Raw genomic sequence first — 144,179 nt, forward strand, 5'->3', positions numbered from 1 at the left:
TTGTTCTAGATCTTATGCTATTGAGAAGATTGGGGTGTGTTTTGGTCCTGGCCGTGTTTGGACTGGAGGCTACAATCACATTGGTGTGGTATTAGATTTATTTTCTGAGGGCAGAATTTTGCTGTTAATCTTGCATTTCCTGCAGTGGATAGAGAAGGCACTTTAGCAACAGAGGTTAAGGCATTCAGACAGGGTAATGTCTTCCCCTCACTTTGGCATGTCTCTGTTCAACTCAGTCTGAAGACCTGTAACATGTTCACACCTCTGTCCTTCATTTTCAATTTATCTTTCCACAAAAAACCCAAATCTATTATTATTTTGCTTGAACAGGAAGTGGCACAATGGACTTAAGGAATCCTGCATTATTCTGTCTTCTTGATGTCCAGTGTATATTTGAGTTCTTTTCTCATGTTTAGTTCTTGAGAGCAGCAACTCTGGTTTTGTGCTGTTCCAAAACACCAAGAATGCAGCATTTTCTGTTGTATGTAATAAAAATGCCTTTTTTTTAAATTGAAGTGCCTCAAGTGGTTCTTGTTATGGATATATTCTCTTCTTGTCTTATGTCCAATCCCCTCATAATAAAAACATGTTAGTAAGAACCTATTCCCTCAGAGAAAGAGAAAACATCAGCAGCTCTGAATTTTCCTGTAATGTTGGGATTTGGGTGTTTTTGTGAAAGCATTCGGGTATTGTAGTAACAGGATAAACCCCTAAGAGATGATAAAATTATACAAAATCGATATAAGAGGTTTGTACAACACACTTCCAACATGTCCATCATATCATTTTTTTTCCTTGTGCTTCCTTGTAGAAGAAGCATTTCTGGTCTCAGCTCTGGTATTGGTAAGTGTTGCTTTAGCACTTGATTGTGCTTCACCCAGAGACTGGCAGTGCTGGAGGGGAAAGCACAGGGCAGTGTGTGTGAATGTTCCTCTGGGTTCAGCAGAATGACCAAGAATATGAACAGGGATATAGAGGGAAAGATGAAAAGAAAATCAAACAGCAGGTCTTTACCAAGAGGTGAACATGGAAATCCGAGTGTGCCAACTAGGCCCTCCAAGTGACTCAACACAGGGGTGGCAACACACTGCTGGGGAGTGCAGTCAGCCCTTGGCACTGCAAGTGCTTCAGCATGTCTGTCAATGCCCTCCCTGCTGCCTGGGTTACAGATTTAGTTGCTTCAGTCCTAAAAAACTGTTGGAGCAAGGGCTGTGGGTCATATCATCTCTCTGAACGTTATTGCACACAAGGGCTTGTACCAATTTACACCAGTTAAAACCTCAAGCTGAAGGAGCACCTCCAGTTCTTGGGAAAGTCTGCAAACCAATTTGCCCAAACACTGACAGTTCTCCCCCTTTTCATACTCCTACACTCCACCCCTCCCCCCTTCCATTTTTACATCGAAGAAACACATTTAAATGTGCTTTTTATGAACAATAGTAGTATAAATCACATGTATATGCTGACTGATTCTGTTACCTAATTTTCAGTACAAATCTCTTCAACAGAATCCCAGAAGATAGATGCATTACTGCTTTAATCTCTCAGCAATCAAGCAAAAGTATGTATTTTGTAACTTTTCATAGACAAATACTTAGATTGAACCATAATTTGCCTGTAGTACCGGAGTGTGTTGTTTTGACTTTAATGGCTTAACAGTTTTATATTATTATTCTAATTGAGTTTGGAATCTTTTATCAATATTTTCCCATCAATATTTATATCAATATTTTAATCAATATTATATTGATGTTGATGGGACCTTGCTGATATTGTCTTCTCTTACTTTGGCAATGCAGCTTTTCCACTTCATGGTAATAACCATAGGCCTTTGAATTCCTGAGAGGAAAAGAAAAAGAATACAGGCTTTACTAGAGTTTTGTCAACGGATCCTGTAAAGGCTTTGGATTAGATCATCTTGTCTGATCATTATAGCTCCACTGAGTTTAGTTGTGCCACTCTAATTTGGGTGGTTTGGGTTTGTGGGGTTATTGTAATGTGTTTTTCCTGAATAAAAACATCTCAGCGATAACTTAAACAGGTGGGTTTTGATTACCCTTCTGGTGATGCTAACAGCCTGCAGGAGGGCAGCTGCCAGAACAGTGGACTGCTTAGTTAGAAGCAGCAGAATTCACTTCCACAGCTGTTTGCAGCTAGCATGGAGAAATAAGTGATTTTAGCCAAAGGTAATGAAAGACAGAAGGTTAATGGTTATCTGTTCCTCACCACGAGTATTGAAAGTGTGCATTACTGTGCAGATTGCTCAAAAAATTCCCTGGCTTAAGTAAAACAATAAGAATTTTGAATTAACTTTGTTAGAGTTTGGTTTATTGACCTATGGCTTTGGAAACTTTTTCTGCCTTTTCTGTCTTTTTAGAAATTCTCAAAGGAAAAGTCTTTATCTGCAACAGATATAATATAAATTTTAAATAACTATTACAACACAATTCTCTGTAACTGCAGACATGAATTTCAATGATAATCTCTGAATATAATGAACTTCTGTCTGTTATTTTGCTCTCAGATTGATGCTTAGTTCCAGGTATCCAGTAGGGCAGAAAAATAACTTATCAGCATTCATTAGATACATGAAACTCTCTGGAATATTTTCTGTTGCCTGCAAAAGTTGCTTTCTATACTAGGAAAGGATATATGATAGGAGAGGTAAGGGAAAACAGAATTGAAACTGGAAAGGAGCCTTTCACATAGAGATTATTAGTTATCAAGAGCTATTCTTACAGGATGGCTCACCGGTATTCTCAATTTAATGTCATATGTGGGTGATCTCATCATTGCTACTTACTTATTAATATAACATCTGTCACATCTCTTATTTTTAAAACAGCTACCAGTGGTGGAACCTGAGTTTCTTGCTTGTGGTGGTTTGGGGTTTTTTGTCAAATATTTCACCAAATGAAAGAAACGTTGTTTTTCACTACTATATTTTCAGATTTAGACCTCTTTTCTTCACAAAATTTATGAGAAGAGCTGGTCTACAGAGGATGAACAACACCTCAAGGAAAAGGGTGAACAGAACCTCTTTCCTATGCTCTTTTCTTCCTAGACCTAATGGCAGTGCCACATCAATATCTGGTTTGCTGCAGTGCTGTTCACAAGTACAGGTGAGCTGCTAACCCTCCTCTTGTTCTACAATTGCAACTTGTGATGATTTGTTTTCACCTGGGGTGATTTGGTTGATCTAAGTCAGAGTGGATTTTTTTGGCCTCAGTGGCAGGAGCTCTCTGCTTTTTTTCCTAGATTTCTTCATAACAACACCAAGACAAAATCAGATTCAACAATTGCATCATATAAAACAAACAAAAAAAATGTTTGCAATTAAGAACAACTGGAAAAAAAAATCAGATGCCACAACTGTGTCAGACTTGTGACCTTCACTCATGATCCACATTTTCTTCAAGGCCAAAACCAAGCATTTGTGTGCAAGGATTATTTCTAAGGAGGATGTTGTTTCAAAACTGTAATATCTTGCAGATATCTAGTGAGTAACATCTACATTTTCTATAACAAATCTAATTTTTTTTCCTTAACAACTAAACAATAACATCCTGACCTCCAAGCATCCTTCACTGCCATATCTATCTTTGAAGAGCACAAGGCTGACAGATTTAAAAAAGAAAGCATGTTGTTATTTTTCAGGATACTACTTCAGTAATAGTTAAATAAGATCCCTTGTATTGATCTGGGCATGAAAACAAACACTTTGATGGCTTTGTTAACTTAATGTATGAATTTAATGCGTGAATTCAATTAACAGAGTCATAAACAATCAGGAAAAGATTAGCTCACCCTCATTTCTAGGTTACAGATGTAAGGAATGAAGACAAAAGACTTAAAAGGAATCTAATTATTTCTCTTACTCTACTAAGTCAGGGTAGAGGGCTGCCATGAACTTTAGACATTTAACTGTATCTGGATTTATGGAATACCAATATTTGTAAGGGATTTTATAGTTCTGCATTTTTTTAGAGGCTCTGAACATCAGAAATGCTTCATGTTCCTCCTTACTGCTAAAGTGACTTTCTAAACTGCTATTTGTTTAAATTGAAAACATCTTAAATTGAAAAAAATATACATATCATAAACCTGATCCATAAGACATGTTAAATTGATATTGTTTCCTAAGGTAAATTCTGCCATTTAAACCACTTATCTTTATTAGATTTTAATTGTGAGAAATTAATTAAAAGCTAATTGTAAATGTTAATTCATTTTTATGTGAGGAATACTGTAAAATTATAGCTATGACTTCAAAAATACAGTATAAGAGTTGTAGAATTATTTCGACTCCCAGAACTAAAATCGAGATTACAGGATGTAATGTGCTGTTTCAGACAGTTTTAGTGAGGGACATGGAATTCTCTCCTCATGACATATACAAGGAAAAGTGTAGTCAGTGAATATTATTTTTAAAGGACAATTTTAGTTTAAAGGAGCTCAGGTCTAGCACTGTTCTACAGAGTTTATTGTAGACCTATTCCTATTTATTATTCTTGCAAAATAGGTATTTGTAAAAATGTGTTTGACTAGAACATATAAAAAATACATGTTTTTATTATAGTAGTTTTCTTTGATGTTTTTAACATATTTTTGGTTTATGTAAATTTTTAATGCAACTAAGCAGAACAAAATAAAACATCAGAATATTTTTGCTTTAAGGGTAAACAAATTTGATATTCCTATATGAATTTTCTATAAAAATAAGTGAAATTAATATTGTCCAACTTTTACAGAAAGAAGGAGTTTCAGTCCTCTTTTAGTACATATAAATCTCTGGAGACCACTTAGCTCTGTTTCTATGGCTCCAGTGCCCTGTATTTAGAGGTGTTATTTCTGGGGGAAATCCCATCTGAAGCATGTTCTGATGACAGGGATGATTGCCTGGTTAAGTTGCTATTGAAGAAAGCATTCCCTGGAATTCCATTTTAATCCAGGCAGGAGAATTAGAATTTTAGCCTAATGATTCATGGATTTCATTGACTCAATGTCATCAGTTAGAAGTATTCCCATGTCTTTGTTTCCAGTGTAGATTTCTTTCTTTATTGGCTCTTACTGTTCTTACCTACATTTATAATATGGGTGCAACTTAGAAAAACATGCACTTTTTTTTTGTCTAGTACTCCTTGCAAGTGTTTTCATGAGAACGTCTCAACTGCCTTCCTGATCTCCGGACATGGACCTCAAAACATCGGGATGAGATAATACAAACACCGGACTTGTGAGAGAAAGGCTTATAACCAATTAGAAGTTCTAGGGTGTTGGGGTGAGACCTTTTTAGCCAATAAGATGTACCTCTAACCCTATATAAACCATGTGCTGTGTGAAATAAAATGTCTTCACTATAAACTTCATAAGCTTGTTGGTGAAGTCCTTTCTCTCACAAGTCCAGTGTTTGTATTATCTCATCCCGGTGTTTTGAGGTCCATGTCCGGAGACCAGGAAGGCAGTTGAGACATTCTCATGAAAACACTTGCAAGGAGTGACCATCGCCTACCGGACAAACAGCAGGTGTGTGTCCTTGCAGGCTGAAATATCAGCATGATTCTTACGGAGCTAAAGCAGTTTGGATTGCTCAGAAATTAACTTGTTGCAAGCAATCTCACAACATAGTACTCTACTTTTTAAATTTTTGTTGCACATTGAATGGAGCTTTTCAATAAGCCAGCCACAACAGTATTCCACTTTCTCATCTAAGTGGTTACAGCACAGGTTATTTGGGGCACAGCAATGTGTAAAAGTAAACTGCATTATTGCTTCCCAGATGCAGTTATCGCTTTGCAGATGGATTATCTGGCATCTGCAGACTTCAACCAGACCAATTATAGTTTTCTGACTCTTAGGCAGTATTTATTTAATGATAAAATATTAGCTTTTATCTGAAGTTGAGTCCCAACTGTTTGTAAAGAGGAGAGCAATCCTATACCGTAGTGCAAAAGGAAGTCAAACTACATTTGTTGAGCCACAGTCTGTGCTGGTCCCCTCGTCTGCATTCAGAATAAGCAGTGCAGGAATGAGGAAAGTCAACCATCTCTTCAAAGTAAGTGATGGAGTCTGTGAATGTCTGTTCTAGTCAGTGGACTGAAAATGTATCTGAGTAGAATCTTTGCTCTAATCTTGTCTCTGGTGGTTTTTTTTGGGGTTTTTTGGGTTTTTTTGTGTTTGTTTGTTTGTGTTTTTTTTTTTTTTTTTTTTTTTCCTGCAGGCATCTAATCACTGTTAGCTCAGAGATGCATCTAAATCTAGCTGTCTATCTGGTACTTCTGTGATTAAACCCCACAGTTTGCTGTGACAAATGCACAGAGAGGTACAATCAGTAAACACCTTCACTCCAGCTGACTGAATAGCTATTTGCTCTGAGGTTGATAGGTTCTTGGCACAAACCTAAAGTCAGGCTGATTTCAGGATCCATAGCAAGATGCTTTCAAGTATCCTTTCCTCATTCTCTGATGCTTTCTTGTAGTTGATGTACTTGAAAATGTGTACCTGGCTACTTCAAATGGTGTAGGAAATTATTCTAAATAAAATTCCATTCCATGCTTAAATATGCTTAAGTATAACTTCCTCTACCTTTAAATAATCTTCACATAGACAGTTAAAAATATTCCCCTAACCATACATGTACTCTTTATTACTCCAGAATTGTAATTTGGAATTTTCACTATTTCAGATCCAATTCCTTTATCAAATACTGTGATACTTCAAAAGGTTATTTTATGAAGTTGCTTTGTTGGTTATAAGTTTTCAATCAAATGATGTAAGGAAATACTCTCCACAGGGTCAGACTGTGTCCATAGCTGGGGAAAAAAAAACAAAACGTGATGCTGACATCCCACTGTTTATGATCAGACAATCTTAATCATTTGTTTTTGAATATACTTTCATCTTCTAACACTTTGGACATTATTGTGTATGAGAATCCTGCTCTGCTTCCTGTTTTCAGTAAAGGTCAGACCATAACCGCGGAAGAAAGCTGAGGATTCTTTGGTCCTGTTCAGAGATTTCTCAGGTCTTTAATTTCTAAAGATTTATGGTTAATTGACAATCTTTGAAACTGAAGTTATGAAAATTGCAAACCAGAAGCTTGTGTTTAAAAGCATAAAATAGAACTCAATAAGCTCTAGCAGAGAAAAAAGGTAGTGATTGTACCACCAGTGTTTCCAGGAATCTGTAAAAATATGATGTGTTGGTAAATAGGAGTCTGACTTAATTAGACATTAAGGATTCTTGAACTGAAATTCATCTAAGAATCAAGGAGCTGCAGTGAGCAGACTGATGCTGTTTCCACATTATCATCTGAAATTTTGTATGACTAATCTGAGAAACTTCGAGACTTGTACTGATTTAAGGTAAAGTGAGTCTGAAAACCATGGAGTACTTTTGTAAAAGTATATCTGGCTGTTTTACATTATTTTGAAATAGTTATTACAGTAAACTAACCACTGCAAAGTACAGAATGCAAACACAAATGGTGCACGTGTTGGCTTACTTTTTGTTGTAGACAATCCTGTGTATCTGTTAGTGCTCTATCTGTTGTCAACCACAGGCGGACAGATCAGGACTTCATCTAAAACTTGCTTATTTAGTTGCATTGAATTTCCCTTCTGACCTGCAGCTGAATGGCCCAGTCATACTGCAGAGATAGTTTATGTGATGCCTTCATTCTATCCCATTCGGCTGAAGATTTATGCTTAATGTAAACCTGAAATGGCTGAATGGGTTTTAAAAAATACAACTCTACAGTCCTTATATTTGCCTATTTTTGTTCTTTGCATTTTACTTCTGTTTCTGGTAATCATTCTTTCTTCCTCACACCATTTGCATTTCTCTCTGGTTGTTGAAGAGTGGAATTCATTCTTCCAAAACCCACAGGACCTGCAGGCATAAAGACAGCCACTTTGCAGCTCGTCTTCAAAAATGGAGATGGAAATATTGTGCTACTTGAGAACAAAAAAAATACGTAGAATTTTAACAAAAGAAGATATGAAGGGGTTACAGAGGGATGCAACCATAAAGCTTCCAGAAAGGGAGAACTAAAAACCTTGTCTAAAGCAGGCTTTTTCAGGGCATATGAGAGTAGAGATTTGTGTGTGTGTGTGTGTATGTATCTCCTATCATTTTATGCTATTCATAAAATCATCTAGGCCATCCCAGGACTTCAGGTCTGGTTTTCCCTACCCTGTTTTGTTCAAACAAATGGAAGGGTGAACAACCAATGAAAGGATGGAACATTGCAGAGGTCCTGCTGCTGCCCATCTTACATCATGCTTGTAATCAAAAATCTTCACAGCAAATGTGTGAAACTGTTACTGTTTCCTGGGCTCATTCATCATTGAATGTAACACTTCCGTTCATGTTCCTAAGATAATTTATTGTTCAGTGCAACCCATGTCTTCCAGCTATGAATTCATCAATTCCTGCTTCGGAGGAGCTCCTGTGGCTACTTAATGATGGGCTTGTGGAGAAAATCTCAATAGAAAGTAACAAAAAACCCCCCATGTAATTTATTCTATTTTGTCTTCCACTAACCACCCCCTTTCTCTAACAAGACATTGTGGAGGGGTGAAATTTAATATCTGATATGAGAACAAGTGTTGGTAATCTTATGACAGTGCATGAGACTAGGAACATTGAAGAGATTAATTTGATGAGGTTTGTTTATATCTTCTCTTTAAAACATTTTCTGGGAAATTCTAAAGTTTTTTTGTAATCTATGATTACATTCCAATATATCTCCCACTGAGTTAATCTTTTTTGTTTACTTAAGTAACATGTGTTGAATGCAAGAGATGTATTTTAATTTTTCAACCTAGAATGTTTATGTTGGGTTATCATTGTAAAGAGAAAACATTTGGGTAACATTGATGCTGCCTTCGTCAACATACACTGACTGCTTTATAATTTGACTTCTAGATGTTTTACTTTATTATGAAGAAATTGTGAGTACTGGGACACTGAGTCCCAACAACCTTCCTGTGTCATTACTACAAACTGTCCCCAGGAGCTCAGCAGCCTTGTGTCTGTCAGTGCTACTGGACTGTAGTGCCCATAGCTTGATGATACACTGGGACTGTGTGTCCACTGCATGCACTTCCCTTGGTCTTCCAAAGGATCCCATATAGCAGTAAGGCATCTCTCTCCCTGTAATGTGTCCATGTAACTGCATGTCCATGGGTCCTGCAGAGGCTGAGCTGTCCAACAGGTGAGCTGCATGTGATCTTTGGACACGCAACTGTGGGAATGTTTCCCAACAAGATAGCTGCTCTGCAATCTCTCCACTTCTGGTTCACCTAATAAAATCTTTGTCTTTCCTCACTTTCAGAGGTAGATAGGCATCCACAACTACTAAAATAAATGTGAAAAAAGAAAATTATGAGAAAAAAGGGTAATGAAATATAAGAGGAGAAAACAAACTGTTTTTTTCCTGAAGAGTTAGGTCTCAGAAATATATTTGATTAATCAACTAAAAAAAAAAAAGATAATTTTGTGAAATTCCATTGCTCTTGTAGTAGATAAAATTTATGTACAAAATACTCAATTATGAGATCTGCATTAATACCCAATTAGATACCTATCTTGAATAACCATATTAATGGAAATAATTCTAAAATATGCATCTGGTTGTACATTAAATTTGATTTTTCTCACTTATTTCTTTAATGTGAAATAAATAAAAACACAAACAACAAAAGAACAAGAAAAAACACCACAGGGTTTTCTTGACTGCTGCTGTGAGTGGGAAAAAGCCATGGCCAGTAACACTAAGTGACTGTTCCAAGTCTAGTGAAACAGGGAACAGGATGTGATATTCATTAAATTAATGAGTTTTTAAAGAATGAGTAGATTCAAACATCAGTTTGCAGAATGACATAGCAAGAGAGTCCAAAAACCCTTCCCTGAAGGGGAACACTCACTGGATGCCACTGTGCTACCAGAGACAGAGAACTGAGGGGATGACAGGCCAGGAGAGTAGGACTGGTGTAATAGATGTTAAATGAAGTGTGACTTTCATGTGATTGTGGCCTCTGGTCCTTTAGCACTTGAATGCAATACGTGTTTTTTAGATGATGACTATTAGAAAGTTGTTTATTGCCCAGGGGGATTTAGGTGCCCAAAGGCTTCAAATGAAGGATGGCAAAGAAAACATCAGAGCAAACATGAAACTATTAAGTGAACATCAGTCCACATATACAAGTATAGAAATAAAACCAAAATTATATTAATATCTTCCTCATTATTTTCCCTGAAAATAGGCCTTTACTCATCTGTCCTTTCATGTCCTTTAATTAAATGCGTTTAAATAAATAAAAAAGCCCAAAGCATATGTTATGACTAATGACATCATTCCAATGCCAGTTCACCAGGAGCAATCACAGCTGAATTGTTGGTACATTTTCAATGAGGCCATAGTTCTTATTCACCAGGTTTTGTGAAAAAGAGTAGCATAGATTCACCATATTGATTAAATGATTATTACAGCAATTTCTAGGTTATTAAAGTGTGAATGTCTGTGCGTGTCAGGAGAGTGAATACTTTTTTAATTGAAAAAAGAATAAGTCAAGGAACAAGTATTTTGGAAGGCAATATTTTGTGACATTTTGTAATATATAAATTAATATAATGAAAAGAGTAGCAGAGTTTTTATGTGTGTCAAAGTAAACATTAATATTGATATTTTAAGTTATTTGCTCTGTCTCTGCTAAAATGTGTTCTCCTGTTTTTATGATTCTATGAAATAGGACTATCTAGCTCTGAGGGGGGAAAAAATAGTGGAGTATTCTGCCCATTGGAACGAAATGGATCCAATTTTATCTGTATACCCAGCCTCATAATTCTGGAAAAAAAATAGTTAAATGTTATATTTAAGATATTAGAGGTACAACATATACTAAGTTTTAAAAAATCGCCACATCTTGCACTCAGATTCACCATAATACTCAAAGTTAAGGCTTTTGTATAAAAGTATAACAAATGTTATATTTGTATTATGTGGGGGTGGGAGGAGGAGAAGAAGGAGCCGTTTGAACTACTGGTGAACTGCTTGTTGTAACTCTAACAACTTTTCTGGGAGTCTATTTGCACTGGCATTGGCCACAACAGCACGTTTTATGACTTTATTATAGATACTCATTTACTTTATTGCAGAGCCAGAATGCAGCTAGTTTGTTCCATATTTAGCACTTTAACTATTAATTGTCATGGCTGTCACCCTGTCCAAGTGTGTAACAGTGAGTGCCTTCAGTAATACACTAAGAAATCTCCATTAGCAGCCTAACAGTCATTAACACAGCACAACAAGTTGAACTAATAAAGTTGAAAACAACTAATAAATTTACCTGTTTTTTTTGTCAATTAAAATCTGCATACATACTATGACATTCATTAAAAATTAAGTAGATAGATACAATCAGAGATAATCATGCATGCCACTTACTACTGAGAACATGATGCATTGTTAATTCATAGGAACTGAAAGCCTAATTACTTCTATCACTGTAATTGATGGGCTTTGTATGTACTGCTTCATCATATAAATTAATGTGAAACAAAATTTCCTCTAATTTATTGGCACTTCTGAAATAAAAGAATACTAGTTAAATATGCAGAATTCTGCATCTGTATGCTATTGAAAATTTCAGTATTCATTTTTACAATCTTTCATAAGCTTTTTCTCAGCATAGCATTTAAGTATATGGTAATTAGTTCATTACCTAATTGTCTAATATGTTATTGACCATGTAGTAAAATTCATTTTTCATTAGTGAATATGTTCACTAACCATACAATTCTTCATTTGAGATATGAAGTAGCTCATGGTATTAAATCATCCCATAGTAACCTAAATACTTCATGAAACACACAGCCAAGAATATGTTAATATTCAAATAATATTTTTTCTGTATCTATGATGTTATTGGCATTTCTTTCCTTACCGCCTGTTAAGCATATTGAAGGTAGGAATGCTACCTTCCCTCTCTAACTTATTTTCTTATATTCCTCTAAATTCAGCAATATTGGCCAGGTTAATCTGATGGTTGCACAATTGGTAAGATTCTGCTCCCTTGATACTATGGGCAGGGAATACAATTCAGATTGCTGGAGTGAGCATGCTCTAAAATTATGTTGTGGCTTTTCTTACTCTCAGCTCACTACTGTGAATTTTTTTAATATATTTTTTATATATTGAGCCAAATAATTTCTCTGCTGTTTGAGGTTCTGTTTCTAGAATAAATGAACTATTCGCTAGAGAGATCACTGTAAGATGCAGAGTCTTGTCATTGTGCTATGTAGCAAGGACTGTTTGGGCATTTTGATCTCTGTTGTATACAAAACTTTAAATTAATGGTGAAGTTTTTAGGCAAGACAGATTAAGCTTCTCTTCTGAATAACTTGGGAAATGTCTCTCTTGTCCTTTCTCTTACTCTCTCTGGCTTCCAGTGTGATAATTCAGAAAATGAGTATCTCTGTATTCAGGTTTTAGGGTATTCATAAGGATTCTGTACTTTACCTCTCACAAAACTGACTGTTGTAAATAAAACACCTTGTTGAAGTGAAGAATGAAACAATTTTTATATGTTTCCCATATTCAAGCCAGGCAAGATGTCTTGGTGCTGGGATATGTAGAGTGGATTGACTTATGGCCTGTGGTTTAGGATTGGATTTGTCCTAATGCATATTTTTAGACCTGTCAAGATGTGTTTTTGATGATACAAGGTTCCTTTCCTTGCCCTTCTAGTTGCACTATCTGATCTGCTTTCTATTTTCACTTCCTGTGACTGTATTCCTGGAAGCACAAAAATAACAGTTACTTTTATAGTTTCATCCATTCTTCAGATAGAAAGAGTTGAAGGACTGTGTATTTACTTGCTTAATAGCTAAGTTGGCTGATTTTATACAAAATAAAGGACCCTGAGGATAAATGCAGACCTGTCCCGCATATTTTGCAGGTTGTATATTGCAGGATAAAGGCGCAGGATGTTTGATATTGTGGTGTCATTTTCTTGAGCCCTTTTAGGAAGCAGCTTAGAGGAGTATTTACAGAAAAAATGATTGACTCTTTCTATACCTTAAGTCACCTTTCTTCTCCCAGAGCTGCAGAAGAGAAAGAGCTGGGGGCAGCAGCTCATTCTCAGATGCTGCAAGAAAAAATCCTGAGTATTTAAGGTGGAAAAAACAGATGTCTCTGGGCTCAGGGGAGGGAACAGAGGTTTGATTTTGGTTTGTTTGTTTATTCGACTTTTAATATTGTAAAAAAATCAGATTGTATTACCTGAATGATTCTCTAAGAAGGAAGTGCAGAATCACAATATTTTCCCTGGGTTTATTTATATTGTAAAAATTACTTGTGTTGACACACCTAGATAAGCCTGAAAACTTGTCTAAGAATGTGCTCTAATTCAGTTGGCAGTTTCTCAGATAATTGAGAACACAGTAATAAAGAAAGGAGATATTTTTTCTCAGTAATATTTAAAAACTGTCTTTGATCTGTGGGATTTTATCATTGGAACAAATAAGCAAGAAGATATTCCTGTGAGTAGGTGTTTAACAAATACTGATTTAAAATGTAAAAGATCTGACATTACCCTCTAGAAAAATCATCAAAAGGATTTACATTAAAAGCTCATAAACACTTACAATGGAAACATTATTAAAAGGCAAAGCTGTAATTATAGGAAGAACGTGGATGACATACATGTGCAGAGAACTACTGTCTTGATTTTCCAAAACAGGGTATTGCTTTGGAATTTGAGCAAAGATATTATTCAGTTTTGAGAGGAGGAAAGAAAGACTGTTCTAGAAGAAAATTTTGAGTATTTCACTTGCAAAAGTTGTAATAGCCTAGGTTACGATCTCAAGAGAAAATTTTGAAGAAAAAGAGATGGAAAAAATGTTTTGTAAAGGTATTAGTGAATCACCCATGGTTTGTTTTTGTTTTTTATCCAGATGGATTTATCTAAAATAAATACATAAGAAAATTCTTTCAAAATAAGAATTTGCAATAATTTAGACTTACTGTTAGGCAATAATAACAAAGTTCAGAAATATCAAAGGACAACTACAGACTGTGATAGTTGACTATTCCTTTTTCCAACAAATTCATTTAAATAAATATAGATGACAAGAGATCTGAATGGGAAGGATTGGGTGCTCAGTAATGGCAATGAAGAACTGGGATTTATTTGCTGGATTTGCTATTGACTCATTCTCTAAGCATGAGCAGATGGTTGAAGTCTCGTGTCCCAACTTCCTTTTGTTGTGGTCCCATTTCCTTGTTACCAATCCACAGTTATTTTATCTGCCTCTTCTGAGCTGTTTCATTTTCAAGTTTACAAGTTTCTGTTGGGAGTGAATATACTGTATGAGTATGCTCAGTTTAATGGAACTTCAGAGTTTCTAAAGGCTATTCTGATACCAACAAATAATCAGTTTAAATAATATTTGAAAAATGTTTAACAAAATTTAGTGCTTTAGATTTCACTATAATTAGTTTTACTCCAGTGTTGCTGTGAAAAGAACCACATAATAAGTGATTAACTAAGACGTTTAGCACTGAATTACTTTTTCATGGTTCTTTGCTTTCATCAGAGAAAAAAAGATGAGATTTCTTTGGCTTCTGTTCTCTGGATTCAAAATGGATAAATTATATTGATAATTCTTCATAGCTTGTACTGGTTGGCTCTCAGCAATTGCATGGTCATTAGCCATTGTAACTACATTGGTAATACAAAAGTAAAGATCCTTCTATTTTGTTCCTAGAATGTCTTTATTACATGATGCAGTTTTAGAATAGGTTTATTTCCTCCAAACTGTGAATATTTTAGCTAGAGTGCAGAAAGTTTTTTGAAATTATTATATCACTCCTTCATACTGCTTGAATGCTTCAGTAAGTTGGATTCAGGATTGCTCTATTGCCACTACATTCAGTTTGCTGTTATCTATGAAAAATAATGTTATTTATGAATAGAATTTCTTGGTGAAAGTAGACTCAGCACTTTCTACTAAGCCCACAATCTGACCAGAGAACACTTTAATTCCACTGTAGCTCAAACTAATTCAAGACAGCGCAGTGTTGGAAACGAGCATATCTCTAAAAATGAGGATGTCTCTAGAAGTACTATACATTTGTGTGAAAAATCTTTTAAATGAGATTTTTAATCTTGCAACCTCAATCAGAGATTTGACAGATAGCAATAAAACTCTTCCAGCTACTCTTAAAGACACCAAATTTCTAGTGGATCCTACAGCTATTGTTAGAAAGAAGAAAGTAACAACATTATGTTGACAAATACACGTTTCAGCACAGAAAGTGAAAAACTCTCCTGGAGCCAAAACAAAGGCCAAACTTGTAATGCTATTATGACTGGAAATCTAAAAATTCCCAGTTGCTCTGAAGGGGAGAAGGTGTTCATAAGGATTTCTTCTCTTCGTTTCCTGCATTAAGACCCTGGAACATTAGTCTTTCTTGCCCTGCATTCCAGCTTGGCTGGTCTCAGAACTTGAAAATCACACCATGAAGATCTATTTCACCAGCATCTCTGACTCCCCATTATAGTCATTTTTCTACCTTTTTTTCCCCTTTTGTTTTCTTTAAACAATCAAACTAAAAAGGCAGCATATTATATCTATATGGCCAACTGCTGTGTTTTCCCTTGTACTGTCAAAGCCTTCCCTAGGCCATCTGAGTGTGCACTGTGATATAAATTATTTAAACTTCACAGCCTTTCATTTAATGCAACCTAGTGCCAAACATTTCTTCCTGTTTTCACAACTATCTTCTAACAGTTTCCTGTCTCAGACCTCTGCCTGAGTCTTAGTTGATGAGATCCATAAGTCTGTACATCTGTAAATTGTGTGACAAAGGCTTTGGTCTTTGCGCCTGTGGGTCTTTAAAGTATTATCTGAGCAAGAGGAATTTATTTACATTTACTTAGAATGTCACTCTCCCTTGACAAGAATACTAAGCAAGCTAAATGACTCTGTTTTATGTACAAAACCAGTGATTATATGCTAATTTCTGTCCCTTTACTGAAAGTCACTATCTTCAAAGTTGAGGTTGAAGAGTAAGAGATTCCTGAGAGTCCCCTACCTCTTCCTGCAATGCTCCTATTATTCTCTATTGTTTATTTATCTTCTTTATTTTCATTCTAGAATATTAATCTGCACAACTAGCAATTGTGTCTGATGTATGTTTCTGAAACAACATTTAGGAGGAATTAATAGTAGGCCTCGAACTCTAACTTAGCAGATTTTATTTTCTCTTAATTGTCATTGACAATTGCATATGTTTGGACCAGTATCAGGTCTAGCCACAGCTGTAGATGTAAAAAGAGATATACTTTAAAGAGAGTGATATGATGATCTTCATTTACCTGAGGATACAGTTTCAGAAATATTTGCTGGGTGAAACTTATTTATGAGTTGACATATTGTCATATCCATTGTTCTAAAAATCCTTAATTGGCAAATGTCTTCACACTCTGCAAGAAAATGGTCATGAAAGGGAACAGATCGTGATCAAAATGAGATGTAAAGAGTGATGGAGGAGCAGAGTCAAAAATAGATTTTTCACTTTGAAGGACTCATAAAATAAGCTTGAATTTGTATTACGAGGCAGTGCATGCACTTTTCTGATTACCAGAAACTGCGTGGCTCTATCATATGCAAATGCAGGAGATTTTGCTTGATAAGGGTTTGACCTGATTAGGATGCAGGAAAAATCAACATCAACGCAGGAGTCATCAGTGTGAATTACAGCTGGGATGAAAAATCAGGCTGGCTCTGGAGAGGGCATAATGCAGGGCTGTTCATCTCTACCATGTGCCTTTGCACTCCGGACTGATCATAGAGCAGTGCAAACTGTGGCACGTGCTATGCATAGAGCTAGTCATGAGACAAACTCCACGCTGAAGGCAGATTTTATGTCTTGTTACTGTGTTAGTTCTCAGTGACATTGATATTTGCCATCTGTTAGCTGAGGGCTGATAGAAATAAACTTCAACCTATGGAACAATTATCCAACAGAGCAAGGTAAAAATGCAGAGAGAAATTAAAGAGTTTTTCAAGGAAAATATTCAAGTACTGAGATATTTACAAAGATTAAGGATTTATATTGATTTGCCTATTGGACCTTTTCCTAAATTTCACTCCCATGCCTTGCAATGCCTAAAAAACCCACAAAGTTCAACCGTAAAAATCTGTGAAGCTAAAAAAAATAAAAATTAAACAATGTTGACTTATTAAAACAAAAACAAAAAAAAAAAGAAAAGGAAAATAATCACTTCAGAAACACAGTATTGATCTGACCTGAAACAATGCTGATGGACTTTGCTTAAAAGAACACAAAGGAAGAATACGAGAAAGCGATTCCAGAGGAAAGGTGCTGCATGTGGAATAGTGATATGCAATTTGCAAGTAAGAACTTCAAAGAAGTTAAAGTATGTTTTTATGTTCAATAGAAAAGCAGAAATGAGAAAAGAATTTGCCCCATTGGGTAATATTGATGAATTAGAAGGTTATGAAAAAGTTTAGAGCACTGATTCAAATCAGGTCTTGGAGACAGAATATATAATGTGCCGTGTCTTAATTCTTTTTATTTTAAGTGGTTTTTCTTAACAGTCTTCAATATCTGATTTAAAATGCAAACAAGAATCAGTTATAAAGGGGCAAGCCTCCCGAATGCCTGGTAGTCCCATATACAACAGGCATACTGCTTTCAGGTGGCCATCATTTATTATTTGCAGAGATATAGCATGAAAGTGAAAAAAGAACCCATCTAAAAATCCCTGGAATATTAACCTTTACTTCTGGTCTCAATGCCTGGAGTTGTCACATGAACATCGAGAGTCATGTATTTGTCTGAGTGTAGGTGACTGAATGGCTATGAATAGGAATATTTTTTTAAAAATAAAGGAAAATAAATAATTTGCAAAGAATAAGAAGTCCATGACAAAAATTACTTCAGGGAAACAGCACTAATGTGGCTACTGAGAAGTAGCAAACTCTACAAACTTCACTCTCGCAGCTCTAAGTTTTCAAAAAATATACAGGGCAGTGAGTTTTGGTATAATTTTGGGTTTTTTTGGTCTGATAGCTACTCCATTTCAACTAAAAAACATGGGGATTTGAGCAGGGAAGTGGGGGGGACGGGGGGGGGGGGGGGGGAAGGACTGAATAAAAAAAAAGTTTTTCTGAATTCCAGTGCAAGATTGGACTTGTTAGGGTAAAAAAATGGCATTTCAGGAAATGTTGGGTTTTTTCCTATCATTATGAGATTTATCCACATTTAAAGTCTGAAGAATCTGTTAATAGCCCCTAATAATCTTGTTATTTTCCATCACAAATTAACATTGAGCTTGAATTTAAAGGAAATGTTTCTGCAACAACTCAGCAGGAAGCTGGAACAGTCTACCTTAGAATTCCAGGCTTATGGAGAGTAAAGCACTGATTACACAGTCTGTTCATGTTTCAAATGTGTTCTTTAGGAATTAATTGGAAAGTATATTCAATGTCCAAAAATGAAAAAAATTGCAACTTAACAGCTCCTTTCATATTTTGAAGCCATGTTAAATGATTGCTTCTCATTCAAAGACAAGGTAGTCTTGTATTTTGCCCTTAAAACCAGTGGAAAAGAGGTTCTTCACTACTTTTGAGAATTGTAACCAGTACAAACTATAGCTCTGTGACTTTATAGGAATTCTACTGATGTCAAGCCTGATACCATGATTCATCAGTGGGAATCATGTATAGTTACATCAGTGCAACCAAGACCACAATAAAGCCCTGACAGCACCTTTGAATATAGCAAAGCAACACCAGAAACCCCTAGAGAGCTTCAGAAATGTTTCTGGGGTTCCTTTAGTATGGGTCAGCCTCTTCAATCCTAATGATGAGTATAGAAAACCAGGAGAGATTGTTTTCTTTGTGCTGCATGCTTTTCCCCCTTTAATCTTATGCTAATGCCTATGATAGTAACCAAATTAGACATAGTAGAGGCAATCTGTGTTTTTCTTCAGAAGGTTCTGTAATTGTGGCACGTTTTTCAGTGTAACTAAATGACACTGAGATATCAAAGTAGTATTTTTGCATCTAATAATGGTGTTTATAATGTAAAAACCAAATCAAACCAAAACACCACCAAAAACCCACAGCAAAACCAAAAACCCAAACCAAACAAAGCAAAACATATAAAGAAAACCCCACCCGTAGAGTTACATATGAATACCAAATTTATTACTTTTCTAGCATATAAGTAATCCAAACAGATTGATAGTTTAAAATGTTGATCCCAGAAATTCTTGTTAGAAGCAAGGAGACGTTATACCAATGGTGAGCATTGTCTATAATCTTTACAAACCTGGGGTTAAGGCACAAGGGCTCATCTCACTGTTTTGGTCAACTCACATTCTAATATTGAGACGTTAATGCTTAATCTGCAGCCTCAAATAGCTACAGGCAGACAAGTTTTGATAGCGGACTGCATTGGAAATATCTTCCTTGCATATATTAAGTAGGATCTCATTTTTAACCTTCTTATCATATTGAATATTAGTGTCAAAATTGACAGCTTTTCCTTATTTCAAATAATCAAACAAAAAACCTGCTAAATAAAATAATACATATTTTTTAAAAAAATATTGCTTTTCACTTAATTTTAAATTAAATTCGTTTTACATTTTATTCACCAACACTTGGATGTTGTCAGTACTCAGGCTGTTGACACTATAGGAACAGGGAATAAAACACAAAGGGGTTTTTTCTTGTGCTGGTTTCTGCCCTTCCAAGCAGCTTGCCTTTTGCATGAACATGGCTACAGTTTCCTTGGCAATATTCTTAGGAAAGCTCTTTCCCTCAGGAACAGGAGAGCATTTAAGCATATTTTTAGCCAACTCACATTTTGCAGATTGGAACTTTACCTATGATAAATGAAGGTCAGTATTTGGCCTACAGGGGAGGAGAGAAAAGTGACTGTGGAGCTGAATGGCTGTCCTCAGTGAGTTTGGTTTGTTCCTGGAAATACTTTGTCTATTGCTGTGCTTTCCAAGGTCTTCCAGTGCTGCTGGGTGTCTCCTGGGGATGCAGAAGCCACTTCTTCCATCCTTCTGGCATGGATGAGGAGGGTGGCCCAAGGGCAGCTGTTCCCACTCCCACATCTGCCTTGGTAGGAGCTCCTGTGAAAGTGCCTTGCTGAGAGAAGGTGAAAAGCTGCTTCTTCCCACTGATCCTAAATGGACACAGCAGAGAAATGGGCTCAGTCTGTACAGCTTCTGGCCTGGTCAAAGGCAAAAATGTCAGTGCTGCAGTTTAAAGGACATTATAAAGTAACAATCTGCTTCAAAATAAGAGGAAGGCGCTACACAGCTGATTTCTCACACTTCCTTCCCATGTGGCCTTTAGTGGGCAAAATGTACTTTAATTTTAGGTATGACGTGCAGCCTTAATACAGAAGCAGAGGTCTGGGGAGTATTTCTGGCAAATGCTGCACCGGTTCAGTTCCACACATGCACTGCTTTGGTGCAGTGTTTGCAAAAGGGATAAGGATCTTGCATAGGCTAAATGGATCTGTTTAACCCTCTAACTTCATCAGCTATGGATATCAATGTGTGGGGTATTGGTTATTTTAAATGCCTATTAGCACGTAATGTGTGGATGCCACACTCACGAGACTATGGACACGATAGCTTGTACTTTGTTTTTCTTTTAAAATTTGTACTCTCTTTTGCATTGGAAGAATTTAATATAATAGTAATTTGGGGCTTTGAACAAGAAATTAATGTCTAAAGTCATGCATTAATTGTAAGTTGTGGTGCTATTCCTTCTTAAAACCCAGGCACGTGATCTCTTCTTTCCTTCAAATCTGCATTGGTTGCATGTTAGCTATACTTAAAAATTAGTAATAAAATTTGGCAAACTAATTCTATTCAATAAAATAAAGGTAGGTCCACTTTTTATTATCTGTTACTTATGCAGAAAGCAAAATCCATATGGCAGTAGAATGAAATCCCAGGATATAAACCCAAATAAAATATGTTTGCTATATTTAACTATCCAGTGATTCAGTGGTGGTTTGCATTGACTTTGGTCTGGGCCTGACAGGGAAAAATGTGATATATTGAAATAGTAGAAATTGTAATTATTATTATCATCATGATTGATATTCATTTATCTCCAGGTCTTGTACATAGTGAATAATATTTCAATTTTTTTAGTTTAGTGTAGATAATTTTACTATTCATATGTTAATATAATTTTTATTTCATTATTTTAATACAGATATAGTCCATGACAGTATGTAGGAAATTATGAATATTAAAAGAGTGGTTAGGGGGAAAAAACCCTCAGAAAAAGATAAAAGTTTTGTTGTTGCTTAGGCTGGGCCAATTTTTATATCATTGTTTATTAGTTCAGACTGGGCCAGTTGGGGTTTTTTGTCTTTGGACAATTAACTGTAGAAGTTCTGTATCATTTGAATTATGTTTACAGGATTATAGTAATTGGAAGCACACATTAGGCATAGGGACTATAAACATTTAGAGAAAGAAGAAAACAAAAGCAAACTTTACAAGATGCAGAGAGGAGTTCTCTAAATTGCCTGTGATGGATTTTTTCCCCCCTTTTGTCTAACAGTGTAGGGAAAATAAATAAGGTGTGATAGAGAACAATTAAAATGCAATTATTAGCTGGATCATATTTCAGGAAACACTAGTGTTTTTCCTAATTTTTGATTGGACCTCATTTTTCTACCACTTAAGCCAAAAGGAGTGTTCCCATTTTCTTCAGTGGAAACGAGATCAAGCCAGGAATTTTAGGTTTATTAAACAGTTTCAGAAAAGAGGAAAGCATTGAGGGTTAGGCTTCAGGTACCATCTGTGCTATTCACCACTGTGAAGTAATCTAAGATAAAGATTCAGGGGCATGAACAATTTTAATCTATGCATTAAGTATAAACACATTGGAAGCACACAATCAAGTACTTCACAGCTTGGAAGTGTCAAAACAAATCTGCAACCTTCAAATTCTCCCACTTTTCTACCTGCTTTGTGTGTCTACATAGTGATGATGCCCCTATTTACATGATTACTTACAATCTCCCCCAACAAGACATCTGATGTGATCAGTATTTTATTACATGACTAAGATCTAAAAAGACATTTTAGAACTGTACTTGAGAGATCTGAGGTTTTACCAGGAACTCAGAGATCCTCATCAACTTACATTAGAATTGAAAAGATGGATTTTTTAATATCCAAACCCTAATTCTGAAAGCATATTATATACTAATAACTACCTTATTGTGTAGGAACAAGGGTGTTTTGAAGTTAAAAATACAATTATTTTCAGTAGAGTTTAAAAATTTGTAAACTGTCAATCTGATGTTACAGAATTTCCTTTGATGGACAGGATTTTTTTCCCAATATTTCCATTTAATATTACTATATACATAGTTACAGTATTTCAACATTTATATTTTTATGATATTAATATTTTTACGTGAGCAGAGAGAAGCATTCGAAGAACCTCAGGTGTTCTTAGTGTCATACAAAAAGTTAGACATTAAGTCTTTGAAGTTGAGAAATAAAACCACACTCCACACACCCCTCCAAAATCTCACTGTCATTTCCAAGAACATATTTTTCCTTTAAAGGTAAATAAGAAAAAACCCCTGTATTTACAACAAATTCATTCAATTCCATTTTATTTTTCTACTCAGGAAATGGTTTGACAAAAATATCTACTGAAAAGGCACTGTTTTGGTGTAAGCAATGTTTTATGTTTTTCAGACAACATTATGATTTTTTTTTTGAAACTAGAACTACAGTTTAGCACAATCTCTAAGTAATTAACATTTTCTTGCTTGGAATGAGTGTTGAATCACAAATTAGGTACAGCAAGCTTTTAACCGGTGAGTGAGAGCCTGAACTCTGATCAGAATCTCTTTTTACATTGTTTTTTTAGGGAACTAGTTCCCCCCATTTTATTATTTAAAATATTTATAAATGGTTTTCTTGGAAAAAAATCACTTGCTTCTTTTGGCATTATTCGTGACTGAGAATTTACCTGAAAGCAGTGACATGTTTTGTTCTCAATGCACCTTGGCAAAGAACTTCCTTTTGTTTTCAAAAGCTTTGATAGTTCATGGAAGAGATCTCTTAAATAAGTAGTAAATCTTGTAGTATAACATCAGTTAAAACACACAATAAAACTCAGGTTACTGACTGTGTTAGCTAAAGCAGCAGTGAGAGGTTCTAAATTGGTCATTTGATAGAAACAGTCAGCTGACTGTGTGTTTTACAAGAAGGTTGGCCTATTTGTTGGTCAGGGCATAACCAATACCAACAAATGTTTGTTGCTTTTATTGACTGGTCTATTACAGTAACATGTAAATATCCAGAGGATTGTGAGGTAATTAACAATAGGAATAGCTTTGCCATGGATTTACATTGTAGTGTAGTTAAGTAATATAAAGATTGATTCTGTTTTGTAACTTGATTTCATTGTCTATTTCTGATCTGTGTTTTGGTTTCGTTGTTGTTGTTGGGGGGTTTTGTTTGGGTTTTTTTGTTTGGTTGGTTGGGGGGTATGTGTGTGTTAATTATTTTTATTTTCCCTAGGACAGTCCTTAAAGAGAGAAAATTGGACTCTACCAAACTTCAGATGAAAAGTTCCCTGACTTATTGCTATTTTGAATACCTTCTCACAATAAAAGGTAATTCTTGGAAACTGCCAGATCAGTTCTAGAACTTTAACAAATAACTTAGAACATTATCTGACCCTAAATCTATGGTAAATTCTTTTTCCTTCCCCCTTCTCTCTAAGTTTTTACATTGAGATGATACCTGCAAGATTTACTTGAGAAGAAACATCACCGTGAAACCCTGTCCTACCATGTCAGTAGAGAAATATGCAATTGTGAAGGGTTTTAGAGAGATTTGTTCTGCAGATTCCTATTAGCTGGTTCAACAAAATACAAGTTGTAGACTGTTACTGTAGCATAGGCTATAAGGAGCCTTTTATGCTGAAATTACTTTGATATATAGTAATCTTTAACAGTGTGGAATTTTTAGAACAAAGATACAAGGAAGGAATAATAATAAAAAATTGAAGACAGATTTTATTGAATGCTCACAATTGCATTATACAGATTGAAATCATCTCATCCTATTTAGTTTTCTTCCAAGATTAAGAAGCTAGAGTCGCTTGGAAAGATCTTTTAAAATTTCACTTAAAATTAGGCTACTGGTAAAATTAAGATTTCAATATTTACTACAGAAAAAGAGCCAATTCTGGTGAACTATGAAGAATACAGTATTTGGAATCCATAGAGCAGGAAGCCAGAGCTGGAAGGTCATCTGCAAAAAGACTTCACACAAAGATTACAGTGAAGCAAAGGTGGAAAGTCACCGACCAATGGTTGACTTTCTTCCAGTTCCTCAGAATCAGTCAGTGGAATAATTCATTAAATCAATCAGATATTCCTGTTTCTTGCCCCATCATTCCCCACCACTGGCAGGACAGAAGGGGAACAAAACTTGTACTCTAGATCCCTTAACAGGTTGTCCCTCTTGATCATCTTCAGCCTTCTTGTTGGGACTTCATGGGTAGCCACCTGGAAAACCAGTAGCAGGTAACAGTCAGTGGGCTATACTGGGCTGGGAAGTTTCTTGCTGATGTCTCTTACCTGGGCCCTAAGGAGGCAACACAGCTCCCTGTGGTTTGGGTCCAGGAAGCATATCCTCTCAGAAAGGAGTCACCAATGACCAGCACCTCTCTTTTTTAATTAATTGAGGAGGTCACAGTGTAGTGGCTAGGCTGCCCTGTCTACATGTCCCTCCAACCTGGACTGAACTTCATCCACATTCTCATTTCCCACATCCTCAGATTCCTGGGCCTCACAAATATTGTGTAAGGACACCTGGAGAGGTGAGGTGGGTTGGGAGGGCGTTTGCCTGCTGCTGAGAGCAGTAACCCATTTCCACTTCCCTCCATCTGTAAGGTCCCCTCCTTCTGGCTGCTGCTCAGTGGGTAGGGGATACATTGCTTCTTGTGCAGTGAGTGGTGGGTCCACTTGTTTGTGGTATTCCAACTGCTACTTTTTCTTCTCAAGATAAAAGCACTGTGAAAGCAAATGGAAAAATTAAGTTTTCATTGCAAGGAACTACACAGTTTTTATTTTGTTAGCAAGTTGTCCACTAGTCAGCTTAGACAGCATAACATTGTAATAATTTAAAACTATATTCTAAAGCTCATTCACAGTGGGTTGTTTTGCTATGCCACATTAAGATTTAATTTATGGAAGTATGTTCAGGTATATAGGCTTGCTTTCCTCAGTTTGTGGCTGGAAAAGAAGATAACAAAAAGATGGTTGGAAGAAGGAAAAAACCAATATTCACATGTGCTGGATTTTTATTCTTATCTACCCTTGCACCCCAAATTCAGTAGTATGGTAATCCTGAATTCTTTATACAAGGCTACTGGAATGTCCCTTTCCTGTCTTTATAGTTTATAAGTATGCACGTATATATCCCTGAAAAATAATATAATCACAGAAAAATATGAACGAATTTACCAAACTTTTTGCTTTCCTTTAACAATACAGGGAAGTATTGATTTATTTTAACGGTTACTTTTTTCCCCATTTCTTTTGTTTAAGTATCTTCATCCTTATAGGTTTGTTTTTTTCCACAGCCTCTTCATCCAGTTAGTAAGTGCTTTGCCTACTCCTTAAAAGCAGAATGACAAAATATAACAGTTTTATTCCCATCTATTTTTTCACAGCTCTGTTTGAAGACACTCTGGCCCCGATTTACTACAGTGTGTAGGCTCCTATGCCTATTCAGCAAAAAACAGGGAAATTAACATAGGCATTAAATAATGTCTCTGTGTTTTGTACCTGGTTGAGTGTAGGCAGCAGAAAGGTGAACAGTTCCTGTTTGTATAGTGCTTCTTGTATTTGCATAATAGTAATATAAAAAATGACAGTAAGAGCAAAACCTGTTGGTTTATGAAATAAACCTAAATATTCTAAAAATACAGTATGACAAGATGTAACCTACCATCTGCAGGCTTTTTCAGTCTAGCTGCTTCTGTCTCTATACCACATATCTGGGTTGTATTGATATCTGTGGCTTAGAACCAGCTTCATTGTAAATTATAACTTTCAGAGTTATGATTACTATCAATTGATTTCATCCTACTTGTTTAATAGTGAGTGTAATAAATAATTACTGTAAATAGTACCATCAGAAGGAACTCATACTACATACTTTTTTTTACCTACAGGACTGATGTCTTTTACCAGTTAGCTAAAATAGTGTATTTGTAGACAAATGTTTGCACATCACAAGGCACAGTGAGAAACATCTTTCTGTATAAGGAGAGCTACTACCAAAATGAATGAAATTCAGTCTTGACATTTCTGACAGTCAGAGCAGATTCAGTTCTTTCCCAACATTTTTATCCCATAATGACCTGCCATCATTGTTCTTTCAAGACTGACAAAAAATTCTCTCCTTTTAAAAAGTAACTTGTGTATGTGAAGTCCCTATTTAGATATCCCACGCACCTCTGAGGCATTTGAAATGTTTGATTTCTTGTCATAGACATATTAAACATAACAAACCCTCCACTGCAGTAAGTTGCCTCTACCAACTGCACCATGGCAAGGAAAATATTAAGATTTTTTATTATATTGGAAGGTTTAATTATGTATTTGGCATGTAGAATTAATGGTGATGAGTGAAACAGAGAGGGGTTATCAATATCCAAGCCATGATATGCTGCCAATGCAGAATTTCAGTAAAACTATTTGACAGTCAGCAAGGCTATTGAATGTTCTAGAATCCACATAGCTAAAAGTCATATGGTGTCAGGTACTTCCTAGGATTTGGATTACTAATAACCTTTTAAGAGACAATAGCTTTCTGAAAACCTTTTCGTTCTCAAGGTCATTCCAAACTTGTTTTTATCCTCAGGGTTTTTTTTAACATGAGCTAAAATTTAGTTAATTAACTCTCAGCTAAGAGATGAAGAAATTTCATAAATTTCTTTGTCTCAAATGCTAATTTTTTCCAACACAACATGGTAGCTTTTTGATTTGACCCTTTTTTGGAATCTTGTGCTTCTCCTCCAGTTGTTTCTGAGAGTGCTTTAAGCCAACGCAGACGTAAAACTACACCTCCTTCCTCCTAAATATTTTTATTCCATTTTGTAACAAGACAATTTGAAATAAGTTAACTGCAAGTTGATCATACAAATCCTGTTAAAGGCAACTATTTTTAACCTTCTAAGCAAAAAGTCAAATCTCTGGAGCCATTAAGGGGTGATTCAGTAATGCTGAATGTACTAATTGGTTTAATTTTTTCCTCCATGGATCCTCTCTGGGTCCTGATACATTTCACCTGTGTCAAATATGGTGCATAACAATTTTTTTGTTTAGTAAACATGTAATAATAATTTTACACCTATGTTTTGTTTACTTATGATGATTTTTTTGAGTTTGAAAGAATCATATCTCTGAACCTGTCTGCTCAAGTGGGGGTTTGTGACAATTGAACTATTATTTGACCTAATCAATCTTCTCTTTGCTCAGAAATACTTGTTTGAGGCCATTTTTTCTGATGGGATATTTAAGTAAGTGTTCATGGATCTGGGTTGCTGCAAAAATTTTTTTGCACCTGTTTTCATATCTATTCCATTGGAACTGGTAACTTGAATTCCTTTGAGAATCTGATCCCTCAAGCTGCAGATATCAGAGTAATTTGTAAAGTGGCCCAGCCAAATTAATGTATTTCAGTCTTGACAGATGTTGAGTTTGTATCAACATCCTTTTGCTGGCATATGCCCACACTGACCATTCTGTTAATCAACTTCTAGTAACTATTCTTAGATTCAAAACAAAAATCCATTTTCAGTGCATTACTATATGTATTGAAGCTCTCTTATGAGATAACAAAAATGTCATAATCATGCATCTGTGTCTGCATTTTCAAATAGAAAATAAAAATTGAATAAAATAAAGCAAGTGATATTCCATAGGTCTCAATGAAATGTAAAGTTTCCTGGAAAACAATATAATTTTCATGTTGTGTCTTTTACAGTTGGGACAGGAAATCTCAATGACATGACTGAAAAAAAAAAGAGATTCTTTGACATGCAAACTCTCTGCTTATATATTGAAGGCTCCTTTATATAATATTGGTTTTATAGAACACATAAAATTAATTGTCATGCTATACCTAGAAACTAACAAATCATAACATGTCTGCGAATAAGTGTTGTGCTCAGGTCAGCATGTAAGAGGTTATGGCAAACCCTCTCAGTGTCCTGGAAGGCTAAACCATTTCCTGGCTGGACTAGACTCTATATTAAAACCTGCTGTAGTCAAGTTAGCATATATCTGCTTTCCCATATATTCACTTATCCTGTCTTATCCTATATCATTGAAGAACTAAAAAATTGACTGTAAGAGACATCAGCTATACCTTTTCATGTTGTACATTTTAGTTAATTATGCTTTTTTGTGGCCTTTCTTGGGAAAGGGCGTAATGAGGGCTTTTACTTTAGATTAATTGATAGTTTTTGTCTGATGGTGCTCCTGGCTCTAGTTTACAAGTGAAAAAACATTATTTACAATCTCACTAATGCAATATTTTAAATTGTTTCCTGTCTAGAGATTAGAATCCTTTATTATAGCATTCTAGGGATTTATCTACCCATCTAACAGAGGGAACACTGTATATTGATGTATAGGATGTATACTTCTGTTGTTGAGGAATTAATTCATAACATGAGTAATTTTAACAATCTGAAAAGTGTACAAACCTCCAAAAATGTGTTGTCAATACTGTCTTATGTTCATTACCAAACAGATTTTATTAAGCTATCGATCCATGCATTATGGACATATGGATGGAATACTCTGTGACAGATATCCCATCCGCAGAGCTGAAAAGAAATTTTTATTATATCATAGGAGGATGAAGCCATTTCCTAACTTAAGGAATGTCACCACTATATGATTTTTTCTAAAATATGTTTTTCCAAGTGAAGATTGCTTATTTCTTCCTCTGCATGTCTTTTGTATTCCTAAGATGATATACTGATTTTACGTGTATACATTGATACTTTTAATTACACTTATCCCTGCTTTTTGCATTTTTAACCATCAGTTACTTCCATTATAACTAGAGGAGGAAAGCATTCTCCCTGTTACCTACAACTCAGTGTATTTGTAATGTATTTTGTTGCTATCTGAGTGGTTTAGATACAAAAATTTGTAAGTAAATGTTTGTCCTTAGTATATTAACACATGAAGAGCAATGTTTGTGATATTTGAGTGTGATTAACTCTTGAAAAATTCATCAAATGTCCTGAGATCTGCATTGCTTTTTAAAAATTCATACCAAGTTTTGAAGAGTGAAAATGGTTTGACAAGTAGGCAGGCCACAAAGAATCTGACACATCAAGGGAGGCAGATCAAACAGCAATATAGCAGGCATATTCATACTGCAGGCTGGAGAGCCTGGCTGCACTCCAAGGAGGTTGAAAGAACAAGTAGACATGAAATATAGAGAAAGAATAGAGGCAGGAATCTCAAGGTGGGGAAATGAAAGATCATTTGACATTCAAAAAGGATTTTTTAAAACATCTTTGACATGCAGTCAATAAATTCACTTCTGCTTTGCTTATTTAACTAAATGCAAAAGTTTTTTCACAATGGAAATGTACACTGTATGAAATTTTCAAGAAAATGTCTCCTATTTAGAAAGGAAATACTCAAAGGATTTGGGAAGAGTCTGAAAATAATCATTGTAGCTTTGATGTGGGGTTCTGAGTCGAATAGGGTCTATGATGATAGCTGTGATGTAATCTTAAACCTCTAATGATTTATGCCTGCTACACTAAACATGAACTGTATCTGTTAAATACTGGTTATTAAAAGATCCCACTATTTTTATTTTAAGTATTTTATTAAAGGTGCGGTCTTATTTATGCAGAGAAAGTCTACTAGTTATATGTGTAGGTGTTCCTAAATTAGAAGTGAACGGTAAACCAGAAAGAAGTTTCATTAGTAACATTTAATTTATTTCTTTTGTATTAAGCAAGCATTTAGGAACATGTCATGAGGGAGATATCTATTGAAGTGTCAGTGTAAAATATGTTTAATGATGTTTAACCATGCTTTCATCAATGGCTATACCAGCCAGGCTACAGTGATACTCAACCATTCATAACATTTACACATATATGGTATGTGAAGAGGACAGAAAATGGTTCTTTTGCCTTTCACACTTGTTTGCCACATATCTGTTATGCCATTGATGCCATCCATCAAGGAATTTCAAAGGGCAATTGGTAAAAGAAAACATAAGACATTCATCTCAAGAGGCCTGATTCTGTTTTATTAGATTCTCCCCAGGTTTTTCCCATGCTTTGAAGGAGAGGTAGCAGCAAGGGATCAAGCAGTAAAAGCCTTTTAAAACTTGAGCCTCCTCTCCAGCTGGGTTTCAAATCAATTCTTTTTTCACTGGGCCAGCAGTAGTGCTGTATGAGTGTAGGATGCACTGCAGTATTAAAAACTAGACAAAACTTACCTCACCCTTTCTTTATTCAAGGGGAATTTTACTGGGCCAACACAACGGACAAAGCATCAGCAAGATTCCAAATGTCAGAATATATGTTTTGGTTTGGTTTCCAGAACTTTATGTTTGAATCTAGAAGAATAATCAAAATATTGTCTTCTTGAAGGTGAATTTCCCTCATGTTCTTGTGGTTTCTCATGCCCCAGTGGCCACACACAGCTGTGCTGGGCAATTCTCAGTGAGTACTCTAGGATGGAAGTAAGTAATTTTATCCACTCGATATCTCTGAGAGTCCTGTTATGAAACGTTTTTGAAGTTCATTTTTACAGAAGATCTAAATGAGTCAGAAAATTTACAAGACTCTTACAAATTTGGAACAAGGCATGGTAATTTCTTCTTCTTTCTCTTGTGTCGGTGATACTGCTACAGAAAACATGCCAGTCTGCAGTCCCAGAAGCTATTTACATAAGAAATGTACTCTGTGGTTCGGACAATAACAAAACAATTAATTGACATATCTCAAAATATTTTAAGAAATCTCTTTTGGTGTATTGTTTAAAGTAAAAAGTATCAGAAGACAGAACCTTCCTATTTTGCTTTGTAATTGTTTGGTTTTGTTTCTTTCCTTCTGCAGTGGCTGACTCGTCTCTGGAGGTGCAGGTGTGTGATTTGTGCCTTCGCTGAAGCGCAGCTGGGACCCAACTTGAGCAAGTTGGAGTTCGTGCCGCAGGTGCGCGGTGAGTGCCCGGAGCCCTAATGACCTCGGGTGCGGTCACCCCGCTCGCGCCAGGTGCAATTAGTGCCTCATTAATTGCCTGCAGCTGGAGGGGAGGCGGGAAACTGCCTGAGGTCTCAGGAATAAGGGTTGTTGAGCCCGGGAGCTGGTGCTGCTCCTCAGGTCGTGCACTTCTTGATCCGCTCAGGTAATTTTTGTTGTCTGTAGGAGAGTTGCCTAAGTTTGATCCTAGTGAGGGATAATTCTCCATAGCTTTCGGACATTACTACCTGAGTTGTTGCCTTTGCCTCTCTGATGTCGGATGGTCCCCCTCCAGCTCCCCGGTGCGGTGGGATCGAGCTCGTGGGGCGTGCGATTCCTCCCACCACTTGCTCCGCTCAGCCCTCTGGAGTCCTTGGCTTTTCTCGGTGTTTAAGTGGTGGCTTGTATACTCTGTGCGTGTACTTATATATATGTATATGTTTTATAAATATAGGAGCAGTTTTCCTGTTAGATCGCAGACACGCAGCGACCTCTCGGCTCCTCTGGGGTGGGTGTGTATGGTACCTCTGTGCGCCGTATCTGCGCTTCTGCCTCCAGCACCGCCCTGAGGAGCTCCCGCACGCGGCCCAAGAGGGAGCGGCGGTGCCGCCTGTCCCGCAGCCTGGGAACAGCCTAGCCAGGGTGTGGACGCGGTGGGTAGAGACTGAGACTCCTTTGTAGTGCCATTAATGGCCCTTCATACCCTTCCTGGAGGACAATGACTATTGTTTCTGGTCATTATTACCATGCTCGTTACGATTCCCGTCTCTTCTGGGCTTTTATCCTAAATAGGTTTCTTTCCGGCATTCTGCTAATGTGTCATTGGTAGCCACTCGGGAGAACCGAGTCACGGCAGGTTAGCTGAACCCTGGGGAGCCCTTTCTTTGCAATTAACTCAGCTGTGTGCCAGGTTTTCATTAGAACACGATAATTGGTAAGCCGAGGTATTGCAGGACGCTGCAATATTTTCATTGCTTATGATTTATTTTCCTCTGTAGAGGTGGTCATGTTGTGTAGGTCGTTTCTGGTTGGAATGACAGAGAAGCTGTGCTACAGTGAAGTGATTTACCACAGCTGTAAACACGTGTGTAATATACTTCTAGTCTCTTTGCCATGTATGCTATGTGTCATGAAATATTACCATTGAGTGTTTAATATACCAGAGCACAGCAGGAGATGATATCAGATTAATTACACTCGTTAAGTATATAAATCATGGCTTTGAAGCTGCAGTTGCTCAAGTACATATGCTACTTTCTTTATACACTACCTCAAAGGGTGTCAGGTGAGCTGCTGCCTGCACTGCTCAGGTTTGTTGTTTTCCATAGAGGTCAAGTACTCTCATTTCCCAGCTTTGCTGAGGCTTCTCATCTTTACCATCTTTAGGATAAAAGCAGTACAAGCTTGTTCTAGAAAAATAAATTTTTAGACCACAGTAAAGCTGAAAACTGGACTAATATTAACATGCAGTTATGGAAGTTCATGTGTTGGGGTGACTGTGAAGTGTGCGTGGTGTTGTCTTTTCCTCCTTTATTGAGTCAAAGCTCTCACTATTACAGCCCTCCAATGCTGCATTTAGAAAACTTTTTGTTCTAGTTGCTTTCTCCATATTCTCCACGTGACCTGCACATTCCAAGTCTTGAGGGACACTTTGTGCTCAGCTGTACTTTTCCACCAGCATTTGCTGATAATTAGAATCTGTTCTTTCTACCAAGGGCCTTGAGGTAGGCAGCTCCTACTGCAATTCCTTAGGTTCCTTTTCACTTTTCCATCCCTTAAGACTTTGAACAAAGCTGGGTTCCTGTGAACTGTGAGCTTCAAAGTACCTCTATATCCCTCTCTCCCTTCTTGTTTTATCCCTTCAAGAATTGTATTATTATTCCAAACTTTCTAGTCCTCCTTTGATACTGAATTTAGACTACTCAAAGGGCCAAAGAATGGGATTTAGGTCTAAGCCAGTGTCTGCTAAAAAATCAGTAGTCAATTTTTCGCTGGAGAAGAAGAACATTTTGGAAGTGAATGGGAGTTAGGCCCTTTCATTAGTGCTTTGTTCCATTTGTTAGCTGGTCTCAGGCATATGCCAGAAATTGATACACATGTCAGTTTGCTTCTTAACAGCAATTCTGTTTTGTTACCAACTACATAAAACTGTCATATTTAGAAGAATTTGCACATATAATATGTGTTTCATGTTTAATGCAGGGAGTGCATGCTGCTCTACTCGCATCTTCCTCTTGCTAACAAGTTTGAACCTATTTTTACATGAGCTGTTATGCTGCCCCCTTTCTTAGCAAAACAGGAAATTTCAGGTATACATACCTAACCTGTGTGCTTAGCCTTGCAAACAGCAAACACTTGCAAGTCAGTGTTTGGTTAGGTCTAGTCACAACATGTATTTTACAGCACATGTGCGGAGAGATCTTCAAGAAGACCTTTGTGTGAAAACAAGGAGTGAAAGCTCCATACTTTGCAGCAGCAGGATTTTGACCGTTTTGTGATCTGTGTGTTCCTGCTAAACCACTTCTCTGCATCTGTTTACAACTAATTTTCTTTGTCAGAAGTTTTTCTCCCCCGCCTTCCAAAACATCTGTTTATGATACTTTTTACATTTCTATGACTGAATCATGGTCTGATGTGTAACTACCAGTGGTTTCTTTAGATGAAAATTAAAAAATAGTAACAGCCTGTATGTATTACAAGAATCTGTTGAAGTCTTTATGGCCTAGACCATTAATAGCAGAATTCTTTTTCTTGTCAGACTTGGTAGCATCATATCTGAATTTTGCTAAATCAGAATTGAGTCTTTCAGAAACCATTGTGCAATACTTGCTTAGAATTCAGTTGATATCAACCATCAGACTCAATGCAGCTGTTCTCTCTTAAGTTCAAAAAACAAAACTTCCACAAACATGTCAGCATATTCAGAACAAAGTTAAACCATTCATACAGTCATTATCAATGACACTGGTATGTTCAGGGTAATCTTGAAATTCCAAGGTTAGTCAGTTGTCGAGGGGAAGAGTAGGATGGAAGCTGATTACCCACTATGTGTACCTAGAAGTTCTCCTTAAAACTGTTTAATAATAAACTCTACCCACTTCTATGAACTTAAATTCTTAATGTACTGAAACAGAAGTTTCACAAATGTGAAAACTGAGCATCTCTCTAGGAGATTTTCCTTTGTTCTTGAACAAATAAAAGAGTATAACAAAAGCTTGTGACAATTGCTTGGTATGATTTAGTTCAGACTCAGGCCTGTGATTTCTTTTGGCTCGTATACAGTGAGTATTACGCTGTGTTAAAAGAAAAGCTACCATAGTCCTCGGAATTATTTACAGTTTAAAATATTTGGTCTACTTTAAGGGTCCTATGGGATTGTTCTGGTATACACTATGATTTTCCAGTGTTGCCTGTGAATTTCTTGATAGCACTTGTGATTCAAATTGACCTGTCTACAGTCTGTGTGAATCTCCATACAAAAGAAGGATATGTACAACTACTCTATTAGGAGGGTAATAATTTTTGAAGTGTTTTCTGGACATCTTATAAGAACAGAAGGCAATGGAACAGCTTGTTCTGCTCTTTTTTCAATGAGTAATGAAGTGTTGAATTTTTATACTCTTTAAAGCAAATTCAGGGAAAAATAGCATTAGAGATTTTGGATGTTAGAACTGTTTGTGTGATGTTTCAGATATAGGTAAGAGATATTCTAATGTTTGTTCCTAGTTCTGGTGAGCTGATCCTGGCTCTCCAGTATGAGGATGTACTGGTGTTTTGTGCCTGGGATACATGATGTTATAAATGCTGCCTTTGGCCTTAACTCCTGTAACCCTACATATCAACATGCCAGTACGAGAGTCCTTTACAGGTTGGGATACCCCTTGCCACATTTTTTTTCAAGCTATTCTGACTTTCTTGTGTAATGCTGTTTTTCTTTCCCCACCCTGTACATAGGAAGAAATATGTTAATGAGAATACAAAACTATTGTTTCATAAAAGATGAAATAGACATTATTCCATGCCAGTATAAACTGCCGGTATAAACTACCGGTTTTTCTGTCTCCAGCAAACTGGATTCTTTGCATTCTTTTGTCCCAAAATTGCCTTTTGGCACACATGCTTTGGTGTCAAATTAGTTTTTTTGATAGGATGGTGTTTGATATTTTGTGTAAGATCATATTTAACTACTTTGTTTTGGACTTTTCCAGATAAAACTCCTTTCTTGTTTGTTATGACCTTTACTGTTTCATTTAGTTTGTTTGCTTTCCAATTTCCACACTTCTTGTGGAAGTGTCTGTTTTCCACTGCTATTGCTTCATTCCAGTGTCACTGATTACTGAAGTTCTTTCATCTGTCAATATACACCATGTCTATTAAATCCCTCTCACTGTGACTTTCACCTCCTATTTTTTTTTCTATTGCTGATGACTTTGTCTTTGTAATGATGTTGCTTGATTTACCATTGTTAGCTGTTACTCAGGCTCCAAACTCTATTTCAAATCTGTCTTTTTTTTCTTTGAACTCAGGAACTGACTGGGGGAGTTTGTGTCTTTCTAAGGAGATGCTATAAAAATTAATAGCTTAACCTGCAATCAGTGTGGTAAAGTGGGGGTTTTAGGGAATTCACTGGTTTTAAACTTTTTCTGCATTTAATTGTTGCTGTGATATGTTAACATTTTACAGCACAGGATTGCCTTGTATGTCTAATTCATACATGAAGACAAAGACCGGCTGTTCTTTTCCCATCAAAATGTAGTCATTGATGTTGCATTGTTAGTAAGTAGGTGCACTAAAGCCTACTAGTAATAAGAAAAGGCTGAATAGCAATTTCTGATGCACAGAAAGCACAATAGTCTTTTGCTAGATTTGGTTTTATGTGTGTTCTTAGCAGAATGCAAGCATTTCCTGAGGATTGCTCACGTGGAGCTGCTGAGGAATTAACTTTCTTAAAGGATAGAAGAGCAAAACTAAAATTCCTGAAGGTGAAATACTCTCTGCAGTCAGTCTGTCCTCTGTGTTCATACAGCATTGTTTACTCTTTAAAGTTCCTTTAGCTTAACATTGGAAGCTGCTTTGTTTCCTTTATACTATTCTTGACATTAAATAAATGCTTCTTTTACAGAGTGCTTTTTTTATACCTGAGTAGTACAGGATTAGAAGTATTGCTTATACACTTACATGATGCAGAAGCAAAGTTAGGCTCATGCTTCACTTCTTCCTAAGTCCTTCTCTGCTTACTTTAGTTTCTGTTAAAATTATATGCAAATGGAGCATATCTGGATTTTTTTTATAAATGAGAATTTCATAGGTGCAAATTTCTTTTTTTATCTGATAGAAATTATGATTTAATCATCATGTACATAAATAATATTTTAAAGAAAAGTCTTAGTGCTATTGTGGAATTTAGCAAAAATCTGTTCTCTCAGATTGAGAACTGATGTCTGTTTTTGTGAAGATTGTGGTTTAAAGTATTCATCTAGTGCTTAAAGAATTTTAGTGACTTTGGCCTGTAAACTATATGCCATTGCTCTAAATGCACCAATATTTCATAGAATCATAGAATAATTTGAGTTGGAAGAGACCTTAAAGTTCATGCCATAGCAGGGACACCTTCCATTACATTAGGCTCGTCTGGGCCCCGTCCAACCTGGCCTTGAACACTATACCAGGGCTAGGATATCCACAACTTCTCTGGGCAACATGTTCCAGTGCCTTACCACCTCACAGTAAAGGATTTCTTCCTAATGTCTAATCTAAACATACCCTCTTTCAGTTTAGGTACTTGTAAAAAGTCCCTCACCTCCTCTTTTGGTTCCCTTTGGGTACTGGAAGGTGCTGCAAATGTCTCTAGGGAGACCTTTGCTCCAGGCTGAAAAACCACATCTCCCTCAGCCTGTCTTCACAGTGGAGGTGCCCCAGCCCTCTGAGCATATTTGTAGCCTCTTCTGGATTTGTTCCAACAGTATTCCAAAGCCTTTTTTGTGCTGGGGGCTCCGGAGCTGATTGCAGTAGTTCAGGTGGGGTCTCATGATGACCTGCTGTTTTCCAGCTTTAGTGATTCTATGGTTCTGTTGTTTAATGAGATGAAGAATAGAAACATCACTGATGGGAAGACAGTGGCACTGGAAAGGGAGACCATATTTAAAATTAATACAATAGGCTTTTATTGGAAATGAGGAGCACTAGCTATTCTGTGTTGGGTAGGCATCTCTAAAACATCAGAATGTAATAACTTTGTCACAACGTCTTTGTTGAACTTAGGATGTGAAGGTTGAAAATTACTTTATGCACTAATTTTAGTATTTTCAGCATTTATGTTTCGCATTGTTACAAGGAATTAGACTGAGTAAGTAATTAAAATCCATAATTAATAGGAAAGAACTTCCAAAAGGCAGGAGCAGGGCTGAGAGATGCAAGAAGCTTAGAGAGTCATGTTCTAGGACAGTACAGATCCTGATGGCAGTTCTGTACTCTCTGGGATGGAACTAGAGCTAAAAATGGTTGGCTAGGGACAGGTTGACAGAACTAATCAAGGACAGGAAGAAAGGTCAGACAGAATTATTCAGAATGTGAAAATTCTAACAGCCAGGGGAAGCAGCACTGTTTCTCTGAGTAATTACTCTTTGGTCACTGAGCAGTATTAGCAATTATCCTGCACCAGGGGTATGCAGACTACTTTTCTGTTTGCCTTTGGAATTAGATGAAGGTACTAGCAAGAAAACCCCCCTTATGTTGGAAACATTAATGCTCTTTCCTCATAACCTCCCTTCATCAAAGCTCCGTACATACTTTTTGGTCAACTTTTTGTAATTTGTGCTACAGCGGATGCTAAACAGCTCAAATTGCTGTCCATAAGACAAAGTGAGATCAGCTCAAGGTCAGAAGTTGCTTACTCAGCATTTAAATTTGGAAGTGTCATTGGCACCAAGAGAGTGTGAAGATGCATAGAAAAATCAAATTCTTCTTATAGTATTAAGTTTTTATATCTCTCAGAGTTAGAATTTTTACAGGGACAAACCAATAGATAAGATCCCCACTTGTCTACTGGCTGAAAACAAATGCCCTGCACTTTAAGCATGATGTGCAAAAAGATGACTGGCAAAATGTATTTACTTCTTGAGCTGAGGACTAGATTGGGAATTAAACATGTTTTCCACTGTCAATATTTACTGTTTTTTAAATGCACTAGGGATAATTATTTTTCTGTCAGTGGATATTGAGTGAGAATTGGTGGCAAGACAAGTAAAATGTTTGTGTGGAACCAGGCCAAAAGTGTGTGTCTATATATATCTCAAGCCTTCTGCTGTATGAGGTCAGCTGTTCTTTTCTTCTCTGCAGAGTGAACCTGTGTCACTTTAGGGGTCTGAGGTTATTGCAGGAGAATTCTAATAGATGATTTTTTTTTGTTCTCTAACAGTAATCGTGGTAGCTTTTATATTCTGCCGCCAGAAAAGAAATACCATATTGTATATTGGGAAAATGTACTATGTTCATAAAAGTATAATGTTATACTTTGAAAGTTATCTTTCAGTGTCCTTGGAATTTTTTTTTTCATATTTTCCTGCTGATTGTGCTGGAAATTCTGCAATGTATTTTCAAAGACATTTATATCATCATTCTTTTCTGTTAAGAGAGGTGATGTTGGTACCATTTGTGGTTGGGTGACAACCAGCAGTCAGTGAACATGGTAACATTACTAACCCAATGTCAATCTGCAGAGATAATCCTTAGAGAGACAGGTTGAGTTTTTAGAAGTGTTTTACAAAGACTGCTTTAGTTTTATGGTGTGAATAAATGATGTAAACACATTGCTAAAATTTGTGCGTAACAGCAATTGATATGGTAACAAATAATGAGAAAATCACGGCTGGAGAATTCTATATCATCTGCTAATATTTTGTTCCAGTCGTGCGTGGCACTATGTATTCATTTCTCGTACTATGTCAGTGTGTTCATGGGAATACTTGAGATTTATCGATATCCTTGTTCTTCTTAATAAGTGTGCATTCCTTGCAGATGTCCATGTTAAGATGCAGTAGAACACAATTTTACACTGAGATTTTTAAGCCCCTCTGTGTTGTAATATTTTTCTTATTTTTTCAGTTTTGAGGATTTATTTTAGGTCAAAGGTCTTGTTACTCTGTCTCAGTCAGTGGTTAGCTACTCAATATTGTACAGCAAAAATGATTATGCATACCAGAGGTCAATAGTACAGAAGTATTATAGATCACATTGCCCTGTCCTAATCAATTGAACTATATTACACAATTCAAGGTTGTAATAATATTTTACTCAAGCATGATTAGGATGTAAAGGAAGTAGACTTTGGGATTTTAAGCTACATACCTGTGATGGGATATATTCTCTTTTATTCAAGAGTATCAAGAATGTATAAGTAGATTGCCACTGTGTCCTGCTGTCAACTGTAATTGCACAAAGGTATTGGCCAAAGACTGATAGTCCTGCCAATGTGTCAGTTTGTTACCACTGACTGCAGTGGAACTCCTACTGGATTGCATTGACTTGAATAAGGGGAGTTTGACCACATTTCTTGGTTACTGAACCAGTCTGGTACTTAAATGCAGTTAGCTATTCTGTTGCTGCACAACAATAAGATCCTGTTACATTTTGTTATTAAGTTTCTTGAAATATTGTAAGAATTTTGATTGTTTCCACTGTTCTGATCTTTAAGAACTGTGTTTCAAAAACTTTCTAATCTCCTTACATGGTCAGACTTCATTGCACTTCGTTACCTGACTTTGTGCATGAAAGTCCTTTTAAAAAGTAGAAAAAGAGAAGTTTCATTTTTAAGAATAGTCGCTTTTTTGAGGTTCCTTTATTTCACCAGTTCTAATACAGTCTAGCAATGATGTCTCTCTCTTAGTGCTGACTCTTACAGAAAGCTTGCTGCAGACATATGTGGAATGTCTAAGCCTTTCTCTTCTAGGATTTTCATAGAGCTTTTTCTGTTTACTGCAATGTCTGACCTGGATTCAAATCTGGTAATTACCAGAGTCAAGAAAGTCATCAGCTAACTGTCAGTTTTACATATGTGTTTGCTGAGGCTCACTTTCAAAATGAAAACCACATTCTTTTCCAGATATCTTGCTTTACAGTAATTTGCAGAGAATTAAAAATAGATACCCTGTTTAGGAATTAAATAGCTCCAGTGTCTGGTTGGGCTTTACAGACCAACATGCACTGAAGATTCTTCAGGCAAACAGAATAGTCTAAGTACGTGTTTTTCTATTTAATGGGTAAATTTTACAAAATCTAATTAATTATAACCAGAATGTAATTGTTGTTGTTGAAATACTTGTTATTCACATCTTAAACACATACTGGCTCTTACTCAGGGACCTACTGAATTGTGTTGCTTTGTCGGGTGTTTCCTCCAGTTGCTACTTTAAATCAAACCTATAGTGTGTACTCTTGCTTATATCTGTAGTAACTTTGTTGCCAATATGTGAGATGTCATTGATATTATACTCTTCACTGAAAAATGGCGTCTCTGGAAATTAAAGCTGATGCCAACTTTGTCCTTTCATGGGTTAGCTGAATGTTTGAAATGTGTAAAGGGAGGTAATAAACCAAATGGCCAAGCTGCCAGTTACCGTGCTCTTTGTTGGCTGCTGTCTCTCCAGGTTTCAATGTCCATCAGAAAAATCAGAGATCTCTTAATCACACCTACTTCATGTCTAAGAAATTGGTAATTGTTGCTGACATGAGTTTGATATGGGAGGCATGTATCTTAAAATATCGTTTTGAATTGTATAGAAACACATTAAAAGGGAATAATTACTTGTGAAATCAGCAACAGTGTTAAACCTAAGTCACCATAGTTCAGAGGATTCCAGTTTTCTTAATTTGGATTTACTTCAATATGGACTGGAGGTGAAGTGATGATTGTGAACCCATCTGTTATTGGGGATGTTAATATCATGTTTCCTTGAAACTATATAACTTTCTTCTACAACTGAAATTATAATCAGATATATGGGTTCATCATGTAAAGATCGTGAATCTCCTCGAAAAATACCGATATAGATCAGACTTTTGCTCCTTGTTACCTTCCATATAGACCTGCATAATGTTCAGCCATTGTTCTTCATTGTGTTGTTTTGGGTTATGATTTTTGGTACTATTAAAGATTCCAGCACACTTTGTGGCCAACAGTGAAATTGTCTAACTTAATTAGCAAGGAGGTTTTTTGGGTGTTTGGGTTTGGGTATCCTTACTGTATAAAAACTTTTAAACCTAACATTTCTGTAATAAAAAGGTCTTATTTAAATAATATTTTCAAGAATTGCAGAAAATTCTTTTCTGTTCTAGTAGAGTATTTTTTTATAAGAGTTGAGATGTAATCATGCAGGCAAATGCAGAGTATGCTGCCATGTACATAAGGAACCATTTACTGAGTCACTGTCATTTTAACAGCAGGGAACTTGACTCCCCAAGCTGTTTCTAAAGCATTACAGGCTCATTGAGTCAGGACTAAATAACACCCAGCTGAGTAAGAACAAACACCTGTCAGATAATCCAGGTAATAGCTGGTTTAGTTATCAGTGCCCTTCTCTAGCTGCTTCATCTTCCCTGCCTCTCTGAATGTATGATGTATTTCCTACAACATCATGTTTAAAATCTTCAATAATCCTGTAATGACAGCTGATGGAGGCCTTTTATATGTTGATTCCTTTTCTTCCTTGGTTTTGGAAAAATAGCAAAAGTTTGCATGATGAAATCCTCTTTAGACTGTTTCTTTTTGTGTGTAGATGTATTTCAGATGGGTTTTCCCCTCTTTGGAGAAGCATAAGTCTGTCAATGTTAGTAATTGCTTCTGGAATACGTGTCATCTTTTTCTTCAGTGAGAATACAACTATTTAAATTGAATTCTTCTGTGAATATGCTGATTTCATAAATATGGCTTTACATTGCACATTTAATGTCAGTGATACAAAGGTGACATGGGAAAGTTGTAGATTGAGAATAACCAGACTTCTGAGTCTGCCTTTGCATTTGGGGTGGCTCTGCATCCTTGCCCAGGAAACAGGACAAACAGCTTACAATGAGCTCTTTTAAAAGTTGTTTCAAGTATGTTTCCTGTTGTTCAGGTATAGAGGAAACTCTAATTCTGGTACTTGTTGAGTCTTGAGTTAGTCTGCAATCTTCCCGCTGTCCTAGCATAGTTTTCTGTAATGCACATTTCTGTTTTAATTCAGAATATATTACATCCTGCTGTATCTGGGTGCAACATGATACTGTCAGCTTTGACAGTTTGATCCTCAGTGTTGCTGTAAAGCATATAATTCTCAGCAAATCTGATTGCTTAATTAGCTGAATATTATTAACCTCATAAATTCAAATGGAGGTTTTTCTGTTACAAGCTGTCCAGTGTAACTGTACTTCAGCAAACTGGCTTAACTGTTTTTAGTCTTTTTTTAATGGAAACTTTATCTAGGCTGAAAATCTGTCAGCGTTTAGTCTGAATCAAATCAACACAGTTAATGCTTAGGCTAGGCTGTTTCTTTGCTCTCTTGTGGTAAACTGTGACATGCAGTCCTTGAGTTAGGTGTCTGATCTGCAGTGCGGGAAGTGGCTTTGAGAAGACTGGAGGCAAATGCAGACAGCCATTAAAGGGAAGGAATACCTTTCTGTCATTCTGCTCAAATGCTCTGGGAAATGAGAAACTGGCATTAATGGGTTCCAAGCAATGTGATCAAACCATATTGTTGTGCTGGCAGAAAGGGGAGATGGCAGTAGGGAAGATCAGACAGTGGGTGTAAGTTAAAAGGGATCATGTGACACTCGACAGAGTGGCAGATATATGTTGTTGGCTGATGGAAGCAAAGAGAGGAAAAAGTAGTCAGGAATCCATTGTGTATATATCACATGCTAGCAGCCTGTAATGCTCCAACTGAAATGCCTCATACTGTGTAAGTTTTCTGGTGCAGCTTCTACTAGTTCCTCATCAGAAGTTGGGCTTTTCCTACCTTGGCACCTTTCAGTCCTCCAGTCTCACGAAGTGTTCTGCTACCTGGCCTCTTCATGTTTGAGTTCAAGGCTAATCCTGTTCTCTAATGCTTGTTGGTAATGTCTCAGCTCCTCAGAGGTATTTAGGTGGGTTCTGTAGCTGGGTTCTCTTCCACATCCCTTTCTACAAATACATGTCAGTAATTGATTTTGTACAGCTGTGTTTTGCTTATTGAAATCTGTCTTTAAATTTAAATCTTTCTCAGAGCCTTATTCTGCAACAGCAGTAATATAGGAGAGAATAAATGTGTCTCTGGCAAACCCTGAAATCTGATACACAATCCCCTGGGAAAGTGTCTTATTAGTGCTTTTGGAATATAATTTTGCCTTTACTGTGACAGAACTGTGAACTTAAAATTGTAAGCAGAACCAAACTGAATTTTCAAGACTCAGAAATTTCATTTCTTAAATCATACTGACAAAGAAAGCAGGTTTTCTGTGAGACAGTGCGTTGGGAGAAGCTACTAACCATTATTAATAAAAGGGCCTAAAGGAGGCAACTTGCTGAAAATAAAGCTGATAGGGCAAATGACTTTAATTTCCAGGATCATGGGGGAATCTAATGGGGTAGTTTGGGGAAATCAGGCCAATAGTTATGCCTATGATCATCTGTATCTGATCTGTGATGCTTTAGAGTTAGGATACTTTGCTGGTATTAAAGAAAAAAGATTAATCTTGTTAAGGGGCAGTCCAGGATGACTAATTAGCTGATACAGGATGTTGTACCTTGATCTGGCTCTGCTTCAAGTCATATTATAATGATAGTGGTATTTTAGGAGCTATGAACTTCGGTATCATGGAATTTGGATGAAATATTTCTGACAATCTGACAGACAAGATGACAACTAATAAACAGCTAATACCAACACAGGTTACCCAGCATCTGCTGAGGCTGGCTGGGTGTGCATGCGAAGATTTACTCACGTGTTAGAACTTCTTATTCATGCAAACATACTTGTATTGTTGTTATGCCAATAAAAGAGGTTATGCTGCAGAAATCACTTTGCATTCAGCGTGTGATTACCTTGAACTCTTTTGAGTGGTACAAACTGAAGATATCTTCACTTCTGGAATGCTATTAGTTCAAGTTGAAGACACTATACACAAAGTGAGATATGAAGTTAATCTGGGTCAAGGCTCTAGGCTTATGTATTCACCATGTTTGGTGAGATATACTTTTTAAACCATTTTCTGTAATGTTCTCCATGGCACATAATAGATTTGTCATTTGCTATCTTCAGGATTTAAAGATAAGTACTGAATCTTAGTTAAAAAAACATTGGAAGATGCTACTTAGATCAAACTTGGTATTTCCCCAGGTAGTAATGCGCTACCTGCAGCTCACTTCCAAGGAAGAGACTGGTGTATTTGCTACAGGCCACAGCTCATTCTGGGCTGCGACCACGCTTTTGGAATAGTCACATTTAAGGTGTGACACTAAGTCCTTGTACTCCAGAAACAAGTGCAGGATTGTGAAGAGGTGCATAGCTCTTACATAATACACCTAAAGGAAAACTAGAGGCAGGCTCTGAAAGCCTTTGTACAGCAGGGAGGGGTTTGCTTTTCAAATGCAGTGCCAGGAAATATCTTGTAGTAAAAGGGTAATTGTGTTGTACTGTGCCTTGGTGATTGTCAGAAAAAACAGAGGCATTTTGTTGCTGGTAAAGTTGCTTTGCACAGGAGTTTAATGTCATGGAGGTGTCCTATCAGTTGCAGGCTGATGTTGCATCATCATGCCCTCTTTGACTTTTACTGTGTAGTAGCAATGTTTAGCTTTAGTTTGAACCCAGAGATGTGGGATTTTCTTGTTCTGCCACAAAGGATTGTATGACTTCATAATATGATGAAAAAGTAAGATGAAGAATTTAAATTTGTGATTCCTTTAACATTGAAAACATAGGTTTGTATTGGTTTAGTTAAGATATGACTTTTCAAGGAGATAATGAATCCGTTGTGCCTGGTCTGCAGTGGGGTAGAAATCCATGCAGATGGCTCTCATTTCACCCTCTATTACTACTAACCACGGAGTAACTTTGAAAGCTTCAACCTCTCATTTCACTTCTTGTAATCTTACATCAAAGCCTATTTCTAGCTGTGCTTAATAATACTTTGTTTTATCCAGATACAAATCAGACTTATTAATTGCCCTTATTCTCTATTCTTGACCTGTTTGAATTTTAGTCAGTAGCAGAATTATTGCTACATGCTGATAACTCTGTTGTCATTTTGCCGTTGACTTTTTGTTATTTTTACTAAAAAACTCCAAACACAATCTTTTGTACTAATTTTAATTTTGAAGTCTTGATATATTCCCACAGGCCCTTTGCAGTTAACTTGTAAAATGTTTATCTTGCATGCTGTCATCTTACAAAACCAAAACTAAGGGCTGTGTTTTGGGGTCTGGTGCTGTGTACTTACGTGAGTGGACTCACATGAATTCTCCACAGCACTGCTAAAACTGTTGCATGAGCACAGAGACCAGGATGCTGTAGTTTTCAATATTATGCAACATCTTTCAGATTCACAAAAAAAAAATTAAGTGCCCAGATACCACTAGTGAACTGATTGTGCCCAATGTGCCTTTGATGAAGGTAGTTAAGCTGTTGACAGGTGTCTTGGAAACTTGTTCCTCTGTAATTGAACATAAGTCCTCCTAGACACTCCCTTTACTCAGCAGTGTCCATTCAGGAGGAAAATAAACTCTATTTTCTGACTTAAGATTTCCTGCAGATTTTTATAATTTTTGGGCTTTCACATTTCAAAGCATTGATAAATTAGACTTTTGATACCAAAGCCCTTTCTTTACATAGAATAGACACTGCGCTTTGATAATTGTTTTTTCTAAATTTTTTTTCATCTTTGCAATTCACAGCTGCTTGGTGTTGCTGTTGATGGGCTCTAAGCAGCAGCCAAGGATAATAAGTTCAGAAAAACTGATTCCTAGCTCTGTACAAGACAGAAGGCATGTTGCCATGGCAGTGTGCTGTATGGTCTGTAAAGTATTTGGAGGTGTTTGTGAATTATCGCTCTTAGTAGAAGGCCACACAGAGTGGTCCTGTAGCACAAGGCCTCAGGAGCTGTCTGGGCTTGTGTTGGCCTGAGCTGGATGGGGCTTGTATTCATGTGCCCAGTGGCCATGTGCCTATGGCCACCTTGGGGTGGTTGTGGCACAGTCCTGGAGGACTGGTGTGTGGCAACACCCAGCCTGGGCTTGGCTGAGCCTGGAGCAGGCATGTGTGCACCTGCTTGGCTGTGGCTGGGATCCAGTGAGAAGGAAGCAGAATGTGGTAAGAAAATTTGTGGAAACAAACCCCTGTGTGTCTGAGACTGAGCAGGAAAACATGTTCTCCACATGGTCCTTCTCACGCCACTGGGCATGGCCAGCTGTACACCTAGGGGTGCACCAGGATAGTGAACACACTAGGTTGCCTTTGCATAATATTTTTCCTTTCATAAGGTCTTATCTTACTAAATAGTATGGATTTTTAGCTCCATTTGAATGTTGTTCCCCTTTACCTGTAATAACCTTTTGATTAAAGAAACTCCTCTTTAATTGCAGAATGCTGAACAAATAAACTACTCACAATGTTCACTCTTTGCACATATCTAGTCTTTTGACACAATAACCAGTAGTTTAACTGCATTATTTCACCTGATGAATGACCTAATTATATTCAGGTTTCTAAAAAGAGGTGTTTCTTCCATTTTTATATTTTTTTTTTCCTTCTGTGAAATAAGCTTGGTATTTTTAAATATTTTTTAAGTAGCTTTTATTGAAATGTAATAGTTATCAGAGGAGTAATGTCAGAAGAGTTCATTATCTCTTCAGACTTTATTGTGAAGTATGTGCAATACTCTTCATCATTCATTAAAACTTTTTATAATTATTTACATGTGTTTTAGAATATTTTTTGATTTCATGCATAATCATGAAGGTATAGATTTGAGGGAGGAATATTAGCATTTTGAATTAAATATTTCTTAACCTCAAACCCAAATGAGTTCTTGAAGGATTTAAAGATTTGGATTATCAGAATACAAAAGGATGAAAGACAGGATGGCAAATACTAAGGATAATAACAAAGAACTGCCATTTTAGCTTTTTAATTCATGTCTGTTCTTAAGTACTTCATGTATCCTGCTGTGAAACAGATACTGCTAGTGTATAATAAAGAAAGACCCACAAACTATTCTTTTCCTATTTATTGAAATATTTAAAGATGTCTACAATTTTAACTGTTAGCATAAGAATTTTGAGTAAGCTGCTGTGACAGAAAGCTACAAAATAAACAGCCACTTTGAAATGCAGTTTTGCATTGGATGGATGGATCCTTTCAATACAGGTCTGATTACTTTTCAGAACAGGACTCTTCCTCTCGCTTTGAGCAGCAAGTCCAATTGGGCTGGTAAACATCATGACATCCTGGATGTCCTTTATACATGTGTGCATGTGAAGAAAAACTACGCAGAGTGAAAGAATGCACATAACCCATTTTTATGACTAGTAATTGTGTGACAACCCTCTGGTTGCTGCTTCACTTCTGGCCTCTCAAATCACAATACAGACTAGGTCTTGGCTACTGCTTTACATTATTGATCTTTCTTGTACTTTCCTATAAGAGACAAAGACATTTGGGGAGTCTGCACATAGTCCTAGCCATGTGATGAAGTTACCAAGTCACTGGTGTTTTGGTTTATTTCTTGTTGTTGTTATTACTAGAAATCACTGCTTCTGAAGTGGACTCTCTCTTTACTTGTAAGCAATCTCTAGTGATGTTTTCATCTCAATGATTATGAACCTTTAACTATATTTTAGTGGATAACAGCAGCGCAACCCACGTTGTGTACTCCTACTCCGTACACCATCTTAATATATTCACTCTGTACCTTCATATTAAAAAAAAATACTGTAGGAGAGCTGACAGTAATGCTGTGAGAGCGTTGTGTGGTAATTGCACAGTGCTCTATAAACTCCCCTGTGAGCCCTGCAAATGAGGAGGGCAGAGCTTTGTCTTGGTGGCAAAATGTGGTCCCAAGAGGGGCTTTCTGCAGTGGAAAACTCTTGTTCAGTTCATGTATGAGTAAATTATACAAATCAATTTATGAAGCCAAGATTTCTGTTAGGCTTGTCATCTGAAAACAAATGAGCAGAACTCAAATAAGTGTATTCTGGTTAACTGTGTGCACTTCAGTGTATGCTGTATACTCCTTTGATTTGAAAATCTTTGCAGTGACTCTGTTGTCACTCCCAAGTGAGTGGCAGACCTGGTGTTTTTCATGTTACTGTTTATATTTTCTTTCTATTTTTAGTTTGGACAGTGCACTTCAGTCTGTCTTTATTAGTTCTGTAGTTTTCTCTAAGAATGAGTATAAAAACAGTATTTCTTACTAGCATCTAAGGAAAAGAGAGAATGAGATTCAGTACCTCTCTTGTATGCATATATGCAAGCTGGGTAAATGGGCTGGCAGGAATCTTGGGAAGTTCAAAAAGAAGTGCAAAGTCCTGCATCTGGGAAGGAACAGTCTCATGCATCAGTGTACACTGAGGGCCATGGTACTGAAAAGCAGCCTGGCAGAAAAGGACCTGGGGGTGTCAGTAGGCACCAAGCTGAACCCAAGTCAGCAGTATGTTCTTGTGGCAAAGGTGGATGGTATCCTGGGCTACATAAAGCTAAGTGTTCTGATCAATTGTTATTTGATATTCAAACTGAAAGATGATGATAAATTTCTGTAATGATTGTATTTTTTGCTCAGCATATGTAACTTGTTAAGTTTGTGACTGAATAACACATTTTAGCTCTTGAAAATGCTGTGCATGCTTCGGATACATGACTTAGTTGGATGCATTTGCTGATGTCTGAGCCTCTAGATGATAGCAATGATTCCAAGTCCCTCAGGGGCAGTTATGCAAGTCTTATTAGCCATGAGCAGTAATAAATGTTCTTAACACATGCAACCAGCTGGAATCCTGAAAAAGTCACTCAGGGTATTCCTGCCTTAAGCTGATAAGTGTGATTGCAATTCCATGTCAGATTTAGTTTAAATAAGTTGATAATATGTTGGTCTCAGTATTGGTGGTTCTCCACAGAATGCAAGACCCTTAAAAATATTTGGGTGCTTACTCTGTGGTTCATGCTGTTGTGATTAAACTGCTATCAGGAGTGCAAGTGGTAGAAGCAGTTAATGTGGGCTCTAACAGAGTATATGTGCTGCAGCAGCACCTTCTTCTCTAGACCATTCATGTTGTGTTTCCAGTCACCTTGAATTCCAGGCTGGGCTGCCCGAGAGTTTAACTTGATACAGCTCAAATTGTGTAGAGGATCTTAGAAATTGCATTAAGTAACATTTGTAAACAAATTGCAGAAAAGAGCTTTAGTAGCTAACCTCTCTAATGAGCTTGAAACCATGAGGGAATCCTTTTGTTACTTCTTGTTCCATTTCCCCTCTCTTTGTCAAGAACTACAGCTTAGTTTTTCTTAAATTACACAGATAGAAAAATATAAAGGGGAAGATATGTTTCCAGGTGTATCAGCTTTCCAGCTGTTTTGAAAAATCATGGAAGTGGTTTGCAAAACTTTGTGTGAAAGGACTACTAGGTTTCAAGTTATTTGCAAGTGTCTCTAGTTCTGATAATATAAAGCAAAGCTGAAAGTCCCTTTCAGTCGCTATTTTTAGTTCAATATATTCACCCTTAGGATACATTCAATCAAGGCAGGATCTTACAACCCTGAGCAAACTTATTCCACTTCGATATTTATTTTCTTAAAAGGATTTCAGTTGGGTTTAACTTAAATTTTGTAAAGAGTGTATTATTAGACCTTCTTATTATGCCTAATTAAATAGTTATGTTAAAGTTGCAGTTTATGTACATGCCCAAAATAACAATTAAAAACACCCTTCCTCTGGCTTAGTCATGAGTGAGCACCTCTGGGGGAGAAGGGAAGCTGCAGCTTCATCCACTAAACAGGACTTTGGCCATTATCACCAGATGATAGGACTAAAAGGCGTAAATGACAGCAATTTTTGCCATTGGTATAGGCTTGTATTGTCCTGAGCAAGGCCACAGGAAGCAGAGTGGAATAAGAAAACGTGTAAAACAAATTCCCATGTGGGAGTTGTCCCCCCACCTCTGCTTTAGTATAGCTGAGATTGTCAAATCTTCCATGCTGGGTGATGTGGGAAAGTAGGAGCACAGCACCAGAGAATTATTTGGATGCTTGAAAGCTTTTTTTGAGTAAGTTTTTTGTATTAGTAGTGAGACTTTTTAATATGTGTATTGGCAATGAGGTTGCTTAGATTCCTCTAATGAGACAGTTGCCTGGACTATTGGACTGATAAAACATGAAGTACCAGCATGTTCTTGGAACTATTTAAACTGCATTTTCTGTTGCTTGGTTCTGAATAAAGAAGCACAAGAGATGTTACAATATACAAAGGAGAGTTATTCCTGATTTGCACTTAGTGAAGCTTAGTACTTATGACTAACTCTTGTAGTGCTTCCAATGATATGTGCAATAGCTAGTCCATACTTGAAAGGTCACTCTACTCTGTCTTCATATATATCTTTTTAAATTGAAAAGTAACTTTTATAGTTACTTTTCATTTAGACGGGGGGGGGGGGGGGGGGGGGGGGGAGTGGGGGGGAAGCTGATATACCTTTTGTAAAAAGAAAAAAAATAGGAAAAAATATTGTGAGGAATAAATTTTCGAAGTAATTTACAAAAGTTGATGTGTTTTGTATCAATGAGTTTTTTAATGTTATTAGGAATTGTTAGTTTATGTTGCCAGTTGTACATACTCAGTAGGAATATGTAACACTGCCAAGTACCAAATGTATTGTACAGCCATGTTGCCAACTTTTACCTTTTCAAGATTTCAGTGGGAATTAATCTCCCCTTTTCCAGTAGCATTACTAAAGAAAAGTTATGAACATCTGTGTGAGAAATCTAATGCAAAAATACTCAGGTTCTTATGCAGTGTGACACCAAAATATGTGCCTGTTTGTAAGACTGCACAGCAACAATCAGTGTGTGAAATTATGATAATGTAATGTATTAAACTTGCACGAACTGGTGTTTAGCTAAACATAGAGCACTATTAAAAAGCCTTAGAAACTAAGTAGTCAAGTACTGTGTTAGAATCAGCTGGACTACTTGTAAGCTACCTCTTCTATTAATAGTTTGCTGAGAGATATTTGAAAAGTTTATAAAGCTCATTATTAGAAAAATGAATTGAAGTTCTGTCACTCCCTATTTCCACTCGCTGTTTTCACCTGAGCAGCACCTTCCAGTCCTGGCTTCTGGTATAGTTTGCAAATGACAGCAGAACAGCAGCAATCTCTTACACTGCTTTAACCTTTACACTGTGTTTATTTGGAGAAGGCAGCCATTCCATTTCTCTGTTGCTCACAGAATATTAAGGCTGCAGACAGAGGAAACAAAAAGAATGGCCAACAACTAAAATTTGAAAATTTTGAAAAGGTCAAAATAGCATGGCTTAGACTGTCTGTATGCTTTCTTTTCATCAGATGACAACTGACCAAATACTAATAAACTACAAGCTATATATGTTTTTAAATATCCATACGAGAAGTGTCTCAACAGTCAGTTTAAATGGCACTCTTTCTGTTTTCACTTGTTGATACCCAGAAGTTATCAAATTTAATAATTTTGATTTCTTTATTGCTGTGGGGTTTATTGCCACTTCATTTTCTTGGCACATGCATGTTTTCATATAGCAAATGTGGTATTGTAGCAAAGACCTTTGGGGGTTGCTCTGAACAGTATGTGTGGAGTTTCATTTAGTAGAATCCGGTGTAGAAATACACCTGTTTTACATGGCATCAATTGTCAGAACAGCAAATCACCAGCAGGCTACTTGTCCATTCAAATACCGTGCTTCAGGTAGGCATGTTGAGCCATATGGAATAAGCACTTAGTGTACACATTCAAATGTGAAATGTTTTAGAGGGGAGGAGAAAAATAAACAGGTTGTCATGAAATTGATGACAGCTGAAACTTCACTGAAGATATCCCTCTGCAACAAACTTGTGTCCGTTATATCTAATGGATATCTCAAACACTCAGAGGAGCGTGTCACTAGACAGTGCTCCTGGCTACTGACCTGTTTATGAAGATTACACTGTTTTAGCTTTGTTATTCAATCTAAGCCTCTTGCAAGATTGAAATATTTCCCGTTCTGTGCATAGTGGTCTATGAAAACAATTTACTTCTTTCATCCTGGCAGTTATCTTTTGTCTTGTTTTCCCAAGGTGTTCTCTCCTTCAGGTGTAAACCGTCCTGGATCTGTATGCGTTTGTTTGCTAATGATTGACATGTGATCCCACCCAAGTGTAGCATTTGAAGATTGAAATCTAGTGTTACAGTTTGTCCTCCAGCCTTGTCTTTTTAACAGACAGAAATAGTTGCCTTCAGGAGGCAGTTTGCATTTCCCTGCAGTTGCCGTCTCCCTTCATTGGCCATGGAGGTGAACTAAACCAGGAGCAATGTACTTCTTGGACCTTTAGGGATGGTTATACTTGTGTGAGAGTAACAGTTGGATATGTATGAAGGTGGCATAGAAGGAAAGAAAGGAAGATGGTGTTATGTATACCTTAAAGCCAATGGACATAGAACATGTTTGTAGACCCTTAATTTTTATTGCTCTAGATTCTTTTAAGTCTAGCAGACTGAAACAGTTGTTAATTAGTGACTGTTACTCCTTTAGAAGTCCCTTCTCTGAAAGACCCAGGAAGCATTATGTACTATAATTAGTTCCATGCCACTTAATCAGTTTACAGCACAGCATGTCTTGGGAAAGGGTTTATTGCTCTCTTCCATTTAGCAGAGCAGTCCTCTGACAATGTGAAGGTGTCTGATGCATGACGAATTAATACAATCTCCACAATGAACTGTGTCCTGCTAAACTGCTGACTTTATTTTGGATGCATGTCCTTTTACCTTCTTCAGTGTTTGCTCACTTCTGTGTTGAGATGAAATGAGAACAAAGCCCTAAAAAGAGAAGCTCATTAAATGCAGATGGTCTTCTGTTTTAACACGAACATCTGAGATAATAATGGAGCTCTTACCAGTAAAATTGTGTTGTTAGGGAAGAGGTTACCTTGGCAACAAGGTCACCTGGCAGGGCCTTCAGCGTGAAGTGATGAGGCAGCACATGATGGCAGAGCCTCAAAGATGATAAAAGAGCAGGAGGTCAAACCTTCACACTTCTCAGTGACTTCACTCAGCTGAAGGTGAGTTACTCCAGGAGTTTCATAAACCTGGTTTTCTGAATTATAATGATCTGTGTGAATTCTCAAGGGCATGGAGAACCAGAGGAAAGGACTTTACACTCCAGAAATTATCATCAAACCCTTTTTTTTATTAAGAGGGGAGAATTATTTGTGAAGCTCGTTTGTGGTTACATGCTCATAACACTGAACTGTGTATGCTCCTGGAGAAGGATCACAGGCTTTAGATGTTGAGAAGGGAGAAGCGGGATGCAGCGAGTGCAGGGCCAGGTGAACTGACAGTGGGTTCCAGCTCACTGCTGTCCGTGTTAAAGAGGTATCCTGTAGGCTTCTGTCCAGCAGCTCTAAAATGAGCTGGAGAACAGGTGTTTGACTGGGAGCTTGTGACAAGCCAACAGTGTGCTTAAAAGAAAACCAACCAAAAATGAAAGGGATAATTTCTATCTAAGGAACAAAGGAGAAAAGCAAAGAAGAAAAATTGAAGATAAAGCACATGTTTTGGGAACAATAACTTGCTCTTCTGGCTTACTCCTTTTTTTTCTATACTGTGAGAAAAATTAAATAGGGAAATTTAATAGGCAACCTACTTGAAGCAGATAAATCAATACAGCACTGTAATTAACAGGTGAACCTTAATCACTCCTTCTGTTTATCTTTTATCTGTTTTTATTTTCTTTACTAAACCGTTAGTTTTGTATAGTGTACTGTTTGATTGCTGGGTTCTGGAAGAAATTCATTGCCGTCCTTAAGGCAATTTTCTCTTGGTTCAGGATTTTCAGTGAGGTAGCGTCATTGTGTTCTGTCTCTTTGTAATTAGTATGCCTGCTAACCATGTCTGCAGTCTAAACTAAATTGCTCAGCTGGAAGCTAATGAGACAATGTAGTGATGTTATTCTGTATTCAGTGCTCAAGTCTGGGTCTGTTTTTCAGTCCAAGAATTACCATCTTTTTCCATTTTGAAAGCAGGATTCTGCAAAAGTGTAAACGACACCACCTCCTCTCTTGTGTTGTGCAAGACTGCATGTCTAACTGCAGTGAGGAGAGAATTGAACTTGTGACTTCGTTAGTGAGGAAATTATGTTCTCGATACTTTGCTCAGTCCTCCTCACCCATCACCTCAGGCAAAACTAACCTACTCCTCCACAATCCTGTTGTTAAGTGAAGATATGAAGAAAGACACAGCCAGTGCTGATAACAGAAAAGGCAAACACTGTTTAGGAACTGCTAACTTATTCAATGCTGCTCTCAATTTTCAAGGTCTACTTCCTTTGTTTGTGCTGAAATTAGTGAGTGATGAAGCTAAAAAAATCACCTCTTAGGATTCACTCATTCAGTGCCATGAATATTTCTTGTTCGGGGAAGGTAACGGTCATACTGCCATGAGGACTGCAGTGACCTAAAATGTGTTTGAAACTGTTTGTTTTCACCTCTATGCTTACTTCTACTACATTTTAAAGGTACAAAGGAATTATGATATTACCAAATTGATATTGGCTGACGTTGACTGAGGACCGTTCATGTTCAAAGATGTGTGTATTTTCATGTATTTCCTCCAGATTTGTTTCCTGATAAAATCAGCTGAAGATTTAACTGTACTTGCTATGTGTGTGAATTGGATAAAAGCTCAAGTTACTGTATGTGCAACACTGTTTTTTTGAGAAACCAGAAAATATTAAGTAATTCTGTGAAATGCACAAACAAAAAGTGAATACTGGAAGTTCTAGAAGGAAAATTATTACTAAGGAAGTAGGAGTTGAGGCTCAAGTTCTCAGAGCTTTCATCTCTCTTTTGTCTTGTATGTTTGTACATGCTAGTCTAGGCATAGGGCACAATCCAAGCTCTCAGACACCTGTCCTGTCATTTGTTCACCATGAGAATTCAAGGAACATTAGAAAAAGAAGCAACAAGTACTATCCAAACATGATGCTCAATTTTGTTTTAAGTAGTGTCTTCTGCCTCAGTTTGTGTAGCTTTTAAATATGGGTGTAGAAATAGTCTGCTCTTTCTCCAAATGAGGTGCTGCTGTTATCCTGGTTATAAAGATGTCAATCTCTTAAATGGTAGTTAATAAAACTACTGAAACATGATAATAAGATAACAGTTTACTGCTAAAATACTACCTGATAATTTGAAAAGCTGTAACTTCCTTGCATAAGCAGTTTTGTCAAATTCTAATTAAAGATGTAGACATTTTCTTGCAAATTTAATTTAGTAACATCTATTGCTTCTCCAGTAATTGCTTGACTTTGTTCTCCTGCATACTATTCACTTACATAACTTTCTAATAATTGATTGCTATGGTCCTGTGCAGTCAGACTAAACAAAACATTGCATCAGAGGTTTTGTCCAAGTGCCCAAACTATATCATTCACAGTAAGGCTGATGGGCAAGTCTGTTTGTAAAGTTGCCGCCACAGCCAGTCATCAACAGGGTGCTCAGCTGTGTACCACGTAATGCAGGCTGCCTGGTGACAAATCTAAAATTGCAAGAAATAGTTCTCAGTTTGGGCAAGGAATAGTAATATTTCAAAGTTACAGGTATTTAAAAAGGCCCATTATCTCTTATCTGTAGCTCACTTTTCTTTGAAGCTACTTGCATAGGACCCATCTAGGAGTACTAGTGGTCTTCCTCTCTGCATTACTGGCTGTAACTTGGGCTTGAAGCATCCATGCTGAACTTAAAAATTCAGTATCTCTTACAAGCAGTCAGCTCATGGCTTGTGCTTTGTCTGCCTGTGTTGGTGAACTCGAGTCTACGCTGGTGTGGTGTGTGCTGGAGCACTGCTTTTCCAAGTAGCTCTGGTGCGGGTGGCTTCTTAGCACTTGCTTTGGAGCTTGAACCGGAGTGGTGGGTGGCACACTGGAGAGTAGGATCGGCCATCTAGCTGTCTGTGGTGATACCGAAGGGGGTTTGATTTTTTGATTTCTATAGATTTTAGAATTACTTGTAACTGTAGTAAAATGTAGATTTAGTGTGCTAATATTCTAGCAGCTTAAGTTCAATGTTTATAAATGCCAACCTATGCCACATATCAGTAGCTCAAATGCTTTTAGTTGTTTAGACGTCTTTTAAAGGTAAAGAGTTGAAGAATATCAGAAAGGCCTGCAGAATGAGACATAAACATAAGTCAACAATCTTGGGTCTGAGAACACGGGAAAAGCTCCAAGAGCCCTATATGTGCTGAGGAAGAGGAAGACTGATGAAGACAGGGTCCCACTGACCCCAGACTCAAATCCTAAGGGGGTGGAACTGGAAGGAGACCGGGGTTGAACCGAGAGGTGTGTAAAGTAATGATTGGATGGATCATATAATAAAAGCCATGGCAATTAGAGCTTGCATATGTGCGCATCAATATGTATTCCAATGGCCCTAGGCCTGTTATTAAAGGACTTTCACTTTTTATCTTATCCCACACTAAGTTGGCTCAGAGTCCTGCTTTGTTGGCATCACTCATGACATCAATGGCAATGGCATGGTTTTTGTAGGTGGTTAGGGCTTTAGCTTTGCTATAGGTACATGCACATCAATAGCATGAAGAAAGGCTAGGAGAACAGTAACATGAAGAAGGCAAATATAGGTTGTTTTTAAGATAATGTTATCAAAATGAACTATTTAGTTGTAACACATTGGAAAAATAAACATTACCATATAAAGGAATTTGTAACTCTTTCCTGTATGTTGCTCTGTATGCTCTGGCTGAGATACTGCATGTGCATCTGAGAGCTTATTAATGGGTGGTGAAATTGCTGTGAAGGACCTAGTGCAGGAATACCTGAGAGCTGGGTAAATCACTGTAAGCATTATTTAAATAAAAGTTATAGCAGCTGTTTAAATGTAATTTCTTTTAAGTTGGGATTTCTGTATATAAAATCTTTTACTTGTTTTAAAATGTAAAAATGATGCCATTATTTAATAAAATAAGAGTCTTTTGAAGAAGTGGATCCAAAACTTCTATTGATTGTGTAATAGCACAGGAGGGATCCTAATATTTAGTCCACCTGAACATTGTGAGCCTATGATTTTTCTTGCTACTTATAAAATATTTAAGGAATATAAGCAATCAAAATATGCTAATTTGAAACGTTATGTTTCTCACTTTAGTGTTTATATTTTTTTTAATTCTGTGGGAGTTTGAGTTGATTGCTATAAAATGGTAGCTGTTGACAGATGTACATTTGAAGTTCTGTATTCGTGTTTTCTCAATAGTGTTAGACTCTTTAGTAAAGGTGACTTTTGATGTTATACAAGATTGCTGGTAATTTATATTTGAGGTTGCATACTAAATACAACTGTACAACTTGAATTTGTAAACATATTTGTAATTAAAAGTGACTTTATTTATTCTTTTTACATAATAACTGTAAGCATTAGGAAGCTTCAAATATGAATTAGGCAACTTCATGTGGATTAAGAGAGGCTAGTTGGATTTGGCCCTTGGAAGAGAAAATGTTGCTTGTAGGCAACTTGCTAGTATTTTTTTCAACTGTTCTTAGCTGTATTTTCATTCTTTTTTTAAACCTTTTTATCATTCCCCACTTTCATAATTGTAGCTGTGGCTGCTGCTTCAGGAACAGAACAAACTTGCTTCCCAGGCTTGGAGTCATATCTTGCCTGTTGACAAGGAATTACTGTTCTGTCACTCATGAGTGCTCTTTTCCCTGTTGCGAGGTAGTGCAGCATCTTCATTCTTCATGGGCATCATTAATCTTTTCCTGTTGAGAAGCTGGTCTGAGGCTGATAAGGGTTTCCTGCATCTTTCCAGCTTTCCCAGGGTTCTGGGAGACTCTGAATCTCTGGGATACGGCTGCAGTGGCCCTGTGAAAGTCAGTCACATGACTTACAACCTCCTTGTTTAGACTTTGACAGTATGCTTTGTGGAAGAACTTTTCACGTTTATATTTTTATTCCTCCTTTTACCTCAAAATAAGACTTCCCTGCCCCTCATTCAGTGTCTTCTGGAGTCATGGGTTAAAATGTCTTTTTCATACCTCAGGTACAGTTTATGTTGTATTGGGAGCAGCAGTTGGTAAAAGTTTGGAATACAGATGATTAAAGTGATTTAAATGCAAAATGACCTGCAATCAGTCTACTAAATATAAGTGTACAGTTCATGATGAAGAAACAATTGCAAATATTTATTTTAATCAGAAGATTTTTTTCTCTGCCCTCTCCCAGCTGTAGTCCCAGGAGGTTCCTAATCCTAATTTAATTGTACAGTATGGAGCTATATTTTTCATTATGAATGAAATAATCAAAATATTTAAGCAGTTACTTATACTGTTTAGACTGTATTGAAGTTTTTGGGAAGAATGGGATACTTATTTTGAAAATGTGTGAGTGCAAACAGACTATGCAGCAATTATAATTAAAACAATACTGCCGTGATTGATGTACATCAAGCTTTTTTTCTCCAGTTCACCATTGGGAAAAATCTCAGAATTAACAAAAAGAACACAAATGTACTTACAGAGCACTGTATATTACAGACATAAGCTTTAGGTGAATTCTTCAGAAAGATCTGTAGGATTCAGACTGTAGTTTGAAAAAGAAAACTACTATATCAATTCAGTATAAACAAGGTAGGATTTTATTAATTACCTATAGCATGATCAATGTTGTCTGTATTACTAGAAACTATCAATGCATAAATTTGACTTAAAACTTTAAATATTTGAATTAGTTCAACAGTATCTATTCTAGAGGTGCTTAAATATATATATATATATGTGTGTGTGTATAAGTGAAAATTATATCTCTGACCCAAGTTTTGAGAGAGAAATTATAATTAAATAATGCTGTGAGGTGCAGTGCAGCTCCTTTTTGTGAGCCAGTCTGAAATTCTCTCTGGAAGCAGCATCTCTGGCTAACAAAGCTACATGTGACTGAGCTGATGTTGGCTGAGCCCCTTTGGGGACGTGTGTAGCTGTTCCATGGCACACCCACATGGTGTTCAGAAGGGTACCACACCCAGTGGAAGAATCTTTGAGGAATAAACCATCCCTTACATGGATCCAGATTATTCCACATCATGGGTAAGTACAAGCAGGACTGTTGCAACAAGCAGTAGGATGGCCACTACTGAGTTTGCACGTCTGGCAGTAAAGGCTGTGGCGACTACCAGGTCCCAGATCAATGTACAGCACTTTTTACTGGTTTCGCTGATGCACAGAAATGCTGCTTGCAAAGGCTGAACTTTCTTCTTTGTACCTAGGTTTTGTTTGGAATTTTATGGAACCTAGTGAGATAATAGTGTGCAACTCACTAGGCTGGTCTTCTGCAGCCAAAAGCATGCTTGGCATATGCTTCTAAATTTTTACTCTTGAAGGTGTTTTCTGATGGCAGCACTGCAAGCCCTGCAGGTTTCTTTTTGGCTTCCAGAAATCCTTTTGCAAAACTGTGTCTTTTGGAGCATGTTACTGTTATCTTTGTTAACATTAAGCAATTTTCTCTTTTGCCTTCTGTTATAATTAAGTTCTGAGTGCTTCTGTTTATGAGGCCACAAGTGCTTTTTAGTCTTTATGGAAGCTGCAACTAGTTTACATGTTGTTGGGCTTACACTGGACTAGGTAAAGAGCAGATAATTTTTGGGAAAAGTGATATTTAGAATAAAGTCAAATTATCATATATTCAGTGTCTATGCATGGATGCATAAATGGAGAGAACTAGATATTCCCTCCTAATTTGGGATGGTAATCTAGGGTGTGGGTTTTGGAGCTGAATCTAATTTAAACTTGAACTTGAGCTGGCAACAGTAAATGAAGCAACAGCAGCCACTGCAGGAAGTGGTTCAGTCAGCCTGTGTTTTGGCTTCCTCTGGGGGTTGCTTCTTTTTCTTAATTTGTTAGGTATCCAGCCTAGGGTAATGCTCTCCTTAGATACCTTAGACAAAAAACATTATTATGTCTTTTGGACCAAACCAATTTCCTTATGCAAAGTCTTAAGCAAAAAGTGCCTTAAATATCTATTTGTGCTTTGTGAATGGCCATAATTATTTTGTTTTGATTCAGCTAATTACATTTTCAGCGAAAATAACTAAAGATAACTGCACTGGATTATCACTGATTGAATGCTAACTGCCTTATGAATTTTTAATTTTTGTGATATTAATTGATTGCTGCTTCATCCTGTAATTTACTGATAGGGAAATTTTAAATAATTATTTTTCAGGCCAAACTTCAGAATGTATTTGAGTACTTTGCAGCAAGCTGTGGTTGTTTCAGAAGCAGTAAGTGATTGTGTCAAAATTCAAATGGCTTATCAGTTCAATCAGTTTATACTTTCAAAAGTAAGGTCATTTAGAAAGCCTTTAGAAGCATCAAACTAGTCCATTTGAGAATTTCTAGCATTGGAAAACTAGTAGGAAAAAAGACATGTAAAATTCCGCATTCTCTTCTCTGCTGGAATGCGGCAGTTCTGGAGCAGTAGAAGATTCATCGCCCCTTAATAAAAATATCATCACCCAAATTGGTTTTCTTTTAATTGTTATCGATTTCTAGAAGTTGTCTTAGTGTCCTTGAAACTTTTTAAAGAACAGAGTGGCAATGTCCTGACTTCATCAGTTGTAAGAGTTGTAGAAGAGAGTCAGAACTGCATCCTATTTGTTGAAGATGTTAAAGGCAATGTGGAAAGTGTTTAAAATGAGGACAAATGCTCAAAGCACTGCACTTTCACTGCTTCTTAGATAGGACTTTATGGCTGTTGACCTTGGAGCTGACAGTTCTGGAGATTAACCTATGCTTCTCCATGTGTTTTTTTGTAATGCCGCCTTACCACACAGGTCGTGTTGGGCTTGAATGGGGAAACTCAATATCTGTATAGATAAAGGACCAATGTAAATCCAATTTCTGGCACACTGATATTCAGGGTACACAAAAGAGCTCACACAGCTGCCCCTCTGTTCATAAAGCTGGAAGGCTAGGTCTTGGTGCTTAAAGCAGTATGAGCACTGAAGTTGTAAATCTAAACCAAAGTACCCTCAAAATTCTGTCTTTAACCCAGCAAGGATTAATTATAGGGCAACCTCCTCTCGGTTATCTGCCATGTTTTTAGAATTCTTTAGTAAAACTCTGGATGCTTATGTCAATTCTGTATCCATTTTCTGAAAAAATAATACTGTGTTCAGAAGTTTGTCTTCTACACTTTAGAAAGAAAAAGATAATAGCTGTTTACACTAAATTAAGGCTTGAAGGAGCCTTTTTTTAAATTTCAGACACTAAAACTTGTGATTTCAAGCAAAGCTGAGAGATTAAGTCCCCTGTCAGTTGAAGAATAATTCATGCTTTATTTATGAGAAAATGCAAATATGCTAACTAGAAGATGATTCATCTTGGGATGAATATTTGATCTCTGATGTACCTTAGGACAGGCAAAGTTTTTCATCTAGAAGAATCACACTGAAGTGATGGCCATAAGTTTGAAGTTTGGTTATCCTCAAGTGTATAAATGAAGTATTTGCAAATTTGCTTAATTCATGTCAATAAGCAGTATTTTTGTTATCTTTGCATTAGACTGTATTTAAACAACTCTAGAAAGCAACAGTGCTGCTTGTTATGTTAGACATCTGTGCTTCAAAATACAAAATCCAAAGACTGACCACCCAACTACTAGTATCCACATAGCAATGAAAGTATACCTTGTACAACTTCTCATATGCTTATTGGTACATTCAGGTTGGGGTTTTTTGGTCAGAAGCAATGGATTTTGGCTGTGAGCTTGTTCTTGCTGCTGGATTCCCAGCTACTTGCATGCTGGTTTTGGTGCTTGCCAGTTCTGGAAACAGGAATTGAAACACATCTGTTCAATCAAGGGCTGCTTTTACAGTGCTTTCGAAATAATAGGATTTGGTTTCTTAAAACACATCATAGGGCTTCACTTCATGAAGCTCTTTTACAGGACATTGGATCTTTTCTCATGGTTTGAAGACAATATCTTTTTTTAATAACATAGGTTTTAGAATAGAAAATGGTTTCTATGCTTGATTTTATATTTCTGTGTGGTTCTACTTGTTTGTGAAGTATTATTAAAAGAATTTAGCTCTCACAAAAATAGCAAGAAGAAATTTAGGTAAGAAAGATACATTGATTATAGGACCAGTACTTTGTCCTTGGAATGCTCAGGTAAGAGGTGTGAAGTAGGATGAAGTCAGTTTTATGGGCTATTCCCAACCATATTCCCCTCTGTCTCCTTTGCTCACATGCAGAGGTGCACAGTCTGCAGATCTTCAGAGCCCACAAAGTTCAATCTATTCCCCTTTATGCTGAAAATGCTGACCAGAAGTCAAAGGGGAATAGTGAGTTCAGGCGGGGGGAGCTCCATCTGTGACTCACTGTTTTTCATCATGTACAGCATGAAATATCATCCCAAATTTGAAGCTTGTATCCACACTGAGGAGTAACAGATGCAATGTGAAGAGACCTGCATCCAAATATCTGGATTTTCTTGCTGTCAGATATTTTTGTTTGTTTGTGATGCAGTTGCTCACTTTTTAGAAAAAACAATAAATTAATTATGTCAATGCAGTAAAAGTTATACTAGTTGGTTTTGCAATTTGTTAAGCTAATAGGATTACTTTTGGTGATATTCTTCATATGTATTCTTAGCATTTCCCATTATCAAGTCCCATGAAAGCACTTTAGTGTGTGCTGCAAATGTTTATTGCCAATATGATAAATTGTTTAACAATGCTCAAACAATCATGAAAGATTTACTGAGCAAGTTTAAATCTCTTATTTTAACAGAAACCCTCCTGGACCCCTCAGAAGAGGTAAACAAACCTTCAAACCATTCCAGGTACATAAAAAAAGAAAAAGCCAGCAGTTGGTGTGACGGATATCTTTATATTTTTCCTATGATACAACTAGGAAATCATGCAAGTGATCTATTTAAGATTTTCTAGGTTTTTTTTTACCTAGTATATGCATAACACAGTCATTTTGTAGCTATTCTATAACAAGATGTAATAAAGCAAGGTCAGTCGTGCACAAGGAAATTTTTTTAATTGTGGTCTGTGAAAGCTCACAGTTTTTAATTAATGCCTGTTTATGTTGTTTCTTGCGATAGCACTGGCACCTTTGTGATGTCAGGAGAACTGTGCTAATTCATCTCTTGAGACTTGTATGTAATTTTCTAATTTCTGAATAAAACAATAAAACTCTTCTTGTGAGTATTTATACATTGGAGGAATAAACTTATATGAGGATTAATGTATATCAGCTTCACATCCCTTGTATTTTATAGAGAATAGAATCTTTCTCTAAGCCTATTCTAAAGTGGAATGTTATAAGGCAGGTTCACTTGGGAAGGTAATGTGTCTTCACTTCCCTTTTGTGTTCAAATTCATGGACCAGATGGGATTCACTCTGGTGGTGTAGGAGACTGCCCATGTGATTACAAGGCTGCAAGGTCACAGTTAAAGGAGGTCCTTGACAACTGGAGAAATGGTTATATTATACCCATCTTGATAAACCAACAGTAAAAGGAAGATTTGGGGAATGTAGTTCAGTCCCTGGAAAGGTCATGGTAGACATCTTTGGAGTGCCAGTTGCAAACATAAAGGATTAGTGCACAAGCAGTAGTCACCATTGATTTACCCATAGGAGCTGTTCTTTGCCAACCTTAACTGTTTTCTGTTTCAAAGGGCCTGGCAATGTGGATGAAGGGAGATCAGTGAAGGTATAATATGTTTTGCCCTTAGTATCACTTTGATTTATTTTGTTGTGTTCACATGTAGAAACTTGGGAAGTATGGACTGGATAATGGTAGGCTGAAAGGGTTGGTGAACAACAGTGAGCTGAGTGCCCCAGGAGTTGCTACAGATGCCATACTTTTTTTCCCCTAAGATGTGTTGCATCAAAGAAATATTGGTTGCAAGCAACTTCTGGATCTTGATATTTTCTAGAAGAGTTTGAACTCCATCTTTGATGTTATCATCAAAGCTTGGAGGAACTTCTGAATTGCTCCTTAGCCTCTCCTCAAACAGACTAAGTAAGCTCAAGTCCCTCAGCCTTTCCTTCTAGATGATGTACCAGAGGCCCCTCTCCACAGTAGTAGTCCCCCAGTGTACCTCCTCAAACTTCTGAGCATTCTATTTGAACTAGGCTACCCAAAACTAGGCATTATACTCCAGATGCAATCTCACCAGGGTTGAATGATGGCCGTAAACTATGTTTTGAGAGGTTTAGGTAGAGCTTTAGGGAGACAAAAATTGCAGCACAGAGAGAGATTGCTCAGACATTCTGGAGTCTGTGTGCTTGGAGGTTCTCAAGACTTTGCTATGTGGACTTGTGACTGATCTAATTTAGTGGTGATTATATTCTAGTTTACAGTGGGAACTTGAACTAGATGACCTTTTGGGATCCCTTTCCAAAAACATTTCTATGATGGTATCCTTCATTCAGTATACAAGAGCTGATTTTTATACTTAAATTCATGTTTTCTACTTAGAATTTTCCTTTCTTCTGTATTGATCAGCAGTACTCAAAAGAACCGAGTGATAGAACTAAAATATTTGTTTAAAAATGATGTTTCAAACTGATACTGTTCAGTTAAGTAACCTCTTGATGGGAAAAAAGTTCTAGTTTGAAGGAACTTGTATCAGATTTTTAAAAATAATACAGAATGATGTCACCTGATCAGTTTATTTAAGTCAAAGACACGTGGCTAAAGTCTTTGCTCAGGACAAACTTCATTTTAAAAAAAGAATCCCTATTTTCCTAGAGCCACAATCCAATTTGGGAGAAAGGAGGGTGCCAGTTCACAGGATGGATACATTTCTGCCTTTTGTATGCTGGGGATGCATTGAATATTTCATAGTTTAATTTCTTTTCATAATCCTAGCTGAAGTTTCTGATTTTTTTTTCCAAAGGAAAGGACTAATTTCATTATAGTTGCAGAAAATTCCACATTGAAATCACTAGGCTTGCAGGGAATGGAAATTAAAGAAGAGTTTGATCTGGAGTAGTTTCAAATACTCCCCATGCTCATAAATAAATGAATAAAAGAAGACCTCAGGACCGTATTGATGTTCGTATATGTCTGCTTCTATGGGAGCCAGTGTGGTTGGGGTTTTTCAGTTATCAAGGCATAGATTTCAGTCATTGGGAAGACTGTACCATGTCAGGGTTTGAGCAGCAGGCTGGACTGAGGTCCCTGCCAGCCTCAGTTATCCTGTTGTGATCCAGTGGACTGAGCCAGAGGGTCTTCTGTATTGGTACCCTCTGGTGCTGCTCCTTGGAGATGCCCTGTAGTCTGCCTCAATGGGAGCAAACTGCTCCCCAGATTTTATGTGGTGAAATATGAAGGTGGACATTTAACTGTCAAGCACCCTTCCTGTGTCCTTTCAGAGCACGTGCTGCACCGTGTAACATGTGAAGGGATGCTGGGCACTTTGCAAAGCAGAAGGAAGCAGCAGCATTCCCTGGACTATTTATTGATAGTGGACAAGAGCAAAGTGAAGTGAGACTAAAGCAGAACTAACAGATAACATCTCAGGGAGCAGTTTAGATCAGGTGTGTGTACCTGGTTCTCTTTAAAAAAATGTAACCTTTCATATACATTTTTGTAAGCAATGATAATGAGGGTGTATTGTATGGGGAGTGCTAAGCAAAGTATTAGAAGGGTTTTGGACAGAAAATGAGCAAAGACATAACGGTACTGCCAGGTTTTGGAGGAGGGAGTTTGTGGAGGCCACTTGAATGGTGTCTCTGAAGTGCATTGTTCCAAGCCTCTTCCAGCTGTGGGTGCTGGGAAGGCTGTCAGTGTAGAGGGAACTGCAAACAAAGAGGAAGACCTCCTTTTATTTATACTTTTCATTCTCTAGCTGTGTTTTAGGTATACTCTTATAGATGATTTTAGTTATAATGTATAAGCTTTTATATGTTGCAATTCTTTGCCATCGGTGACCATTTTCTGGCTAATTTTCACCCACCTGTAGTGTTCCGTTGCCCAACAAATCAGCTTTCTTAATAATCTGCTTTCTGGGCCTACCTCTCTTTAGAAAGAAAGTGAGCTGTAGTCTGATTTTCATAACAGTCACACAGTGTAAATGGAATGGGAATAATTTGTTTTTCCTCTGCTGAACAAAAGATAGTGTGTTTGTTCAGGAACTTCTTATTAAAAAAAAAATCATATGCCAAGGAATATGTAGCAGTGAGATAACACACGCCTGAAGGAACTCTGTGAGGCACATACCTTTGAAAATATTTTATTTCTATATTTCTTTTTGAAAAGAAGTGTCAAAATACGGAAACCCAACAGGGAGCTCTCACTAATGTACCAAACAGATTTTATTTACAACATATTTGCACATAGGGCTTTCCAGTCAAAAAAGGCATAATTAATGTCCCAGAATACTGGTATATAAGTTTTAGTGCTTTTGAAGGTGAAAAAAAACATAGAGATAAAAGTGGAAAATAAGGATCACAGTGTGCAAACACTTGCACACAAAATTCGATCCTATCTGTGTACTCTTATATAACTGGATTGCATGGCTGTGACCTAAGTATGTCTTTACTGATCTGGGAACAAATGGCTTCAGAACTTCAGAAAAATTCTGGCACCTTTAACTTAAGGGAAAAACCCCCATCTGCTTGTTTTAAGTGTACTGTATCTTTATTTTCTGTCTAGCTATTTTGGGATTTTTTCATCTCATCCTTTGATGAACATAGGCAAGAAGTCCTGTCCTGTTCTTGATCATGCTAAATTTGCTGTCAGCTGTTTCTTTGCGTAATCTTGAAATAGTATTTTACATGGGACTTGGGGCTTTTTCTTTTTCTTTTCCTCCCTGATTTCCTGTATAAATTTAGTAAAAGCACAATCTAGCCATGTTTAGTAAGAAATCCTTTGGCATGTCTTTGTTCCAAAGCAGTGACTGTGACTCACTTAAGACTTTTACATGCTTTGTAAAATAGGAGGTCTGTGTATACAGATGTTGTAATTGATCACTGGTATTCTTTGCTATTGCTTGACTCTGTGGCATTCTGATGTCTTTGTCCTTTCCTCACTGTTTAATGAGCAGTGGCAGCTCACCAAGAGCCCCCAAGCCAGGTTGTATGTGGAGTGGTCCCAGCTGAGCCACCAGCCCCGTGCCTGTCATTGTCTTTTCACCTGTCCAACCTTCCCTGTCTGTGCTTCCTCGTAATACCTTTGGTATTTGTTGATGACTGAAGAACCAGGAAGTGCTATTGAATCTTTGCAACTACCTGAAATAATTTATCAAAGGTATGCAGAAAGGAAAGCAAGGTGTACAGATGATGGTAGCTTTCTTTCCTTCTTCAGGTCTTACCCAGGACTTCTTTACAGCAAAGGAATACATCTTCTGTTGTGTCTAATATACTTGTGCCTCCACTGGAATGTCTGAACTGTTTTGTAATGTAGATGTTTTGTAGTAACCTAAGTATGATGTTTTCTTCTACGTATCTCATTTTTTTTGGGGTAACAACTTTCTAGTTGTACTGATCTCAGATATAAAACAAACAGGAGATGATATTGCAAAATAAATCTTAGAAAACAAGTGTGATTTTCCTAAGAAGTTTTAGAAGGCTGGCTTTATTTTTTCTCCTTGAAAAAACACTATTTAAATTATTTCATGAAGGCCATGAGGTTTTAAGCAACTTGCCTGTTGCATTACAACATCATCAATACAATAGTTACATTGCATTTCAGTTCAATTATTAGGGCTTTTTTTTACATTTTATTTCAATTGGCTATTTGTATATTCCTGTTTTATCATATTTTTGTGCAGTCATCCTGTAGTTGTCCAAGCGTGGGAGTTTTCTGCTTGTTTGCTTGTTTGTTTTACCCCTATGACTGAACAGCCCTTTGATATTTAAGGCAGTATCTTCAAATAAAGAAGTAATGCAACCTGAGGTGAAGGCTTTTCAGAGATCTGGTACAGCAGAGAGAAAAGTATTGTTTTTCCACAACCCCTTTCCTGCTCTGGTAGGTTGTGCTGTAAGGAAGCAATTAGTGGTCAGATTTCACCTCGATGAAACACCATTTTGTAAGATAAAATAAGGTCTGGTAAGTAGCACTTTTCTTCAGAAAAAAAGAGCATCTGTTACGCTATTGCCAGTTCGGTGAGTGGAAGATGATTTTCATTCCCAAAGTTACTTTGCAGGAGCTATCTAAGGAAACTTGGGAGATTGCAGGATGAAGCAGGTCACGGGACAGGATTTTTCTAAGTATCATTTTGAAGCAGAGAAAACAACTCTTCCTGTTTTCAGGCTTTGCTGTTGGAGAAGGTGCTGCTGTACCTGATCTGCAGTGTGTTTTTCAGCAACCTCTGAAGCTGTTCCCAATCTCTTCCTGTGCATGAGGCTGGGGTGCAAGGAGAGGTGAAAGAGCAAAACCCAGACAATTCTTAAACTGGGTCATTGTCATAATTAAGGTAGTTCAAGTGCAAAATGGAGTTGAGGGGGAAGTGTCTCAAGACTGCAGGTAGAATCTCTATGTAGGAGAAACTGGTGTTAAGTATAGAAGATAGAGTTGTGTGGTGAAGTTTTCCCCAAGATGCCAAGGTTTGTAAAGGTGTTCTGAAGGTTTGGTGAAGCCTTTGCTTTATGGCAAAGATTCTTGAGTATTTAGGAAGATGAGTAATCCTTTTGAATTAAGTTATCTATTCACAAGTTTCAGTGCAGATGTGCTCAAGTACTATAGTCTTTTCTCAGCCATGTAAAACTAATAACTGCACACAGCATTCACGCTGCTAATGTTATGTAATATTTAACCATCTTGCCCTTGCTTTTGTCTCTTTGTTCAAATCCCCTACCTCTTCAGCAGTTTAAATTGTATTTAAATAATGATTAAAATGAAGATTTGTAGAACACAGATTTAGGAAGAAAGCTTGAAAGGAGGAGGAGGTAAATGTAACTTTTTGGGAGATTTTTATCACTTTTTTTTTTCCTTCTGTCATTTTCATTTCACCCATTTTCTGATTTCAAACTGGCTGGACCTGGTTCAAATACTCATGCTATTTTGATGATATTTATGGATCAAAAGAATATGATTTCCATGGCAACTACTCCAGGTTTTGAGCAAATATCAGCTTTGAAGGTCCTTTTTCTTTTTTTTTTTTTTTTGTTTGTATTTTGTGCTTATTTGATTATCCCCAGGAGGGGTTTAGATCTTGTTTATAAACAGAGAACTTAATTTGAAGAAGAAAAGCAAATTTCAAAATAGAATGGAGCGTTCAAGATATTAGATCCAGCTGCAGAGTTCTATCAGACTCTTGTTTTGTCCTTGAGTGTTTAAGCTACTACAAGTTTTAAAAAGCAATCTTTAGCATAAAGAGATGATGTTGTTTATAATTATGTTATTTCATAGTTTCTAAGTAAGAGTTCTGAAAGAGTATTCATGTTAGTTATTCATATTTATAGTTCTGTGGGCCACTGGCTGTCCATTTGATGGTGCTGTATAAGATGCAGGTAGATAGATAGTGAAAATGTAGCTGCTAAGGTGAATTGAGGGACAAGTGTTCTGAATGGGAAACTGTAAGCCCTGATGATAATAACTGAACCTGATTGTTGCTTGCATGTAGCAAAATGCTTTGGGGCAAAGTTTTCCCCTTTTGAATGCCTAGTCTGCCTGCATCTTAGCTCCTACCACTCGCAAATCTTACTCTTGAAATATCTGTAATATCCCAATATTCAGCGTACACAGCACTGTATTCTTTTAAAAGAGACAGTATTTATTGCCTACCATTATTTAAAAAAAATCAAATTGAGAGATTCATGAAATGCATATCAAATTTTGATAAGCATTTCATGAATTGTCAAGAAGTTAGTGATACATAAAAATATTGAATCCATGACTTTAAAGATGGAATAATTCCTGCTAAGGCTCAACTTTCATGACTGTGGTTCAGAATTGTTGTTGTGTGCATGTATGTGTTTATACAATTACGTTCCTGCGTGTGATCAGTTTTGGGAATCCCTGTTTGTCAGTGTAACATTTGTTCTTTATTATACCTTGGTGCTGGTATGTCAGGGAGTGATGTCAGGGAGTGAGGTCAGGGACTTCTCGGGCACAAAAGAATGCGATTATCTCATAAGTAAGTTTTAACTAACTATGTGTCATGATACCTAGCCATTAGAAGGCAAAACTGAGGGTACACAGGCATTTTCTTCTTCTCCTGTGTGCAGATAAAATGTATTTTATAGAAAAAAATAAAGGTATTGATTATAAGCAGCAACACCTCCCTGGCAAGGTTAGAAATCTTAATTTTGGGCATTGAGGTATCAGTTGCTAACTCCTGGGTTGTTGAAGTAGCTACAGCTGGTGGAAGCACAAAGATCCTAGAGATGGATAAACAGCTGGAATCTGTGTAGAAGAAAGAGAAACTGAAAGGAGGCTTCCACTGTGGACCAGTTCAGTGGTAACACTGAGTACTTAAGGCCATTTCCCCTCCATTTTCCTCCCTAAAATCCACATGGTAAATAAAGATACATGCAGAACCAGGCAGGAATACTTTGGGGTGAGCTGGCAGTGTTGAAGGGCAGGTATTTGGGTGGGGATGGGAGTCTGAGTGCCAGTGGGGCAGGTATATTAGACAGTGCTTCATTCCTGCTGTTCCTTGGTTACACGGTGCCGTGCCATGTGCTGCTGGGAGTGCACACGGTGTGTCACCGTGCACTGGGCAGCAGAGCTCAGTGGCAGACTCCACAGTCACCGCACTTGCCTTGCTTCGTTGTTGTACCTGTGCTATCTCTTCATTTGTTTTCCATTATGTGTGACTAATGTGTCCACGAGGCACTGGGCATCTTAAGTGGTATTAGCCTAGTTGGTTTTAGTTAAATCATTGTCAGAAGTTTTCCAGTCTGTCAGTACGCAATAAAAACCATGGATATGGTTTTTAGTTTCTGTAAGGGACTGCTCTCTAAATGTTCTGGTTAGGTTATAAGGAGCTACATTTTTTGATCACCAGCCTTTAAATACATGTGGTATATGCATGTGGTTTAGGGGATGTTAGGGGGAAAAAAGGCGTTAGAACACTTTTCTTCATATTTTTCTGTATCACCACCCACATTGTCAGCTGCCGTCATATTTTTCTGGCTTTGATACTGTTATTCATTAAAGAAGATAACAGATTAATGTAGCTTTTGCTACTCAGCTTCTTGCAGTCTCAAAGTTTGTGTGCCATTTTGTGATATCACATGACTGGGAAGTCCTGGATGATGACACTAATGTTCTTTAAAAAGCCAGATAGCAACAGGCTTTTCCTGTTTTTGTTTCTTACTTTGCTACTCAGAGAGCTTTAACATGACTGTCTTTACAGTGTATTTATTTATTTTCTCATACTTACAAAGAAATGGAAATACTTGATAAAATGCTATAAATTTTTCCCTAATATTTTTTTACTTTTTGTGAGGAAACCCCTCCTGTGGGGAGCCTCATGCACTTGCACAGAGCATTTTGTCTTTGCCACCCCCAGATACTGCTTTTATTGCAATCAGATTACAGATAAAGCTGCAGATTGCAGCTAAGAACTGACGAAAAACTGGCAAAAGTTTTAGTGAGGATTCTTTCACTAAATTCCACATTTGAATTATGATATTAGAATGAAAGAGAATCAGAGAAATTTTTCCAGGATTTTAACTGGAAGTGTGAAATCAAGATGAGCAATATTTCAAAAGTCTATGCAATCAAGCTCCATGTTGCAATGAGTACCTTATGATTTAAATTCACCCACACAAATAAACTCTAGTTTGGTGTATTCCTATGAAAAGTTTTGTAAACTCTGGACAATCTATTATGGATCACGAGTTACAAGTTCCTGCTCTAATGAAAAATTAGAAAGTTTCTTTTTTGCGGTTTGTCTACTGATATTCATGTTTTAAGACTCTGAACAGTATAAAAAAATGTTGTTGCTGCAAGATTTCACGTGAATATTTCTCATAGTTCTAACTGTGAAGTATTTCTGGCCTTTTGAATAGCTCATTTTCACATACTTCGTGAAACCAAGAGCTGGTCTTACAAAGATTTGTTAGGATGACTTCTTCAGCGATGTGTTTTTAATATTTGAGAATTGTAAGTGAAATTATGAGTAGACATACCTCGTTGGTTCAGCCTGTATATTTTGAATACTAATCCTTCTAGAGCTATTTAATTCAACAGAGCTACCTTCAATGTTTGTAGGAGTGCAGAAGTAAAACTGCTCTTTTCTAACTCATAACTTGTAAAGGGATATTCGCCGGAGTCCTGTGCACCTCAACTCCTTGTACAGTACTACAGTTATGTAGCACTTTGGTCATGCCAAGGATACCCTGATACTCTGTTTTTTCACAGTAAGGCTAATTTGTTGATTTCCTTGCTATGGGGTAACATTTTTGACTGTTGGCTAGAGTATCATTTTTTCCCCAAATATATACAGAGGTCCTACTTTCAGTAATAGCTAAACTAGTAAAAAAAGTGTTTGCAAATCCCACTTAAAAGGGATTAACAATTTCTGTTTGATAGATATTTCCGTGTTCCAGGACTACATACAATTGAAATCCTGACAAATGGGATTCTATGACTTCAGAAGAGATAATATCATGAGAAACTACCATTTGCTGCACAATTTGCCAAAGAGTAAGAGTCATTTGTATGTCATGGCTTCACTGGCCTGTGTGAAATGAGTTAATGGCTTCAGTTTGCTTCATGGAGGAGAATTTTCCATGTTACATATATCAAAAGTTGTTGATGGCTCTTCCAGGAGAGATATTAGTGTTTGCCAGTGGAAGCAGATGCCATCCTTCTGCACAGGAAGAACAAAGACAAGGGAGAGTAGGGACACTTGTGCTGCTGCTGTCCCTACAAACATGCAGTGAGTGCCAGAGCTGCTACACTATTGAGACCAAAGAAATGCCTCTTTTGTTTAAATATGTCAGAAGGAAAAATAATAACTAGAATGCTTAAATGAGGAGTAAATAATGACTAAGGAGTCAGAGTGAAGTTCTGTGCTGTGTTGAACCTCTATTTGTGCTACTCTGGGGGTCCCTGGACCTGTGAAACTAAATATGGACCAATTTGGGTCCTCTGGGCCTAGAGGTGCTGTTAGCCCTGCTCATCACTCTGGCTCTCCATGGCATTATCTGGGCCTGCTTCTGCTTTGTTTCCCACACCTTTGTTATCGGCAGTGCCTGGCTCTGAGCAGTGTCTTGCAGCCTGGCTGGGCTTGCTGTACTGGGCTGGGCTGTCTAGTGGTGTAACACTGCTGGCCACAGCTCATTTGCTGCTCTTTAGTCACAGGTGCTACATCGCAACTAATAGCCTTTATCACCAAATGTATTTCTCTCCTTTCTAGTTCACAGTTGAGAAACTACCATTTGCTCGTGCAGAATCACAATTGAAAATGTCAAGTCATTTTGAATTTGCCAGATCAGGAGAGGAAGGGAGAAAGCCCCATAACAGAAATAACTTTGAGGGTGAGCCAAGACAGGCATTTAACTCCTCTTCATCATATGGTTCTATTATGTAATGCTTTAAATAGAGAAAAGAAAGACAGGTGGCAGTCAAAGAGCAGGAGAGGACACTAGTCACTGGATAACAGGACTATGTGCTCCCTAGTTAGTGGAGATGAGTAAGAGAAAAGTAATACAGCCACAGATGACATAAGATTAATGGAAGAGTACAGGATTGACCCAAATTTGAGATTTTAAAGAACAGATAGAGGGTTCACACTTCATGATATCTACTGTCCCCTGCTCTCTCTCCCCATGATGTTTTGGATTTATTTTACTCCATGACTCTGGAACAGTTGTGATTTCTTTCTCTCGGGGATTGGCTGTCTATTACTTTTGGCTATTATGTAGATTTCATTTTTGTTTAATGTCGTCTAGGTGTTTATGCAAAATAGTCTGAGATGGTTGTGTTTTTCATGAGTCATAAATCACTACTTGTCCTGTTTATGGCACTGATACTGATGTGAGACTAGGGGTATTAGATAATTACAGACAAAATTATTTGGATTCTTGTTGATTCTGTAAATGTCCAAGTTTAAATAGCTATCAGTTGGTCCCATGAACTAGTTGTTCAGCATTTTGAAAATAACTAAATAAAAATAAAAGAACAGTGCTTCGACTTCTCCAGTTACATGAAGAATCTGATCATGGGGATGCTGCTTCACATTAACAAAACATTCTTCTTTACAGCCCTACAAGTCTCAAAGTTACCATGGTTTTTAAAAGGCAATATTTCACTGGCTTTAGATATTTCTTTATGCAGACCAGATTAGCTTGACATGAGTTCCAGGTAGCCAGTTTCTAGAGTTTTAGCAATGAGGAGTTAAGGTAGCAGCAGTGATACAGGAAAAATCAGTTCATATGACTAAGTACTTTTTGTGTGTGCTGTACACCCTCGAATGCTAGTGCTTGAAATACTTGATACCTTACAAAATCCTACCATTCTAGAAAGAGAAAAGCATCCAAGGTGTTTTGCAATTATCTGATCAAAGTCACTTTAGCCTATAGAAGTGCCAGGTACAATCATTATTATTCTTCAGTCAGAGTACCAGTAACATCTATTACCGCATTTCACTTATTCCTCAAAAATTTAGAGAAAAGATTCTCTGTCACTAGAGATGAGAAGAGTTTTAGTATCTCTATCATCCCACACTTTTTACCTTTTACTTATTTGTCTCTTTGTCAAAAATGGTTCTCCCAGCTTTCTTCTAAAGCCTTGACAGGTGGAAGTTTTTATTTAAGAGTTAAAACCAGAAGTAGCTATTTTACTAAGATTACTTGTGTGTTCTCTTTACTTTTCATCATCCTAAAGCACAGAGTTTGCATGAATAATTATCCTAATAGTAGTTTTTGTTCTCGTTGTAGCTGGATTTTGTTGAAATTCATTTGGACTTTTGCAAGAAGTAGCCATGTTTGAATATTTTAAATTAACTCTTTCAAAAGGCTCAAAACATGGAAATATTCTTATGCTGTCCTTTGTAATACAATTGCAGAAATGTAGTCACCCTTGTCAGATCTAGCTGCAAAGTTAGTTTTTTTATAGCCTGAATGCTCTGATACAGGGGACATCGCATTGCAATCATCTCACTCACTGAAAAATAGAGCCGCTGCTTTTAGACTCTTTCTCTAGTCAGTGGAGAGGGCCAGCAGCTCCACAGGGCAGTTTATCCCCTACAAAAAGACCATTTTTAGAATGATTGAGTTTTTCTCTGGAGGCACTTACCTTTCAGTGCTATGGAGATACATAGATAATCAACCTCAGCTAGATACCCATGTTTCAATGTTAAAAATAATCTGATTTGATTCTTACTCTAAAGTCTCGTATTAACACAACCAAATAATATGCTTTTGGCATCTGACATGAAGAGGACTATAATTAGTCTTTATATCTGAATCATTACTCAAGCAAACCTTTAAAGGAATTGCTCCTGATTAATGGTTGCAGGACCAGGATCTGTAAGAATCTTTGTAGGACAGACTGTGACCTCTGCTACTTGAATGAGTTTTAGTTCTGAGATTCATTATAGCTGAGCTGGCTTTGTGAGTGGCCCTGAAAAATACTGTCTCTCCAAGTATGCCACCAGCACTGAGCTGGATAAGTATTTGCAAACATACTATTTTTTTTTCCCTTAAAATCGAGTCCACTTCTGTTTCTTTTAGCCATGCCTCTTGGTCCTCCTTTTGTAGAATGTGGAGAAACAGGGCTAGAAACTCGTGGTTGTATTCTTGGCTATGTAAATCAGAGTAACTTTGTTGGGTGAAACCATTATCCTACTGTTTCATTAAAAGATGAAAGCCATGATTGAGGTCTTTCTTTACGCTTGTATGTATGATTCTCCCACTCAGGAGACTTGTGCTTGTAGTCTAATATTGAAAATGGGGAATCCTCTGTGTGTCTGCTTTCTACTGTTGATAAAACTGAAGTAGGCATGCCAAGAGGATGTGTGAATAATTTGTTAGAAACATTACATGTTTGAATTGAAGGCAACTGAGAATTTAATCTAAATTTTTAATTTATCTGTACTGTAAATACAGTCAATTTAATAGAAGTATTTATTAAGATTGGAAAAGGGAAAAAGACAATTTTCTTAGAAAGTGGTGGAGAATTTTTTTCTTTAAGATGACCTTTGACAAAGCAACAATAAAACTTAATGGCAACTTCATATATTCTTTGAGTTTTATTCTCTAAAGAGAATCTTTTGATAGGCATTTTGGATCTTAGCAGTGGGGTCTCGAATGTTAGTTTCAGAAGGAGTTGGGCTGGAATAAGAAAAAACAGAGATTACTCTAATTCCTTTATTCCTTTTTTACTCTCTGTTTTGTTGGGAAGGGGGGTGTGTGTGTTTTGTTTTTTTGGTGTTTTGTTTGTTTCTTTTTGTGGGGTTTGTTTAGTTGGTTGGTTTTTTCCCTTTGCCTCCTAATTGTTTCCCTCCTCCTCCACTAGAATTGGCATCCTCTTTGAAAGGGCATCATCAAGGAACTTATTGATCATCTTGTTGTAATGTTGTGTATGTCTGTGATTCACTGCAGTGGTGGTTTTTTAATTTATAAGTGCTTGCTCTTTTCTGAAACCAAAGTGTTTGTGTGCAGTACTATTTTTTTTTAACCCGCAGTGTGTGCTTTTTAGTGCAATGTGTTAGTGTTATTTTAAACATCTTATAATGGAAGAACTTTATCCTCCTTCAATTAGCCACAAAAGGATGTTTTGTGTTTGGATTGTGTTTTTCAACCTCATTTACGATTAGCTTAACAGGTAATTTTTATGAGATCTGTACTCTTGTATCAGGTGACAATTGATCTCTTCTACCTTAATAATCCAGCTGGTGGCCGGTCACCAGTGGTGTTCCCCAGGGGTCTGTGTTGGGTCCAGTCCTGTTTAACATCTTTATTGATGATTTAGATGAGGGGATTGAGTCCATCATCAGCAAATTTGCTGATGACACCAAGCTGGGAGGGAGTGTCGATCTGCTGGAAGGCAGGAGGGCTCTGCAGAGGGATAGACTTGAGAGATGAGCTGATTCCAATGGGATGAAGTTCAATAAAGCCAAGTGCCGGGTCCTGCTCTTTGGCCACAACAACCCCCTGCAGCGCTACAGGCTGGGCACAGAGTGGCTGGAGAGCAGCCAGGCAGAAAGGGACCTTGGAGTAGTAATTGACAGGAAGCTCAACATGAGCCAACAGTGTGCCCAGGTGGCCAAGAAGGCCAATGGGATCCTGTCCTGTATCAAAAGTAGCGTGACCAGCAGGACCAGGGAAGTGATCCTTCCCCTGTACTCTGCGTTGGTGAGGCCACACCTTGAGTACTGTGTTCAGTTCTGGGCCCCTCAGTTCAGAAAGGATATTGAGGTGCTGGAGCAGGTTCAGAGAAGAGCAACAAGGCTGGTGAAGGGACTGGAGCACAAGCCCTATGGGGAGAGGCTGAGGGAGCTGGGGTTGTTCAGCCTGGAGAAGAGGAGGCTCAGAGGTGACCTCATCACTGTCTAGAACTACCTGAAGGGAAGTTATAGCCAGGTGGGGGCTGGTCTCTTCTCCCAGGCATTCAGCAATAGGACAAGGGGGCACGGGCTTAAGCTCTGCCAGGGGAAATTTAAGTTGGATATCAGAAAAAAATTCTTTACAGAGAGAGTAATCAGGCATTGGAATGGGCTGCCCGGAGAGGTGGTGGATTCACCATCCCTAGAGATTTTTAAACACAGATTGGACGTGGCGCTGAGTGCCATGATCTGGTAAATGGACTAGAGTTGGACCAAGGGTTGGACTCGATGATCTCCGAGGTCTTTTCCAACCCAATCGATTCTATGATTCTATGTACTGCTGGGATTTGAAGTTTGAATCTACCATTGACTAAGAATGCCAACTGCTGAAGCCTGGGAGAGATTTCAGTTCTGAAGGTTTCTAGATTACTTTTAATAGAGTTGTCTACTGCAATAATAATATTAACATGGTACTTCAAATAGAAGTTAAAGATTTACTCTGTTGCTTCCATCCTCTTTGTTGTCTTTTACGCCCAGGAAGTCTGTCTGACTAGACTTTGAAAATAGTACACTTAATTTCTCTTTAAAAAATGAATAGGAAATATTAAAACCTTTTCTTTTTCTCCTTGGCAGCTGTCTGTAGCAATGTCTTCCACAAAGTTCCCTTTCTTTAATTTTTGCAGAAGCAAAGACTCAAAGCTTAGAGTGACTCAGTACAAGATGTAGAACACTGTAGTTTTTTGAATGGGATCTTAGCTGTCTCTAGGCCTGTTTACTGCTGTGGTTTCCATCTACTTCCCCCAAAACTAGTCTAGATAAGAGGAACGTCATTAGGAAGCAATTGCACATGTATAAATAGAATTTATAGTGCTATTTACATTTTCTTACCCAAGAGACTGCAGTATTACTGTTGAGTGTGTGTGCACGTGAATACGAATACACATGTGCCTATGTGGTCTTCTGGTCCCAACTATTATTTCTAAAACTCATGTTCTTTTAATTTTCCTTGTTGTTATTTTGGAATTGTCTGCTTTTCAATAAGCTGCTAGGGGGAATATTTTATAAGCTAATTGGAGACTACAGAAAGAAAAAAAAAAAAGATGGATCTCTTTGGTCAAACTTCAAATTTTTCCACATGTATTAGTGGAACAGACAATTCCATTCATCCGGGCAGGAAATTAAATGCTTCTCCACCAACGTGAATTACTAAATTAACAGAAAGACACAAAAGGGAGAGTGTATATTACCTGGTTAATAGGTGCTGTACAGAATGAATCCTTCTGAAGAGTGTTTTAAGCACAAATAATATTATACCTGCAAATCTCAAATTGTTTGTGGAGAGAAATTTCATGGATACCTTTATTTGTATATCTATTTTTTGAATCACGTAACCTATGTGGAATCAGTGCTATATATAAAACAGAAATTTTGGGAAGGATACTGGCTTAACTGATTTACATGACTCTGAACTAAGGTTTAAACAGACTGTCATAAGTATTATTGTTTATTCAGATTGGTTTATGTTCTAATCTTACACTTTGCAAATAGAAAATCTGATATAAATGTGAGCAAACCCTGAACATTTAATTTCTTTTCTGATTTTGAAATACAAGATATTCATAGAAGTATTTACAAAGGACTCTTATTTCTCTCCTTTCACCTCACCTTTAGTAATGGTACATAATGTAGTGATAATCCAGGGAAACCTTGAAGCTGTTTGATTTTTTCAAAGGGCTGCTGGTGTTCCTTTGAGAAAATCTATTTCCCATGCATTGCCATCAGGCAATCTTGAAAAATCTTAATCTTTATTTAGAATAGCAAGCAATTTGCAGTGTTCATGCAGTTGTAGCATAAAACCTTGTAAAAACAGGTATGGTTCACAAGATATGAAGTGTGAAAATGAGCAGTATGATATGAAAGAATAAAAATACTTGTATTTTGCAGTTCAGCTGTCTTCTAATGAGCAATTCAATTAAGTTTGGCCTTGTTAAGTAGGTGCTTGAAAAATAAGTCAAGTGATGCGGTAATTATGAACATGGAAAAACAAATCCCTCCCTCTTTTAAACAGCAATCAAAATATTTATGTGGAGAAGTTACTACCGTGCAGCTTTTTAAACATATTTTAAAATCCTTAGACAGCTACACTGAAGAAAAACCCGGTGTGCGAAAACACAGGGTTGGAAGTCCTGAGGAGGCATCCAATGCACATCCCTCTCAGTTTCAGGACTCCAAAGGGTAACCATTTAAAGATTATGTAACTTTGTAGTAGGAACAAATTGTACTTCTACTGAATTGTAAGCAAATTGAGCATAAAAAGTGAATAATGATGTTTCACAGTTGGTATTTGTTTCCAATTAATGCAGAAAACTTAGCAAGCTCTAAAGTAATAGATGATATGTAAGTTAGGCATTAATAGTGAAAATGATTTCTGGGCCATGCATTGTGCATGTGTTTGTGAGAACGTTGGCTGCATTTAAGTGATAACTTACTGGGTTGCCCCACACACTTCTGTTTTGCTCATGGTCAATTGTTTTTTTCTCTAGAATTGCAAAATTAAGCTAAAGAGCAGCAGCAAAACATTGTCTAGTGTTCAACAGAGTGGCATTTTGTTTAACTTCAGCAATGTCACAAAAGTTGAGAGCTCATTTACCCATTGCCATGTGGAATTTGTAAAGCAATCTGTAAACAGCAGCTTCTGTCCAAGTAACTTGTCTGTTTGGTAAAATTCCACTTCAGTGATGAGAAAGAGTTGGTCTTCATTTTACCTCCCTTTGCCTTTCTCACTGTCGCTAGTGGTCACTATGGAACACATCACTCTGCTTCAGTCAGACTTCTGTCTGATGCAGTAGGGGATGGGCTGGTCAGTTTTTTTGCTGGGCTCAGTGGAGCCTGTCCCTGTCAGAGTTTTACTGAGCAACATCTTTTAAACATCTGTAAGTCTGGCCTGTGCCCCAATTAAGAGTAACATTGTGGAACAAAAAAAAAATTAGATCTTCAATTTGACATCCTCCTGTCTTGCACTAGGAAAAGCGGTGTACTACACTTTTTAAGACTGGTTTACCTCATGGAGGAAATGGTAAACCCAAAAATGTTGGCAGAACTTCAGGCAGTATTGCAAGACTGCAGCAGCAGTTTACATATTTCAGTAAAAAAAAAATTAATTGTGCCACTAAAAGATTTTTCCCCTTTTGATGCTACATAAAGAAGCATCTATGTATTGTGAATGTTGAAAACTGACTCCCTAACTTAGTTTCATTAGTGTAGCTGTAGTGCTGCTAACAACAATTTTCTTAGAGATCATATCAATAGAAAAAGATAAATGGTTACACCTTAAAAGTAAAAGCCAAGAACTGGCATTTCTGAGGTACACTGGGTGCTGTAGCATGTCTGTCACAAGGTTTTTCTGCTTCCTGACCATGTCCATCCGCTACTTTTGGATGTGCTGAAGCCTATTTGGAGATTCTAGAACTGTTATGCTTCAAAGTCCAAGATGAGAATTGAAAATCTTTGGATTTAGGGGTGTAACTCCTTTCTCCTCAGAAAGGAATGGTGTGAAATGCTCAGAAAAACTCTGTTGAACAGTACTCTTACTGAAGGCTATGTTCATTGACTTAATGCCTATATTACGACTGCTTTTGTTTTTTAAGATATGTGTGTGCTCAGCATTCTAGAACTGTGTAGTTGTACTGTTATTACAGTGTATTCAAGAACCTGCAAGTGATAGGCAATACCTGAATTTTACAAAGAATTGCAGAGTCAGATATGACAAAATCTGTGGTATTTGACCTTACATAAGTGAGAATTTTACATTTGCCCCATAGCTGTGGTTGTGATGTAGGTGAGTATCATGGCTTTGCATGTGTGCACTTAATAACTGTTTCCATGGCGCTCTGCATAGATAGGATGGTGGACTGACTGGGGGGAGGAGGGGGTCACAGCTTCCAACCAGCTTCAAAACAAAGTCTTAGACTAGTGTTAATAGGAGTTTTTCCAGATAAAAATATTGGACTGTCCCAGAGACTGTCTCTGGCAGCTCAGACTGTGCATTCTTCATTTTTTAGCAACAGATTATGTGTTTAAATATGTTGATTAACATCCTGGGTGGACAATATGGCAGTTCTAGTGATTTTCTGCAGCAGAAATTGCCTGGAATTGACCAGAGTGAACATAAACAATATAAAGTAGTCAGTAAAAACTGTTCTGTGTAGATGTGGGGACTAAAAAGAAAAAATGCAAAATTCACTCAAAACACACAGCTTTGAGATACAAAGAGTAATGTTGCATTGTTGAAGCCCTTTGGGAATCACTGTGACAGTAATTTCGATGAGACAGAAGCTTGCTTCATGTAGATGAGAGAAACAAATGGCTTGACTTGGCTTTTATCTATGTGAAGTGTTTCAGATTACTTATATTTTATGGGTGTTCTCTTTTCCAAATGTACCTTGCATTACCACTGTGACTGTTGATTTCTGATCCTTTGGGAAGAAAATTGCATAAAGTCTCTTATTACCAACACTTAATTGACATTTTATTCATATAATTTATTTCAATTGCAGGACTTGAATGTCACTTAAACAGCAATTATTTCCCCTATATTATATGTTGCAAAGTATATAGCAAAACAACCTGCATTACAATGAGTTCATTTAAAGGAAGATGATTCTGATCAGGGAAAGAATGTTTGCATAATAATTTGGTAGAGTGGGACTATCAAATGGATCATGAGGTGGTTTGCCTGTTTGTGATCTTGTGAAGTCAATGTGAGGTTATTAAAATACTTAAGACAGATAATCTGTACTAGAGACTTGATATGGAAATGATGTATGGTGTGGGACTTACATATAATGGAGTCCCTGACTGCTGTGCTGAAGTGTTTTGACACTACACTGAAGCATCAAATCCATTTGATTCTTGTTCTTTCTTCTGAAATTACTACAAAACACTAGTAGTGATTATTGTATTCTGAGCACTTTGTTGCTAGGCAGTGCCTTGAGCCTGGTGCTAAGTTTCACACATATCACCAGCTAGCTGAGATTTTTTTTTAAATATAGTTCACTTTGTAAAGAAAAAATACTCTGTAGACAGTGATCAGGAATTGGAAGTATCACTGTTATTGATCATGCTTTTCTTTTTTCTCTGTAGACTGATCTTCAGAGTTTTCTGCTGGCGAAGAAGAAAACTGGTTAAAAGACAAGAACTTAGTTGGAGGCTTCAAACCTGATTGTAAGAACAGTCAAGAGAGTGACATAATGGCAATGACAGAAATGTCACCAGCAATATTAGAATAGCTGAGGAAAAGGGAATAAATGGTTACTGCCCTTCTGTTTCTTTATGGGATGGAGTTAATGATGGAATCTTCATACTTCTCAGGACCAAGAGGTAGAGGAACTGGGTTTTGCTGTGATGCATTTTGGTAGTTAATAATCCAAAAAGTAGAGGGAGTGGAATGTCCTGGAGTTGCTGTACTTGGTTCAAACTGTAGGTGTTGTGGAGCAGCCTGCACCTGTGCAGGTAAATAGCATTCTGCTGTCCTGGATGTACTTGTCTGGTCAGATGCAAGTGTTTTATGTGTTTGTGGGTCATTTATCCTTGGGCAGGGTGATTATCTCGAGGCATTGCACTAATGACATAATCATCATAGAACTCTTAAAGAGGGTGGTACTGAAATGACACCATATTTTGAGATTTTTAACACACGCAGTTTATGTGCATCACACTTCAGGTTAATTTTCCCTCTGGCAGTTGGTGAGGTATCTGGCCAGACTGCCTTTTGCTGTCACTCCATTCCTCTATTTTTTAACTTCTTTGAGTAAAATATGCTGAACTTTCTAAAATTACCAATTTTTCTCATGAGCTATTACTGGAAGGTGATAATTGTTTTATCAATACAAGATGGTGTCAGTTACATTTCAGATACATTCATAGCCAGTTATCACATTTGCAGGCAGCTTTGTTATTGTGTGTGTTTGATTTTGGCACTTAGTGAATTATAAACAGTAGGTGTGTAATAATGAGTAACTTCCTCTGCTTAGGAGTGGCTCAGCTTCAGGCCCAGCTCCCAGTGTGAACAGGCCACACTTTAGGCAGATGTGTAGGAAGATTGCTGGGGTGGGGGATGACTGCCCTGTGATCCACAGCTGGCATTGCAGCTGTTCTCCCAGAAAAAAATGTGAAGGTTGTCAAATAGACTGACATTTGATATTGCTTCTTAATTGTTCCTGAAGACTTGTCCCAGCAGGGCAGTGGATAGGAACGGTTCTCACTAGCTGGTGTTTGGGTTGTTTGGTGTTTGGTTTGTTGAGACCCACCTGTTCCCTTAGCACAAAATGATACTTAAGATGACTGGAGGTACTGGAGGGCAGTGCCCAAAATAGTACTACATTTTGCATTGTAACTTGTATTGCTGACTTGGGGTTGTGGTGGTTGTGTCATTGATTTGGTGGAAGGAACTGCTTAGGATGCTCATAATGACAGAATTTAGCATCTCAAAATCAGCACAAAGTAGTGCTGGTTTGGTAGTGAAGGGACTGGGTGGTGTAGGCATGGCTGACTAATCTCCCTTCTCTGCTGTGCTGTTGCTGCAAAGTCATTTGCTCTGGATGGTCGAAGTACAGATACTAATGCTTAAAAGAAAACTACTTTGTTGTTGTTGTTCAATTAATAGAACAGGTTTTATAAATTACCAAAATTAAGATACATGATGCTTACAGACTTACCTACAGTGCTGTGATTCAGCAGCCAGATAGTAATGAATATATATGAGGAATCATAAATTGTACAGGGCCTGTACTTGTTGCTGGGTGACTGTACATAGAACTCTGTTATGTCCTTACCTGATTCTTTGCCTAGTTAATGCTCCCTGCACTGCTGAGGGATGTTTCTTTCCTTTTAGACTGCTTTATAAACCTAATTAAATGCTTGTAAATTGTAATTATTTAAACTTCAGCTAGAAGAGTTACGCACTAATGGAATTTGATCTTTTTGGACATACTAAATTTGATTTAATGTTTTGTTTTCATCTTCTGTATTCCTGAATTTAAAAGTGGAATAATGTCTCCGAAAAAAAGAATAACTGAAGTGCAGTCTGGTAAAACTTAGGCCATGTGAAATTAGCTACAGAGCTTGGTAAAATCATTTCTTTTCTGTGCTTAGTCACTCCAGACTTAGCTAAAATCTGAAAATAACAATGTTGAATTGAATTTTCAGTACATATCTTAGGCTTTTCTTACTATTAATGAAAAAAAAGAAAATAGAAAGCAACCAGGCAATCTGAAATAAAACCATGGCATAGATACAGTTTGACCTGATTAGGTCATTTTATAGTGTATGCCTCAAGAATATCAGCTGCCATCAGTCTCTCACTTTCAAAGCTTCCACTCTCTCCATTTAAAAATTACAAGCCACCTAAGAAAACCTAAGTTTCATATTAGTTGTTGATACAAGTCAGAGCTCATAACGAACCACTTGCAACTCAGGGTCACTTCCAAACATCTTACTGTGTGAATGATGAAATTCTTTCCTTTTGAAGGATTCAGATTTCTTTTAGAAAATTAAGGGAGATGTACTGTCTAAAATGTGTTTATAAAGAGAGCTTGGGGATTTTCCCAGGGGAAATATGACAGTAGTTTCATATCATAGTTCCATGCATAGTACCAGCTTTTAGTGCATATCTCTATTCATTTTATAGACTGTTAGCTATTATTTTCAAGAATGTACATTAAGCTGTGACCATCTTGCTATTTAGAGTGGACCAGTGGATTATATTTCTGCTTTTGACATTGGAATAACTTTTTTAACATTAAGCATAGGTATGTCTTTTATGCTTTTATTTATTTATATACCATGTCTACACAATTTCAACAAAATTCTGTGTAAACATAACTGCAATCTGTATACATGAACTAAAATATGTGCTTTACTTCAGTAAGGGCTGGAACTTTAATGAAATGGAAATGGTATCTCATTATTTTGAAATATTTAAACTAAATAAATGGACCAGCATTCCTAAGACATGAAAACATATAGCCTGCCCTTGTACTGAAGTGTAACCAAGTCCTTCATGCTGGAAATATTTAATACATTTGAATGGGTACAGATACATATAACAGAGAAAAATGCTGTTTGATGAGATAGAAATGGGAAGAATGGCATAGGACATTGAAAATCAAAAGAATATTTAATATGGGGCAAATCTCTTTAAGAGCTGCCTGTTCTTAAGCAGATGAGAGAAAAACTGGGCAAAGACAACTTAGCTGCTTTCAAAATATCAACTCACATCCTCCTTTCTGTCATGAACAAGGAGTGTTTTATTCATTTTCCTCGGAAGGATTCCTACTGATGTGTAATGTTTAGGCTTGCACATACACAGGAAATGCTGTGTTGTGAACCCTTTGATTGACTGGGTGGTGTCAACAATGCTGGTTCAATGTGGTGCTGGTGGGGTGAGAGGGCAGTGCAGGCTGTACTCTTTGTGTAGCTGAAGGCCTGGAAATAGTGTGGTGGGATTTTGTAGCTGTGCAGTGGGAGTACAGGGAGCTCAGGAATGTGACTGACAATAGACTCATGAGCAGAACGTCAGAAATGCACCAAAAAAAAGCACAAAGGTTTACACTAGGCATGTGTGGTCTCGAATGGGAAGCAGCACAGAAAATATCCAAACATGACAGAAATATAAGCACGAATTGATCTCATTGTGCTTTTAATGACTGGTGTGCATCTGTATGCTCAGCTTCTAAGCAAAATTAAATATTTTAGAGGTTTGTTTTGCTTGAAATGTAGAAAACATAGAGGTTTTGGTAAGTGCAGAAGTTTTTGATTAAAGAATTGATTACAATATATAAAGGTGAGGTGTGGGCTGGATTCTTTAAATTTATATACTATGTAGTTCATTTCCTCTGAGAGCTACTGAATGACTTGTACAAAGTGTGCAGTCTGCTTTCTGCAGCCATTAGCATTTGGTTAAAGCGTGATGCTACTTGGTCTGAAGTAACACCAGGCTTTCAGAAGTTAAAAGATGGATATAAGTTCTGATAATGCTTTGATTTCTACATTCATAACAATATGTTTCTGTTACTCTATCTCCCCCATGGTCTGCTGCTTTGATGTTTCAGGATTTGGAAATAGAAGGAGGAAGCAATACAAGCATGTACCCATTTTCGTAGGGCTACAGTTCCTCAAGTCCCAGCCCTCATCTTGAAGTATGACCAAGTTTGAGTTTAGGCCAGGTTGCTCAAGGGCAGTTGAGGTATGGATATCTCCAAGGATGGTTATTCCTCCATCTCACTTGACACCTGTTTCACTGCTCATCAGAGATGTGTCTCTTAGTTGGTCAGTAGCCTGAGAAGGACACATCACTAGGGGTTCTCACAGTGTATTCCAGTAGATTTCATTTTGTGGATCTCACAATGATCTCCTGGGTAATTTAGAATAATTTAAATGTTTGGAGTGTTTTATGTTGTTTACCCTTTTTACTAAATGTCTTCCCTAAACAGGTGTATCCCTATTGTATTTATCTTAAGCAATTAAAAATTAGCTTATGCCTAAAATTTTTTTCCCACTGGCTCAGTTGGGAGAGTAATTGGAACAAACAATTTCCATTAAAATAGGATTTTCAGACTATTGATGAAATTTCATATTTATGCAAACTAAGAGAAGGATAGTCAACTTTCCTACTTCCTGCCAATATGTTGATCATCACAGGAGTTCAGGAGAAAGTTTTCTTCAGATTTAAGCACTAAAGAACTTGCTGTTCTTCAGTTTCTCTGTAGAATTCTCTTGTTAGTTTGCTAATGGACAAAAGCTGCTGGAATTGAAGGGTTTCATTAACCAAAACCTGGACTCTCTTTCTCATGTCCTCTGCTTGTTCAGTGTAATAGGATGGAATTTTCAGGCCTTTTTTGAGTCTACTTTTACAGTCTGTGGCAGTGAAGGAAGTTTGGCATGTCCTTTTAATGAGTAATGCCAAGAACCATCAGTACAAGGTTAGAAGGGAATGTTGTGTATACATGCAAACTTAGGACTCTTGTCAGTGGCTTTTTGAATTTTGTCGTAAACCTGCACAAAATTGTGTAACTAAATCTGCAATAAACAACCTTAAACTGAATTTTTAGTGAGTTTAGTCTGAATGCTCTGTGTGGTAACAAGGGAAGCAATGCCAGTCCTCCAAATGCCTTTGTAAGCACACGTTTTTGTGCTAACCGTGTCAGGCAAGATTGAGTGCCTTTTCTGCAGACATTGGAGAGGCTCTTCCTCTGCTTCCTTGAAGACCCCAGTGATTGCTGTATCCAGTGAGATGACAGCACTGCTGCTTCAGGACTGCTGAAGAACTGGCAGGTGTTACTGTGTCTTCCAAACACGTCTCAAGGAGAGGAGGAGGAGATGATCAAGGCACTCTTCCGTCTCCACAGTGGGCCATGAACTTCTTCCATTCTGAATGTGTAAAATAGACCTTCCAAAAAAAGGGTTCCTGTAACATCTTGCATCACTGCTTATAATGGACTACCTGCCTGAATTTAAATTGCAATCTTGAAACCTCTTATATGCTCCAAAAGTGGAAGTGGCGAATTTATATTGATTGGGAGTCCAAAACTCCACCACACATAGTGATGTCATCTCACTAGGTGGTGCTACAGAATCATTTTGCTTGGAGAGAGAAAAAATGTGCTTTGTGTGATGATTAATGGCTACTATATTTCTGAGAAAAAGCTGAATTGGATGCTAGAGTTCTCGTCTAAGAAAGTTACAGGTTTCATACTTTAAACTTTTTTATGAATAATTGAATCTGAACTGTAATAAAGAATTTTAGCTGAGGAAGAGTTGAAGTAAGGACTAAGACTAAATCATCATTGCATATATATATATATATATATATGTAACATATAAATAATGCCCATTTTCAAATCTGAAATTAAAGATTAGATAAAGACAGAATATAAAAGCAACAAAGAAAAGGTAGAAAAGGGTCAAACTGCTTCCTATGAGCAAATATTTGAAATTTTTGATGGGTTTTGTGGTGCTGCACCACCATGATGGAGATTTACTTTTTGAAAAATCTTGTTTTAGAATACTCTTGATTTAAATTACATCTTGCTGTTTTGCACTTTTCTGAATATTAATGGTAAAACTTAAAGGATGATTTTTTTTTAGACATTTACTTGTATTTCTATAAAATTTGGGATGCAGAGAGCTAGTTTGCAAACTGAACATGATTCATTATCCTAACCTGAAGTAGTCTCAGGACATGCTAAACATAGAAGCAATATTACACATTGTTATTCCAAATGCCTATCCTTATAGTTCCCCAAGGTGAGGTACGAATAGGCAACTCTTGCTCTGGAATGACAAGGAGAAAGTCTTCTGCTGAAAACACACAAGATTAAATGACAGGACTTAGCTTAAGCCAGGTCCCTGCAAAACCAAGGAACCCAGTGCAACACATAAGCCAGTCAGTCAGGTATAGAGACAGGGACAAAGTGCTTAGCAGTGTTATTGGACTCACTGAGCATAAGCCCATCAGTAATATCACCTGGACATGTCAGATCAAAGAAGAAGTCAGAATATTTTGAATATGGGGTATAAGTACTCATCACTGTCTGCAGAACCTCAAAGTTCATGGACAGAATTAGGCACAATGTGCCCAAGAGGCTGAATAGCGAGAACACCTGCAACTTTCACTGAAAATCTGTGGTGATCTGGAATTTTTCACACTGCATTCTGTTAAAGATAATCATAATTAGACATAGTTTGTACCTCTGAGAAGGATTGCTACTAAGAACGCTTAGCATACAGCAGAGTTCCAACTGTGGTTGATTGTGAGTGGCTTCCATTGGTAGTGATTGGTATGCTGTCCTGTACTCAGTTCCTGGGAGCACCTTAAAAACATTAAGTAAAGCAGAGCAGAACTGAGCAAATAATGGATTTTTGCTTGACTGCTGAAACAAAAAGAAAGTAAAAAGAAATTAAAGAAAATATATCCATCTGGTTTGTGGTTTGTTTTTTTTTTTTAGGCACTTTGACTAATACCACTTGGAGAGAAAAAAATTATCAGTACTTGACAGAGAGGAATTCTTTTTAACTCTTTAATTTTTACAAAGTTATATTTGACATAATGCTATTGGAAAGTGAAAAGTTGTGTTTTATCTTGGAAGTATATAAAATTGCTGCTATTTCCACAATTTTTCATTTGAAAATGGATGGCGTGCTTCATATATACAAGTGCCATTTTTATAGATAATTCTTGCCCTTGCAAGAAGCTGCAGCTCTGTCTTCTAGGGAATATGATATTCATTAATAGAAATAGAGCAGAATACAGAATGTGAAATGGACTATTTGAGATAAAATTGCCAATGGATGGCTAACAAGTCTGTCTTCTGTTATTAGGACTGCTTCATCATCTGACTCTTAGGGCTTATGCACACTGATGCATGACATGATTCCTGTAATGACAGAAATGCAGAAGTTATTTGTGTAAATGGTGTAATCTTATTGTTTAGTATATAGCTTTCTTCTCTCAAATACTCTTCTCTAAAACCAGAATAATTTTTATTGAATAGTTTAAAGCTGCACTTAGTGTTATTGATGTTGTAAGAAATCATAACAATTTTGGGTTAAATATGAGGTTTCTGTTTATTCCAGTGAATATGATGTTCCTTTTTAATCATCCTTTAACAAATAATCTTGCTCTTTTTTTCTGAGTGAATAAAGAACAGCTATGCTCAGGGGAAATTGTTTTGATCTCTAAGATGTTCGGCATATTATGCTTAAAATATTTGTTTACAAACAGAATTTATCAAAACTATTGGAATTTAGCTAAAAGTTAAGACAAAGCTGCCCTAACTTTCAATTTTAGTGTAGGGCAGAAAATCAGTAGAATTGGATAGCAGCCTGTATCTGGTTTAATCACAAGGCTGAAATTAGTGGTCCCAGTATTAAGCTCCTTTAGAAATCCTTGTCCAGGCAGTACAGCTGCTCTGACAGAATATATCCTCTGCTGAAGGGCGGAGGGGGTGTTTCTAACAGGATAATAACCTGGACTTGTGACAGCTCACATTGTTAGAGTTCTTTCTAGATTTGGTGTGCTCTCTGCCCCTCCAACTGCCCGGCCTCAGGGAACCTGAGCCCTACAATGCAACCCCTGCTCCTGTGCTGGGACCGCTGCCTCCAACACTGTCACCTGCCATGCATGGGAGGCTGTTGCTCTCTGCACCAGGCCTGCCAGCCAGGGGGGAAGGAGCAGATTATTCCTTTCTTCCTTGTATAGGCACACTGCTGATGGCAGAGGTGCAGAGAGCCTGGCAGAGCACTGATGGCGAGAGTTTGGAGAGAGGCCAGAGTGGATTAGGTGCCTGAAGGGAGTATGGTCACTGCATGCCCGAGATGGTTATACCGACCCTGAGCTAAGGATTTCACAACAGATTCCAATCTGAAGGTGAATCATATGCCTTCAAAACCCTCTGAAATCACAATTTCTTTTCTCGACAGCCAAATCATCAAGCTAATGATGCCAAGTGAGGAAGATTTAGCTTAGTTGCTATGGCAAAACTAGGGAGGGCACAAAGCTGATACAAAAGTGTGTCATCTTCAGTGTCTGCTCCAGCTTTCTTTTTTTTTCCTTTTGCTTTCTTTCCCAAGGCAGGAAAGATTTGAGAAGGAAAGAAAAAGGAGTCCTGTATATGTTATTGTGTATACATTTTTGTAGTAGGTGCAAGGTATACATACTGGCATTTCATACAAATTAATAGACTTCTAGAGAATTAATTTTCATTATGAGATTTACTCATAACGATTGCCAATTTGGCAGCTTCCTGCAGTACTTAATATTACATCTGCTTAACAGGCCAGATGATAATACTGCAAACTGAACCTAGATGATTTGCTGAACCTTAGAGCCAGTGGCTGTGAAAATAAATATATTACAAAAAAGGAATATTTCATTACAACATCTATATTTTCTATTGTTTTTTGTTTGACTTGGCTTGTTATCTTGCTTTAAGGGAACAAAACCAAACCCAAAATAATATGAACTTTTGCTTGCTTTCTCTTTTGCAGCAATAAGAGTAGTATGTACTTTGAAAAAAAAATCCAAAATGTGTTAGAAGATTGTCTAAAGCATTTGCTACAATATTGTAGGAATTTGTCCCAAGTGGAGCTATACCCCAATATCACAGACTTCATTCCACTGGTTAAGCTGTATGTAAGAAATCCTGGAAGGTTACCTTGGCCGAGAGAGAATTGTGAATGGTTTATAAACTGGAAAGCCCTGGAGTATCTCAAGTCTCTTGATGAAGTCATTGAGAACGTGACCACCTATCCCTGGCTTTGGGCTGCAGATTGCATCAATCAAGAAATCTGACTGTCCCATGAATAGGGCCTTTCAGCTAAGAAAAACCGAAACTTTTAACAATCTTTATTCTTTGGTTTAAGGAAAACTGTATGTTCCTACTATAAGCAAAATCTCAAATATGACGCATGACTTACTCTTTCAGTCTTCATGTTAATCCCATTCCATAAGTGGGGCTGGTAAAGAGCATGGTCATGAAACATTCCAACTTGTTTATTTGATCAATTCAACAGTTAAAGTCAAGAAAAGTTTGATTTGAAGCATACTAAAATTTTTTATCGGAATGTCATTGCTGTCATTGTACAATATCTACTATGGAAGCAACATCAAAAGATAAATCAATCGTAGAAAGAAACTGCAATATCTATATTGGTATGAAAACTGGTGATCTTTATTGGGAAAAATATGCAATTCTTTATTTTGCAATAAAACACGTCAATATTTCCTTCCTTACATTTAGCAAACATCAGATTGATATTTTAACATAGCTATTTTTGAACAGTTTTCTGTATAACTTGAAGGCAGACTCAGACTTTTTTCCTGGTTTTAAAGAATGACAGCAAAAGCACCTTTATCTGACATTTAGGATGATTAAATTTTGAAAAATCACTTGGCATATTCAGTATGACTCCACAGGGTACTTTTGCTTTATAAGGCAATGGATCATGTTAGCTTAACTTATATTTAAGATTTGCTGGCCTGATATTATTGTGTTAGGCAGTATTGCTGAAATGGAAACATAAAATTTTGCTGCCAGGAGATCAAGTCTGTGCCTGCCCTGCACTATAAATTACTTCCATAAAGTTTTAAAATGCAATATTTGCTTTAACCCAACTAGAGTTGTAAGCCAACAAACTGTGCTTAAATATATAAAATTAAATACCAGATCGAAAATGTATGCATTTCTTTTTTGTCATCTTAGAAGCTATACAAAATACACTGCTATTCTAAAAAAGAAATTAGCATCAATTGTATATGTTTAAAATATGAATAACTTTTTTTTTTTAATCCATAGCGCTGATGTAGAGACAGATTTGGGAGTATCAAAACTTTCTCTTCTAGGTTCCTAAAGGCTAATGTGTTCATTGTGTCTTAGTGAGTTGAGTCCAAGGCAACACTGTGCTTGAAAAAAAAGTATATTCAAAATTTTTAAGAAGTCATGGATCTGAAATTTCATTTGAGAAATTGTGTTGATATTAATTACCTGAAAGAAAAAGTATTAATTTTTCTACTCTTCTGTGCTTCAAGTTTTGAGCAATGCTAGTTCCTGCCATTGATGTGTGACTGTGGTGAGGATGTTCTGTGTGACACCCTGGTACAGCCTCCTTTCTGACTTCACCCTTCACCTTCTGAGGAGGGCCGGTATAAAGCCAGCGTGGAGATTCCTACAGATCCCCTTTGCGTGCCTGTTTGAGTCATTTGAACTTCCCTAGTTTTCTTTTCTCTACAATGGGGGCCTGTTGTGCCGCTTGATTGAGCAAAAATAGCTTCTGTTAACGTGCAGCCTCTGAGGGTCATGGAAAATCCTTTTTTCTTCAAAAGAGAGAAGTAAGTTTGTCGCAAAGCTGGGAAACAGGCACTTGTCTTTGTCCTGAGAAACAGACTTGCTGGGTTAAGAGAATGCCAGGTTTGCAGCTATTCTAATCACAAATAGAATATTGTACCCTTCACAATAGATTTGTGGAAGAGAGAATTTAGCAAGTCATTTACTTGCAGTAGTATAGCAAAAAAGGACAAGAAGAGCAGGGGTTAAAGTGAAGCAGATGGTCTTGACATCTTCAGGTCAGAAAAATTCTTTTAGCAGCGTGTCCATTTTGTGTTGCCTTTTCCCTCCATGCCTGTATAGGTTTAATATCTTTGAGAGTACTGACTGTTGTATGTAGTCTTTAGTCTTTGTTAATAGTATCCTATTAAGAATTTTGTTGGTTAAGTGAAATGTAAATCAAGAGAACAGCTCCAACTGTAGTGTGGCAGTCTGGGAGTGGAGGGGACAGGGCTCTCACTGCTTTAATGCAGAATGCATAGGAGTGCGAGGAGCAGGGAATGGGTTCACTTACCTGTCACAGTCGCTGTGCTTGGAGCTTCACTCAAACTTTGGTGGCTGAAGGACTCCGAACAAATTGTACTGGTGCCTCGCAGGCTCCCAGGTGAGGTACAGCAAGGAGTGCTGCACCATGCCTGCAAAACTGACACAAAGCACTGAGGTGTCTGTAAGGGATCCCAACAAAGGTGGCAACACCGATTTGAATGAGTGGATTTTCTCTTGTCTGACAGCGGCAGCAGTGATTGTTCAGGGCTGCAGATGCAGCAGAAACCTATTTGCAATCTAATCACACTGTGAATTAGATGAACTAATAGAGTGGTTATAAGGCTTTTCAAATCTGTATTAATGCCTGTTGTTTGTCACATTTGGCTGGGAAAGGCAAGCACAGGGAATGCTTTTCAGTGTCTGATGTGTATTGGTTAGAGCTGGTGGCTGTGCAGGACCTCTGGAAATGAGCTGCAGCTTGGGCAGTGACCTCTCTCTTACTCTTGTTCCCAGTGCTTTCTATGCAGCAGAGTGTTTGGGTTGGTAAATTAGCCAGAATTTTCCAGTGCACTAGTAAGTTAATGCCTGCTTTGCGTTATGGTTGTTTATAAATCATTTTGAAAATTGCAGTTGCACTGCTGGTCTCTTCACTGGATTTCTCCCTTTGCAAGTTTGTTCTGGAAAAGATGAAAAATGTTAAGCTGAAGCTAAAATATCAGATTTCAGGAAGGATGCAAATTTTGCAGCATTTGAGTAATAGAAGCCAGGAGAGTCGTACAAATATGTCAAAGAAGCTGAGCATTAATTCAAGTGATAAATTTTTGAAGAAATATATCTGATTGTTTATAACATCATTTATTTATTAGTTAATTATATGTCCTAAAGGATCAACAGACTTTGTGAAAGCTCATTCACTGAGTTAATTGAAAATAAATTAGTTACAGAAAAGGACAACTATTAAGATAGGTGCTACCCAAAACTACAGTCCTCTGCTCCCAGCCTCACATTTAATGTCTGTACAAGCTGTGACACATGAATGCTGCCAGTACTGCCCATTCTGACAGTTTGGGTTTTAGCTCCTTTGTCTTTTTGGTTTCAAAGTCTATATAAAAACTGGATCATATTTTAAAGCTTATTTCATCTAAGGACAGATACCTGGTGTAATTACATGCCTCTGGTGGCTGTGAATCTCAAGTAAATACTAAACACCACAGAGTTCTTGTGTTAAAATCAAGAAAGGTGGCTCTAAATCCTAAACATGCCTTGCATGTTGCAGCCATCCTGAATAGACTGTTTGGCTTCTCTAAGTTAGTAACTCCTGGCACTGGGTATCCTAGTGTTGTCCATGGTAAGAAATGTGTTTTGGTGTCATTTCAGCAACAGTTAGAAAGCCATTCCACCCTGTTGACTTCATATTATACAAGCCAAGAATTCTTCCAACAGAGGAGAGGGAATTTTATCTTGATCTACAAAGCATCTGCTTTGGCTCAGCCATGCAGATTGCTCTGTGCAACAGTTGGCTTCTGAACTGTCACTTTGCCAATGTTTCTGTAAGTTTTCAGTCAGTGCTCTGAAGAAGGCTCACATTAGTGGGCACTTGATAATTGGCAAGTGCTAACATAATATTAAAATGGAATTTCTGTAGACTGATTGTGTCAAACAGTACAGATAAAGGGAGTACAAATTAAGATACCACTCTGAATGAAGTTATCAACAATCTGGCTCTGAATTATTTGTATTAGGCTTGTTTCTCTTCCTTGTTTTTTGTTGGCTTGGGTTGTTTGTTTTTTGTTGGGTTTTTGTTTGTTTATTTGTTTTTTTAAACGTGATGGTGTGTATCTGTATTTCCAAAGCTCATTTAGTAAATACTGATATACTTTTGGCATTGAGTCTGATACAGCAGAAAGGCTGACATGACCAAACTGAATACCTAGCTACAATTTTCAGTTTCAAGTGTATTATATCTACCCAGAAATAAAGCATATTGTGTGCTTCATTAAAAAAAAAAAAAAAAAAAGGTTTTCTGTACCTGTGATCAGGAAAGTCTAAAAAATACTTTGGTTTATTCTGAGACAATATTACATCAAGTGCCAAAATCTTTGTCCTTCCACTTTGCCATGAAGCTGTTGTAGCTTATACCATCTTGGGACTAGTTTCTTGGACACCTGTCTGTCCACTTGGTCCAGATGTAGGTGACATGGGCTGAATTTTGCATGATCTGAAATGTGTAAGGATTTTTACAATGGTTATGTGTTCCACAGGAAAAGAGGGAGAAGTGGCTGAAGCAGTTGGACAAAGATATCTATACCTCTCTGTTGAGGAATGCACTCAGTGCAGCTGCAGGGAGAGCTGCAGGCTGAGCTCTGGGTGATGGAGTCCAAGCCCATGTCAATAGGCCTTGAACTGCTGATCCTTTCATGGTAAAGGGCACAGGGACCTGTGGCCCAGGTGGGTGACCAGAGGCTCAGAGACATGCCAGGAGATGACAACCCAAAGATTTTATTGTGTTTAGACTGTGAGGGTGTAAAAGCCTATGGGTTCCTTTCAGGGTTGGGCTGTGCATGAACTGGAGATATTGTTGTTTTAACTTTTCTTAAATGCATGAAATGTAATAAAGATTTACCAGGGAAGGTGATTGTACATTCAGTGTTGTCTTGACCATGAAAACAGATAGAAATAAGTTTTAAACTAAGTTAAGGAGAGAAACAAATAATCTGTTACTATTTGTGTCTTAAGTTTCTGAAGTTCCATACTGATGGTACTCTTTTTCTGTCCTTCAGTCCTGACTTTTGACTTTCTGTGGAAATAATAAGAATACTAATAATCAGTATATTCCTAAATGTTTGCTGCAGATTGTTACCTACAATGTGGTAATCCATGCCTATGAATGTGCTTCTGATTTTCTTTTTCCTGTGGCGTCCTTCAGGGGTGCTCTAAACTTGGGCATAGTGATGTTTGTCTCCTCCAGTGCTTTAGAATCCTTTGTAGCATCTTCAAAGTGTAATTTTCATCTTGGGTTAAGCATGGATAATGCATGTGATAGTGCCAAGCCCCTCAGTGAAACGTGTTGGAACAAGAAGTGTTCTGTATCTGCACAGTAGTCCTCCATGGCAATTTTTATGGCTGTCCCTGAGCTTGCAGAGAATAGAAATGTCCACAGATTTTAGGCGAACCCTGTGTAGAAACTTAAATTGTAATTTCCAGCTGATATATTGATTTTTCCTTGTTTCTTCTGGGATTCACTGTAGTTCTACTAACTTTTGGGGTGTTCTTGTTAATATAGAACAACTCCAATAAAACCTTTTTTATTTGTTGACCTCATTAAGTAACTTACAAGTAAGCTGAACTGAAATAGTTGTCTATAAATAAATATAACAGCCACTGTAACATCAGTTCTGATTTGACAAAAGAAATAAGTGCAGAATAAAGGCAGATTGGTTTATTTGAGGGGGTGGTTGTTTGTTTGGTTTGGGTTTTTTTAAGGAATATTTTTCAATTATATGCTGTTACAATGAGGTAGGAGTAAAAATCAGTTGTATTACAGAATCATATTGAAGAATAGGAGCTGATTAACAGGAAACAAAATATGACTGATAGTCCATATTGACAAGAGGTTTCAAGGGAACTAGCACATACTATTTAAATATCACTATGAGAAGAGATTACAGTATTACATCAACGATTTCTAAAGGTCTGAGTGACAATGAAATTGAGATGTAAGGCAAAACAAAATGTCAAGTTCACCTTACAAAGTAACAAGGAGCCACTATGGGACCCTTGAGAAGCAGGTAGTTCAGTGTCAAATGAATAACATAAGCAGTGGAAAAGCAAACTGTGGGGGAAACTAGAAAGTAACAAATTTCATCATGTATCAGAGGATTCTTTCCCGGTATTGCTGTGTGTTGTTCCAATGTCCCCCCACACCTGTCTACTGGACCTCTCTGTACAGAGAATTTGTTTTCATTGACTATGTCATCTTTATCGGGGAATAAGAAATCTTGGAATTGTTGTTCAGGTTGTTGGATCATTTCCTGAGGGCCAGTGATGTCTGCAATGCCAGTTGTCATCAGGCTTGTCTAGAGGTCCCTTTCAGAGCAGAGAACAGCACATAGCGCACAAAATGCTGTATGCCCTCAAAGGGGGGAGGGTGGCATGTAATGCATTGTAGTCAAATGCTAAATGAAATAATAGGAAGATTTAATTTGAAGAATGAAAAAAAATGCTCTGAAATATTTTTTAAGGAAAATAATTTTGTCTTTCCCAATAGTTATGTACAGTCAAAGTATTTCAAAAGGGTGATTAGATTGCTTATGAGGGAGAAAAATATTTTTTTCTGACTGGGTCAAGAAAATACTTACAAAAGATTTCATTATATAACCAAAAGAATGTGTTTCATTGTATCTCCAAAGAGTGCCAAATACTTTAACCTTCACTGGAGTAAACTTAATCCCTTGAAACTTCTAAGTAGGAAAGTCAGAGTGGTGCCTTAACATTCAGTACTTGGTAATTTGTTTCTTCTCAACCAAACAGATGCAAATCACTCTCAAACCATCACTTTACATTTGAGGTTTTCCTCTGGAATCCAAATACCAACTGTATGTTGTACCATACTGCATGGCTGTAAAGTACCTGTACCTTCCCGTTGGCAAGATGCAGTATGATCTCTGTTTTCCTGGATTTGTGGTGCCCAAGTCACATCAACTATGAGGAGCAATTTATATGGCTGTGATCTATGTCAAATATCACCACCTGGTTACAAAAGTGGGATCCTCTTCAAGTTGAAGCTTTTTCCAGTTGTTTATTTCATGTCTGAATTGCGTAGTATGTTCCTTTTCCTTTTTTTTGTATAATGCTTTTTGTACATATATTTAAGATTGCAACAGTATATTTTTTATCACTTGCTCTTCTCTTTCTTATTTATTTCACAAAATCCTTTTGATCTCCTTTCTCTCTCCCCTCCCTTAGTAGTGTGGGTTTTATCACACAAGATATAAGAGTAAATTCTCGCATCTTCAGCTGTGTGCTGGTATTTATCTGAGAAAAGGGAGCCGAGAGTCAAGGTAGCATATGATTCTGAAAATAAATTTTTGTGGCTATGTTGAGTTTTCAGGATAGGCTGGTTGAATGGATGTAACTGTAGTTTCCAGCACAAATGTTTTACTGGGTCAAACACTTTATATGCTTTACTGCATGATAGAAAATGAGATTAACAAAGAAGATCCCTATGACTAATACTTACTCTTGAGTATTGTTGCTGACTTGTTGCTATTTCCTTGATAGCATTTAGAAAACAAATATCTTGGCCAGCAAGTATATTATCTCAGTGCAAGTTGTGCTACTTGCTAAGTGTACAATAATAGTACCTGCAGACATAAAAAAAAGGTCCTGAGGTTTTTGTGCAGTGTTGAATCCATAGTAACACTAGGAAACTTTAAGAAAAGCAATCTTTGTCATAGAAATTAGGTACCATCAGGAAAACATCAGTAACCTAAGAGAAAATTGGAATCCATAATATTTTCCTTCCATTGTAAACATACTTGAGTAATAGCTTGAAGTTAGTAATAATTTCATTATCTTATATGTATTAATATACATTTCATTTTCATGCTGGCAATACACGAGACTATATAAGAAATATATAGGATATAAATAGAATCTGTTTTTCTTTTGTTTTCATTTCAGGACTTAATAGAATAGAGTTCTATGGTTAGAGCTATAATGTTTTCAAGAAAATTATTTGCAGGTGATTAATTTTGCTACTAAAGCAATCTCTTATTCCCATTGGAGTTCACCTAATGGGGGACGCTTTTAAAATGGATTAGTTGACCAGTTGAGTTAATTCTGTAATTTTATATGTTTAGAGTACCATAAATCAGATTAAGAGATGTAAGTATTAAATATTGTTTCTGTAAAACCATTACAAGGTTTATTAAGATTATTTATTGTGGGTTCAGAATTTAAAATTTCAATTTTGACTTAGTTTCTTTGAAAACAATGGCTGTGAAAAAATGTATTGAGCCATGTTTACAAAACCTGTTCATATTTGCATTTGAGCAACATTGTGAACACCATTAACATCTAACATCTAAGTGCTGCTCCAAAATACCTTAAATTTATAAAGTCTTGCAATGCGTTTATGAAGACAGCTTACCTGCATTGGTTTGTTGGATATTCAGCATCAGAAAATCCTTTGCCATTTTGTTTAGCCTGCATAATAATGACTTTTGTTTGTCTGATATGTGCTTTGAAGTAATTATAAAAGGATAAACTTTTATTGGTAATCTATATCTTTGGCAGAGTTGTGTTGATTTTAACAGAAAAACAATGACAAAAAGGATATTAGCTTCAGTGAACCAAACATTTGCAATTAATTCGGAGGATTGGGGAAAGGATTAACACTAATGAGGTGAATAGTATGGATTACAGGATCTACATTTTGTCCAATTAACTTCAGAATCTTAGTATTTAGATAAAACAATGCTTAGAGTAGATAATGGCTAATAATTGTCAATCATATGTGAAATAGTGTTTTGACAGAATACATTAGTGGATTGTTCATTCAAGTTGTTGTCTAAATTAGGATTTGACTGGCTGGCCTTCTCCCTAGACCTGTTAGCAGCCTTTGCACTGACATATGGAAGGTGGGCTGAGTGCTCTACTCCTGCTGGGAGGTGCAGGACACTTTGGGATAATGTGAACGAGAAAAGTCGCTGCAACAGCCCAGTCTGCATCCCAGACAGGTCCTTTTTAACTCTGGTAGTACAGGACATGCAAAAAACAGTGACATTTGCTTGGATCCTTTGTTTGTTGGACATTAATACACCACATGAAAAAACTGATCCTTTAATTTGTTTCTAACAGTAACAGCATATGAGAAAACTATTTGTCACAAAATCTTATCTTCTTCATAAATTACTCCTTATAGTAACTCTCTTCATTCTCTGTGCAAAGTAATGTTGGTGGGTTTCGTTTTGTGTTATTTTGTTGGGTTTTTTTTCAAAAGGAGGGAAAATTCTTGCAAGGTTTAATGTTCTTTTTAATAACTTAATCTTCTTAAAGAATTTATTTTCTATTGAACACAATAAGATATATAAGCAAGAGGAAGCTTTTCCAACAGCTGAGCATTGTGAAGGTTGAATCTGTTGTTGAAGCTGACGATATTTTTTTTCTATCTGAAAGCCCTGAAATTTTGCACATATGATCTCCTAAAATGCGATATGACTGAAATTTTGTGAAAAACATACAACAAACACTCTTTCATGGAAATTAGTGAATGGTTACAAAGAAGTGGAAGAAATGTAGGTAGCTTGAATCTTAACCACAGAAAACATTCTTTCCAGACATACTGATGCTTAATGTAGACTTGAATAATTTGCCAATTTTTGTCCTCACTTGAGATGTTTTTAGACATCCCTTAAGAATAGTCTTAATTGAATTTTCATATATACTTATGATAGTATGATATGGTGTTTCTCTTGCAGTCTTGAAAATTCTAATGTAAAAGAGTATTTATTTCACTTGCAAAACCAATATGCAGAAGTAGTATTGTCTTCACCCTCCCTGCCTCCCCTCCCCCCGAAAATAAATGTTCACATTGCTCTATATCTGGAAGATGCTTAAATGTCCTAAAATAATAATAAAAAATATGTATAAGCCTAATTTAAGCAGAATCATAGTGATACAGAGGCAACTTCTCCCAGTGCTCCTTTCTTTGAACAAGCTGACTGGCCCAGTCTGCCCAAGAGTTGAAAAGAAATTTCAGCTGCTGTTGTACGAAGTGGTAATCCATAATTATATTATGTTTGTTAATTATAACAGAATAGCAATTTACAATGAAACAGACTGAACTTTATGCTACTTTAGGGGGTTTGGATTGTGCATTTTTAGTTTTTTTAGGGGAGGGTGTGTGTTAAAATTTCATACATAAGATTGATTATGTTTCTAGAAATTGACTTTCTTATATTGCCAATGTTTGCCTGGAGGAAGCTGGATTTGTTTTCAGCTACACACAGAATATAATAATGAAAATATGATCAAGCATTAATGAATGCTCAACGTATTAGAGATCAAAGAATAGTGTGGTGAAATGAATTTTTTGAATAATGTTTTTTCTGTTTCCTTGGCTGATTACTTGTGAAGGTAGTTAACACACAAAGGATGAACCATTGCATAATTAATTTATAACTGTAATACTGCATATACTCTAAACAAAAGTGTAAAATTAGAATATTAATATATGCAGTGTTGATTATGCTGAATTCCTTTTTGCCCAAACCATGTAATTATTTAATGCAGTATTTAGCTGTGACTAACACTATGAAAGGGAAATAGAATAACTGAGTGATTTAAAGTGTTTATAAGTACTTGCCAGTGTCTTGTTTTGTTTTTAAATTGTAGTAACTTGAGATGATTTTTGGAACACTAAGTCTGGGTAAATTTCTTATTAATTTTATATCTTACCAGTGATAACATGCCATGAGAGTAAAAAAAAAAGGTGGATTTTTTTTGTTGTTGCTAAAAAAGAAAGAGAAAAAAGAGATGTAGTAGTGGATTTTTATCCTTTTCAGGTTTTCATGCTCAGTTTTCCATTACCGCAATTAAAATTCCCTTGTAAATTACTGCTAATTATTTCTGAAAAGATGAATCTTGGGCAAACATGAAAATGGTCCATGAATTTTGTGCTGAGTGCTGCTGTGGGTAAAAAGCAAGGTGGGAGTAGGAAGAAGTGTCTGCCTCACTTGAGTCAGAGGGAGCTTCAATGCTTGCAGATTAAGACAAAAAAATTGCATTAAGAGTAAATATTTCAAAGGTGTCTAAGTAATGTGGCATCCACTGTTTGACATTCAAAAGGAAGTGGTACAATACCCAGATTTGTGAGGACAAAACTGTTGTAATTTTCCAGCACAAACAGAGCTAATTTAAATAATCAATCCAATAAATCTAAAGGTATTTATGTTAAAAATTACCAGAAGTTTACCAAGAAAGAGTTATAATGGTCACGACTTCTCAGTTAATTGAAACTCTTCGTGTTTCACGTACACAGATCTTAGGTAAGCTGCAGTAGTACTGGGCTCCTATGTTTTAGTGGTGCTTATAGCAGTTATCTCAAAACATGTACCAAAGCGACCAAATAGTTGTCATATTGTGAAACAAAAAAATTTTGAATCTACACAAATATTAAGCCAGAAAAGAACTTTGTGTTTAGGTGGAATATTTTGAACTGCCTCCTCTCTGCAGAGTACACTTAATGACCACTTAGCTCATCAGTCCTATAAACAATGCTGCAACTTTTGAATATTCAAGCTCTGGCTTTGCCAAGGGGGTTCTGTCACAGTTCTTCAGAATTCAATTAACCTGGTAAAGATACCTTTGAAAGAGGACTCCTAGACTGGTAAGCACAGTTTGAATGAATTTTAGGACCTGTTTAATTAGATAGCATTGTTTCTATTTTGAATGCTCTTTCCAAATATTTGGAATGTAAGTGTTTTAAATTGCTCTCTATACATCACATCATAAATATTCAGATCATCATTTGACACCTATTGCTAGTTTATAGTCTACAAAGCAATTGCAAAGTGCTGAAACATTTTCCTTATCCCGGTGGAAGACAAAACAAAAAATAGCACAACTTTTTTCAAGAAGGTATGAAGGTAAAGACACTGAGGATTTTAAACACTATCTAATTAATTCTAGTGCCTGTAATGTTGCAAAATGAACTGTATAAAATTTCCTTGAGCAAATTAGGGTTTATTTTTGATGTGTAAATGTGATGATGCATGCAAATTATATCCAATAGTAATTAATTACTCTGGGATGTTCTTAAAATTTAAATATTAAATTATGAAATAGTTTGGAGAATAAGGGAAATCTTGCCATCATTCTGCCTATAACGCTGCTCTTCTGAGCTTCACTAGAACTATTGTTCAAGGTCTACAAGGATCATAAGATGTGAATGCCAATGGAAATGATGTGCTTTTATTGTGTAAAGGAGACATTCCTGTAGTCAATTGCCTGAAAACTGGTTAATCTACACCTTCCCACCCATGGGAGAAGGATGAGAGATTATTTTTCAGCTGAGGCTTATTATGCTGATGAGTTCAAGAAAGTAATAAGAGGACCATCTGAAGATCAAGAGTTTTGCAGTTAATAGAAAAGAAGTCCAGCAAAAATCTTACTTGGAAACAGATGCGTTTAACTCAGTGAAATTTTTATTTATTTATTTCTTTTTATCAATTCCAATTTACTGCTAAGCTCTCTGCTTTGAGGTATATTAAGGAGCATTTCCATTTATTCAGGATTTTAAGGAGCATCAAGCTGCTGTTGTATATTTGCACATGTGAAAATACACACACTACATGTGTATATTGCTGTCAGGGAATTGGAGATTGTTGTGATGTGAGTTTCAGAAAATAACAGATTGGGCCAGTTTTCAATTTGTTCACTAATAGCACTTCTCAGTAGCAGTCAATTCTTCATATTAATCATCATGATGAAGTACACAAAACTTTTAGCAATGCTATTCTAAGTTAGCTGCAGGTATCCTGTTAAATGGAGCTGACTCTGGAGCTCCTGTGTAGTTACTGTCCATGGCTTATTGTCTTTAGTGGTTTGCGCCTGCTGAGGTTAAAGCTTGAGAACTGTTTGAAAGAAGGTGGCAATGGAGTGGTCCTGTCATTTCTTCTTTGATATTCTATGCAAATGTCTTCTGTTTTTATGCTGGTTTGTTTGTTATGTCTTCTGATTTCATGCTGGTTTCTTTGTTATGCCCTCCAAAAGGGGATGGGAATCTTCTCTGCTGTGCCTAGATACTGCATATCCCGTTTTCTATCCTCCTGTTCGTGATAATTTCTGTTCTGGTGGATATGCTGTCTATTTGCAAACCACTGTGCTTGTCTTTTCCCTTGTGTGGCAAGTATTGTTACCTGGGTAGTTGTGTGTGTCTTTGATGTTGTTTTGGTGACTGCCTCATATGAGTACTCATGTAAAATTGTCTGGCCAGTGATTATTTTATAATATTATAATCCTTTGATCATTGTAAGTTGAGCAAAACAGCTCAAAACTTTGTGTCTGATGTTCAGGTTGCAGAGCTATGCCAAGTAGTCCAAGAAACTGGCTTGCAGAAGTCCATGTCTCTTCAGACTGAGGACTTTGGAATTGGCCCTTTTTCTTATGCAGCTGAAGGTTTGTAGAGGCTGCACTACAAATCACAAAGGGAACATTTAATAAATCAGCTTCCACATGTCTTATCAGAGTATCAGGGTACTTGTTAGTTTGTCTGTCTATTTTAGTGGTCTTATTTTAATGGGAGGTGTTTCTTATCTTAAAAGCTAAAAAGAGATTGGACAACTCAGTCTGAACTCTTGTCAGGCTTCGTACTGTGACCACTTCCCTGGGGAGACTGTTTCAGTGCCCAATCACTCTCTTAGTGAAGTAGTTCTCCCAAAGTTCCATCTGAACTTGCCTTGAGACAGCTTCATTCCCTTTCCTCATGCCCTATTTGTGGTCACCATAGAGAGGAGGTCAGCTCCTCTGTCTCTGCTTCCCACCTTGAGGGCATCATAGGCTGTGATGAGGGCACTCCTCAGCCTTCCCTTCTCGGAGTTGAACAAGCCTAGTGAACTCAGCCATTCCTCATAAATCTTGCCCTTGAGGCTTTTCACCATCTTGGTTGCCCTCTGGGCACGCTCTCAGTGTTTCATGTCTTTCCTCTATTGAGGTCCCTTAAACTGCACACAGTGCTCAAGATGGGGCCACGCCAGTGCAGGTGGAGTACTGATATTTGAAGTTGTTCAAGTGGAGAGCAGTTACCTGTAGCTCACCTAAGATCCTGAGGTATTCGATTATTACACTTTTCCTCTTAAGGTAAAAGAAGTAGTAATTTGTGTGAATAGGTCATGATGAGCCAGTTCAGTGGATTTAGCTCTGTGCAGGAGTAGGGTCTCAGTACTGAAGGTCTGGCTGGGGTTTAAAAAGCGTTTCAGGACTGTAATGCTTAAAGAGGTAAACATTGTTTATTCCTGTGACTGACTGAGATAATGTCTGTTTTTCTGTTACTGGGTTAAGAAAATACAAACAACTGACTCTTACTACTTCTAATAAACTGACTGGAAGAATTTGTAAAGATGGAATATTACAATTTTGTTTTTCTCTTTTTTTGTTTAACCAACCAGCGATTATTTAAATACTATGAAAAAAAAATTGCCTGAATTTATCTAAATAAACAAATAATTACACCTATTTTTAAAAGATGCTCTTGTAGAAAAGCATTAGACAGGGTTCTGGAGAAGCATCACAATAGATTTGTGCTATTATTGTGCTTTTCTTTGGACGTTTGCTGTTTGCCATTATGGAGATGAAGTGCCAGGTTAAACAGGCCTTTTCTCTCATCTGGTATGGCTGGCTGCTCTCACATAAGCTATGTAAAAAAAAAAATCTGCTTACTGAAAAGGGTAGTAATATTTTTTCATTAAAAACCCTTTTGTTCCCTTTTTATCAGAATTCTTAAAGTGGCCTCAGTAGTGCTTTGTAGATTTTTACTTTGATTTTAAAACTGCTGTTAGACTCTTAAACATTTTAAATTACTAAAAAACAAATCCAAATTAAAAGAGAACATGAAAAACCCCAAAGTTTTTCTTATAGGGAGAGAAGATTAGCTAAAAAGTAAGGAGATTAATTTCTTCCTGTCAACTTTAAATGCTGATATATACAATGGGGCATAAACCAGGAAAGTTCAGACAATAAAATGAAGTGATTCCAGAGAGAAAAATTAACAAAATGAGCAATATTGCTCTTGGGGATGATCAAAGTGAATGTTTCATCACGGGCCTATATAATTGAGAAGCAGTGGCATATTCCTAAAGTATCCTTTGAGTTGCTGTAAATCTATTTCAGTGTTAAAAGAATTCACACCCACATTTTTAGGAATTTGGGAAGACTAAAGTTTGTATGTGTCAGAGACAGAGATACTGTATTTGGTTTTCTTTCTCAGAAGGGGAAATTACTTCCTCAAACACTTTTAGCAAAGTGAAGTAAATTTGTAGACCATCTTTAAAAGAAAGAGGGTGTTGTAATGGAAATAGCAGTGGTTCTAATATTCAAATTAGCATTCTGTCATAAATCTATATGCATAATTCTGGGATTTAGTTATTTATGGAAGCTCACAAAGTTTTCTTATTCTTTCATGAAGTTGAGGGTAAAGATTTTGGTATTTAGATTTTTTAAAAAAACACAAATACTTTTTTTTTTGCTGAACATTTGCATCGTGAAATCTGAATTGATTAATACATTTTTCTGAACTGTATTCTCATGTCTGATTTCTGTAATATATTAAGCAGAAGAGGTGCCTCATTCTACCTGAGATTTTGCAATACAGTCCTTTATGTTTTTGAGTGCAAGAAAACTTAGATTTCTGATTTATTAACTTTATAAATCTGATTTTGTCCTTATTCATTGTTTATACCTCAGTTTTTTCCTTTGATATTTGAAGTGCTGGTTCAGTTTTCATAAAAGTCAAGTAGAAATATGACTTGAACTTCAAAAGAGCTGAGAGTCAACTCTTAAACAAGTAAAGATTTAAGTAAATATGTACTTAAAATGCCATACAAATTCCATCTATTTTCTCTTACTATTGTGAAGACTTCTTCCCAATGGGTAAATATTTTTTATATATGATTAGCTTAAGCCAATTAAAATACAGTTTGAGTGTTCTATCAGACTTGAAGCCAAAATTTACGTTTCCTTATCAAGCTTAAGTTTAAGAGGTCACCAAGGCACTCAGGATTATTTTTTGGTTTTTGTTTTCAAACTACACTTTTATTTGGGCATGTCTGCACATGTACATAAAGTTTTGTAATACAGCATATGTGTTCTTTCAAGGTTAATCTTTAGTTTGCTGCCTCCAGAGCAGCTCTTCAGACCCCCACGATCCTGAAAAACTCTCTTCAATTTATAACAGATTCTGGAAATATTTGAGGGTTTTCTTGGTATTTAAAAAAAACGATCATTGGTGTATGGTTCTCCATTGTACATGTGTCTCAGCCAAGCCAGAGAGATCAGGGAAATCAGAGTGAGATTATGGTGCAGTTAACAGTCCCTCTCATTTCTGTAGGGTTTCAACATCAACTTCTGATGGATTATGAATGCCAGAGGGTGAATGATTTTCAGACAGATAGTTTACTTAGACTCGTGGTAAGAACATGTGGTTGAAGTTGCCCCAAACCCTTCCCTGATGAATCACTGTGGTTCTCTCTATTTTTAGGACTGGTTTCACAGGGTGAGTTTGATTGATATGTTGATGTCAGGTCCTGTATGTTTACAGCTACTGAGGAGGAGAAAAATGAGAACTGCTTGCAGACTTCAAGAACTCTGACTGTGGTCCTGGGCTAATTTTACATTCTAAACACTGGCAGGCACAGTGGTGGGCCTGAGTGAAAGGGTGGATTGGTTGTCCTCCATGTTTTCATAGCAGCAAATCTGAACAAGGGACTTCAATATCTCCTTCTGAACAGGGCACAACAAGTGTGCCCCTGAACCCTCGCCCTGGACACAGCAATACCTGAGGATTCACACCTATGTGCACATAAATGCATGGGGGTCTGTCATTGAATCCTACTTCCACATGCGTGTCATCCTCCACTGGTGTGTTCAAACCAGTATTCTGATGATAAGACTTTGTTTCTGTCCTGGGAAAAATTCCCATGTTCATGATCTACGCTGAGCAGATCTGAGAGCAGGGTTTCAATGTTATTGTCTTTATAACACTACTGCTGGAGCATTTGAAATACTGTGGATGGCTCTAGAAGTGACTTCAGTGATCCTATTTCCTCCCTTATTATTGGCTTAGTGCTCAGGCTCTTTCTCATTTTTTCCTTCCCACTGCACTTCTCATGCCTATCACACTATTGGTTATTAAATTAGTTGCTCTGAATGCCACTGGTCACTACTTAGCTCAGGTCTGGCTATAAACAAATTGTGGATTTTTTTTCCCTGAAGTATCTTTAAAAGTGATAGAACTTCGATGAAACTAAAATGTTTCTAACATCTATGTTACTATCAGGAGATACCATTGTAATGACCAGTAATTCTCTTCTCATTAATAAAATAGCTTTGATTACATGACAGCGAATCAGCAGTCACACCTTGCAGCTATAATCCCATTGTAGAAAGGGGAGGTCTGCAGCAATAGTCAACCATGAAAGTAGAATAGGTATTTTCTCTGGCGTTGGTTGGTCTTTAATCGGCCTAGTGGCATGCTCCTGATGCTTTCTTGCAGGCAATATCTAAAACATCTCAGACTGTAGAAAATCTCATTGATTGCTCTCTAAAGAAGAGGAGAGATGAGGTAATTTTTGTGTTTGGGCGTTGTCTTTTCTGAGTGGGTCTGTGTTAGTGTTTCAGCCCACACCAGTACTGCTCTTCTGCAGTGGATTTCTTGACTGTTCCTCACTACCTTCATTTGGTTCCCATTGTAGGGCAGCCCTGGAGCATTCTCAGAGGGATTTCTTCCCAATGACACTAGCCCAGAAGGTGAAAGCAGGGATATGCCAGTAGTGGCAGTTCATGTCAGCAGCAGATTGGCATTAGTGTGAGGTGTGTACTGTGCGGACACTGGTCACTTAGCAGCAATAATTTTGATCTACAGGTCTGCTCCCATTGCATGGCACTACTTGGCAACTCAGACATGACTGCTCCATGAAGTTCTATTTTTATTTAGCTGCTGTCAGTGGCAATTGAAGATAGACTACAAGTCAATCCTGCTATAATGTCAGTAAAGTTAGCTATGAAATAAAAGGCTTCTTGGGGAAATGGAAAACCATAACTGTTGCTATGACAGACCTTCATCTTTTCATTTAAGTATTTTCTCTTTTAGAAATTGCATGGAAGGAATTTGATATGCATCACAGGATGCATTCTGTGTGTATCTATGTGACTTCATTTGCTGACTCTTCCATCTCATGAATGGTAGGTACACACCACGTGAAATGGGAAATGCTAGTAACTAATGGGCGTTTTTATGGAATAGCAGAATAAATAGGCACATAAAACCTTGCAGTGGTTACTGCTGCCTTTCAGCTCTAGTGACTCACTGGAGTACACTTTCAAAGAGAAATGTGGGGTCGAGGAGTAAGCACACAAAATCTTTGTATGTTTGTAGAATTACCAAGGCATTGTGGTGTTATGTTATTTTGGTTGATTTTTTTTTGTTTTGTTTCATTTGTCTCTTTTGTGTTAATTTTGTTTTTCAGGGACAGGGGGAGAAGGTTTGAGTTTTTGAGGTGTATTTGGTTTTGCTTAGTTTTTTCTGGAATGCTATTTGACTCAATTCATTGTGAAAGTTCCTCTTTGTTCTCCAATTAAAAACACATTTAATTTGCAGGCTCTCATTTTCCATGTAATTTCAAGATCTTTGGTTTTCAGTGTCCTTCTTTCTAAATCTCATACTTAGCTGGTTGCCATCGCTAAACAGAAAACAAAAAGTCTGATTCCAGTGTTTGGGGGAAGTTTTTAATGTAACTGGAGGTGGAAAAGAGGGAAAAACTGCATTTTCTATTTTTGCAGATTAAATGCTCAATACATACATTACCTCAATTTGCCAAGAAAGGTATTTTCCTAAGCACCTTTTCCTTTGATTCTGGTCCAAGATTGGTAAAGAAGGACAAGTTATTATCAAGAAATGTATTGCACAATGGTTAAAAATATATGCTTAAGAACTTCAGTATCCCAAAATGTCATTCTTGTCCCTAGAAGTGAACATGACTCTTTGGATAAAACCTCCTGCTGTGCTCTTGTATTGTGTCCTACATGCTGTGTCTACAAAACAACCTGAAGGCATTGATACTGTTAGCATGATCAGAGAATGGATTGGGATGTGGAAAAAATAATTATAAAAATCACTGTTGAAATAGGTCAGTGTGAAAGTGCAAACTCCTTCTGGATGCACCCTAGGGAAGATACTTTTCTGTGCCTTTAAGTGCATGAGAGCAAAAAGGTGATTTTAAGGCAGTTCTGCTCTTTACTGTGGCTGGCTGTAGTGGGCTGACCCTGGCTGGACATCAAGGTACCCACTGAAACTGCTCTCTCCCTCCGCTCTGCAACTGGACAGAGAGAAAAATACAATGAAGGATTCACGAGCTGAGGTAAGAGCTGGGAGGGGTCACTTACTGATCACCACCATGGGCAAAACAGACTCAAAGTGGAGATATTAATTAAATTTATTACTAATAGGATCAGAGCATGACAAGACCAGTTTCGATCAGTGTGCCTTTAGTTACAAAGGAATCCATGTGGTGTGTGAGAGCTGCATGGTTTTTTCACCTACATTTTACTATGGTGTCTGCAGTCTGGAGGAAGCTCTGATAGCAGGTGTGAGGAAGCCTTCCATCATTTAGTATGAGCCAGTATGGATTCCTACCATGTTGTTCTCAGCAGAGTGGTGTTTGGCCTGACCTGACCTGTGCCACAAGAGCTGTGGAATATCAGAGCCCCATGTTGCAGCCCTGATTCAGGTGGGTCTGGAGGACCACATTACAGGTTTCGTTTTCACCTTAAAAGGACATGTTTCCAGCCTCAACCAATTGCAGTCAGACCACCACACCTGGGGCGGGGTCACTTGAGGTCATATATACCTGTGTTTTTGAATAAACTAGAGATTTGCTTAAACATCACATTGGTGTGTGCAGTCTCCTCTAGGCAAGTTTGCAACAGCCCCAGGTGCACAGGAGGTCTCTGTGGAGGCATTGTCAAAGCAAGGTTACCCGTGTCCTGAAATCTCCTAGAGAACCCCATGGCTGGTTTCTTGCCTTTCCCTGTGGAGGGATAATGGGAACTCCTGGCATTTCCTGTGCCCAGGTGAGTGCCCCTGCAGAGAGCAGTAGAGAGCAGTCTGGGAGCCTGAGGGCCAGCAGAGCTGGGCATTCGTCCCCTCTGTGCGAGGTGCTTTCTTGGGGCATCTCTGCTTGGCACAGAGCCTGCTCCCCTATAAAGGAATTATATAACTCTCCCCTCACCTCCCATACACATTTCACTGGGTTGATTGGGGTTCTTTTGTGTATGTGTGTTTCTTTGGTTTTGTTTTGTTTTTCTAAGCTATCATTTGCACCTCTGGATAATTATAGGACCTGGGTAGTTACCACCAAAGGGTACAATTCAATTTAAAGAAGAAAATATGTTTAGGCTCCTACGTTGCAGATGGTCATGCTGGGCTGCTGAAGGCCTCTGTGGCATCACGTGGGCTATTCTAGACTGGAAGCCAAACACTGTTGCTGATTTGAGACCTAAATGATTATTTAAATTTAGACTGAGGAAGGGATTAATTTTTCTTTAAAGTATGCTGTCAGAATTAGTGCAGGTTCATTCTTTTCTCTGGTGTGTCTTCTTGTTGGAAAGACCATCTGTTTGTCTAGGGAGGTCATAAAATAATATTCAATGTGAGATTTGCACTGAAATTCTGACATCTACTAACTGCAGTTATGAAAATTATCTAAATGTGCCTAATTCATTTATATTTTAATTCCAATCCATCAGTGTCAGATAAAATAAATTATTACTCCTTCTATTCCTGCATGGCACCTATAATAGCTTAATGTTGTCTGGATAGAAAAGGGGTTAAGTTTTGAAGTCTTGCTGCTAGTCAGAGGCTTATTTTATTGACAAGGGCTGCCCAGATGAAACCTGGGTTTAGAAATAATTAAACTTAATATTTCTTTAGTTAATCATTATATTTAATTTCTTTAAAATTATTTGCCTATCACAGTTGTTGGAAGGCATATGTGAAAAGAATATGACTTAAGGATAAAGCTAAAGCAGGTAAAAAGTTCTGGATATGAGGACAGTGATGAGACTTGAGAAAAACCAGATTCTGTTGGCTAATCAAATTGAGACAGTTTCCTTTTTATGTTGCAAAATTGGTAAAATACCTTGAAAATTAACAAAGCAATTGCATGCTTCTAATTTGACTCATCCCATTAAATCGGTGATTGCACTCTTCTTTCAAATAGTCTTATCTTTCTTTTCAAAGGTTGACTACCAACACTTAAAAATACATATTTCAGATACATAGCTGCTATGTAAGACCTCCCTAGACTTTTTGTTAAGCACTTCTTAAGGAGCGTTTATAGTTTCAGGCTTTCTGTGACTTCCAGAGAAGATGTGTCTTTGTTAGTGTCAGGGAGATACTTTTAGGATAATCCAAGTTGTTTTCCTTTAGCAAGACTCAGAAAACAGTGTCCTTCACATGCTCTAAAGGTTAATATCTAGACAAGTCATGGTATCATACTGTTTTCTATAGGCGTTAGTATGATGATTTCCTTTAAATAAACTTCATTTCAGGCTGCTATTTCACTAACCTTTGTTCTTTGTGCCTAAATCCATTAGTAATCAGAGTCTTTTGTCTGCCAAATAGCAACAGAGACATGTACTCTTACACTGTTGCATGTAACGAAACATCAGAGTCTGAAGTCAGGTTTCCAGAAACACTGGTCTGCAGGGTTTATCTACCTTTATAAGTAGTATCTTCATGTCTTGGAACTAATTTGGCCTTGAATGCACCACAGAGTATGCTGTTTGTTTCTTCCATAGCCTCCCACTAAAAAGTGACAAAAATACATAAAGTCCATAGCCTGCTAATTCTGTCTTTTAAATGTTTTCTCATGTAGCAACATGAAAATTGACCATTTTATTGCCACATAAATGGCAGCTACAATTAACCATTTCTGGAACATACCCCTTCTTAAAACTCCCATTTATTTTTGCCATTCAAGACTTGTCTCCTCAGGGCGTAGATCTCATTATCAGCCTAAATACCTCTGAAGATGTGGGCTAAAGTGACTTTATCATTTGCAAAACCACATGAGCGTATTAGAAACAACCTGGACATTTTGGGCCGAGCTGGATATGATTTAGGCCTTGAGCAGTTTGCAAAGAGTCATGAATAAACAGGTGTGAAGTGATGAACAGGGAAACAAAAGAATCCTGCCTTGTTTCATGTCTGCTTTTGATCTGCTATTGACAGAACAAAGGAATGTATTGTAACTATATCCTCTTTTAGACAAAAAATGGAAATATGACAGCCACATCACACGGATTAATTTAAGAACTTCTAATGGGTGAAATGTTTTTGTTTCTATAGCTTGAAACTCAGGTGTTTTCTTTATAATGCCAAAGGCTTTACACAATGTTGTTTTTACAAAATATTCAATGGCAAATTCTTTAATCTGAAAGCTTGATTTTTAGAGGACTGTTTATTCCATTTCATTAATTTGCACTATGCAAACTGAGAGGTTCTGACCTCTGTTTTACAGGAGAAAAGTGAAGTATATTTTATCTCTTGGTATGCTAAGCTTCTTTTCTTCACTTGTCTCTTTACTGAAAGTAATACAGCTATTCTTGCAATAAAATATCCTTGTGTTAGTGGGAAGCAAGTGAGGCAGGAAGCTTTGTTCTGAGGTTCTGAAAATGAGACTGATTTTCAGTAGCTGGCTAATTTGCTATGAGCATGCTAAAGCTCTTCATACAGAATATGATGAATTCACAGGGTTTTAATTTTTATTTTCTGGCTTTTGTGTGCATGAGCAAAAGCTTGTTTCGGTGAATGTAGGCACAGCTGAGAGCAAGACTTGAGAGGGACAGTCTTGTAGGTATTGTGTCATACCATGGGCTGCCAGTCATCCTGGGCAGTGCAGTTGCCCCTTTTCTGTGAAAGTTCTGAGTCTCCTTTTCAGATGGACTTGGGACTGCGTCAGGGCACACAGCTGGTTTGGGTTCAGAAGGACTAAAACCTGGCTTTGATTTTGTTTTCTATTCTGCCAAGGAATAGTAAACTTGGTAGTTTCTTGCATATTCTGACAACCACCTCTCAAATGTTTTTCTACATTGTTGTCTTCATGAATGAAAGGAGCTTATTATAAAAACCTGCAAAACAATTGCCATTACAGTCTGAAAATAATACCAGCAGAAACAGAGCTTAATTGTTGAGTCAGTGGACAGTGGGGTGCTGTTTCTCATCACAGTCATCAGGACTACATCCTCTTTCGCTTTTATGCTGCACAGAGTGAAGCTCACCCACTAATTAAATTCCATTATTGAATAGCATATTCATTCTAGCACAAAATACTAAATTTGCCAGATCTTTTCTCTAAAGAAATACCCCTAATTCTGTCACCAAATTGGAGAGTACCTACTGTGTAGTTGAACCTATAGCTATGACAGAAAAAAAGATATTCTGGAAAGCAGATGGACTGACTTTCCACTGCATATAAGGGGTGCCAAATATGTCTTTTGTCAGCTATTTTCCTCCAAATAATTGTAACAATAAAAATTATTTTCAGATGTCCATTTATGGTGGTCATTTTTGTAAATGAAGAATTCAATGAACGTTTGTTGGTTAGAAAATTGTTTTAGTTTTTTTTTCTTTTAAGTCAGAAAAATAGTCATCCCTTCTGAAAGGTAAAATAAGTGTCCTGTCTATTTCTTGGTCTGCTTTTTATGTACGGTTAGCAAAACAAAATAAAATAATGTGAAATAATTATTTCTTCTGTCAAACATGAAAATATCATTCTTGGCTATATCGTGCATATAAATTTGACAATAGCTAATTAATCAGTCTGATCTTTGCATTTCCCTGAGAAGAAATACTCTTTTCCATTCCTTTCCCTGATGCTTTGTATCTGCAGTTTCAAGAGCCAAACCTCAGGATATGATGTTTTAATTTAACTAGACCTATGTCTGAATCTGGGCCATTTCTGTTTTCTTTTTGTGCTAGTTTTCCCCTATTTCACTGCACATTTCTTCTGCCTATGCTTCTTCTTATAAAAATAAGTTAAGCATTTCAAACTGCAATGAATTATCTTTTTAAAAAATTGAATAAGTGGCTTTATTTATACCCACTGTAAGCTTCTTTTCTTTGTCTAGTTTTGCAGAGAGAAATACCTACATTGTGTCTAGAAAAGATTTTCAAATACTGTGCTATTCACCAGGTACTTAGGGGCAGTATATTTAGGACCAGAGTGGGCACTGTGTATGCTTTTCTATCTGCTGCTGACACTGTCCCTTCAGTCAGTGGGCACGGCAGGAAATAGCTTTGATGCTGAAAACCAGGGGTTTGTATAATACTTACAGATGAAGAAAGAAGAATGACACTTTCCTTGTTATTTTAGAATTTTCTCCTGTGCATGTAACAAAGGAGTGCATTTCTTCAAGTGAGAACTCTTTTACTCTAAAAGTGAGGTAGCATGAGAATCTGAATCAGTATTATCTTATTTAGTTCATTATTTACTCATACCTGGTTAAAGAAAATATGGATTCTTTTACCTAAATAACAAAAGTATAAACAAAAAATAACATGAGAATAAATTCTGGAATTAGAGATTGCTTAGTTTCATATTCTAAATAGCATGTCTACATTAAAAACTGTTTTAATTTTTAAAGTCCTACAGGGCCAGGATTTGCAAATGTTTCTCTATCAGGAACACCCTATAAATGTGCTGTTGACACTGTCTCAGTCCTTTGATAGCCTCTCCAAATAAAAAGAAACACTAATTTATATAATTTTCACATATAATTGTCAAGATGAAGAGAGAAGATTTCAACAGAAGGTTCCTTAAGTACTGCATATTGTGGCTTCAGGATAGTTCCTTTAACTCTTTATGTTCTGGTCTTCCTTCCTACTGTTTTCTGTTTAGACTAAAAACTTTAAGGTCAGACCAATCCTGGTGTGGGTTTGTTCAGTTTCCAACATGGTGAAACAGTTTTGGTTGTGGGCCTTCTCGGGTTTTTTCTACATTCAGAGGTGAAATACTAGACCACCCATTAAAAAGTAGTTCATAGATGACTTAAGAAGGGGTTTCTGACATACCTTTGCCAACAACTAAATAAATCTTTTTTGGCTCTGTATCAGACTCTTTAGCTTTAAACTGATTTACACTTTTTTGTATCACCCTTTTGTGAATTTCAGAAAAAAAATTGGTAGCAGACCATCAAGTTTCATTAATCTTCCTTTCACTCTACTTCCCTCCCAATATATAACTGTTCTGCTACTTCTTATCTAAAGAGAAACTTAAATCTAAGCTTTAAAACTGTGTGTGAGATGTATGATACCATCTTTGTCACAGCATCACAAAGGCTGCTGCTGTGGCTTGCAGGGAACAATGTAGGAAAAAGTGTCTGAAGAAGTGGCTATCACTTATGAAGATAAAAGGTGAGGATAATGAATTGTTATGTACTGTATTTCTTTGAGATAAATCAGCCAAAGTCCCATTGAAATATTTAGACAAAATTAGGTGAGTAAGCCTTCATAGCACAAACCAGTCTGTTGATTGTACCACTAAGCCTATATATGTAACTGAAATCTGAATTTTGTACTTTCTGCCTCTATCTCAAATCTAGTAGAATATTTTGCATTGGGATGTGAACTTTGTTTTCTGTAGATGATGGTTAAAAACAGAAATGCACCATGACTCTTTCAACTTTGCCTTGCTATCTCACTCCCACTGAGTGCCTACCTCGATACCACCACTTGTATCTTGCTCTGTGAGAACCAATGTGTTGCTAAAGAAGTCTTGTGTAAAATGTGAATTTTCAAAATTTTCATCATGTTAGATTGTATTTTTTCAGTACAAGTCAGACCTCAGAAGGTATTATACAGTGCTAACAATAGTAGAATCTTCCTATTGGTGAGTTTTTTCTTGCGTTTGTTTTTTTTTTCCCCTGAATTAGCCAAGAACTTTCAGGTACACAAGCAGAACCTGCTGCTAAGCAACGAAATGGCATTACCTGGGGAATAATATTACTCTACACTGAATGCTGACAGAATTGGCACATGGTCTCAAAGGAAGGGGATCAGTCACCATTCTTTTACAAACCTGTAAATGCAGATGGTAACAGGGATTAGCAGTCTAGAGGTTTTCTGGCTTAATAACTTACAAACTGGTTTTTCAAATCATGCATTTCAATTGAAGTCTGGCTTATCATGGCCTTTAATATATTAAGTGTTATGAAATCTACGGACTATCAATTTTGAGGAATACAGGTACAATCTATCAGGCTATGAACATCTAGTTTAGTTATAGGATTAAGAAAATTCTTTAGAAATGCCAAACTTGTAAATGTTGCAATTTCCTAAAAGCTGAATCTTTTCAATTTGGTATTCAGTGGTGTGTAGGTCAAAAATAAAGACCATTTACAATGATAAAATTTTCCAGCTATAGACAGCAGAATATTATTCCACAGTTGATGGAATATCTCTGAAGAGGAAAACTGAAAATGTATTTTTCTGAGATTCATTCTGGTAATAGGCCATTTTATGCATTTCGATATATACTAGTTTGTAACATGTCATATGCATTTTTTGCTTTATATATGAGATGTCTTTAGCATTGATGTTACGCTGGATAAACCTCAAATCCATGTCTTTGCTTTCATGGGTGCCTAGTCAATGCATAGTCAATGCTCTGTGAAGGATGCCTCATTCCGGTGGTGCTGTGTAAAACACAGAAACAACCAGTTCTATACCTACTTGACGATATGTACCCTGTATATCTGAAAAAATAAGCTTAGTGTCTTCCTGCTTAGTGCACTTCGCTACTGCAGAATGGTCTGGTGAGCCAGCAGGTCCATCAGTCTGTCCTGTGTTTGGACAGCCCTTCACATCTGGCTACTATGGCCAGCAAGGGTGGGAGTGGGCCACACCTTCCCTCTACTGCTGCAGTCCAGGTGCTCTCCATTCCAGTTTACAAAGGGATTCAAGCAATTATAACCTTCTTCACATAAATGAGTTCTAAGAAAGTAGAACAGCTCACCCATGTGTGTTGTGTTTTCACACTTTTGCTACCGTTTTCATGAGGTTGTAATGGAGTTCTGTGTAGAGGGTGTCCTGCAAGCATCAGGCATCAGTCTCTGCTTCAGCAGTGAGAGCCAACTTGTAATTTATCTGACACACCTTTGTGACTTTCCTCTGAATTCCCAAGTAAACGGCTTTCTCACATCATTCATTCGAAAGCACAACCAGGTTTTCAGCAGCTGCCACTTTTCCGCCTAGCAGCACAAAAAGAACATAAAATGCCCCTTGCCCTTAACACAGTTCTTTATGTGCTTCTCTCAGCATGACCATTGGTGAGTCTCCTGCCTTTCCCTTAGACCACTTGTGAATAAAACTCGCAGTTGTTACGACTAGATGAAAAGGAGATGAGAAGGAATAATATTCATTATAAGTAGGTCACATGGAAGTTAGACTTGCTCTGTCCATGCAGCCAAATCTATCCATGTACTTACTCTTTAATAAGAGTTGATGCAAATTCTCTGGGTCTAAATGAACCTTGAAAACATTGGTTACCAAATAGAACTGGTTTGTGAGGCTCTGTTTCCATAAATAAACTGGGGAATTATTATTCTGGTCCTAAGTCTTAAAAATACTCTGTACTCAGCAGTTCACAGGTCATTGCAGAAATTTACAGGTCAACTAAACAGAGAATCCTTTTTCTGTATGGTTGGTTTTCCCCAGCTGCACTTGCTTACTGTCACAGCAACTCAGTTTATGTTTGTGTAAGGTAGAGTTAGCTCACTCCACACAGGCATGCTAATGAAGTGTATTTATGTGAAGTAAAACAGTTTTTCTGGTTCCAACCTTGTAGTTTTATTTACTCAATATCTTGACCATTTTGAGTTTAGTGCACTCTTTAAGCAGGGGGCTAGGTCTAACTCAGTTAACTGTTTCTCCTGTCAGCTATCAAATAAGAGTCATTCCTTATCAAAAACTTATTGTTACCATCTTCATCATGAAAACACTCCCGAGATTTGTTTTTCAACCATTATTACATGTTCTTGGTGTATAGCACTAGGTATTTGAACCGATTTATTTTCCTTTGTAAGGATTATTTTGCATTTCATTTTCATTTCTGACCTTTTTCAGAGACACCGGTTTATGTTGTGATTGTGATTCTCATAGATGGTGACATTTTCTGAGTTGGTGGGGTCACTGAAGGGATGTTTTCTTTAAACAAACCTTTAATATTTTTCTTTAATTTTTTTTATTGCTGTTGTTGGTTCCACCATATACTCTTCAGATGGTCATTATAAGCAGTGGCTTCAAAGCATAAAGGAACATTCTAAAGCTATTGCAGTCATTCTACTTTCAGCCAGATTAACGTCATAGCTTTCTGGTGTCGAGTTTCTGATGATGATCATGTGAACAGTACTGCATCCAACAATTTATTCAGGCCAGTGTCTGCTGACAATCTGAGGATGATTTCCAACAAGACTACTTCATCCTTCTTTGTCTCTTACAAATTATTCAATATAGATAGTCTGGACAGGTCTATGCAATAGACCATCACCATGTTAGTATCATTTTTCTGAATTACAAGTGCAAAAGTTTCAGTATTTTAAAATGAACACAAAACCTATTAAGGACTGCGGACTTCTGTAACCCTAGAAACCATGATACATGTTCATTTGAGAGACAGATGATTTATTACTGCCGTGTCAAATTGTTTGGGAGAGAAAGTGAATGAGACTGTTTTATTTGTTAAAATGTATTTACATGACTCATCTGCTGTTGTTAATCACTCTTAAACTATTACTACTACTAGTAGTACATTTAATGAACATTTCCTTGTTTTGTAGCACTGGAGAACTTCATTGAGGAGTAAAGCATGAAGTCTTGGGATTCTGTTCAGACAGTCGTTGCTTTGGAGAGATCATGCTCAAAGGCCTGATGGGGACAGGTAGAGTTGTTACTTCCTAAAGACATTTCAGAGGGCTTTAAAAGAGGAGTCCTATTTATAGTCAGTGCATTTTCCTTTTTTGTTTCAAATTACAAATTTAATATTGCACAACATTGCCTACACTTCTACAGGGCATGCTTTCAATTTTAATTATGGATTTCTATTTCAAATTATAGTTTTAACGTTGGTTTAAAATGGATACAGGTGAAAAACACTAATCTATTGGAGGACTGCCCTCATCTTTCAGTGTTACTGGTAGTTACATAGATTCAGCAAGACATGTTTTTTCCATTATTATCTTATTCAAAAATGAGAAAAAAAATCCCAATTGGTGCTCGCTCTTTCTGATTTGACATGAGTGAAGTATGTTTATAGCTTTCCATAGCTGTAATAAAGTGTGTAGATCAGATACAGAATGTCATCATACTGCTCTTTAGTCACAATCTTCTAAAATCCCAGCCTTGGTTTTTCACTGTACTATCTGACTTAACCTCTATTTCACAGCTACATATGGCTGCTGGCTGAACTTCAAAAAAAAAAAAATAGTAAAAGCAGCTATGTGGGAAAACTGGGGTCTTTTAAAATATTCTAGGGATTATTTCATAGAGGTTTTGCAAAGCAGGTGTGAATTTGGTGAATGCTGGAAGAATACAGTTGTCACTAGATGTACCTTTGAAATGGTACAGTGGGCTTTGCTGTTTGCTCTCAGCACCACGCTTCAAAAGGGGCATTCTGCTGTTGTCTGCAGCAAAACAGAGTTTCACAGTAAGGGTGTATTCAAATGCTGTTGACAAATAACTCATGTTTAATTCCTCTGGAGCTTCTATTCCAAAATGTCCCTGACACTATCAACTCTTTGGGAGTTTTCAGTTCTTCCCCACAACAGCTTTGGTTTGATTTTTTTTCTCACACTGGACTGAAAATAAAGTATTTTGAATGTTTTCTTGCAATAGAATTGTGTCAGAACAGATGCTCTCAATTTAGAAGTCTTGATTTTTCTTCAAAAAGTTTCAAAATATTTCTAAATTTCAGTACTAAAAAGCATTGTAGGAAAACAAAATGTTTCCATTACAGTTTTGGTTTGAATGCAAGGCCATAGCACACCTTCTATGAATTCTACAAAGAACTGAAAATCTTTTCCTGGAACAAAAACTTACTTCTCGGAAAGTCTTCAATCATTATGGCACAAATAGAACTTCCTTCACTAAAGATAACCAAAATTCATATGGAAAAGGGGAAAAAATATCTATCTCAATAAGTAATAGTAAAATAACTTATCGGAAAGGGATGGGGTTTTTTATGGCCCAGTGTTACTCACATCAAGTACAGTTAGCTGAGTGCCTTGTCCCTCTAAGTTTCTGGATATCAGAACAGTTTTTAGCACTGGGAGTAGTATGCCACTCGACATAAGATTGGGAAGGCTGCTTCTGTAGCCAAGTGGAGCCATTCTTTTTGGCCTCACATCTTTAAGTAATTGTTCTATGCATTCCTACTGCATGCCATGGTAAATGAATGCCTGCAAGTCCATGTGCTGTGTAGAAGCAACAGCAGGAGAAATATTTGAAACCTGCCTTTCCATTTGAGTGATGAATACAATCACAGAAAAAAGCAAAACACATGAACACCTTAAGAACTTAATGGTTCCCCCGTAAAATTGTTGCTTGATGTTAATATGTCCTGAAATATCTTTAATTTTTCATTATACTTGTAATTATGCAAATTTTTATAATATTATTTTTATATATAAATATTCATTTTCTTATATGGAAGTATTAAGGTATGTAGAGGTCAGATTAGTGTGCTGCAGTGAATCACAGCTGAGAAAAACAACAGCTTAGCTCGATATGTTTTTAACTGGAAATGGGCAGTGAGAGCTGCTCTGGACTGAAAGGACAGCTGGCATGGCAGCATTTGACATCCTGTGTGTAATTGATTTGGAATGCTTGACAGATTTTTATAATAGTGCAGAGGCACTTAGACCAGCAGGTAACTGCTGGGAATAGATTGAGTGGTGGTGAGCCCCTTTTCATATTACTCTTACTTGAGAATCCTTTAGACACACTTGACATCAAAGATATGTTCTCTTTTAAGTTCAAGTGCTTGTCAACTGTTACACCCCCTTTCATCAAATTCCAGAAAGGCAGAACAACATAAAACACCTGTATGTTATTTAACTAAGTGATCATTGTTAAAGATGAAATTTCAAGTGCAGTTTATATATAGTAGGAGTGGGAAATAGAGTATTGGCTGGCGAACCAGCCTTTAGTTTCTATGTTGAAATTATTTTTGTTGGAAGCCCTGAGCAGATGATCACTTGTGAAATTTATGTCAGAATTAGATCAATGAGCCCAGCAATTATAACCAAAAGACAAGCTGTTTCTGTCTGGTTGAAGTTTTGTGGGTTTTTTAATAATGTGCTAAATGGGCTGATCAAAACAATGCAACACTTCTTGGAGAGCTACTGATTTTGTTTTGCATTGTGGGGCTTGAAATTGTTAAAGAGACGATTACGTGGCTATATAGCTTTGTTTTTAAACTAGGGTTCGTTACTAGATCAGGATTTTAGAAAGAGATTAGTGGAATGGCTTCATTCTGAGATTGAGTTTACTACGTAGTAAAAGAGTTTGTACTGCATAATGAAACATAAAGCAGTCTCTGAAATCAGGTTCCTGGAATCAAGCATGCAGATATTGAAGACTAAAAAATGACTGGTTGGTACAAAAATCTAGATTGTAAATTTGTAGACTTTTGGTCTTCAAACTGGTGGAAAAGTATTTTGTTCTTAAAGGATATCTTTTTAAGTCTGTCATAACTTGCTGTTAAAGGTTTAGCGTTTTGTATCAAGTCCATTAATGTTGGAATCTGAGTGAATATTTGAATTTGGGACAATAAAATATCTCAGTGCACTGTAAATATCCAAACCAACTGCTATGTTAAATTTAATAGATTGTGCCAAGCGATGTCCATAATATTTTATTAATGGCTGTGGATTGGATCTAGAAATTTTTACAGTAGTTGAATTGACCATTCATCCAAAAGATACAGGCACCTAATTGTGTCTAAGCAGCTGTCAATTTTGTATGCCCTTAAGATGTCCCTTTCTCACTTGGCTGATCACATCATGTTCAGAACCTCTGAAATGTTCAGACTTGAATGAGAAGGGAGAATTTTGCTTGTGACAAAACTGGAATGGCTTAACCATTATGGTGCATGTCTACATCTTTATATTTTTCTGAAAAACCACTGAGTTACCAGAAAGGACAAAGACAGTTGAAGTAAGCCTTTATAGAAATCTAGCTTATGTATTTTGCAGTGGTTCTTGCAAAGTATTTTTATGAAACAAGGCATTTTGGTAACAGATGAGAGTATATCCAAACTGACAGAACCAGCATTGCTGTGCTCCTTAAAACTTAATTTCACCAGAGATTATATTTTTGAACAAAACCATGAGAGGATAGTCCCCTGGAGGCTACAATTTTCAAAGAAATAGAGGTTAACGGCCTTGGTATTTTATTTTACAAAGTTAATCAGATAATTTCAAGTCTGGCTACTCAGACCCCTTTAGTTATACAAACTTCATTTGCTGTTCTACAAATGTGTGATGTTTTATGTTAAACTAAAAATACAATGTCATCTCTTAGTGCCATTTGCAATTACTAGAGTATAAGAGGTAAAAAAAAGATAAATCGAGAGATAAAATCTTACACTAGAGGAGTATCTTGGGTGATCCTGCAACAGTAAGTTATTATGGAAATCTGAAAAGTGGTGTGGCTCAGAAAATAACTGTAGCTGTTATAAATTGCTTGAGTGACTATACATTTTAACCTGTTAATTAGTTCAGAGCTCATAAACAGACACTTAAGTATTGCAGTTAATCTCACCAAATCTAGCAGCATCACCTTCTGAAGTTTGTTTGGGTACTAGAGACTTCTTGACTCGTTGGAGGGAGACATTTCACTAATATTAGGTATTTATTATAAATTTCTAACCAATGATTGATTTAATATTTCTTCATTAATAGAAAAATAATAGTTATATTTTTAAATAGATTTTTCCCAGTTATTTAGAAATTAATTTCTTGATGATTTATGTTCCCTTAAAGGGACCCAGAAATCTCAGCTTAAGCATTGCTATGAAATCCAAAAGTCTGCATGACTTCTAGAACATTTATTAAAGGAAAGACATATTTGAATCTTTAAACTAAGGGAAATCTTGTTAGTCTTTGTCCTAGTTCAGCAGGTGGGATCAGTTTATCACTGTGTGTGGGTGACCAAAGCTATGTATTCCACACCCTCTATTCATTTCCCAAGAACTCTTAACAATGGACCATTGGCAGCAGCTACCCAGGGCACACCTAACACCTCAGGGTCTGAGCTGGGTGTGAAAAACACCTGCCAGGTAAGAGCTGTTATAACTCCCCTCTAGGAAGTCGTTGGCACCTTCCACCCAGCCTGAGGGGGAGTGTCTGCTAATGAGCCAGCAGCTATTCCAAAATACCCCCTGAATCACAGAGTCAGATCACCCATTGTGTAACTCTCCACCCTGGGGAGGTATTGGGTGCTCCCACCTGGACCTGAGGGTACATAATCTTGGGGTTTGAAGACCTTAGGGAACCATTCATCAGATCTGGAGGAGGATCAGGACCTCGACAGGAGAAGACCACCACTCTCGACCAGACTGTGACCACCACTCTTCACCAGACTGCAACCGTCATCTGCACCAACAAGTTTTTTCACCTCCTTTTGCTTTGGACTTGGGCAACCACGTGGGATTCAGCACAGGGGCTAACAAACCCCATTGTGTTTACACCCCAGGGTGCTGGGTTATATTTCTGCGTCTTGTGAGTTAAAACCAATTTCTCTTTGTGCCATTGCACTTATTGTAATATTGTTATTAAATTGTAGCTCTGATTTATAATCTCTTTTGAGTTGTTTGTTTCTCCTGCTGGTTTACACTTAAACCAGCACAGTCATAAAACCAAACAACTAAGACCTACTTGATCTCTGCAGTTAAAAACTGGGGAAATCCTGTGGGTGGAGACACTGTTTCTTGCATTAAAATATGACAGAGTGGCAATATAAATTATGAAGCAGGGCCAGTTCCCACTGAACCCTATCTAAGCAGAATTTAGCATACCTGTCACAGTCCATTTCATTTCCTGGAGCATTACACATCTGCTGCCTCCCAAAAGATAATCTTCAGAAACCAATTTGTATCAATACTTGACTTACATATTAAAACCTTCTGTCCTGTCCTAACCACTCCATGTATCAATTTAAATATTCTGGGCTCTACCAGTATTGTAACTCTGTGTTTCAGATGGTAAAAATATAGATTGTCTACATTCGTGGCTGCAAATTTTATCAGAAGCAAAATGTGGTCTTTTATATCCTTCCTAAGTTATTTTGATTTTTTTATCACAAAAATATAGATTATTTAGAACTGATTTTTGTATTCCATTAGAGTATTATTCTTAAGTATTTGTATGTCCCAGTGTTTGAAAATGCTCACCTATAGTCCTCTTTCTGTATGTAACTACATACAACTGTATTTTGTACAGTTATAGAAAATATTTATTAAAGGCAGATTTTGAGTGCTGGCTCATGGTAATCACTTCAGACCTGATATAACTTTTCCTATGATGGATATTGACAGGTTTCTGATTTTCCTCTTCCAGACATGCAGTCAGCTTTCTTGTTTTCCTCATACCATTTACAGTCATCATATGTGGTCAAAAGTTGGAGCGGAATCCCTTTGTAGCAGTTTAAAATATACTAGTTAAATCTTTATTTAAATCACTTTTAGAAGGTACATCCAATATAGTTCCTTTCATTTATTTGTAGGTCCTGCAGCCTTAATACTGGTGAAAGTGATTTCTAGTGATTCTAGATGAGTTTTGAAGAATACTTTCCTTCCAAGGAACCGCAGTTTCTGTGCTGCAAGACTGTCCCTGTTCCTGGGAGTTTTTGCTTTTAGCTGACAGAAGCTGGACACCACAGAAGTAATAGGTAAGTTCTTCTATTCTTTTTCCAGCATCTTTTCACTAATTGGAAGCCAAACACAGATCAGCAGCATTTGTTAATTTTGCTCTTTCCTACCCTGTACAGGTGATTTAAATTATCCTTATATATAAAAGACAGGCAGTTGTCAGCACTACACAGGCTTTAGTCTTCATAGAGTTTAGACATAAATAACATTTGTAGCTGTATCCAAGAATACAGTTATTTGTAATTTATCTGTGTAACCCTTGATCTTAGTTGGAAACTTTCTGTAGTTGTTAAATGTACTTTATTGCAATTGCATAATTTATTGTATGAAGGCAATGGTTGCTTTCCCTATCAAAGCCATTAAATATTCCCTATCAGAATTGCATTACACCAGTCAGGTTTCAAAATTATTTACTTCACATGATCACAGCACAATCATTACACTTTGAGAAAACATGAATTTCTGCTGGGCCAGATGGTAATGAGTATTGACATTTTTTTCAGTGAAAAAGATAGGAAGCTTCTAAACTCCTTTTCTTCCAAAAGTTATGCCTTCCCACCCAACTTGATTCCCACCTGTCAGCTAAGACAGATTTTTCAGAAGTTACTTGATATCTTGCACTGAGAGTAGTGGATGTATTTTAGCAAAAGTTTAGTGTAATAGAAAGTTCACTTCTGTTCTGTGTCTAAAGACAAATCTTTTGGAATATTTTTGGGCAAAAGCTGTTGCCTTGGAATTCTGTTGGTTTTGTCATGACCCAAGGAGTTAGCAGCTGGTTTGGGATTTCAGCTGTCTGTGGGCAGCTCACAGGAGCGATTGTGTTGGTGCAACTCACACGGGAGCAAGGCAAAGCTGCTGCAGCCTGAGACTTGGGTAATGTGATTTCCAGCAGGGGAAATCACAGGCTGCATGAGCTCAGTCAGCCTAAATTCAGGAAGGTTTTACAATTTACACCAGTGCTTGGTGCTATTGTCTGTAGTTGGGGCAGCTCCTTAATGGAGGACAGGCCCCAGATGCTCCATATTAACTAACCTCTGTGCTATTTTTTCATATTCAGTCTTCAGTTTGCAGTTTTGACAGCAAGGTCTTGTATTTATCCCAAGTTAATCATAGGCCTATTATTCAGGATAATGATGCTGGTGGTGTTGTTTTTAAGACTAGACTAAAGGACATCTGACTGCCTCAGGCTGTAGATCAGTTAATATTACTTACTACTACAAATGTGTTTAACCTTGAACTCTTACTAGCACAAGTAATTTTTTAGCATAAACATCTGTAAAGGTTAGTTTATTTTTTTTAATTGAGCTGTACTGTTGCTGTAAGAAAACTTCAAGTGTAAAGCAGCAGTAGGAGAGTTTCTACTATGTAGTTTTCATGCAGAGAGAAAAAGTAGATTTATGTCACTTTGGATAGGAAAATGATGCCTATTCAGGTGATAAATTGGGTGCTATATGCTATGACAAGTACTCAAAAATCCAGATTTATCTGGAAGAGTAGCTCTAATGATAAAATAGGACTTTGAAGGACTGACTAGAGTCTCCAAACAACCATAAGTTTGTTGATATGCATTGGCTACTTGATTTTCTTTAGTGGCCAAATTTAGTCAGGCTTCGGATCTTACCAAATGTGCCAAAATCTCTTTGTTAAAGGAAACTGTAGAATGGGCAGTAGAAAAGAGTAAACATATTGAGGTTTTCTGAAATAACCTGATGCCTACATTAGAAAAGAGATATTTTCTTGGTTTAAAATTTGATTGAAAAAGAAGTAAAATCCCAGAAGAAAAGTTTTGATCAGATCTAAAATATGTGTTGAAACTTGTAGCATTATGTAAAGTCATAGGAAGAAATGTGAGAAGGGGACTTGAGTTAATAGAAGACAAAACCATTCTACAAGCCTGAGGATCAGTAGAACATAAAATAATGCTTAGAAGTGATATTAATTCAAAATCAATTAGCTTTCCAAAATAGCCTTTATTATCACTCCCTGCTTTCTCAAATATACCAGAAACTGATTTCTCGTTCTATTATTTATAACATTTTCTTAACAGTGTAACTCACCCAATCAGATTGATGAGGCTTCTCATAGTTTCTCACTATTCTTATAAGCTGTGCTGACTGGTGAAATCAAATTATTTTGTTTCATTTATGGAGCTGTAGTGCTACTAAGTTCTGTGGAGAAACATTGATGCAAGATTGATATAATAAAGTAATGAATTAGTGAGGTTATGAGTGTTAAATTACTGTGTTAATCTACTTTAGACCAGTATTCCAGCATAAAGGATATGGCCTTGGAAGCATTCATGTTAAAACAAACAAGCAAAAGTTCAACTCAGAGTCAACAAAGGGGATGGCAGGTATGGGTTTATAAATCAATGGCCTTAAGCCACTCAACACGGTCATTTTTGTGTTTATTCTTGTGTATCCTTGTCTACAAATAAAACACAGGGTTAATATCTATATGCTTTAAATGTGTAATAATGCTTTAGATAAAGTAGCTGTTCTCGGTAACCAGCTTTGATCAGTGAACAATTATACTTGCTTTTTTATGTTAACATTATTCCATTTATATTAGTCTATTAATTGTTCATAACTACTTTATTTAAATAACGTTGTTATTGCAAGAAAGCTAGGATGTCAATGTGAATTTTCTTATCATTGTATGCTCTGCCAGAGTTATTGTTGCTATATGTAAGACAAACATGCTGTTAAAACCACTCCTGAACAAGGTTACCTCAGTGATGACCCTTTCTGATGTAACAAATAGATTCTGCCGAGCAGAATATTTGTATTTGTCATCGACACTAAGAGTTGTATGATACTCGTAATGAGATTTATCAGGTATTGTCTGTCTTGGAAAGCAGAGTGAGATCTCTGTGTGGAGTGATGCTCTAAGTGCAGTTCCCTACTTAGTGTACGCGATGACTGAGCCAGAAACCCTAAGATCAGTTAGTAATTTTGGGTCCACTTGCATTTCTTCTCAAGCCTGTGTTTGGCAAATGCTGCTAGTGTGGTCACAATGGTGATCTTGGTGGTGTTGATGGGATAATTATGCTTCCTTTGAACGTCACAACTGTGTTTATTTTGTGCTAATCTTCCAATAGTCAAGTTAATTACAAGTCCTGATTAGTGCAATGAGTCAGTTCAGGGTTGTACCGAGTTAATAGGGATGGGGAATTCACTCGGAATGGGTGGGAAGCTGAGTAGATGTCTAGGGCTGACTCTGCACACCTACCACGTGAGTAAACGAAGTGCCTGGAAATTTTTTTGTGAAGCAGATGTCTCTGCAGTGAGCTACTGAATAGACTTTTTGTAATCATGTGTGGCCAGGCTAGTTATAAAAACCAATGACTTTATGATCTTACTCTGGGTGAGACCTGACTGAATTTTGAAGCAATTTTATGTTCAACTTACGGTAAAGATGAGAGTGGACAATTTTATTTTAGTGCTGAATACAAAGAGAGAGATGCAGATTGATTTTCAAAATTCACACTGGTTTTGTGTGTTATTCTACTCAGCTGTGAAGGTGCTACATATTCTGTCCAGAACAATTCTTTTTCTCATAGTAATTGAATTTTAATCAGAAAAGGAAAAAAATGCTCTAGGGTATAAAACCTGCTAACATTCTTTAGTCCTTGAATTAGGAAGTTACATAAGCCAGCAGTCTTGCAGCTCAGTGGGTGTATGGCAGTGGGGGTGGATCCCTGAACTTACAAAGGAGTGTCACTGAAGTCAGGTGTAGGATCAGAACAACTTTGTGAATGTAATCATTCCCACTCTTAACAGAAGCCTCTTCAAATTATGTAGGATCTCCTTCCCACGTCTTTCAAGTGCTGTTTAAAACACACACACACACACACACACAAAGGAAAAAAAGCTGTAAAAGTAGTTGGAATCAATTCTTGTGTAAAGAGGTTTAAGTCAAATGATACTGCACAGATATGAATTGCATTACAGGAATTGCTTCTGTACATATTCCTTACCCATTGCTAACAGATGGCCAACAATTTAGAATTTCCCTTTAATGAATCCTTAGCAATATCACCCATACTGGTGAATTTGCTATCAAAACTAGTGCCTACTATGTTTGAATATTTTCTGAGTACATTGAACTTTTATCTATTTCTGATCCTCAGAACTGAATGAAATGATCCATTCAATTCAGCCAGCTGCTAGCCAGCCTCATTTGAAGCCTAAATGCCATGAACTAATTTTTCTCTTAATTGGTGAAATTTGTGAGACCACAAGTCTCTTAACTGAACATGACTCTCAGTGGCCAATATTTTAAAAGGTTACCAGCATGAATACCAGCTCTGTTATGTTTTCTGTCATTTAGAACTAGCACTGCTGCAGTTGGCATTATGACAGAGAATCCCCCAAAACAGTCAGTTCTTCAGGAATATTTGCAGCTTTACATATATAATTAAATTCTTCAATTTCTCCCCAAAGAAAGTCCCTAATTAATTCATTACTATATTTCTGGGCAGACTTCCTGTTACAGTCTCTAAGAGAACCACATCCATGGTAGTTAATTAAATACTTCTGTAATAAGTCTTTAAAGGACTTGAAGATAAAGAGTTGTTTGACCCCCATTTAATCTGGAAGGTCTTGGATTGTGATGTATTGTTTGTCTGGCATTGACTGTGTTCGGAATAAGAGGGTTTGAATTTGAGGATTTCCCCTCCTATTACTGGAGGGGAACCACCTGAGGGACATGAGCAAGGAGTTTTTCAACCATGCCTTTTTCTGTCACTGTAGCAGGGTGATTTTGCTTGCACTGCCATTTTGACCAAATGGTTCTCTGCTTACGTGTAAATTCCTAACACGTACTACACTGTGTTCTTTCTCTTCCTCATTTTCTCTTGTTCTGCCTGTGCAAACCTCTTTAGCTTTAACTTCCCTCTAGTTTTGCTAAATCTAATGTAGCTAACTCCTTGTTTTATTTTCCCGTTATTCATCTCCATGATATTTGGACCACTTAAAGCTTTTCTGCTTGGTTGCAATAAAAATATGTTTCATCTAACCTAGGTTTCTACCTTTTGCTCCCAGTTCCTGTCTGGTACCATTTCCATTGTGGCAGGAAAACTCAATTAAAAAAAAAATAGAAAAAAAAAGAAATCAAGTTTAATGATGAGAATTAGGATCACTCTGCTTGCTGTCACTGTCTGCCTAGTTGTTTCTGTAATGCTTTGGTCAGAGGTGCACTCAAGTTTGTACAGAATTCCTCTTTGTAGAGGAATAAATTCTTAGGTTTTTTCTCATGACAAGATTTATAGCTGCAGTAATTCTTGGAATAATCTTCCATTTCGGTATACCCATTTTTCTTTCATCTTCAAGTCTAGTAAAATTTCTTTCTTCCATTATCCTCCATAGTTGTGTTGTTGTGGTTGTTAAAATGGTCGGGTCCTCCAGTTAAGGACACACTGTTGAGTCAGTATTGAATCAGTGGTGTTACACCTGTAGTGCCATACTTTCTTCCCTCCAGAACCTGAAATCTGTACCCTACTAAAGGCTGTCATGGGATAATAAAGTTTCTTGGGGTTATGCTTCTAATCACGAAGCTCCAGGTGGAGGTTTCTCAGTATTTGATGAGTCTCAGATATCTGGAGAGCCTTGAAGACCTCCAGCACTAAAGAAGATCTAGTATGCAATGTTATTACCAATATTACTGTATTAATTTCTGCTAATGAAAACATTCTGTAATCTTCTACATTAAAATAAATTTCAAGAGAAATTCAGAAAAATAGGGCGTGTTTTTTAAAAAATTGAAATTACATTGTCATAAGGATTTCTACTTTCAGGCATATGAAAGCAGGATAATTTCATATGAAAAATGTTGTAAAAATATGGTGATTTCTCATGTCTAGATCATAGTATTATTTCATAAAAAATGATTATAAGCCTCCAGAATTAATATCCTATTCAGCCATTGAAGACAAATTAAATGCAAATGAAACTCCTCAAATGAACACATAATGCTGACTGCATTGAGGTTTCAAAATACATTTCTGATGCTGAGTAGAAAAAAGAAATCAGACTTCACTGAATGTACTGTGCAAATGCAAATGTCATCATCCATTTTTTTTTCATGCTTTTCTGGTTTGTGCTCTTTGTTTTGCAAATATGGTAATTGTAATGCAGTTGTATTAAAATTGGAAGAAGTCATTGAAATTCACCCAGCAAACACACTCTTCTTCCAAAGTTATTTGACTCAAAAGTGTAAAATTGATTTTGAATTTTAAGTCAGCAGTTTTAAAGCTTATCATGTTACATTTATATATTCTACTGTGTAATGAATTAGATAAGAAATACTGATGTGTTAGTATGGAACTATGGGGGGAGGGGAAGCATGTTTTAATCTCCAATTTTTTTTTTTATGGAAGACCATCTGATGACATTTCTTTTGGAAAGACAGCTGTTTTAATTCATATAGTGATGCCTTTACTTAAACTTGGAAAGGTGTACTTCTGCCGTTCCAGTATCTTAATTTCAAGAGTTACCTTAACATATCAATTTCCCTGTACAAGTCCTGTAGGAAATAACTTTTTAAGTGTTCAAATCTAAAAATCTCTGTTGACAGGAGTGCAAGAAAAACCTCAGCTTTGGACATGAGGAAAGCAGACTTCAGGCTGTTTAGGGAATTAATAGGTAAGATCCCTGGAAAAATGTCTTTGCAAGTGCTGGGGTCCATCAGTGCTGGTCACTTTTCAAATACCACCTCCTAAGAGCACAGGAGCAGGCAATTCCTGAATCTCAGAAGTCAAACAGGTGAGGCAGAAGGCTGGCTTGGCTGACCAGTGACACTCTCTTGGAAATAAGGCAAAAAAGGAAGTTGTATGCCCAGTGCAAGCAAGGTCAAGTGTTGTGGGAAGGATTCAGGGATGCTACTTTCTGCTGTAAGGAGAAAATTCATGTGGCCAGAGCTCAGCTAGAGTTGAGGATGCCACAAATGTAGGGGACAACAATAGGCAGTATAGGGATATCATTGGCCCGTTACAGGACGAGGGTGGTCACCTCATAAACAGGAACAGAGACAAGGCAGGGGTGTTTAATGCTTTCTTTGCCTCTGTCTTCAACATGGATGATGGATCAAGGGGGTCTCAGTGACCTGAGCTGAAGAACCACAGCTGTGAGAATAATTACTCCCAGTTCAGTCTAAAATTTTGTGGGAGCTACTGCTCCAGCTGGATCCCTACAAATCTCTGAGGCCTGATGGGATTCGTTCCAGAATCTTCAGAGAGCTGGCTGGTGTTATCACAAAACCTCTCAAAAATGTTTAGACAGTGTTGGGAATCCGGAGAAGTCCCAGCTGACAGGAAGCTGGTGAACATTGTCCCGATTTTCAAGAAGGAGCACTCTGGAAACCATGGGCCCGTCAGTCTCACTTCAGTGCCTGGTGAACTTACGGAGAAGATTAAAATGGGAAGTATTGAAAAACACCTGAAACACAATGCAGTCATTAGTCACAGCTAGGACAGCTTCATGACAGGAAAGTCCAGCTTATCAAACCTGATTTCCTTCTAAGAACTTCTACTTGAAAGCCAAAGTGGTTTCAGGGCCAATAGGAGTACCACAGACACGGTATTTGTTCTCAGACAACTGCAAGAAAAGTGTAGGGAACAGAACAAAGGTCTCTATGTAACTTGCATCGACCTCACCAAAGCTTTTGGCACTGTGAGTAGAAAACGCCTATGGCAGATCTTGGAACATTTAGGATGTCCCCCCAAGTTCCTCAAAATGACCATCCTGCTACATGAAGATAAGCGTGGACAAGTCAGATCTGGCGATGCACTCTCTGAGCCCTTTCCAATAACCAATGGTGTGAAACAAGGTTGCGTTCTTGCACCAACTCTATTCACAATCTTCTTCAGCATGATGCTCCAAAGAGCCACAGCAGACCTCAATGGAGTAAACGGCATCTACATCCGATATCGTACCGATGGAAGCCTATTCAATCTAAGGCGACTGAAGGCCCACACCAAGACCCTGAATCACCTTGTCTGTGAGCTGCTTTTTGCTGATAAAGCCACCCTTGTTGCTTACACAGAAGCAGCTCTGCAGTGCTTAACATCCTGCTTTGCAGAGGCTGCTGAGCTTTTTGGGCTGGAAGTCAGTTTGAAGAAGACAGAAGTTCTCTACCAACCTGCAGCTCAGGAAGTCTTCCATCATCCCCACATCACCACAGGTGAATCAGAGCTTAAGTCAGTCCAGCAGTTCACCTATCTGGGAAGCATCATTTCCTTGGACAGTAAGATTGACAAAGAGAAAGACAACAGTCTAGCAAAGGCATACAGAGCCTTCGGAAAACTTCATAAAAGAGTGACAGGACTCGAGGAAATGGCATGAAGCCAAGTCAGGGAAGGTTTAGGTTGGATATTAGAAAAATGTTCTTTACCTACAGGGTAGGTGGGTACTAGAACAGGCTCCCCAGGGAAGTGGTCACAGCACCCCAAGCCTGGCAGAACTCAACAAACACTTGGATCATATTCTCAGGCACATGATGTGACTCTTGGGAATGGTACTGTGCAGGGTTAAGAGTTGGACTCGATCCTTGTGGGTCGCTTCCAGTCAGCATATTCTGTGATTCTACTTGGAAAGAAAGTAATTTTTGTTCAGTTTATAGGGATCTCCATTATCATTTAGAGAGGATTTTAGAATTACTGCTGGTTTTGGCTGGAAGTAAGTATTTTTGTGTGTGTGTGTGTATATCAAAAACCCAGTGTCAGTGTAAACAGAACTATAGTTTTGACACTTTTCTATAATGTCTTAGTTATGTGCTCCAGTCTATTAGAAATTTGCTTTAGCTACTGACAATCCCAAATTATATGCTTGCTTCAAAGATATGTGTAACTCTGATGACATAGGAACAAATGCCATTTAATATCCATGATACTACAGAGTGTATACTTTACAGAAAGTAGCTATACAATAGAAATATTGAATGCTATAATTGTTCTAAACCCTTTAATTGTATCTGACCATGAAGCAGAATGTGAGTAGATAAGATCAGTCTCTCAACTGATATGAACTAGGTTATTTCTGAGAATCAGTAGAGTTATGCTGGTTTGGTAAGGAGGAATTGAATAAAAATCTGTAAAAGTTGATATGATTTTTGATCTATATTGGTCAGTCTATTAAAAATATATATTTTAAAAATTTTTAGTGGAGGAATTGTTGCCCTGTGACGCAGATTACAGCAAATAACAGTGTTCCTTAATGAGGTGGTTCCAGGTGTTACACACACAGTGGTGCTTAAAAACTTAAAATAGCTTTCATCAAGTTCTGTCATCAAGTGTACAGCTGAACCAACATCAATTGCAAGGCAAAACCATGTGATGACTGCAAACCAGGAAAAGAGGTTTGATGCTATGCAAGCTATGTGCTAAAGGAGGCAAGGACTTTGTGTTGGCAAACATGGTGTTTGCACAACCACTGGCTGATGGTTTTCGAGAATTTGAGTAAAGCTGACTGTTTGCTTCTGATAATCTCTTTGCCTCTTGACTCTGTGTTCCTTAGACTTCTGTTTATGTACATCTCTTTCTTAATGAGACTGTGCATGTGAGGCCTATAAAAATACATTTGAGTTATATGAATTAAGAAAACTAAATACAGCTGGCCTTTCAGTGTGTGTGGGAAGGAGTCACTAAAATATGTAACTGCTGCAGGTAGCAGTTTTTCAGTAGGTGAAGTTTTCCTTTGAGTCACTGTAAGTAGATCAATTTTCCACTGTGGTAGGTCATAATCTATCAATGATTCGCTGTCTTCAGAGGTGTTCTCATTCCATTGAGATGTAAACATGAGGGGAGTTTAGTGAGAGGTTTACTGTGTAGCTTTCCTCTCAATCTTATTTTTAGTGCATAAGTGAAGGGACTAGAGCTGTTGGCAAATAAATTTAGAGAGAGAGAGAGAGAAATGAAGAGATTATGAACATAAAAATTAAGAGCTTTCACTTTTGTATATTAATGTTAGTTACTCTTTTGTTCCAAAATCTGTTTTTTAAGGGCTAAATTACATATAACGTTTTGTGTTAGGTTGTAAGATTTAATCAGTTTCAACAATATTCATTTTAAGGTCTATCTGAGCCCATAATTTTTCCGTGTTTTTTTCAGACTAGTCAATGCTTTTGTAATTTTTTGCCATGCTAAACCTGATTTTCAAACAGCATTTAAGATCCCTAAGTAGAAAAAAGTGTGCACCTGGCTCTATTCAGATATTTCAAGTCCTGTTTTGCAGATGTGCTGACGCTTATAAAACCATCAAGCTTTGATCATATTGGTTAATCCAGTTTATAGGTGTTTATAATTTTTTTTTAACCTTCAGCTTGTGATAACTGGTGGTGGTGATTTCAGAGAGGGAGTGATAGCATCATCAGGAGAAATACCATATGCAAGCATTTGCAACCATTACCATTTAAATAGCCTGTGTCAGCCTAAACAATACACAAGGGTTTAGGATGACATTTTTTGTGGGAATTTGATTCCAAGGGTCTTTATGGTATGATAAGTACATGATCCAAATTGACACATTATGGAGGTATTCTGAGCTGGAGTGAATGCAGATCTCAAGCAAAGGATGATAGGCAAAACTGCATCCCAACACAGAAAGAGCAAGAAATTACAAATAGATGGAAAGCACTTCAAACAATTTCCTCCACTATGTACAGCACTGTGTTGTGACATTCATCAGAGGAATCTCATCTTCCCAAGCTGCTTCCAATTTTCTGCAGCCTATTTGAATAGGTCAACTTCTATTAGGGACAAATTTAATGGACAGGTAGTGTTTTCATTCTAGCTGCATCAGTACTGCTGCGAGAATCTCTCTGAACTCTGAATTCCTTATTCTGTAAATATCAAATAGTTGCTTGCAGGTACGCACCTGAATAACTCATTAAGGTTAGTGTTTCAAGTACAGCTAGAAGGAATTTTTAGAATTGAGGATTAGGGGAAATTGTAATTTTGGGCTTTTTTTCTTTTATCATATAAAAATCCTTGGTAGTTCTTTTATGAGAAACTCCAGAAAAATGAGTGCTATAAATAAACTAAAGTCTGAAACAAAATAAGGTCCAGGGGCTTTCAGAGTTATAATCTTGCACTTGAAATGTTAGGCAGGAATGAGCAGTGCTTGGGACCTCCTCCTGCAGTGCTGGGTTGCAGAGAGCTGCGAGTACAGGGCTGGAGGGAGTGCTGGTACTGACCAGAGACAAGCAGAGGAAAATCAAGAGGGAGAGTGCAACTTTTGGTATCAAGATCTGCTGTCTAGGATGATTTTTAGAACACCAAATGTGTGATAAATTATAGCTTAACTCTTAATTGTGTAAGTGTGGCGCTTTCATAATAAACACAGGGTGCTTGGGTTCATCTGAAAACAATCTTACATGTTTGATTCATTTTTTTCATGGGGACAGTTTTTATGTCATCTGCTGAGTGGGTTTGGTGCCTTTCCCCTTTTTTTTTCCAAATGTAGCTCCTAGTGTTTGCAAGTAAAGAAGAAAACAGACACCAAGAGGAACTGAAGTTGTTCATTGTGGGAAGTGTGCCTACAAAATTGGTCTTAAAGCTTTGAATATTTTATTTTTGTAACAAGAAAGAGCTCAAAGACAAGAACAGATTTTTCTGTCTGTGTTGTTTATCTGCAAAGATTTTTAATCTCTTGCCTAAAAGGATTGTTTTCTCTTTAATAAATGGACTACAATGCATTGGTCAATACTAATATTGAAGACATAGTTTCTGTTTGTGAACAGAAAGTTTTACTTGCACCAGTTATAGGAAAGGTGATGTGTGGCCCAAAGCAGTATGCATATTGTAACATGAATCTTACCTTTGGGATACCATAGGAGAAATAGTGTGAATGGCAATATTGACAGTGATGTTGAATTACTGTTATTAATGCCTGCAGATGTGCTGTAAAGTGTCCTATCCTTGGGAATCTCCCTGGTTTGGTATTTTGCCAGTGCTGTGTTTAACTGCGCTATATACTATTGATTTATTTTGTTATCTATGTAAATGTTCTTTTTATAGCTGCAAGTCCATTATCTGCCTCTAACGTACTCCTTCAAAAATGATTATTTACTTTTACCTTTTTGCTTTTTCAATATTATCTATGGAGAGCTATGTATGTGTGTATACATATATACAGGAATACACACTGCTGCATTTGTGTGGCCTGTGAGAGCTGTGGAGATGGTTGTTCACACCTCAGCTACTTCCTATGAACTGATTACAGTTTTAAAAGCTCACTGTAATATCAAACATGCGTTTGATGATCTTCCAATTGAAAGCTAGTCTGATGTATACTGATACCTTGCTAATGTTGTGCTACATGTGTTCAAACAAAAAACTCCTAACATTTAAAAATGGCACTGGGAATCACTGGCAATGTTAAATGATACAACCCCATCAGTTTTGAATCAATTTGGGCTTTATTATCATTTATCATTAATTTGAATTCCTCTGAAACTATGCTTCAAGCATCTTCTAGGTGTTTAGACTGCAGAAAGATAGAATGCATAGATATATATTGCTGCCTAGTAAATCTTTCATGTTTTTCACTTGCAGAGACAGCGTAGTCTGACCTTGGAAAAGGGCTATAATCTACTGTCTTTATAGAGATGAGGAAGCAGCTTTGACAAGTAGAAGTTAAACCCTAGATAGTCCAGGGCTATCTAGCCATTGCTTAATCTTCTTAATATGGTAAGACAAATCCCATTCTTCATTTTTATATTAACATATTTCAATTTTATTACAGTTTTTAACTCTTAAGCAGAGCTGTAGAAGCTTGGATAGAAATGCCAGACAAGCACACATATTCAGAAGCAAAAGAATTCCTCAGCTCAGCAAGCTCATAAGTTTCAAAAAGCTTATTTTAAATGGCTTTAAGTGAGGAAAAATTGGGACATTGAGCAAGTCCATGTAACCAATGCAGAGACAATATAATAAGGAGTGTAAGATGAGAATTAATTGCTATTAACAATAAAATAAATTCAATCTGAGTAGGACTTGCTGTCAAGATAGGTTTCCTAAGTGGACACAGGCTTAGAAATGGCCACTTGTGATTGTAACCTGAATCATTAGCAAGTTTCATATTTTTGGGAGCAGCATATGATTATCCCCATTTTTTTCTGTAAGGGAAAATATAATGTCAAGTTTAATCTCTGAGGTGATTGCCTGCTATTATACCCTGTTATGTTGCAGTCAGTTTGACCAGAAGGATTCCTCTTTGAAAACTATGTCTGGAAATGTAGGTTTCTTCTTTTAAATATCTCTTTGTCATTATTCTCTCCCAAACTAGTATAACAGATATTGTTCTGTATTTGAAGAAATTGTCTGACACTGAATGGGTTACACATGCCATTAAAGCAGCCAAAGAACTGAGTGGTGTTTGAAGTTGGTCAGATTGTACTGTGGACACAGATAATATTTTAAACAATGTATACTTTTTGTTTAAAGAATAGTTAAATGTTTTATGGTTAACTTTAAAAAAAAAGTCTCCTTTTCCAAATGTCGGGACAGAGAATCTGTGGCATCTACTCAGTGTGTGCTTCAGACACTTAAAACCTGTAATTTGAGTTACAGTGTTGTTGTGGTATGTCAGTGGTTTAGTTGTTCTAATTAGATCATATGACATTTTGGAGGAAACCTGTTTACTTCTGGGCTACTGTCTTCAATAAACTGGAGGTTTTTGGTTAAATAAAAAGTTACTAATAATTTTAAAAATTTCAATATTTGCAAAGATGTGTAAAAATCCACTAAATTAGTAACATATTCTACATAGTTAACATCAAAATGCATTCTGCTCAAGTGAGTTGTTATTAAAACATTTCCCATTTGCCATCCAAGTGAAAACCCCCCAAACCAAGCTTTTTACCATCACTGAAAGGGTGTTACCAATATTTAGGAATCTGTATTTTGAAGAGAGGATTTTAAATCTAACTTCTCAGATACTGGTTCTGTTCAGCGTGCTTGTAAATAATCTTGGAAAGGGCTGATTAGTTATGAGTTACAGGCTGTTTGTTGATTGATTCAATTTTTTTGAATGCTCAAATGTAAAGCTGATTCTAAAGAAGTAAAACATGTTTTTTATGAAGCTGAATGGCAGACAAAATTCAATTTTGGTAAATGCGAAGGAACTAATGTATTTAAATATGCATTTTGATTTAGTAGTTACTATTCAGGAGGGAGATATTGGCATTATTGTGATTAGTTCAATAAAGCTGTCACCTCAGCATCACTTAGAGAGGAAAATAAAATTCTATAAAACATCCAGGGGAAAAAATAAAGTCGACTAATGAGTGCAATCCTTTTGAAATCTAGGTTGCATTTTTATCTTGAATATTTGACTAGAGTGTTAAAAAAGTTCACAAAAGACAGGTAAGTGTTTCTTGTTGAGGACCAATTAAATCACTACATATTTGCTTCGTAAAAAAGAGAGGACTAGGTTTGTGGTAAGAGTCTGTTAAAGTGAGAAATGGTGTAGGAAAGGTAGGATTTATTATTGGTTCTTATGATGTAAGGGTGAAGGTGTACTGAATAAAATAATCATGCAACAGTTTTAAAACCAACAAAAGGAAATATTTTTTTCATAAATGATTAATTAAATTATGGAATTCCTTGTCAGAGGGTATGGTGGAGGTGAAATGTGAATAGGCTCAAATGGGAGTTGATTACTTTGTGCTGTAATGACTCAGTATGATTTTTGTGAATTTTAAAGAAAACATGGTCTTCAGATATCATTTCTGCCTCTGCTTTCAGATACACTATCCTGCTGCAAGTATATCCTGTTCTGTACTCTCCTGGTTACTTATAATATTTTTCAACTGTGAACCTTTTTTGAAACAAAATATGGCTGCTCTTATGATCTTCAGACGTTTGAAAACAGGATTAATTTTATCAGGATAAACACTTTCTTTATGAAGTGTGATATTAAACGCTTGCATATGTTTGCACTCTAATCTTGTGAAGTGCACCTGCAAGGCACCCATTCTCCAATGTGCTGTGCTGGAGAGGAACTCTCTGCTGCTCTGGGGCTCTCGTGGTGTGTTCACGTCTGAGCTTTGCTGCTCACTGCCAGCATTTCTGGCTGTCACAAAAGAGCAGGGGCAAGTTTAGGGACTGGCATTTGCTGCCATGTGGTTACTGGGGCTTTTGGTCAGAAGGTTTGCTTCTGATAATAAAGCTGCATCAGCTGTCATCCTGAACTTTAGAGCTAACAATTGTGTCTGAATGGAAATCAAAACTAAAGAGAGGATAACATGGAGCTGCTCTTTCCCTGTTTGGGGTTTGGTACCCCTCAATGCATTCTGTTACCAAATTGCACATCGGTCCTCAAACTGGAGCTGAAATGTACCTGTTATGTGCACCTATAATTCTGTTATTGTACCTATATTTTTTCCTTACCTGTGAAGAAGCAATTTAAATGAGTTTGGAATGCTTGTGCTCTTAGGTTTTTGGAGAAGTGTCTCTAGCCTGTTTCATATTTTGGTTATCAATTTCAGGACCAAGTAATTATTAAAAGGTTTTTAATTTTTGTTCTTTGCTTTTGTGATCCGTAACAGGTGTTCTCTAGATTTATGGTCAGTGATACAAATTTTTGGATGTCTGTCAGGTTTCTCAGTTTATAGGATTCCTTTTCTTAACAAAGAGAGTCACAAAGGTTGCAGGACAACGGATTAAAAAAGAAATAAGGGAACAAAACCAGACGGAGTTAAAAATACTCACTAGAATTTTGAAATAGCTCAAAATGAAGAAGAAATGTATTCAGAAATGCAGGATGCACTTAAAATCCCTAAAGCCTCTCTTTTCTACTTTGGCCAAAATTTGACATGGCTGGCATTTCTTCCTCATAGCAAAGATCAAGGAAAGCCAAGATTCATGCAGCTGGTCCCTGGCTAGTTTGTTGCTAAGGGGAAATCTTAATTAAAGCCTTGTTCATTATGTATTACCATGTCCTTGGAAAGGGTGAGATGTTGCATAGAGTATTCAATGTCAAGGCCAGATTCAGAGAACACTGATCAGGGAATACAAGTTTTTTTGAGAATTAGGTGTTTTTAAAATACATAATTGTATGCAGAGTTAGAGTTTGGAAAATTTGGCCTTTGCTTTAGATTTGCAATACTTTGGGCATTCTGCCTGTAACTGTACACACATATCCTGGAATTTCTGCCAGTCACCTGCCAGTTGGTGTGGTAACATCCAGACATTCCTCTTGCCAAGTCCCACAAGACTCCTCATTTCTCTATGCTCGAAGATTGAAACCAGATTAAAAAGCAACCATGAGAACCAGAGCACGAAAAGAAGCCTTAAATAACTAAAGCATGCACTGGCCTCTTGCAAGTGACAGCACTCTTTGGCATTGTACAAATGGTCTAAATTCCAGTGGATATCAGCTGAGAGTGAGAGCAAGCTGCTGGTAGACACTGCAGAGAGTTTCTGTGGGACACTCGAGCTCTATGAGTAGCTTAAGCAAAATGTTGCATTGACTCAAAAAGCGTATTTTGCAATATTGCAACTGCAGTATTTCAAGCTGGCATAATTCTGCTTGAAATATATGTATAATTTTAATTTTCCTCATGGGAAAAATGAAAAAATGTTGATCGAACCATTTTTCACTAGAATCCTGAAACTGCACATTTTAGTAATTTGTTTAACAGAAAAATGCTCAGCTTAGTATCTGGGAATTTGAGATTAATAACCTTGGCTAAAAATTGTCTCTTGATCCAAGTAAAAAAATCTTTTACTCTTTAAACATTGGCTTAGGTGTGTTGACATAAATGAAAAAAAACCTGTACTTTTAGGCTTCTGAGTTTACAAATTATTGATGCATATGGGTAAGAGAACACCCTTTTCATTTTCAAATTACAGAGGAGATGAACTTTCAGCATAATGTTTCATATTTTCCTAGAGAAGCTTTAAAAAGTCTTCTCTCCTGAATAGATTTTACTTAGAGGATTTGTATAAGCACAAATGTTTGGCTCATCCATTTCCTTTAGCACATAGCAAAGTCTAGAAAGTCCAGTTATTTCTTTTAAAATGTATTTTGCTCTTCCTGGGCTTTTTCAGTTCCACATATTTCTTAAAT

The sequence above is a fragment of the Pithys albifrons genome, chromosome 10, assembly GCF_047495875.1.
Source record: "Pithys albifrons albifrons isolate INPA30051 chromosome 10, PitAlb_v1, whole genome shotgun sequence".
In the NCBI taxonomy this organism is placed as follows: domain Eukaryota; kingdom Metazoa; phylum Chordata; class Aves; order Passeriformes; family Thamnophilidae; genus Pithys; species Pithys albifrons.